Source organism: Spinacia oleracea, chromosome 4 (assembly GCF_020520425.1).
Source record: "Spinacia oleracea cultivar Varoflay chromosome 4, BTI_SOV_V1, whole genome shotgun sequence".
NCBI classification, from domain to species: domain Eukaryota; kingdom Viridiplantae; phylum Streptophyta; class Magnoliopsida; order Caryophyllales; family Amaranthaceae; genus Spinacia; species Spinacia oleracea.
The window spans coordinates 140,850,892-140,995,070 of record NC_079490.1 but is presented as its reverse complement, the minus strand read 5'-3'; the positions used below and the strand labels follow the sequence as shown (position 1 = coordinate 140,995,070).

General features: G+C 38.1%; 4 protein-coding genes and 1 pseudogene across 5 annotated transcripts; 1 reads left to right on the top strand and 4 right to left on the bottom strand.

Moving 5' to 3' along the window:
- Positions 1-36,576: 36,576 nt before the first annotated feature.
- Positions 36,577-36,676, bottom strand: LOC130460303 (uncharacterized; annotated as a pseudogene).
- A 32,283-nt stretch (positions 36,677-68,959) lies between these two features.
- On the top strand, positions 68,960-119,134 carry LOC110805708 (disease resistance protein At4g27190). 2 transcript variants are annotated; one of them, XM_022011333.2, is made up of 7 exons: positions 68,960-69,242; positions 105,429-106,973; positions 107,720-107,966; positions 108,713-109,670; positions 109,854-110,576; positions 116,476-116,649; positions 117,408-119,134. In XM_022011333.2, the coding sequence occupies exons 2-7, from the start codon at positions 105,434-105,436 to the stop codon at positions 118,860-118,862; spliced, it is 5,097 nt and encodes a 1,698-aa protein (XP_021867025.2). In that variant the 5' UTR covers positions 68,960-69,242; positions 105,429-105,433; the 3' UTR covers positions 118,863-119,134. The 2 variants fall into 2 exon arrangements, with proteins under 2 accessions (XP_021867025.2, XP_056682810.1); XM_056826832.1 differs by lacking the exon at positions 68,960-69,242 and adding an exon at positions 103,153-103,615.
- Positions 119,135-123,117: 3,983 nt separating this feature from the next.
- On the bottom strand, positions 123,118-123,957 carry LOC110805710 (uncharacterized). The gene has a single exon (XM_022011334.2). It carries the CDS (start codon positions 123,955-123,957, stop codon positions 123,118-123,120), a length of 840 nt encoding a protein of 279 aa, XP_021867026.2.
- Positions 123,958-126,197: 2,240 nt separating this feature from the next.
- LOC110805707 (monothiol glutaredoxin-S6-like) lies at positions 126,198-126,937 on the bottom strand. Its single transcript, XM_022011332.2, has one exon. It carries the CDS (start codon positions 126,593-126,595, stop codon positions 126,266-126,268), a length of 330 nt encoding a protein of 109 aa, XP_021867024.1. The 5' UTR covers positions 126,596-126,937; the 3' UTR covers positions 126,198-126,265.
- Positions 126,938-132,292: 5,355 nt separating this feature from the next.
- On the bottom strand, positions 132,293-133,048 carry LOC110805712 (monothiol glutaredoxin-S6-like). The gene has a single exon (XM_022011337.2). It carries the CDS (start codon positions 132,831-132,833, stop codon positions 132,513-132,515), a length of 321 nt encoding a protein of 106 aa, XP_021867029.1. The 5' UTR covers positions 132,834-133,048; the 3' UTR covers positions 132,293-132,512.
- Between the last annotated feature and the right edge of the window lie 11,131 nt (positions 133,049-144,179).

The following is a 144,179-nucleotide window of genomic DNA, read 5'->3' as shown; positions in this document are numbered from 1 at the left end:
AAACATTTTTTATTTGGAAAACCAATGACTTGACGACACATATTTTTGGTGTTTCGAAGAATGACCATGATATTTAAAAAGTGTAAATAAGCATTTTCTGAGACGAGTCTAAGTTTCGACCAAGTTTTATTATATTTTTTTTCTTACTTATTTGGGAGCTAAAGGTGCTTTGGGCTTTATCCTACTTGCAATAGGGCCTCGTGTTTAGCAACACGGTCTTAAGTCCTTTCCTGTTCCGTGTTTTGTGAAATCTGGGCCTTGGGCTGCATTTTCAGCGCCCAAGTCCTGGCGTTAAACATTTCGGCGCCCAGCCGTGGGCGCTGAATGTCCTTTCCTGGTAACATTTGACTTTCGGATTTCCTAACACGTTTCCGAATGGGATCAGGATGTCATCGGGTGCGTTCAGCTATATATAGGGGCTAGATACGTCCCTATTTTCTACTACTCTCAAATTCTTTCTTTTCTTTTTGTTGTGCTTTAATTATTCATTGCTTTTGCCATGTCGATCCCTACTTTCTCACTCCAACGGACTGTTAGGCGTTGGTTACGGGCCCTTACTCCCACAGAAAAAGCTTTGTTAAAAGAATACCACTTAGAGGCACTTTTAGGCTTACAACAAATTAATATTGATTATAACTTTCTGCATGCTGCCCTAAGCTTTTGGGACTCCGATCATCATGTTTTTGCCTTTCGGGGCAACGAAATATGTCCTTTGCCCGATGAATTTGCTGCGATCCTTGGTTATCCTACTAATGCTACTCCTGTTACCCCTGGCACTATTGAAGAGGGTAAAACAACCATAAGGGATTTCCTAGGGCTAAATGATAACATGTTTACTGAAATTGTTGTAGATGATAAGGTTAACTTGGCAAAACTTGTAAAACATCACTTTAGGCCTAGTAAAAATATGACCGAACAGAAATTGAATATTCGAGCCCTTGTATTTTGCTTGTTGAATCATTATTTGCTATCGAATAACAATGGTGAGTTTGGTGACATAAGGTTGATCCCCTTGATTAGCCAGATGGAAAGTTGTTATTCTATCATGCCGTTGGTTGTTGCCGAGACTTTGCTGAGTGCGGACGAGCTGAAGAAGGATGCCAAATCTGAACATTTTAAGGGAATCCCCCTATTACTGCAGGTGATCGATTTTCCTTTGCGCACGTATACGTCCCTTTTGCACATTTTTTTTTTTGCCTGGGGCTAAGTTTCAGCACCCAGGGCTGGGCGCTGGAGTTTTTGGCGCCTGGTCCTGGGCGTTGAAACTGCGCCCCAGGGACCATTTTTTCTTTCTTTTCCACTCTTTTGATTCGATCGTGCCTGCTTTTGTAGATTTGGCTTGCGGAACGGCTTAGACTTTTGGAAGCTCCTGCCGATCCTAAACACTATCGCCCTATAGCCTTGGGTAACCGAAAATACTTGCACCAAGGCCAGTACGAGGCCGAATGGACCTCCTTTTTTACTTATGGCATTTGTTCTATTAAGTGGGTGGTACCATGGTGGGGTTTGACTACTATGACAGGGGGGGTCTGATGTATCGGTTTATGTTTCTTTGTTGGGGCTATCTCGTCCCATTTATATTTTCCCTTACCGAGTCATGCGTCAATATGGTTAAAGGCAGACTATCCCCTTTTCTGATACGGTACCACCTAAGGTAGCGGCCTTTTCACAAACACGGGTCCTAGCGTGGGCCAAGTATTATGATGGTCTCCCGCGTTGGGCCGTAGCTACAAATGGCTTTGTGGGTCTTTCTGAAAACTACAAGTTGTGGATGAGCTCCGATGACAAAGATGTGAGGACCGAGGCTCGTAATGGGGAGCCGGCTGAGCTTTTGATACCTCGTATTCGTGTTAAGTATGAGGGTCCTGATTCTGCCAAACCTCGTACCTATAGTGTTAAGACTGTGAAAGCTCGTCCTGATCGAAAGCGAAAGGAAGTTCCTCCCTGTTCCAGTTTCAGGCCTAAAAAGATGCCTAACATGAAGGGGCATGCTGTTGTTAAAAGAAATGCAAGCTCTCGCGGAGATCGTCCCCGGAACAATGTATGGGTTAGGAAGGCTCAGCCGCCTGTAGAAACAGTGGCTAGTCTAATTGATGATAATAATCCTTCTCCCACCATTGCCTGTGCCCTCGAGGCTGAGCGGGCTATAACTGAGCTCGTTTCTGAAGCCTTGGCATCTTTGGAAGTTAGTGTCCAGGAGCCGTTTCTCATGGAGATTGACATTGGGGCAGCGCAGAAGACTGTGGGAGTGGATCCTGCGAATATTGCCCTCTACAAGACTTTATTTGATGATCCAGAAGAACTAGAGTAGTGTAGTTCTTGCTAGGGTGTAGGTGCCCTCTATTTATTTCAGTCGTGTTTGTTTTTATTTTTAGCACTCTGTTTTCCTTCTTATTATATTTTAATAAAGGCGTATTTTTAGTTTTCATTTATTTTTGTTTCTCCTCTTTTTTATGTATTTTATATGTCTAACACTTTTTTGCACAAAGAATAATTTTTTTTTTAATTATTTGGACCGAATCCTTGGTAAGGATTGCCTACGTATCTTGTCAGAATCAGGTCGCGCGTAGTTCTAGCTTTTGAATTAGTCCTAGTATGCCGAATTTCGGTAGATATGCCCTGAGGTGGAAACATATTACTTAGTCGGTCAAATGAGTGAAGTATTATCATTATTTTCATCTGCCATTTTTATTTTTGCCATAAGTCGTGTAAAATATGAAATTCGAAATTCGACTAATTTGTGTGGCTATATTCTTGGTTGGTAAGCCTATTTGGATACGTACTGTACCCCCCAAGTGTTCGTTATTTTTCCGTTGTGTGCGGATAAAATGACGAGCACTTCTGAAAAGAAAACTTTTGGCAGGCAGAGAGTTTCAACGCCCAGGCTGGGGCGTCAGAAATTCCGGCGCCCAGCCCTGGGCGCTGAAAATGACTTGGGCGGTCAATTTTTGACGCTTTGCTTCACATGTTCTTGCGTTTATTTCTATTTCTTTTTTTTTGTGCCTTTATATTTTTCTTCGTATTTAAAGTTAATTTTGAGGCTATTTTGGAGGCTTTTTTGACTGTTAGCGTGAAACACATTTTTGTCCAGATTAATTTTTTCTATTGGTGACTCAAAACAGTTTTGAAAATGGAGTTAGGGTGCAGAATTTATGAAGATCTTTGTGTAGGCTTTGGAGGTGGGTTGTTAGTGAAGGGTATGATGGAATCTGTTTTTTTTGGTAACATTTGCATTGTTTTGGATTTTTTATTTCCTTTGATTTTGGGTTGCATGGATTGGCTCTTATGATGACACTGGTTGGGTTTTTAGGTTTTGGGGATATGAATGGGATAGTGTGGTTTATTTTGTGGGTTTCGGGAATTGGTTCCCATGGCACTATTTCAAAACCGAGTGGGCTTTGTTTGTTGGGCCTATAGTGGGCCGCCTCTTTATTTTTGTATTTTGCAAGTACATTTGGTGTTTATTTAGTGTTAGAATAAAATTTTTAGGAGAAATATTACGCCTTTATTGATTCGGAAAGTAAGGAAAACACACTGAAATAAAACTGACCTATATTCTAAGCGGCCTTAGGACCCTCTAAAGTCTCTATTATTTTTTTCTATCAATCTAAAGAACTACTAGGCGCTTTTTACTAATGGTGCTCTATGTGGCTCAAGCCTGGGGTTTAGTCTCATAAAACTTCGGTCCTTCACCGGTACTCATCTTGAATTCCATTCCTTTTGCATTGACCCACTGATATGTCTTCACCCATCCGTTCTCGACCTCTTCTAGCGTTGATGCAGGAGAGATTAACCGGGTTGGATCGAAACCTTCATCTTGTAAAGCTAGGGTAGTCATCACAGTCTCGTTCTCCATAGGCCTCGATTCGTTAAACAATGTCCATAGAGCCTGGTTGTCCAATATTTCAGCTGTTTTAGTCTTGGCGAGGTGGGGTGCCTCATCCAAGGTGTGGCAGTCATGGAAAATTTCAAATCCGGGTTTTAGCAAGCCATCCTGAACGAAGGGTTCAGGGAAATCACAGCATGGGTGTTCTTCTCCTTCCCGAACGAACATCCCGTTAAGGGTCCTTTGATATGGGGGAAGGAGGGTGTTTTATTTGGCTTTGTTAAGGCGTAGCCTAGATAGGCGGTCAGCAATATCTTCCTCCGTTGGTTCATAACCTAAGCCAAAGGGAGTAGATTTGTTGGGAAAAGGATGGAATGTGTATGCCTTCTTCCTTATGCCCAATGGGGTTCCTGGGAAATAACCTTGAGCTAACAGCATTCTAGGGATGACTCGGGATGCATGCGGGTCTAGGAATGCTGGATCATAATCTTCGATGAACTGGATTGTTTCTTCCATTTGAAACCCATAAAGGTCGTCTGCAGTTTCGGCGTTCCAACCATAGTACAACTGACGTCGAGAGGAGGGGCGCGGATTTCTAGTATTACCCCGTTATGGTTAAGTTTAACCATTTGGTGCAAGGTAGAAGCCACACCTCCTAAGTCATGGAGCCAAGGTCGCCCCAAGAGGAGGTTGAAAGTGGGCTTGATGTCGATTATTTGAAACTCCGTGGTGCGTGTCACAGGCCCGGTTTGTATGGCAAGGTTGATTTTTCCCAATACATGCCTTTTGGGAGTTATCATAAGCTCGTACCCCTTGTGTGGAGGTTTGGAAGTCATCGCTTCCTAGCCCCAAGCAATGGGCAGTTCGCAATGGGCAGACGTTAACCGCCGAACCATTATCTACGAGCGCTAGGGGGATGTTTTGTCCTTTGCATCCAACCACTAGGTAAAGGGCTTTATTGTGAGCACCCCCCTCTTTGGGTAAGTCTTTATCGGTGAAAACTATGGCCTTTTCTCCGGCATCTCTCGTGACATGGCTAATCAATGAGTCCGGTGTGATATCTATAGGTACTGAGATGAGGTCAAGTGAGCGAATAAGCTTTTCGCGATGTTCCTTTGAAGTACACATAAGATCCCAGATGGTAATCTCGCCCTTGGTTCTTTTTAGTTGTTTCAGGAGAGGATTTTCAATGACTTCCGCGACGGTGGCGTACCGTCCATTCTCAGGAGTTTGCCTAACCGGGATGTCGTCCATAGGAGGTGGGTGAATATCCGGTTGGTATATTCTTCCGGATCGGGTGAGGTTGTCGACCTCGGGCTCCTGAGGGGTGGTGTCAATGAGAGCATACCCGGGCCAAGTTTTAGTGAAGAAGTCCTGGCCCGAGACTTGAGATAGGTAAATATCTTCAGCATCATCGTTCCACACACCGCACACTTCCCTCTCGATTCGATCCATAGGGACCACAGCGAGTGGTGCACCTTGAGGTGTAATATACACCGTGGGGTCGAAATTCTCTGGTTGGTCGAGAGAGATGTGACAAGAGCCGAGTGGGCTCTTGTTGTTGTTGGGTTTGCCAACGTTAGGGAGAGGTATCACTTCATCCTCTATCATGTCCTGGATCGTATGTTTTAGATTCCAGCAGTTTTCAGTGTCATGCCAATTTCCTTGATGGAATTTGCAGTAAGTACCTTCGACCCAATATTTGCTTTTGACAGGAGGGTCACGGGTGGGGCCTATAGGTCTCAACTTTCCTTGATTGGTTAGTCTTTCAAAGGCTTGTACCAAAGTTGACCCGAGTGGGGCAAACTTTCTGTCTCGGACCCATCTTGCAGGGTTTTTTCGGGCGGGAGTTTCTTCTACAGCATGGACTTCTTGGGCTTGGGATGTGTTACCCCGATTATAGGTGTTGGTCTTATATGTGGGTTTGCTCTGTATGGTTTTGGCGAGGTCGTCCTCGATCTTTATTCCCACATCATAAACTCTTTTGAAAGTGTCGAGTCCCAGGTACCTAAGGTGTTGTTTGTAAGCCGGGTCCAGGTTGTCAATGAATTTTTGGACCAATTCTGTTTCGGGAGGCCTATTGATTAGCTGGGCCGCCTGGTCCCTCCATCTAGCAAAGTAGGTTGTGAAACCCTCATTTTTCTTTTGGAAGAGAACTTCCAGCTCGCGCATGGTGACTTGGAAATCCATGTTCGACGAGTATTGCTTGATGAAGACATTGACAAAGTCTTCCCAAGTGGGGAAGAGCTTAGGGTCCTGGTGATAGTACCATTTGAGCGGCACAGGTTCCAAGGACAAAGGAAAGGCAGGTAAGTATATGGACTTGTCCACGCCTTTCAAGTTCATGGTATTCACAAAGCTCAGTAGATGATCACGGGGGTTGTCCGTGGCCTTGAACTTTGGTAAGTCAGATGAACTGAACTTTTCTGGTAATTTGCCAGGAAAAGGTTCAGGATCGAGAGAGAAGTATTTGCTCCCCATGGTTTGCTGTAGGACCATTTTTTCAATCGTCTTCTCGTCATCGAGGTCATTTTTGGCTTGCGCAGCCGCTAAAGCTTCACTTTCCATTTTCAGTTGGCCCATAAGTTGGGTCATTTGGACCATCTGGTCTCGCAAATCTTCGATGGACATGTTTGAAGGTGCGAATCGAGGTTGGGGAAGCGGAGATCCTTGAAATGAGGGACGACGGACGGAGCTTGGAGTTACTAAACCTGGTGTTGGCGATGTATCTTCGAGACGCACTAACCGTTGATTCCCTGATCGGCACCAAGTGGCAGGACCAGTCCTAGGCATAAGATAAGCTAAAGTTTAGGTTCCCAAAGTTTCAAGCATTACTTAGTCTAGACTTCGACTCTCTAAATTGGTTTTTTACTCTTTCTTTTGTGGGTACACTTTTTGGTTTTTTTTTTATTTTGGTCATTCTTTGGATTTTCGAAACACTTGCCCGTGTGACATTCATAGTTATTAGCACGTTCGGTTTTGGTGCCGGGTATTGTCGTCGTAGGAGGCCTAACAACGACACAAAGAGTTATTAATTTTTTGCGAGTCGCTTTTGAAATTGAGTTCTTTTCTTATGCCCTCGTAGCAATTCTTTTTATGAACATTTTTTTGCGCTACGTATTTTCCTTCCGCGCGGGCACCGAGGCTGCTGCGCCTGACCAGAAGGCCAAGCAGCAACTTCAGCGCCCAGCGAGGGGCGTGAGAAATTTTGGCGCCCAGCCAGGGGCGTTGAAAATTCGTCCCTGGCTGGTTCTCGTTTTCTGTCTTCTGTTTATGCGACTTCGATTTGCGTGCTTGCCTAATAACGTCCTTTACGCTTAACAGCGTTTGTGGGATTCGTTACAGGCCATCCCGAGCGTCGCTTATTTTGTGGCGATCATTCGGGTTTACGGAACACGTGTTTCGGTATAACTCTTTGACAAATTAGTCTATGAATGTTTGGGCAATTTTTAAGGTCGTTGGTTTTCTAGGATAGTTTGTCACACACAATCACATATTTCGCTACACATAACTACATTACAAACATTGATTTGAAAATTAAATATGCCACGTAGTTTATGATAGGCTTCTATGGGTAGTTTACTTGCGCCTGGCATGGTACCGCTTCTATCGTAGATCCAACACATACCCCGGTCAAGGTAGTGTCTTCAACAGACGAATTTCGCCCAAGAGGCCAACCCGCAAGTGCAAGCCAAGGGGGCATGCAGGCGAGAGGGACCTAATGGGCGAGCGATTGGGTTCGGGATAGGTGTACTACCTGCACAAGTACCAAGTGGGAAACATGCGCGGCGTATGCACCCCCCTATTGGCGAAAAAAGGTATCCTTAGTCCCAACTCCCGAGGGAGCCGAGATTCTTTATGCGGTTCTGCCCGTTCACATTAATATGCTGATTTTCAGGTCGTCCCAACTTGATGGGGAAATAAACGCGGGGTAGGATCGTTTCACCCTTCGGCTATTTTGATTACCTACAAGCACGAGTATTTCCTTCACTATCCCCAGTGGAGTCGCCACTGTGAGGGGGTCGAAAGAGCGCGAGGCTAATGCGTGACCTCGTCCCTCGTGGGTGTGACGATTCTTTTTATTCAATCAAGTGTAATTGGATTTCCTGTGAGTATACACCCAATCGACTAGTAATATAGGAGTCGTCATTCAGTTTTTAACGACAATGAGAAAAACTGACAAAACCCGGTTATCGTGACATAAAGGGAGTGCAATTATGTTTGACCACGACGGCCGTAGGTTCCCTTGTGATCCCTGGTGTGGGGATCTCTCAACATACACCCGCAAGGTAGAGATTGAGGGTTCGGGGGACTGTAACTACCGAGAGGAGTACTTCGCTCGTCGATAACTCCAGAGGCAGGATATCCTTACTAGCTCAGCATAAATAATTGAAAGGACATGCGTTGACTATTAAACTAATCTGAGTTGATATTAGCAATATGCAACATTTTATACTAATTCGATCGTGATTATCTGATTTAAATAGCATTAAGGGACCTAGCATGATAATCCGATTTCCCAAAAATATTATATTTGTTAGGCGTGATAGAACAATCAGATTAGGTTAGTTTAACAATTCATAAAAAGGGCGAGGAAAGTAGTTAAATCATCGAAAAGGGACACATTACGACGCACCCTTGAGAGGTGCGTCACGGTTCTCAGAAAACTAACCACTTTGACTTTGCTATTTCTCCTTTTTATTTAACGAATCTCAATTATGGGACAGGATACGTTCTGTTCGATTTATGGATCGATTGCGACAGAACGCGTGAACAGTTTCGCAGCGACAGGCTTAGGCTAAGGGTTGGAGTCAATACTCATAATATAATTGTGTGTTGTTGTGTCCCTTTTACGTCGAATTTAGGGGTCTATTTATAGGGAAGAGTTCGTGGAAAGATAGAATTGCAGAGTTCTAATCCATAAAGAATTAGGAAAAAACACGTACCCAGGTACTTTCAGCGCCCAGGCTTGGGCGCCGAAAATTTCGGCGCCCAGAGCCAGGCGTTTAAAATAGGGTCTGGGCTGTTTTCTCTAGTCAGATTCGGATTCCTGAAATCCGTAGAGTTTGAGACTTAACCGAGTCTTTTAGCGCGTATCAATTTTATGACGGAATGCGTCTGGGCCCGTTACGAACTCTAGGCTCGTTAGGATTTCAATTAATACGTAACTCTTATTTCCGAATTATATTTGGAATAGGATTCTCGTAGTTTTCTATCTCATTTAGGATTTATGTTGGAATGCAACACCTAATTCTGACAGGTTTCTATCTCTTATGATTTTGCCACTTTTAGAAGTTACCTTTTACGGCAGTTACTATTTTTAACAGGTTTCCATAAATAGCAGGTTTCGGGTGAAATGAAAAGGGGAATTGAGATTCGTTTATTTCATAGGAGATGCGTTGTCAAGTGGAGATTTACGTTTTCATCATCGAACCTTTCCCTTGCGGGAATGGGGACAAAAGTAGGTGTCTACACAATCAAAATATCCCCTTGATCTCTCTTGATTAAATATTTATATGATTTCATTGGACCAAATAAATGATATGTCGAGTAGTTACACATTTCTTGGGATTATGTGTTTCCTCTTACTTACCTTGCAAATCGCAGATATTGTGCAAAAAGCAAACTTAAAACCCAAAACCTCAATCGAATTCATCCGCTCAATTGATCATTAACCAAATTAAATAATGGCGTGAATAAAAAGTAAAAGTAAAATTAAAGGGCAACAATCAACCTATAATGTAACAGTAATTTACCAAAATCATACAAAAATCAAACAATGGAGAAGGGATTACTTGGCAAAATTAGTCGAAATTCTGAAAAGGGTCAGCTCTCTTTCTCCCAGTTTTAAAGTCGAGCCAAAGATTAGTGAAAATGTGAAATTACAGGGGGAAAAATCGAAACCAACCCAGAATCTCTTCACTTGAAACCAACCCAGAATAAATAAGAAAAAAATCGAAACCAACCCAGAATAAATAAAAAAAACAGGGGAACAGAAAAAGGGGAAAATCAGGGAAATTGTGAAATTACAATGGAATTGTTGGAGAAATCCAGGAATTAAGAAGGAGAAGCAGATTGAAGAGAATCCATAATAAAAGAGGAGAGAGAAAGAGAGAGAAAAAGGTAGAAGAGAACTAGTGGTAGTAGGCTAGTAGCAGACATGTGGGAGAAGAGAATTTGAAACTTTAGAGTTGTGCAAGAACGACAATTAGCTGAAGTTGATGGCGATAATTGCTGAAAATTTAGAGTATATTTGTTTGGCTTACGCACTAAATTCGATTTGATTAGGAAGAGTTGTGGAAGAACCAAGAAAAGGGGAAGATAAAGGGTGAAACGTGTAAATGGAGAAAAAGTCATATGAAAAAGCTAAGTAAGTTGAAAAGGCTAAGTCATAATCAAAATCAGCTGTTTTCATTTATTTATACACGTGTAAATTAATTTTCCTTTTCTTTAAAGCGGTTTTATTATTATTTTATTGAACTTAACGGAAAATGAAACGGTGTTAACAAAAGTAGCTGATTCCATCCATTTTGAGGGACTAAAATGCTCCTTTTGAAACTTGAGGGACTGAACTGCTCCTTTTGCCAAAGTTTAGGGACCTCCAGTATAGTTTACTCAAATTATTAGGTATACCATTCACCTAAAGGTTAAACTGACACAACTTTAGTTCTCTAAACATACTAGAACCCCATATATACTATAACTCTAACATTGGTCGTCATTTTCATATTTTCTCCTGACCTATACGGAGTAAGAGAAAAATATAAGAGGGTGCAAACAAACACCCCCGAGAGCACTTGTCGTTGAAAAAAAAAAAACCAAGGCAATAATTCTTGTTTGCAAAATTGTTAAATTTTCAATTATTTATTGCTATTGTTTTTAGTTGTTGATGTTGTTGTACACGGAGTAAATTGTTACGTAGTATTTTATATTTGTCCTCGTGAAGTTGCAATGATGGGGAAAATTACTGTAATCCCCCGTAATTTTATTTATATATTTTAACGAATATTTAACATATTTAATATATATTTAAACATAATTTACGGATTTTAGAAACGAATATGTAATTGAAATATAAATATTTTATTTCATTTCGAATACTTTTAATGATTATGAAATCAAAATGTATTTTTGAGTTTTACTTTAAAACGAATTCGAATTTCGAAACCACGTTCTATTGAAATTAGAAAGCAAGTCCTAACCATTTCGGATTCGGGTCCTCAGTATTCGAAAAATAAAATCTTCAAAAAAACAAAATGAAACAGGATCGCCATCTTCAGCCGGCGGGGTCTACGGCGCAAACCACATAGGTCCTTATTTTCAAAAAAAACACAAACAAATTTCAAAATAGATTCGTCCACTCCTATCGGACGGGGTGTCCACCCTTAGCGGACAGGTTCGCCATCTTCAGCCGGCGGGGTCTACGTCACAAACCGCGTAGGTCCTTATTTTCAAAATTCAAAACAGATTCGTCCACTTCTATCGGACGGGGCGTCCACCCTTAGCGGACAGGCTCGCCATCTTTAGCCGGCGGGGTCTGCGTCACTAACCACGCAGGTCCTTAATCGCTGCAGCGATACTTTTTCTGGTTTTCCGTTTTTTCCAAAAAAGAACGATGTGAGTAGTTTTCCTTTTTTCCAAAATTAAAGGATTGGTTTTCCGTTTTTTCCAAAAAAAGAACGATGTGCTGGATTTTCCTTCGTTTTACGTCCCATAAAAACAAGGGGGTTTTCTCGTTTAGCTAACCCTGAAAATGAGAATCTTTAAAAACATTTTTACCTCGTGATTGGGCTTGGCCAGGCCCAATTTCACTTTATAGCTTTGATTTCGAAAACATCTGTAGCTACTCCCAATGACAAAGTGAGGGAGTTTCTACGCCTCTTTAGATACTTCCAATGACAAAGTGAGGGAGTTTCTATACTATCCGTTGACAAATTCCAATGACACGTGAGGGATATGTCGACACTTCAAGTGATGACCCTTAAGTCAAATGTTATCACTCGGGGGCTCGTGAGACCCTCGCAAAACAGGCCACCATGGCTTGTGTGATGCACTCCGTCTAATACTTTGACCATCGTCTTACTCCAAGACTCAGTCAAAGTGGGGGCTAACTGTAGACACCTACTTTTATCCCCATTCCCGAAAGGGAAGGTTCGATGATGTGAACATAAATCTCCACTTGACAACGCATCTCCTATAAAATAACGAATCTCAATCACCCTTTTCATTTCACCCGAAACCTGCTATTTATAGAAACCTACTATTTATGGAAACCTGCTAAAAATAGTTACTGCCGTAATGGGTAGTTGTTAAAAGTGGCAAGTCATAAAAGATAGAAACCTGTCAGAATTAGGTGTTGCACTCCAACATAAATCCTAAATGAGATAGAAATTACGAGAGAATCCTATTCCTAATATGATTCGAAAATAAGAGTTACGTATTAATTAAAATCCTAACAAGCCTAGAGTTCGTAACGGGCCCAGACGCATTCCGTCATAAAGTTAATACACACTAGAAGACTCGATTAAGTCTCAAACACTCCGGATTCTAGGAATCCGAATCTGACTAAGAAAACAGCACACACCCTATTTTCAACGCCTGGCTCTGGGCGCCGAAATCTTCGGCGCCCAGCCCTGGGCGCTGAAATTACCTGGGACGTTTTCTTTCCTAATTCTTCGTGGATTAGAGCTCTACAATTCTATCTTTCCACGAACTCTTTTCTATAAATATAGCCCCAAGTTCGATGTGAAATCACAACACACAATTATTATTCTGAGTATTGACTCCAACCCCTAAGCCTAAGCCTCACGCTGCGAAATTGATCACGCGTTCTGTCGCAATCGATCCATAAATGGAACAGAACGTATCCTGTCCCATAACTTGAGATTCGTTAAATAAAAGGAGAAATAGCAAAGTCAAAGTGGTTAGTTTTCTGAGAACCGTGACGCACCTCTCAAGGGTGCGTCGTAATGTGTCCGTTTTCTATGATTTAATCGCTTTCCTCGCCCTTTTTATGAACTGTTAAACTAATTAAATCTGATGGTTCTATCACGCCTAATAAAGATAATATTTTTGGGAAATTGGATTATCATGCTAGGTCCCTTAATACAATCCAAATCAGATAATCGCGATCGATCTAGTATTATATGTTGCATATTGTTAAAACCAACTCAGATTAGTTTAATAGTTAACGCATGTCTCTTCAATTATTTATGCTGAGCTAGTAAGGATATCCTGCCTCTGGAGTTATCGATGAGCGAGTACTCCTCTCGGTAGTTACAGTCCCCCGAACCCTCAATCTCTACCCTGCGGGTGTACGTTGAGAGATCCCCACACCAGGGATCACAAGGGAACCTACGGCCGTCGTGGTCAAACATAATTGCACTCCCTTTATGTCACGATAACCGGGTTTTGTCAGTTTTTCTCATTGTCGTTAAAAACTGAATGGCGACTCCTATATTACTAGTCAATTGGGTGTAAACTCACAGGAAATCCAATTACACTTGATTTGACCAAAAGAAGCGTCACACCCACGAGGGACGAGGTCACGCATTAGCCTCGTGCTTTTTCGACCCTCTCACAGTGGCGACTCCACTGGGGATAGTGAAGGAAATACTCGTGCTTGTAGGTAATCAAAATAGCCGAAGGGTGAAACGATCCTACCCCGCGTTTATTTCCCCAACAAGTTAGGACGACCTGAAAATAAACATATTAATGTGAACGGGCAGAACCGCATAACGAATCTTGGCTCCCTCAGGGAGTTTGGACTAAGGATACCCATCGCCAACCGGGGGGTGCATACGCTTCGAATGTTGTCCACTCGACACTTTCGCTAGTAGTACACCCGTCCCAAACCCAATCGCTCACCCATTAGGTCGCTCTCATTGGTGCATGCCCCCTTGGCTTACATCGTGATTGGCCTCTTGGGTGAAATTCGTCTGTTGAAGGCACTACCTCGACCGGGGCATGTGTTGGATCTGCGATAAAAGCGGTACCAAGCCAGGCGCAAATACTACCCATAGAAGCCTATCATAAACTACATGACATATTCTTATTGCCTCATGATGTAATGTTAGTTATGTGTAGCGAAATATATGATTGTGTATGACAAACCATGCTAGAAAACCAACGACCTTAAAAATTGCCCAAACATTCATAAACCAATTTGCCAAAGAGTTATACCGAAATACGTGTTCCGCAAACCCGAACGATCGCCATAAAAATAAGCGACGCTCGGGATGGCCTATAATGAATCCCACAAACGCTGCACAACGCGTAAAGGACGTTACTAGGCAAGCACGCAAAATCGAAGTCGCATAAACAAAAAGTAGACGCGAACAGAAAACGAGATCCAGCCAGGGACGCATTTTCAACGCCCCTGGCTGGGCGCCAGAATTTCTCACGCCCTTCACTGGGCGCCGAAGTTGCTGCCTGGCCTTCTGGTCAGGCGCAACAGCCTCGGTGCCCGCGCAAAAGAAAAAATACGTAGCAAAAAAAAGACGTTCATAAAAATTGCTACGAGGGCGTAAAAAAAAGCACTCGATTCTAAAAGCGACTTATAAAAAAAAATAATAAATAAATTACTTTTTGTGTCGTTGATAGGCCTCCTACGACGACGATGTTCGACACCAAAACCGAACATGCCAATAATTATGAATGTCACACGGGAAAAGATTTTCGAAAATATAAAGAGTTCAAATTGCACACACAGTAATCCAAATATACTAGTCCGACTTAAGGGTAGTCATAAGATGTCTAAAAACCGACTCATGAAATAAACTAATGTGTCTCCTACTCCACAACAATAATGCAGGGCCCCTGAATACCTACCCGTGATAGCCATCAAGGATCGCAATGGAGGAAGCATATCCCGAACATCTATTCCCAGAGGTCGCACAAACCCAAGAGATGCATGCTCTGGAACACGACCCTCTACGTTCTCAAAGGCCACTCGCCTCAAAGAACCACGCTATGCCAAAAACGCTCCCCAACTCACATGCCTTCGGGTTATTGTTTGGGTTAGAAAAGAAAAGAGCGAGGAACGAAACAGAGATTATGGCATTAGCCCTTCAAGATGAATTGTTCGATCCTACTAAATTGATTGCTCCATCACCCTCGAAAGTTGACCAAATCCAACGAGGGTGGCGCAAGACCTTCAAATGGACTAATACTCGTAGGATGAAGTTCAAGATATCTGCGGGAGAGGGTCCGATGTACGAAGAATTAGAGTCTGAATCCGAGTCTGACTCCAAGTCCGAACCTAGCAAAATTGTACCCCCTCCCAAAAATAGTTTAGACCCGGAAATATCTACTCCGGGAGATCTTTTTGATGTAATGCTTCATGACTTTAATAAGATAAAAAAAACTTTCGAGTATATGCCGCTTAAAAATCCAAGTAATAATGCAGAATGTCTCGCCACTAATGAGCATGAAAAAGAGCCAGAAGAGGAATATACCGAATTAATAAAAGCCGTAAATGAACAAGAACTCAAAACTCCTATAATTGAGGACACAGAATCGGTAAATATTGGAACAGAGGAAAATCCTAAAATCATTAAAATTGGCCTCACCTTAACTCCCACTGAAAAGGCCGATCTGATCTCCACTTTGCGGGAATTCGAGGGTGTCTTTGCTTGGTCCTACAAAGACATGCCAGGAATAGATCGAGAAATCGGTGAGCATAAAATTCCGCTAGATCCCAAAATGACGCCAGTAAAACAAAAGCTACGGCGGCTCAAACCAGAGATAGCCTTGAAAATAAAAGAAGAATTCACTAAACAATTAGACGCCGGCTTCATAAAAGTCTCCAACTACCCAGAATGGGTGGCCAATATTGTCCCCGTAGCTAAAAAAGATGGACGAGTGCGAATGTGCGTAGACTTCCGAGACCTCAACAAAGCCAGTCCTAAAGATGACTTCCCTCTACCTCACATTGACATATTGGTAGACAACACCGCAGAACACACGCTTCTCTTCTTTATGGATGGGTACGCAGGATATAACCAAATACTTATGGCAGAAGAAGACATGGAAAAAACAACCTTCATCACCCCTTGGGGTACATATTGCTACACTGTAATGCCTTTTGGTTTGAAAAACGCGGGGGCCACCTATCAAAGAACAACCACCACGTTACTCCATGACATGATACACAAAGAAATCGAGGTCTATGTAGACGACATGATCGTCAAATCTAAAGACCGGCACGGTCACCTCCCGACACTCAGAAAATTCTTCACCCGAATCTTTAAATATAACATGAGACTAAATCCACAAAAATGTGTGTTCGGGGTAACCTCTGGAAAATTACTAGGATATGTTGTTAGCACACGGGGAATCGAGATTGACCCATCCAAGATTAAAGCCATTACCGAAATGCCCCCACCAAAAACTGAAAAACAGATAAGGGGCTTCCTAGGAAAGCTGCAATACATTAGTAGGTTCATTTCCAAGCTTACTATGACTTGTGAGCCAATATTCAAAAAATTAAGAAAAGAAGAAAAAGCCGAATGGGATGAACAATGCCAAACTGCCTTCGATAAAATCAAAGAATATCTAAGCAAACCACCCGTCCTTTCCCCGGCTTTGCCCGGAATCCCTTTGCGCCTATACCTAACCGTCACGGATACTGCAGCAGGAGCTATGCTCTCACAGTGTGTACATGGATCCGAGCGAGCCATTTACTACTTGAGCAAGAAGTTCATACAGTACGAGACGAGATACACAGAACTTGAGAAAACCTGCCTCGCCCTCGTCTGGGCATCCAAAAAACTCAGACATTACCTATTGGTCCACACTGTTCATATAGTGTCACAACTAGACCCCTTAAAATATATGTTCGAAAAGCCCGCCCTAAATGGTCGCCTGTCCAGGTGGCTAGTCATGCTCTCAGAATTCGACCTAAAATTCATGCCAGAAAAAACAATCAAAGGAAGAACGGTAGCCGAGTTCCTGGCCGAGCATGCCACAAATGAGGAAACCACAGAAGCTTACCTCCTCCCTGACAAGGAACTTCTGATGATACGAGACGACTATTGGACACTATACTTCGATGGCGCGTCCAATCATAAGGGATGCGGTGTCGGAGTTCTCCTAGTCAGTCCCGAAGGGGCCCATATACCAATTTCCGTCAAACTTGACTTCAAGGCCACAAACAACGCCGCCGAATATGAAGCCTGCATAGTTGGGCTAGAGGCCGCAGTTAGCCTCGGAGCCAAGCATCTACAAGTCTTCGGGGATTCTTCCCTAATAATCAACCATATATCCAAAAGATGGAAGGTCCGAAGCACTAGTCTCTCAAAATATCAAGCTCACTTAGACCAAATAGTCGAGCAATTCGAAAAAATCGAGTATATGTACTTGCCAAGAGACGACAACCAATTCGCGAATGCACTAGCAAAGCTAGCTTCAATGCTCAACATCCCGAATGAATGGGACGGAATGACCCTTCGGGTCGAACGAAGAAAAGAGCCGGCTTATTGCTGTGCCATAGACTCCGAACCTGAAAACACCGAAGAAGAACCATGGTATACGGACATCCTTCGTTACAAAACAAGTGGGGAATTCCCCCCAAACACCTCCCCGCGAGCACAAAAGGCCCTACGCCTCCTCGCTTCACAATATAGCATAATCCTGGGGGAACTGTACAAGTACACGCCGAATAAAATCAAGTTACTTTGTGTTCACCAAAACCAAGCCCAAAGACTAATGGAAGAATACCATAACGGTGTGTGCGGACCTCATATGAACGAAAAAATGCTATCCCGAAAAATATCCCGCTCAGGGTACTATTGGACCACCATGGAAACCGATTGCCATCACTTTGTAAAAACTTGCCCAAAATGCCAAATCTTCAGTAACCTTAACCACTTGCCTCCCTCGGAACTATACACCTTAACTTCTCCATGGCCCTTTTCCACCTGGGGTATAGATATAATCGGCAAAGTAACACCTACAGGCGTAGGGGGACGCGAGTACGTTTTAGTCGCAATTGACTACTTCACTAAATGGGTAGAGGCAGTCTCCTATGCAAAATTAACGGCCAAACATGTCGCTCGATTCCTAGAAAAGAACATATTCTGTCGATACGGGGTTCCACATGAAATAATAAGCGCCCAAGGTTCCCACTTTAGGGCCGAAGTCCAAGACCTTCTCGAGAAATATCATGTCAAACATCATAAATCCTCCCCCTACAGGCCGCAAAATGAACGGCGCGGTAGAGGCGGCCAACAAAAATGTTAAAGTCATAATCGAAAAAATGGCCGAAAATTATAAGGATTGGCCCAATAAATTACACTTTGCATTATGGGGCTATCGAACCTCAATCCGCACCTCCATTGGAGTAACACCCTACTCCTTGGTATACGGAATGGAAGAAGTTCAACCGATCGAGTTGGAAATTCCCTCCCTCCGGATCGTCCTAGAAAGCAAGCTGCTCGAGGCCGATTGGGTTCAAGCTAGGTACGACGAGCTCGTCCTTTTAGACGAACGGATGTTGAGAGCTTTACATCACGTGCAAGTGTATCAAAAGCGCATCGCAAGGCAATTCAACAAAAGTGTCAAACCTCGAAATATCAAAGAAGGCGATTTTGTGTTAAAAGAAGTCCGCGCACCTACTACGGACCCTCGAGGAAAATTCCGGCCTAATTGGACCGGACCATATTTTGTAAAGACCATCCTACCTGGCGGAGCAGTCCAACTAGCCGACATAGATGGAGCGAAATTCGCTAACCTCACGAATTTAGACCAATTGAAAAAGTACTATATTTAATAAAATTCAGTCCGGAATTAAGGCATCTCATAATACATATTAAGACTAATAAGCAAGCATTCTGCGCATCACTCTAAGCAAACGGCATAAAACGCGCTAAAGTAGAAAGGACGAAGGACAAAGTTTCAACGCCCAGGACTGGGCGCTGTTATTTCTCACGCCCAGGCCTGGGCGCCGATACTTCCAACGCCCAAGGTCGGGCGTCATTCCCTCTTGCCACTAACTCTCCCGCCTATACAAGTGTTCGTACTCCTTTGATAAATCATCAAAAGAACCACGAACACTTGGGGGGGTAGCAGATGTGTAATGAACACCCCTTTCAAAAAATATATAGCTAGAACTACGCGCGACCTGATTCTGACAAGATATGTAGGCAATCCTTATCAAGGATTCGGTCCAATAAAAATTAAAAAATAATAAAGTCATGGAACACATCAAGAAGAAAGGATATTACAAAGGGCACTATACCCTAACCCATGCACGGGCAAAGCCAAATAGAATGAAAACGAAGCCACAAGAAATCTCAGGAACAAGCCCAACAAAAGAGTATGGCACGAGTCGGCAAAAAAACGAAAAAAATAGTGAACATGCATATGTAATACCCCAAGTAGTCGGCTAGTCTAAAAACATGTGTGCACTCTTGAATGAACTCATTTTCTTATATATGGAATTCTTTCTCTTTTCGAAATTCGTCGTTGGTTTAGAAAGTTAGTCCTACTATAATATACCTCACAACAAAGCCCATGGAAGGCTCAAAACATTCTTGCACCAAAATTCGCAAAAAATATATATATACATGCGAAATACGAGAATGAATAAATACAAAAGAGGAGGCAAGCCTAAGACTCGTCATCGGCTTCATGTCTCCAAGCCTCACCGGTCCATCCGCTCCACTCCCCGTGGTATGAGGACCCCCAGCTAGAATCACCCCAAAAATGAGGCTGTGGCTGCAACTCGGGGCTAGGCTCTCGAGCCGCCGACACGGAACGTCGCCTACGCTCCGGCTCGGACCTCTCCTCGAAAGAACTCACCCCCACATCAGAACGGCGATGCCGTAGGGGGGAGTGTCGTGCCCTCTCTCTCTCCTCACGACCGCGTCCCCCGCCCGATGGACCCGCGTCATCGGCCCCGACTCGTCCGGTCCCTGTCTGCAGAAACAAAGAAAAGGAAAGTGAGTGACGGAAAGGCAAGTAAAAGGTATAGATCAAAAGAAAAAAAGGGGTCACGTTACCCGAGTGGAGTGGGGGCTCCGGCAAGAAAGTGCAGATCGGGCCCGAACCAACGCGGACTTCAATCGGTTGATCACCCCCACCATCGCGTTGGCCGTGCGGGCCGGAACCTGAAACGGGAATGTTAGTAACAAAAGAAGACAAAAGATATAAGAAGAATGCGTAAATAAAAAGGTGCATACCGCCTGTACTCCCTCAGGGAGCGGAGCATGAAAAACCCGGTCTTCCGGGACAGTCTCCACAATCTGGGATCCACTCTCTCCGGTATACGAGATCCGAGCATCGGGAAGCACCCATCCCCCTAACGAAGGGTCAGGATGCTCCTGCACAAAACACAGTAAACATAAACACATGGGCACGAGTATGAAAACACTAACAAAAAATCAATGCAAAAAATAAAATAAAAGAGGGAGCAACTCACAGCGCCAGGCTCCGGGAGACGAAGAGAATCCTGGATGAACTAATAATAGCTAGCTCCCCCTATCACCAACTCCGTCGCCGGCACGCCAGTCCTCGAGTGGACCCTCCACGACTCGCCTATCGAACGAGTAGACATCATGGTCGCGGGCGGAGGCTGAGGCACCGAAAAAACCCCGACATTCTGCATACGTACCCGCTCTCCCAGGTACCAGACAGGGTCGCGGCGGCCAACGAACAAGACCCGCATCTGGCTCAGGGTATAACTATCCCTGACCGAAGCATAAGTACCCCTAAAGGAGAGCCATGGGGTCCAAACCACCTGTTTTGTACAGACACAATCAGATCTCGCACATAGAAAATAAAAGATGACGAAATACGAGATAGAGGATAAGATTCTGCACATGCTCAGGGTTCCCGTCCCGGATGAGATCCCACACGGTATCGGGCGGTGGGCGCGCAGTCAGCTTCTTCTTCAACCCCAACGACGATCGGTAGGGTACTCCAAAGGCCTCTGCCCCTTTCGGGGAGCCAGCCAAGGCAAGTGCTCAAAAGCCCACAGCTGTAAAAGGAAAAGATAATAATACGTCAAAAGGGGGGGGGGCCTGGTAAAAGCGAGAAAACAATCAAAAGAGACTAGGCACATACCTCAATCAAACGCGACACTCCCGCCAATGCGATGACAAAGTGAGGTCTACGCGGGTCCGAGTCTCGCACCGCCAACTCATCTGGCTAACGAGTGTCGCATAGCCCAAATCGCCCCAGCAATAGTCGCCCAGCGTAGACACGTCCTCCACCATGCCTATCCACCTCGGGTCAAAGGTGTCAGTCGGACCCGATAGAAAAGTGGAAGTAATGAAATGGAGGTAGAACAGCCGGTCCTGTCTCAAAGATGACTCCTCCACCCCATGATCCAGGGCCCACATCAGGTCAGCGAAAGGTATCCCACGGGGCTGGTACAAAGGCAATCTCATGCCCATTCACGAGTCCAGGAGCCTGGTACCCTCAGCAACGGTCGGCGGTGGGCCATCCGACCTCGGGCGAACGGGGTTCCCTGTAAAGGTCAAGCCCGTCAAAGCCGTGTAGTCCTCGGGAGTGAACGTCATCTCACCCCAAGGAAAGTGGAAAGTGTTGGTGGTATCCCACCACCACCTCATGAATGACCGAAGAAAAGACAGGGAGATGTTGAGCCGCAGTATCTCCCAGAAAGTCTCAACCACCGAAAACAGTGAGCTCGCCCTCACCAAAGCCTGGGCGTCCGAGCTCAGGAAACCAAAAACTGTCTCGCTCGTTACTGCACCATAGCCGCGAACCGTAGTGTCCCTCCTCGCGTGAAGGCGGGTAGTCACGTGATGCTCTAGGTCGTAGTGCAGGTCCCGACCGTCGTAGAACTCAGGACCCACCCATAGGGGTCCCGCGCCAGTGGACTGACGCGTCTTGCCACGCTCCTCGTGGCCGCCAGAGGGAGGTGACGACTCGTCAGACATGCTGATCAACGATACAACAAGGCATTATACCTTTAACAAAATTGGCACTCACACCAATCACTAAAAGAGTGCATTCCACTCATAAAATGGAGTCATACAATTTTTGTTCCCTAAAGACATGATACTAAGTTCATATTGAACAAAAAAAATTCCCTAAGTAAAAATTAACTCCAGCAAAATCAAAATTCTTCCATAATTTGTCACTCATGAATTATGAGGAACGCAAGTAATATACCAGAAACACCTACATTGTAAGAAAATACTAGAGTCGTAGGTATACTTGGGGGCTAGTACAAACATGCCCAAATTCAACAAGAATCAACATACTTGCGAAAATTAACATGCACAAACTAATTAACATGTTATGTAGAACATTTCCAACTATCTAATTGAAGGAAAGGGGCACAAAATCAAAAACCCCCAAATCAATTTCATGCACAAAAATACTTGACAAAAATACTGAAATTGACAAAAAAGCTCAAAATTACTGAAAATTACTTACATTGGGAAGATTAGGAAGTGATTTGGCGTAGAATTCGTGAAGAAAAGTGAAGAAAACGAGCAAAAATCAGTAGAAAGAAGTGAAGAGTTTGAGCGAAAATGGTGGAAATGGGAAAGGAAGGAGACGGTCCGCGTATTTAAAAACCAGCCTCCCCCTTCGCATTTTCAACGCCCAGCTCTGGGCGTTAGAAATTCTCGCGCCCAGAGCTGGGCGCTGAAAATGCTTCCAGAATAGCGAATATTCGCTGTCGGGCACGCGCAATCCCCTATTTGTGTAAGATATCCGTTATCTTGATATTTCTTTCCCAAAGAAAAAAAAAACGGTATTTTAAAAATATCGTTAACAAAAAATATACACAGTGTGGACCCACTTATAGGACACATCTAATCAGGAAATATTGCGACCCACCAACAGGTTGTAATCACAAAAGCCCTTCTACATAGGCAAAATGAAAAAGCAAGAAATTCAAAATTTGCTCGCCCACCCTCAGCGGGCGGGGTCTGCGTCACTAGCCGCGCAGGTCCTCAGTTTTCGAAAAATAGAATCTTCAAAAAACAAAATGAAACAGGCTCGCCATCTTCAGCCGGCAGGGTCTACGGCGCAAAACACGTAGGTCCTTATTTTCAAAAAAAAAACACAAACAAATTTCAAAATAGATTCGTCCACTCCTATCGGACGGGGTGTCCACCCTTAGCGGACAGGTTCGCCATCTTCAGCCGGCGGGGTCTACGTCACAAACCGCGTAGGTCCTTATTTTCAAAATTCAAAACAGATTCGTCCACTTCTATCGGACGGAGCGTCCACCCTTAGCGGACAGACTCGCCATCTTTAGCCGGCGGGGTCTGCGTCACTAACCACGCAGGTCCTTAATCGCTGCAGCGATAACTTTTTCTGGTTTTCCGTTTTTTCCAAAAAAGAACGATGTGAGTAGTTTTCCTTTTTTCCAAAATTAAAGGATTGGTTTTCCGTTTTTTCCAAAAAAAGAACGATGTACTGGATTTTCCTTCGTTTTACGTCCCATAAAAACAAGGGGGTTTTCTCGTTTAGCTAACCCTGAAAATGGGAATCTTTAAAAACATTTTTACCTCGTGATTGGACTTGGCCAGGCCCAATTACACTTTATAGCTTTGATTTCAAAAACATTTGTAGCTACTCCCAATGACAAAGTGAGGGAGTTTCTACGCCTCTTTAGATACTTCCAATGACAAAGTGAGGGAGTTTCTATACTATCCGTTCACAAATCCCAATGACACGTGAGGGATATGTCGACACTTCAAGTGATGACCCTTAAGTCAAATGTTATCACTCGGGGGCTCGTGAGACCCTCGCAAAACAGGCCACCATGGCTTGTGTGACGCACTCCGTCTAATACTTTGACCATCGTCTTACTCCAAGACTCAGTCAAAGTGGGGGCTAACTGTAGACACCTACTTTTGTCCCCATTCCCGAAAGGGAAGGTTCGATGATGAGAACATAAATCTCCACTTGACAACGCATCTCCTATAAAATAACGAATATCAATCACCCTTTTCATTTCACCCGAAACCTGCTATTTATAGAAACCTACTATTTATGGAAACCTGCTAAAAATAGTAACTGCCGTAATGGATAGTTGTTAAAAGTGGCAAGTCATAAAAGATAGAAACCTGACAGAATTAGGTGTTGCACTCCAACATAAATCCTAAATGAGATAGAAATTACGAGAGAATCCTATTCCTAATATGATTCGAAAATAAGAGTTACGTATTAATTAAAATCCTAACAAGCCTAGAGTTCGTAACGGGCCCAGACGCATTCCGTCATAAAGTTAATACACACTAGAAGACTCAATTAAGTCTCAAACACTCCGGATTCTAGGAATCTGAATCTGACTAAGAAAATAGCCCAGACCCTATTTTCAACGCCTGGCTCTGGGCGCCGAAATCTTCGGCGCCCAGCCCTGGGCGCTGAAATTACCTGGGACGTTTTCTTTCCTAATTCTTCGTGGATTAGAGATCTACAATTCTATCTTTCCACGAACTCTTTTCTATAAATATAGCCCCAAGTTCGACGTGAAATCACAACACACAATTATTATTTTGAGTATTGACTCCAACCCCTAAGCCTAAGCCTCACGCTGCGAAATTGATCACGCGTTCTGTCGCAATCGATCCATAAATCGAACAGAACGTATCCTGTCCCATAACTTGAGATTCGTTAAATAAAAGGAGAAATAGCAAAGTCAAAGTGGTTAGTTTTCTGAGAACCGTGACGCACCTCTCAAGGGTGCGTCGTAATGTGTCCCTTTTCTATGATTTAATCGCTTTCCTCGCCCTTTTTATGAACTGTTAAACTAATTAAATCTGATTGTTCTATCACGCCTAATAAAGATAATGTTTTTGGGAAATTGGATTATCATGCTAGGTCCCTTAATACAATCTAAATCAGATAATCGCGATCGATCTAGTATTATATGTTGCATATTGTTAAAACCAACTCAGATTAGTTTAATAGTTAACGCATGTCCCTTCAATTATTTATGCTGAGCTAGTAAGGATATCCTGCCCCGGGAGTTATCGACGAGCGAGTACTCCTCTCGGTAGTTACAGTCCCCCGAACCCTCAATCTCTACCCTGCGGGTGTACGTTGAGAGATCCCCACACCAGGGATCACAAGGGAACCTACGGCCGTCTTGGTCAAACATAATTGCACTCCCTTTATGTCACGATAACTGGGTTTTGTCAATTTTTCTCATTGTCGTTAAAAACTGAATGGCGACTCCTATATTACTAGTCAATTGGGTGTAAACTCACAGGAAATCCAATTATACTTGATTTGACAAAAAGAAGCGTCACACCCACGAGGGACGAGGTCACGCATTAGCCTCGTGCTTTTTCGACCCCCTCACAGTGGTAGCCCATGGCCTTTATCTCGGACCAGATTGATCACCGTGCCCTATTTTTATGCAAACGTTCCTCGATATCGCAGGTCACTGAGGTTACGGAGTCGCGCCCGTACCTCGTCTTCCTTAGTGAAGCATCTAGCTAGAAAACTCGGTCCATTGCATATTTCAATTAAAATAATATGATTGTTATAAGTCTAGCCTAGTCTAGCCAAGTATGGTCATCAAATTATCATGTTTGGTTTGCCCTTATTCATTTTCATTAGTATCATATTAGGGTTGTTCGTTTAATAGTATCATGTTAGGATTATTATTGTTTTAGTATGTAGTACTCAGCTTTGCTGATTACGTGCTTTGTTTGTGTGTGTTGATCATGGCTATGCCTTATTGATCCTGTGATGACCCATCTTTGGTGAGCAGTATCTAAGGATCAATAAGCGTTGCCCATCTACAGGTTTGAAGATGATGCATCATTGGGATCGGGATTAGAGAGCTTGTACTTATATTTGTTTTATTAAGTGATTTGGTTTGTTACCTTGGATTTGAAATTTGTCGTACTATTCGTATTTCCTTATTTCCGTTAATTGGTTTTTGGACTTAATATGTAATCGATTATTTATGAACCTAAAAGTTAGTTTTATGTTTTCCGCTGCAAAATCCTGAATAAGCCGTTAGGTTTTCACACGGGCGATAATACTTTGGTAATTCTCTATAGTTATAATTATAAAAGGGTTATTTTAGAAAAGGGAATTGTCGGGGTGTTACAAAGTGGTATTTTTGAGCTAAAGGTTTTACTGACATTTCGTGTCTTCCTTTTCAATTTTAGGCGCCTAACTAAATAATTAGTTACGTAAAAAGAATTTCGTTAAATTAAACTACAACTAGTGAATAAATTGAAAGTTATTAGTTAGAAATGTTTGAATTTATTTTAAAATTGACTCTTGAATTACGTGCTTTGAAATACGTTCTTGTTATGTGAATTAATGTACTTCGTTTCTTCTTTTAAAATTTAAATTAATATTTTCGGAATTATCAAAAAGAAAAAAAAAAAAATTTACTGCAGCTGCTACAGTACCGTAAAAAAATATATATTTATTTATTAATTATTTTTCGTTTAAATAATTATTCGTTTAATCAAATTAATTCTTATAAATAATTCTTGTTTTATTCTTTTATGCTTCAATGTTTGATATATTATGATTATTTTGAGAGATGGGTAGCATAGGAAAGGGCATATAGAATAGAAACATTGTGTCTGCATTATGTCAACATGATTGTACTTTCTCTACCTGCTAACTGTTGTGTCTTTCCTATGCTTTGCGATTGATATATATTCTTACTTATTGTGTATTGCGGGATCATACGGTAAGTGAGAGTACTAATTACTACGGATTTTTCATGAAATACCCTCGAGTTTTTGCAGAATTCACCAAGTGCCCCTCGACTTTCAGAAATTCACCAAATGCCCCTCACAAATAACTTAATACCCAAAGTACCCTTACTAATGACGCGCCGTTAGTCCTCCGTTAGTCTAGTTTCAAATTCACCAAATACCCCTATTTTAATACTTATTTCACTAAATACCCTTATTCTGAAATTTAATTCACCAAATACCATAACTTAAAATTACTCATTTTGATGAGTTTCTTGATCTCTAGGTGACTAGGTGAGCAATTGTGATTCAAATAACAAAATTAATAGGAAGTATTAATTTAAGGGTATGCCCAATTACAAAACAAGTCCTCTCACACTCGCTCCTCATTCAATTAAAATGGCACAATATGGTAATGGTGGCACAATATGGTAATGGAGTAGTCTTGATATGATCTCAACCTGCACAAGTATAACACTAATTAGGCTAATTTTGTTTTTAAATTGCTGTTAAATTATTACTAATATGTAAGGCTTCCCACAATAGATCAGGGATTGGGAAGATTGCAAAAGCAGGTTTGCTTATACCCCCTTACAGAATTCTGTCAGAAGCTAGTCCCTTAGAAGCTTTAAGTCGTTTCACAGTTACTGTTCTACCATCTTAAAGATGACCACGATATACATAGCTGCATCCCCTAACTCCAATTAAGTTATCATGAGAAAATTTGTAAACTCTGAATATGTAAAATGGGTGGTTGTGCCATTCATATGTAAAATGTGATTGGATCTTTGGCAAGCATCGGGCAGAAACAGCTGAATTGAAGATTTCTTTCACCATTTTAATTAATTAAGGCTTCTTTATCTGTTTTGAAGATTCCATCAATGCAATGGTATTTGAGGCAAGCCCATATAAATCCTTTCCAGCTTAACAGTTAACAAGACACATCAGTTGGCTGCTATTGGGCAAGATCACCAGCAGCAAGTGTTACACGTTTGGTGGTGACATCATACGAGGACAGGACATTCTTCTGCAACCAACAATTCAACCAGTTAATATCAATATTGTATCTTCTTGAGGGAATTCACTGAGTTAATAAAATCCTATATCAATACCAACTAAGAATGATCAAAAATTCATTTCCCACAAAAATATTAAATGAAAAGTTCTATTCAACTGATGAATTATCAACAACGAAGTTGTTTATGCCAAATTTCGTATGGACGACCTTTGGTTGGGACATAAACGACTAGATTAAATAAAGTAAATAAATGACAAGAAATAAAGGGCAGAAAATAAAGGGAGACGAGACAAGAGATGGTGACGCGGAAAACCCGAAAGGGATAAAAACCGCGGGTGGCCGTGAGTCCACCAATCCACTATGTTGTTGACATAAATAGCCCAGATAAGTACAAATACAATGTATATATACGTATGTGTAAATGTAGCTGATGACGAAGCATAAGTAGAATGTAGTATAGGACTATAAGTAGATGAGGATCATTGGAGAAGGTTACTGGTGTTTGCGTAGGTTTGTGTTATGGCGGATGATACTCGTGAAGGGTAATATATTATGGAAAGAATGTATTATTTGGGAGACATGTCAGATAAGTATCATTAGGAGTAGATAGTGGAGAGTTTAGATGGGGCTTAGGAAAGGTGGATTGGTTATCCTTAGTTGCTGCAGGGCCGTAGGTATTGTGGAGGAATTACAATGGTTGGTTTAGCTCTTAGGAGATATTATGGCAAAGGGAGTAGATAATAGACAGCAACGGTTTCATTGTGGGTATTTCGGATGGGGATCGGAAGTGTCTTATCATTGTAGAGTGGTGATCTTTTTATAGGACTTTGGTGCGGCATTTGTTGAGGGAGTTGTGCTAGTAGTGCTCCTTGAATTGCTCAACCGATTCCTTGATCTCCTCCAACCGTTTGCTTGATCTTTGCTAACCTCTTTGACCTTTCCCAACAAGTCTTCCATGACTCAGCCATAACCGCTCCTCAAACATAGGAACAGACCGCGACATGTACGGTACGAAACGATCCATAACAATAGCCCCCATTTTCCTAACTGTAGCGAGCCGGAAGTTAGGAAAATAATCTTCAAAGTCTATCACCACGTTCATTTGCTGTCGATGCTAATCTGTCACTATCTTTGACTTGTCCGTCGTCTTCCGTACTTAACCTTGATCAATGACGTCGCCACTTGGTGTTACCCATGATTTCTGACAACACTTGATGTCGTCATGCGTATATTGGTGTCTTCATGTTGACGTTGGTGTCCTCAGCTTAATTAGATGTAAACCTGGCATCTTGTGAAAGAATCGTTTCTCTTAACGAGCGTAAGACAATAGAGTGTAGTTCTTAAAAAGCTGTGCGAAAACACGTTGAGACATACTGTTAGTCAGGTATCTAGCGTCATGGCCAACTTTTGTATCTTCGTCTGTCGTTTGATATTTGCGGGCGTCACGGCCAACTGTTGTACCTTAGTCTGTCGTTTGATGTTTACAGGCGTCATGACCAACTCTTGCATCTTAGTCTGTCTTCTGATGTTTACAGGCGTCATGGCCAACTGTTGTATCCTAGTTTGTCGTCTAATGTTTATAGGCGTCATGACCAACGGTTGTATCTTAGTCTGTCGTCTTATGCTCACATGCATCATGGCCAACCGTCGTATATTAATCTGTCGTCTGATGTTTACAGGCGTCATGGCCAACTATTGTATCTTAGTCTGTCTGATGTTTTTACATGTGTCATGGCCAACTGTCGTATCTTAGTCTGTTGTCTGATGTTTACAGGCGTGCCTCTATTGTCACTGTTGTGCGACATCTATCGTATGAAGGCGATATAAGCCTCTTCATTTGTTCGTAGTCTTGCGAAGAATTTAGAGAAGGAAGTTGCGTCGAGTGTGCGTATGGTTGAATCGTTTTAGATGGTTGCAATGTCATGTGAGGATAGGTAGCATACGACTGAGTTGAAGTTACAGGTGAATGAAGTGGATGGTTCGAAGCAACCTTATGACGAATGTCAAGAAGAGTCGAAGGGTTGTGAGGTTTCCTATAACACGAGGACAAGGGATAAGATGTTTGGATGGCGCAATCTATGGAAGGAGACTTTAGCCTATGGGATATTCAGAACAATAGTTTAAGTAGGACACGAGCATTCTGGGTCGGCTTTGTTTTTCGTCAGTGTTGAGGGGGAAAGACGTGTGTTTCTCTGTTTTGTATTTGGCGATTGGTTAGGCGTTTGGACAAGCGTCGAGGGTGCATACACGTCGTTAGCTTAAAATGTTGTTTACGCTGTCTCTGTTGTTCGTTGTGGAATAGATGTCACCTGTGAGCTACTCGGAAAACGAAGTTACGTGCACATAAATAGCACCGGCGTCGTCTGTAGTGGTCGCGCTTAGAAGCGACATGTCGTCGTTGGGATCCAATAAGTTTAAGGGTCATGACCATGGAGACGTCGTCGCTTGTAGTTGATAGCGTCGTTCGTTGACGTCGTCTTCTGATGATGTCGTTCGTTGCTGTTGCCGTTGGTGACGTGGTCAACAAGTGATCTGTAGAAAATACAAAAGGTAGAGGTGGACGTTCGCTTGATGCGATGTTAGCGTTGCTTTTCAAACAAGTGAGATGAAATACGAATACAATATAATTGCGTTTGGAAAGATATATTCAATGCGACAGATAACAAAAACTGAAATTGAGCTTTAATCGCAGTGTAGTGAAAAATGAAATAAATTAATTAACGCACGAAGTAAGTGTTAGATATTACTTAATATGGGCTCGTGTAACGAAATTACGTCGTGTCGCTGACTGTCCCTTGATGACGATTCTACAATCAGCAGCATTGTCCTGATGTCATGACACCTCTCGTCGACGATCTTGTTTTCGTTCCTGAGATCATTGTCATCGCTTGTACCGCCGTAGTCACATCTGGCGTCGTCCCGTCACGTTGAATGAGGTCGACACATCGCTGGTCTTGACACTGTCCATTCTAACGTTGGTCGACTTATTGGTTGATCCTTTCTTGTTAATCGGTTGACGTCCTATCACTTGTCGTCTTTGGGAAACCCAATGACTTCTCTTTATCCGCCTATTTCGACATGTGATAGTGGTTGAGCCCCCAATGTTCGTACATTTGTCTTAGCGTCGTACCTGTTACCAAAATCTTACGACAAGATCATCATGAAAATAAATTGTATCACATCGTCAGTTAAATTTCAAAGTTGTAACAAGTATATTAAACTGAACGAGAGTATGTACTATCTTGCCCCCCTGTGGCGGCTTTAGGAAGATATCATGACTGAAGTCGGCCACAGATATGATGACGTTCGTTTATATTTGACGTCGTACATGCGTGCCCACATGATGCAACCTCTAAACGTCTCATGTGTCATCATGGTCATTGATGATGATCATTCGACATTCCGATTTCCTTAGCTTTCTCGGTAGTCTGGTGGCGTCGTGTCATCGGTCATTGCCATCTCGTGGCGTCGGGGCATACCGTCATGATCAAGGTAATCTGTTGTCATTAATATACATACTAACGCGTATAATCGCGGCGTGTCGTTAGTAAATGAAAAATAGTTATCACGGATGATATATGAGAAAATTTCAATAGGATATGAGGTGTTAGTTTATAAAATTTTGACGTCACTAATAAATGAATTGAGTCACTCATACCATTCGATTGTGTTGATGACCCTCACGATCTGCGATGTACGTGGCAGCGACAATACGTGTATATTATAAATAAAAGATAACTCACTTCGAAAGTATGTTCGTACCTTTAGCCCCCATTGATATTCATGTATCAATCAACGATCTGTTGGCGAACTTACGAAGAAATATATTGTTAAAATAAAGATGTTCGATAATTACTTCTACGTACCATGTTTAACGCCAAGAAACTTCTTGTCGTCATAGGGGTAACCAGAATGGTCGCGTCCTGCTGTCGTGACTTGCTGTCGTGGCGTCATGTTGTATCGTCGTGACCTCATGTCGTGTCGTGACCTCGTGTAACACTTCTAACGTTGGTCGCTTGCTTTACTCACGACCTTGCCAAGCGACACGTCAGTACCTATAGACAAGACAGTACCTTGTCACCTGCATTCTAACGTCGGTCGCCTGATGTACTCATGACCTAGCCAAGCGACACGTCAATACCTGTAGACAAGACAATACTTGGCGACACGACATGATCAAACGACAAGTGGTGACGATGTTAGTACAAAAAGTAGGATAACAACGTATAGAATATATTTCAAAGTGCTTTTGGAAATTAAAACAAGCCAAGTATACTATATAAAAGAAAATCAAGTATACTATATGAAAATTAAATGAGATAGAGTATACTATATGCTCCCCTGTGGCGACTTCAGGACAACTACAAATTCTCCTATTTGATACTTGGACTGAAGTTAGCCACAAAATCTAGTATTGCCGACAATTTGTTGTTGAATCTCCATTTGTCGCCTTCGTTTTTGGAGACGTCGTCGACTGATGTGGAGGTGACGTCGGACGAAACTATGTTGATGTCATGTCATTGGTGGAAGACGTCATGTGTTCGCATCTGTTTTAGTGACAACAAAGACTAGAAACAATATTAGCTTAAATCAAAATCACTAGGGTTGAGTTTTATACCATACTTTTCGCGATGTCAAGTGATCAAATCGTCTCGAGATCTTATCAAGGTACGAGACAGCTCATATTGTATCTTGTTTGTGGTGACATCTGCATGATGGTCCGTGACGTCTATTTTCGATGTCATCAAGCGTTGGTGCCGTTGTTGTCACGATATGCATCATCTAGGTTGAATTCGACCACTCAGACGCGTCACTTCTAGCGATGACACCTACTGATATCGACACCTGATCTGGCGACGACATGTACCCTGACGTCATTCCATATTCCATTGACTAACGAGCCTGGCGACGACACCTGACCCGTCGACGACACCTGACCCGTCGACGACGCCTGACCGTCGACGACACCTGACCGTCGACGACACCTGACCCGTCGGTGACTCCTGACCGGTCGACGACACCTGATCCGTCGACGACACCTGACCGTCGACGACGCCTGACCCGTCGACGACACCTGTCATGTTGATGACATGTGCCCTGACGTAGCTCCATCTCGTGGTGGCGACAAAGTATGACAACAATCCATAGCCTGACGACAAATTTATTGGTGAACCCAAGTGGGTCGGATATTGTGTTTGAGAGAATATTTGTGGATATGTGTTTGAAGATAAATCTAGCCATCTCCCCACAGACGGCGCCAAACTGTTTATGCCAAATTTCGTATGGACGACCTTTGGTTGGGACATAAACGACTAGATTAAATAAAGTAAATAAATGACAAGAAATAAAGGGCAGAAAATAAAGGGAGACGAGACAAGAGATGGTGACGCGGAAAACCCGAAAGGGATAAAAACCGCGGGTGGCCATGAGTCCACCAATCCACTATGTTGTTGGCATAAATAGCCCAGATAAGTACAAATACAATGTATATATACGTATGTGTAAATGTAGCTGATGACGAAGCATAAGTAGAATGTAGTATAGGACTATAAGTAGATGAGGATCATTGGAGAAGGTTACTGGTGTTTGCGTAGGTTTGTGTTATGGCGGATGATACTCGTGAAGGGTAATATATTATGGAAAGAATGTATTATTTGGGAGACATGTCAGATAAGTATCATTAGGAGTAGATAGTGGAGAGTTTAGATGGGGCTTAGGAAAGGTGGATTGGTTATCCTTAGTTGCTGCAGGGCCGTAGGTATTGTGGAGGAATTACAATGGTTGGTTTAGCTCTTAGGAGATATTATGGCAAAGGGAGTAGATAATAGACAGCAACGGTTTCATTGTGGGTATTTCGGATGGGGATCGGAAGTGTCTTATCATTGTAGAGTGGTGATCTTTTTATAGGACTTTGGTGCGGCATTTGTTGAGGGAGTTGTGCTAGTAGTGCTCCTTGAATTGCTCAACCGATTCCTTGATCTCCTCCAACCGTTTGCTTGATCTTTGCTAACCTCTTTGACCTTTCCCAACAAGCTAGTCTTCCATGACTCAGCCATAACCGCTCCTCAAACATAGGAACAGACCGCGACATGTACGGTACGAAACGATCCATAACAGAAGTTCATGTTAAAGGCCAATTCAAAACAGAAAATGTTGAGAATCAATTGAAAGGGAGCGATAGAATCGGTATAAAGAAAACTATTCTGATCATTTCAGTTACTGCAAACAAAATGGCAAATTCAACAAACATCAACATTAACCTAAAATGCTAACATTTACTAATCTAAACAACGAAACCTGAATCAATTTTACAAACCGAAATCCACCAACACCTTCAAATTTCTTTTCAATTTTCCCCATATCCAACTGTTTACAAACCCTAAAAACATCGAAATCAAAAACATGTGGTTGATGAGGCTGTTCATGATGCTCACCGCCTTGCTGGAAATTCCAATGTCAGCGTGAACTTGCTTGAGAACCTTGAAGATGTGGACCTTGTAAGTATCGACGCTCTTCTTGTGCTCTTCTTCTTGTCTCTAGCGGCAGCAGAGCTTCTTTCCGGCCTTTGGCTTCTTTTCAGCCGGAGCTTTCTTTGCGACAACGGCCTTTATTCTCCTCCGCGGGCTTCTTCCCAGCCTTTGCTGCCATAGTTGTTGATGAGAGAGAAAGTGAGACTTTTGGGGAGTTTGTTTAAAGCTAGAAGAGAGAATGCAGATTGAAATGTGTGATAGAATGAGGGTAAAATAGTAAAGTTATGCTAATGGAGACTTAACGTCCGTTAAGTGTAGGGGTATTTTGCGTATTAAGTTATTTGTGAGGGGCATTTGGTGAATTTCTGAAAGTCGAGGGGCATTTGGTGAATTTTGTAAAAACTCGGGGGTATTTCATGAAAAATCCGTAATTACTAACATAGAAACTATGTTTAATTGTTATAGATTACTAATCATGTGATATGCATGTTTTATATAGTATTTTTACCCCCGTCCCTTAGTACTTTTATGTGTCAAAAGTGCTCTTAGGAGCCGTTTCTAGTACTAATGTGTGTTATTGAGTGTGCCTTGAGTTTCAGGTTCTATTATGAGAAATTGGTCTTTTTAGACCCGTTTCATGTTGATCTAGGCCACTATATGAGCCCGAGGAAGTTCAGGACCTTCATCGTCGACTTTCGGGAGCCTTGGATGCTTATGGTTGAGCCCCGGGAGTTAGACTCGGAGATATGGGCGAGTTATATTGAAGATTGCAAATCGCCCTATGAGCGGAGGGCGAAATGCGACCACCGGGCGGACTTAAAAGAGAATTAATGTCGTCTACACGCGCCCGATCGGGCGCAGTTCGCCCGGTCCGGATCGGGCGCCCATCAGGAAGCTGTTTTGGATCTTCGCATACCGCCCGATCGGGCGGAATTTGGTCCGATCGGGCCGACTATCGAGTGCATCGCCCGATCGGGCGAAGTATCGCCCGATCGGGCGACGCCAACCTCCAATAGTTTTCTCGCATTTACTTTCCGTTTTTTAGGCTTTATTTTGGCAAACTATATAAACAAGCTTTAATTATTTTTAGAGGATATCTTATTTTCTAGTATTAGACCCTTAGTTTATTTTCCTTAGTTGAATTTTCTCTCTAAATTTATGCAAACACTTAGTTTCCAATTTCAATAAAAGTTCAAGCTTTCTATTTCTCTTGTTCTTCAATTAAGGTATTGCTCTTTATTCCAATTATTTGTTTAGCTTTAATTATGTTTTCAATCATGCTAATTGCTTTGTTTATTGTCAATATGCTTGAGTAGTTTAATTTCTAGGGTTTGGTGATCCATGAATTAATATGATGGGATATTGAATAATTGTGATTGTTGGCATTGTGATTAATTCCTATTGATTGGTTTATTCCACTATTCAATTAGATTTGCGCAGGTTTAATTGTGTAGTTATGCAATATCAAGTTAAAATTTGAGAGATGCAATTTGATGTTTAGGCTTGTGTCAATAGGTAGAATTGGGATTAATAAGTAGCAAGAGCCCGTTAATTCTAAGTCTATGACTAGTATCGATTCGAGAGAGCATGCTAGTCTAGTTAATTACCTTGCCGATTATCGTGATTGTTCATTGTCCTGGATTGTTAATTGTTGGTGAACCTATGCCCTAGATTCCCTTAATATATTGATTCATTCTTGTTTAATCATCGTTCGTAGTATTAGCTTAAAAACAATCAACCAAATCTTGTTCCCAATAGTTTAGTTTAATTAATTAATAGTAGAAAGAACGCCTGTCTCCCTGTGGATTCGATCCTGACTTCCCTTGCTACCTAGCTAGTGGACCTTAGGTTATTTTTGATTAGGTGATACGACTTTGGCCTATCAAATTTTGGCGCCGTTGCCGGGGAGACGGTTTTATTTTCTGTTATTGATTGCTTATTCTAGATTGTTGTTTGTTACTACTCAAGGAACTCACGTTCCTTGAGACCGGATCTCACATTGTTTTGTAGTTTCTTTGTCTATGCCCAGGACCGTAGGTACTAATAATCTTACTCCATTCGATCCTGAGCCCGAAAGATCCTTTTGTAGACGAAGAACTTTCATTAGACAGTGTGGGAACTACTCTGATTCTGATCATAATATTGGCAATCTTTTTCCTTCAGATACAGATTCAGTTTCAGAGATAGAGATGGGTGACGAAACTCCACCACCACCACCACCACCACTTGTCCCACGGCTCACAGATTATTCTAAGCCAAGTCTGTCGATATTACCGAAAGCATTCATGCCTTCTATTGAGGCAGAGACCTTTAAGATTGAGCCGACGCTGATCAACATGATCGAGAGGCACCAATTCGGTGGTGAAGCAGGTGAAGATCCGAATCTTCACATTCAGTCCTTCATCCAATACTGTGCTACCATCAAGCAAAAGGGGTTGACTCCGGAGCAGAATATGGAGATACTTTTCCTGTTCTCTTTGAGCGGGAAAGCAAAGCTGTCGATTAATGGGTTGAACAGGGCAACTATGAAAATCACTAACTGGGAGTCCTTGGCCCTTGCTTTCTATGTTAAGTACTTCCCACCTGAGAAGACAACCCGTCTGAGGGGTCAGATAATTTCTATTTCTCAACAAGCAGATGAGAGTTTGTTCGAGGTCTGGGAGAGATTCAAGGACTTGCAGAGAGAGTGCCCGCACCATGGTTTGGAGGAGTGGTTCTTGATTCAACAGTTTTATAACGGTCTAGGCAATGAGTCTAGATGTCTTTTGGATTCAGCTGCCAGTGGGAGATTCATGCAACTTGAGGTGCCTAGAGCTTGAGAGGTGATTGAGGAGATAGCCAATCATAATGCCCAGTATGGGAATCCTAGAGGCCTATCTAATAAGGGTGGTAAGCATGATTTGAATTGCATAGAACAATTAACTGCCCAATTGACTGCTTTACATTATAAGTTTGATAATATGCAAGCAGCTAGTGCTCAATCTACCCAACCTGTTAGTGTAGCTGCGATGAATGCCCAACCTGCTACTGTTTGTGAAAGTTGTGGAATTTCTGGTCATTATGCACCGGAATGTAGGAGCTCTGTCGAACAATGTAATGCATACCAATCCTACAAATAAAATAACCCATTCTCCAACTCTTACAATGAGGGCTACAAAAACAACCCTCTACTGTCATACAGGAGCAACAACATCCAAAACCCTCATCAAGTTCAACATCCACCACCACAACAGCAACCCTACCAACCGCGAAACAACTACAACCAACAGTCTAGTGGACCACCTGGGTTCCCTAGACAACACACATCACCCCCACCACCACCACCTCAAGCCACACAGCCTGACCCTATGCTAGTAGAGATGAGAAACATGATGCTACAAATGCAAAAATCTTTGAGTGAAAAGGATGCAAAGATCGATGCTCCTACTGCTCACAACAAGATCATTGATACACAGTTGGCATAGATGGCCACTACTATTGCAGGGAGGCCACCCGGCCATTTTCCCTCACAGCCCGAAAATAGGGAAACTGCAAATGCTATTACATTGAGGAGTGGTAAGGGTTATGATGGTCCTTCTATGCCAGTTGAGGTTGATCCTAGGGTGTCTGCTAGTGGTCTGGTCAGTGAGGAAGTCCCAGAGATAGTTATGGATGGTAAGGAAGCTGAAAAGGTAGTCAATGAGAATGAGGCTACAACTGAGGTTAAGAAGGGGGCAGATATCCAAGTTCCACCTATTGCACTCCCCTTCCCAAACCGGCAACTCAAGAATAAGCTAGACAAGCAGTTTGGCAAGTTCTTGGAAGTGGTCAAAAATCTGCAGGTAACGGTTCCTTTTACTGAATTGATTTTACAAGTTCCTGCTTATGCTAAATTCATGAAAGATATTTTGACCAGGAAACGTGCTTTTTGTTAGGTAGAGACTGTAGCTTTTACTGAGGAATGTAGTGCCTATTTGCAAAATAAGTCTCCACCTAAACTTAAAGATCCCGGGAGTTTTTCCATCCCATGTAACATTGGCACTGTTTTTATTGATAAAGCTTTATGTGATTTAGGTGCTAGTGTGTCTGTTATGCCTTTGTCTGTCTGTACTAAACTGAATATGGGTGAGCTTAAGGTTACTAATATCACTCTGCAAATGGCCGACCGCTCTGTGAAATACCCCTTAGGTGTTTTAGAGGACGTCCCTGTTAGAGTAGGTAAATTCTATATACCTGTAGACTTTGTAGTACTAGACATGCAAGAGGATTCTCAAATTCCCATTATCTTAGGTAGACCCTTCCTTCACACGGCAGGAGCGGTCATTGATGTTAAAAGTGGGAAATTGACTTTGTCTGTTGGGGATGATAAGGTGACTTTCAATCTGAATAGTGCCTTAAAAAGTCCCATGCTAGAGGAAGAACAATGCTATCGAATTGATGTAGTTGATTTTATTACGCGTGATAACGTCTCACAAGTTCTCGAAAGAGATCCTTTGGAGGCAGTGCTTTGTTGTGAGTCTTCTGCAGGTGATAGCAGTTCTTGGAGTACTGAAGTGGATGCTCTAGAGTTGGCTCTTGTTGGTGAAGGGTCCGAACCAGAGAGCACCAAATTGAAGAGGTTAGTTCGGCCAGTTTGTCCTGTTAAAGAGGTAAAGAAACCCGAACTTAAACCTCTTCCTGCTAACCTTAAATATGCGTTTCTAGATGATAAATAACTTTTCCCTGTGATCGTCAGTACTGCACTTGATGCAGACCAGTTATCCCAACTTCTTGTTGTGTTGAAAAAGCACAAAAAGGCCATTGGGTACAATATTGATGATTTAAAGGGTATAAGCCCTGACTTTTGCATGCATAGGATACATCTAGACGAAAATCATAAACCATGCATTCAACCCCAGCGTCGTCTGAACCCTGTCATGCAAGATGTTGTAAAAGCTGAAGTTATGAAATTGCTTGATGCGGGTATTGTCTATGCTGTGTCTAATTCTAAGTGGGTGAGTCATGTTCAAGTAGTGCCTAAGAAAGGGGGGACAACTGTGGTTAGGAATGAGAAAAATGAGTTGATACCAACTAGGGTAGTCACAGGTTGGCACATGTGCATTGATTATAGGCGTCTGAATGTTGCTACTAAAAAAGACCACTTTCCCCTTCCCTTTATTGATCAAATGTTAGAAAGGCTAGCCTGTCACAAGTTTTTCTGTTATCTGGATGGTTATTCTGGTTTCTTTCAAATTCCCATACATCCGGACGACCAAGAAAAGACCACCTTCACCTGTCCCTATGGTACCTTTGCATATCGTAGGATGCCTTTTGGTCTATGTAATGCACCTGCTACTTTCCAACGTTGCATGATGAGCATCTTTTCTGAGTTTATTGAGTCTATCTTGGAAGTGTTTATGGATGATTTCAGTGTCTATGGTACTTCTTTTGATTCTTGCTTGCTAAATTTGACTAAAGTTCTGAAAAGATGTGAAGAATGTAATTTAGTCCTAAACCGGGAAAAGTGTCATTTCATGGTTACTGAAGGGGTGGTCTTGGGACATTTAATATCTGATAAGGGCATTCAGGTGGATCGAGCTAAGGTCCAAGTGATTGAACAATTGCCCCCTCCAGTCAATGTGAAGGGTGTTAGAAGTTTTCTTGGTCATGCGGGGTTTTATCGCCGCTTTATCAAGGATTTTTCTAAAATTGTTAAACCACTTACCCAGCTCCTCCTCAAGGATGCCCCGTTTGTGTTTACTGATGCTTGTCTTGAGGCTTTTGACAGGATTAAACAGGCACTGATTTCGGCTCCTATCATTCGTTCTCCCGAATGGGATCTTCCGTTCGAGATAATGTGTGATGCAAGTGATTATGCAGTTGGGGCAGTTTTGGGTCAGAGAAAGGAGAAGGTTTTACATGCTATCTACTATGCAAGTAAGACCTTAGATGAAGCTCAAGTTAATTATGCTACTACTGAGAAGGAGCTTCTAGCCATAGTCTATGCCTTGGATAAATTTCGCACCTATCTGATTGGATCCAAGGTGATAGTCTATACTGACCATGCGGCCCTTAAGTATCTGCTCTCTAAGAAGGAAGCCAAGCCTAGGCTTATTCGATGGATACTACTGCTGCAGGAGTTTGATCTAGAGATTCGCGACAAGAAAGGGGCTGAGAATGTGGTTGCAGATCACTTGTCTAGATTGAGGTATGATGATGGTAAGGGATCTACACCGATTGATGATTCATTTCCGGATGATCATTTACTCGCACTTGCCAGTCAGTCACCATGGTTCGCAGATTTTGCTAACTACATTGTGGGGGGAATTCTTCCGGCCGATCTTACATATCAACAGATGAAGAAATTCCTACATGATGTCCGGTTCTACTTTTGGGACGACCCTTATTTGTTTCGTGAGACTTCTGAAGGGTTGTACAAGCGTTGTATTCCAGAATGGAAAGTTCAAGGTGTTATCAGTAGGTGTCATTCTTCACCTTATGGTGGTCACCATGGACCGTCTAAAACAAACGCTAAGCTGTCGCAATGTGGTTTTTACTGGCCTACTATGTTCAAGGATGCACAGGCTTTTATTATAGCTTGTGATGCATGCCAGAGGGCCGGCACTATTTCGAGGAGGTATGAGATGCCGCAGAATGGGATCCTTGAGGTTGAGATTTTCGATGTATGGGGAATTGATTACATGGGACCATTCCCATCGTCCAAGGGTAACTTGTATATCCTTGTTGCTGTAGATTATGTGTCAAAGTGGGTGGAAGCCGTTGCCTCACCTACCAACGATGCAAAGACAGTCATTTCTCTGTTCAAGAAAATCATCTTTCCGAGATTTAGGGTTCCGCGCGCTTTGATTAGTGATGGAGGGTCACACTTCCATGAAAAGCATCTGGATGCGCTCCTGCGCAAGTATGGGGTTTATCACCGCACTGGGCTAGCCTATCACCCTCAAAGAAGTGGGCAAGTTGAGGTCTCTAACCGAGAGATCAAATCTATACTTGAGAAAGTGGTGGCGAAGTCTAGGAAGGATTGGAGCGATAAGCTGGATGATACTCTATGGGCATACAGAACCGCCTTTAAGACACCCATTGGTACTTCCCCGTATCGATTGGTGTATGGCAAGGCGTGTCACTTACCAGTGGAAATGGAGTACAAGGCTTATTGGGAAATCAAACAGCTCAACATGGATGCCAAGTTAGCCGGTGAGAAGCGGTTACTTCAATTGGGTGAGCTCGATGAATTCCGACTACAAGCTTACGATAGTGCCCGGATTTATAAGGAAAAGACCAAGAAGTGGCACGACAATCATATTTTGCATAGAGAGTTCGCAGTGGGCGACAAGGTTCTACTATTTAACTCTAGGCTTAAGTTATTTCCTGGAAAACTTAAGTCTAGGTGGTCTGGGCCGTTCACCGTGACCATGGTAAACAAGTTTGGGTCTGTTGAAGTAGAGAATGGAAATGGTGAACGATTTAAAGTCAACGGGCAACGTTTGAAGTTGTACCATGATGGGGCTACTGTAGGAGTTGTTGAGGTACATTACCTCGACCCCTCCGCCTCATAGACAGCATATCTGAGGTAACAAGGTCGAGCGGGACCTAGAAATAAACCAGCACTTTGCGGGAGGCAACCCGTATTTTATCGCTTTAGTAGTATAAGTTTGATTTTTGATTCTATTGTGTGTGTTTAGTTAGTATCTTTCCATACCTAAGTGTGTTTAAGTATTGTTTTTGGTGTTAGAGAGGTGAGAAGAGGGCATTACGCTGTTTGGGTGTTTAATAATGTGCAGGCCTAAGGCTCCACGTTCGAGAAAGTGAAATTATGTACGAAGCCGGGCATGCTGCAAACCGCCCGATCCGAATCGGGCGAGGTGCGCCCGATCCGAATCGGGCGAGGTGCGCCCGATCGGGCGCGCACAGATGAAATTAATGCAACTTATTTTTGCCCGATCGGGCGCAGCATGCCCGATGGGGCGGTCTGACGAGTGGAATGCCCGGGCGAAGGTCCGCCCGATCGGGCGGTGAAGGCGAGTGTTTCGCCCGATCGGGCGAAATTATTTTGCCCGATCGGGTGGTTGAGGAAAAGTTCGTGGAAAAGTCAAGGAAGAATTCTGGGCCGAAAAAGTCAAGAAATAAGGCATTCGCAAATCGCCCGATCCGGATCGGGCGAGGTGAGCCCGATCGGGCGCGCACGGATCAGAAGAAAAAGATCCCGAATCGCTCGATCGGGCAAGATGTCGCCCGATCGGGAGAAACGCGATTTCAGCGTCTAAACACGGGATCCTCTTTCTTTTCTTCATTTCCTCTTCATCTTCAACCTAACTTTCTCTCACTTCCTCCATTAAACCCCAACCTCCAAAAACTTCCAACCACCATATCTCCCTCAAATCTCCACCAAATTCAACAATCTTTTCACCAAAATCATCCTCTCACCATCCTCTACAACCTATACCCAACCAATTTCAGTTTCCCCCAATCTCCACAAAATCCCCAAATTCACCCAAAAAGCTCAAAACCCTCAAAAAAATCAGATTTTCAAAGATGGGTGACCGACCAAGGAGGAATTGCACGAGGCAACCACGGAATCAGCATGAAGCTTCGACGAGCCGAGCTCGGGAGCCGACACCACCACCTCCGCAGCCGCAATTTGAGCCCGACACGGATTTTCCGGATGTCATTTTCGTTACGGAGGAGCAACGAGCACGTTTCATCCACCTCAAATTGAGGGAGGTAATCCCTACTCGCTTTATATGCCAAAAATATTTACATGAAATGGGTATTGAAGGTGATGTCAAGCGTGTCTTTGTTGGTGTTGGAATGAGGAATATGTATAGCATGCCCCGTCTCACATTTAGACGGTTAACTCTAGAATTTTTGAGTAGTTTCAATGTGCGTAGAGATGGTTATCGAACCGTGTCGTCGGTTCAATTTCGTGTGATGAACCGAACTTACACCATGAGTTTAGCTGATTTTGGTAGGATTTTTGGGTTGTCTACCACTTATAGTAGGAAACCTAAGGAGACCCATAATAACTGTGAAATGTGGGGAAAACTTACGGGTAATGCCAATCCCGGGAGTATGCAACATTGGCATGCTTCCAAGATACAACACCCGGTCCCTATTGTCTTCTACAGGTTTCTGGGATTTACGATCTTTGGTAGGGATGACACCCAAAATATTATGAGTACGGAGCTTGAGATTTTAGGTGGCTACGTTTTACAAGGGGAGGATGGCTACAAAATGAACCTTGCACATCATATGGCCTCCCAATTCTATTCCATAGCCACTTCCACCCATACTACTCGCATTACCATTGGTGGGTTGATCACCCACATAGCCATGGCCACGGCCAACTTTACTGAGGCTAACCAGACTCCAGTTTTGGGTAGCAACCTACTTGACCTGGCTTACTTTGCCGGACTCCGTCGGCTACAGGGGGAGCATGGGTTGTTTAGGCCGGGAGCCATGTATTGGATGCTTGAGGGAAACGGGCTTTTCACCTTGCCTGACCCTCAAGGCCGCACTAGTTTCAGACCCGGTCAGGCTCATTACTTATATGTTGGATTTGAACAAGAGCCTCAGCCTGACCCCCAGCCTCAGCCTGACCCACAGCCAGAGCCCCACCAGTACCATCCAGAGCCTTGCACCTACTTTAGGAGGGAGCGTCGAGGGGACGCGGGGAGGCCCCAGGGTGGCCCGGTAGTAGAGGAGGAGCAGGGGTCCATTCATGAGCGGTTGAGCAGACTTGAGCTCGGTTTCCGCGAGTTCGCAGCTGATCACCAGAGGACCATGTTCCCGTTCTACGATCAGTATGCCAGGCAGGGCTATATTGCCCCAGATTATGAGCACCCTACCTGGTAAACCTATCCCGCGGAGGGATATGGAGCTCCGGGTTCTATGGGCACCTTCACACCTACCCAGTACGGAGGGTGGGGAGCGGGTCCTAGCGGGCATGGTGGCAGAGATGATGGTGATGATGTTGATGATGATGGCGGCCAAGGCCGTCAATGGTGGTGATGAGGATCGAGTTGGTTCGATACCCTTGAGCCAATGAGGACATTGTCTGATTTGGTTTGGGGGGGGCTTCACATTACTTGTACATTGTAGGTATGTTTTTCTTTTCTTTTTTGCATTCCTTCTTTATTTTGGTGTGTTTCTTTGGTGTGTTTATTACATTATAGAGTACTTTATTGCTTTGAAAAAAAAAATACAAAAATACGTTCCGATGAATACAAAATCATGCTTCCCTGTGCCCCTTGAGCGGAAATTGTTTTGATTCTTGGTATTTGATGATGGGCAATGTAGATATGTTAGCCATGATTTGATATTCGATTGCTTTGATGCTTTAACATGAGTCAACTCCGACTAACTATTTGTGGACTTGGTGCTTGACTAGTTGACTTGGTTAGGATGTGTGATAGCTTCCTGGTGTGTCATTGATTTTGAGTATTGGTTTGCAACTGTTAGTAGTGTCTTATGACTCATATACATGCACATTGTGGAGGACGAAGGCATTTGTTCTATTTAGGTAGCCTTTAGATGAATTTAGATATATTTGTTCCCTCTTTTTCTACCCATGTTATGCTTGTGCCTTTTATTTGGTGACTAACCACATTACAAACCCGTGAATTCCCCATTGGTTACTAGTCCCAAGCCTAGCTTGGGGGAGCTTATAGTAGTGAGGTGATGGAGTTGTAGTGTGGTGTATTTTTGGGCACATTGAGTGTGAAAAAAGAGAGGTTCCCCTTATCATGAGTGTTATTGAAAATCAAAAAGAAAAAAAGTTCGATGAGGAGAATAAAAAGAATGTGAAGGCTCCGAAAAAAAAAGAAAAAAAAAGGATATACAAGGGAAAAAAAAGAGATTGAGCAAAAAGAAGAAAAAAAATCGTTAATCTCAAAGTAATTCAAAGTTTTTGTCACTCCGGTATTGCAATTTTTCATCTTCATGAGTGACTAGTTATAGTTGAAAAAAAAAAAGAGGCAAGAAAGTATGGTGTTGGTGTTTGTTGTTTCATCATGTGTTGAGTGGGAGAGTTGTGATCATTATATTGTTCGATCGTGGTTGTATTTAGGATTCATGCTCCCCAAAGCCAAGGGCTTTAAGCTCACATTATATCCAAATTTACCGCACCCTTACCTAAGCCTAACATTACAAGCCTTGAAGACCTTCCGACCTTTGTGCATAGAGTCGTACTTATGTGAAAATAGTTGTTTATCAATGCAAGTTATGACATGGCACATTCCGAGTCGACTACTAGGTTGAGTGTATGTTTTTCTAGACACACGAGTGTTGTGAGTTTGGGAGGGCATTGTACACTTATATGTTGGGAGGGGAGCGAACGGGTACGTTTTATATCCGCCACATAAATGAGTGACGAGTGTGTGAGCACTAGTCTTGAATTCCATTGTACATTTGTGGTTCGCTTTACGTGACGATTGTTAAGGTGGATTGGCGATTGAATGAATTTGATTGGTTGACATTGATGCATGCTTGTTGGATTTTGCCTCGAATTATGTTTTTTATTTTGAATTATGTTGGGGGTGAAGTTGGTTTTGTGTTCATCGATGATTTCCTTGCTTAGGGACAAACAAGGATCTAGCTTGGGGGGTTTGATATGCATGTTTTATATAGTATTTTTACCCCCGTCCCTTAGTACTTTTATGTGTCAAACGTGCTCTTAGGAGCCGTTTCTAGTACTAATGTGTGTTATTGAGTGTGCCTTGAGTTTCGGGTTCTATTATGAGAAATTGGTCTTTTTAGACCCGTTTCATGTTGATCTAGGCCACTATATGAGCCCGAGGAAGTTTGGGACCTTCATCGTCGACTTTCGGGAGCCTTGGATGCTTATGGTTGAGCCCCGGGAGTTAGGCTCGGTGATATGGGCGAGTTATATTGAAGATTGCAAATCGCCCTATGAGCGGATGGCGAAATGCGACCACCGGGCGGACTTAAAAGAGAATTAATGTCATCTACACGCGCCCGATCGGGCGCAGCTCGCCCGGTCTGGATCGGGCGCCCATCAGGAAGCTGTTTTGGATCTTCGCATACCGCCCGATCGGGCGGAATTTGGCCCGATTTCGAGTGCATCGCCCGATCGGGCGAAGTATCGCCCGATCGGGCGACGCCAACCTCCAGCAGTTTTCGCGCATTTACTTTCCGTTTTTTAGGCTTTATTTTGGCAAACTATATAAACAAGCTTTAATTATTTTTAGAGGATATCTTATTTTCTAGTATTAGACCCTTAGTTTATTTTCCTTAGTTGAATTTTCTCTCTAAATTTATGCAAACACTTAGTTTCCAATTTCAATAAAAGTTCAAGCTTTCTATTTCTCTTGTTCTTCAATTAAGGTATTGCTCTTTATTTCAATTCTTTATTTAGCTTTAATTATGTTTTCAATCATGCTAATTGCTTTGTTTATTCTCAATATGCTTGAGTAGTTTAATTTCTAGAGTTTGGGGATCCATGAATTAATATGATGGGATATTGAATAATTGTGATTGTTGGCATTGTGATTAATTCCTATTGATTGGTTAATTCCACTATTCAATTAGATTTGCGCAGGTTTAATTGTGTAGTTATGCAATATCAAGTTAAAATTCGAGAGATGCAATTTGATGTTTAGGCTTGTGTCAATAGGTAGAATTGGGATTAATAAGTAGCGAGAGCCCATTAATTCTAAGTCTATGACTAGTATCGATTCGAGAGAGCATGCTAGTCTAGTTAATTACCTTGCCGATTATCGTGATTGTTCATTGTCCTGGATTGTTAATTGTTGGTGAACCTATGCCCTAGATTCCCTTAATATATTGATTCATTCTTGTTTAATCATCGTTCGTAGTATTAGCTTACAAACAATCAACCAAATCTTGTTCCCAATAGTTTAGTTTAATTAATTAATAGTAGAAAGAACGCCTGTCTCCCTGTGGATTCGATCCTGACTTCCCTTGCTACCTAGCTAGTGGACCTTATGTTATTTTTGATTAGGTGATACGACTTTGGCCTATCATCATGTCTGGCATAGAAGAAAATAGAGTAGGGAGCAACTCTAACCCTATTGTTCTGAGCGATGATGAAAATGAAATGGATTACGAGTCTAACATTAATAGTTACACCAGCTACGAGCTTATTATGCGTCAATTTTTAAGAGCAGGAAAACCTGATAGTGATGATGAAGCCCTTCGTGAGTTTGATCGTGCTAGAGGGCAAACTAGAGTCGATATTTATCAAGCTGTTTTGAGACCTGAAAGCGATTCGGAGCCTGAGTTTGAGCCTGAGTTTGAGTTTGATTTTGAGCCTGAGTTTGAGTTTGAGCCCGAGCCCGAGCCTGAGCCTGAGCCTGAGTCTGAGCCAGAGGAAGATAATCACCAACTTCAAGGTCCACGAAGATCCTCAAGGCCAAGAAACAAGCTTATTATTTTGATATGGATGATGATGATGAACTTAAATATGAACTATTCACTCTAGAAGGTTATAGCGAATCAAAGGACAAGTCTGATGATGTCTCCCTTTAGCTTTGCTTACATATTTAGTTGTGTGTGAGAAAAATGTTGGACAATTCGCACAACCATAGTTTATGTTTATATCGTAGAACCTTTTACTTTATTTTGAGAACAGGTGTGTGTTAATATTTAGGATTGGTATCGACATTCTTCTGGGGAATAAAAGTTAGATTATTGACTATCTAAAGGATCAAAGTTTATTACGGGCACGCAAGGGGAATGTTTTCTTCTTTTATTCTACCTTATTATCCGTGATGATCGAAGTTATTTCTTGTCTCTCAGTTGAATGTTCTGCATGATTGTTCATCTTGTGTGAATTTTGAATGTTGATGTGATATTACATTGCTAGAGGATAATATAAGTAAAGTTTTGAACCTGAATTAGAATATATTAATTTCAGGTCGCGCTCTAGGATGGCCAGTAATAACGACCTAGCTGCTGCTATTCGCCTCTTGGCGGAAAGATTAACCCAGGAAAGAACTGAGCGCCCCGATTCTGCAGGGGACATGTTTGAAAGGCTTGCGAAAGTTAAGCCACCATACTTTAAGGGGCAGACAGACCCCACCTTCCTTGAAAACTAGATCAGGGAGTTTGAAAAACTATTTGGGGCGGTAAACTGTCCTGAGCATATGAAAGTAGGCCAAGCTGTCCTCTACCTGAAAGATGAGGCCGACCTTTGGTGGAGGGAAAATGGGACTAGACTAAGTGCTGCTGAGGGATTCAATTGGGATTCATTTATTGTTGCTTTGAGGGGGAAGTTTTATCCTCCTTTTATGAGGAAGCAGAAAGCGCGGGAATTTATCAACCTTAGGATGGGGAATATGACCATTGCTGAATACTAAAGTAAGTTTATAGCTTTGTCGAGGTTTGCACCTGAGGTGGTAGCTACTGAGGAACTAAAGGCTCAGAGGTTTGAGCAGGGGTTAACCGATGAGATCCAACTGGGATTAGGCGGGGAAACTTTCACATCCTTAGACATTGTGTATGGGAGAGCTGCTCATATTTATGGCCTGCAGACCAGGAGAGACAAGAAGCATATTGTTGTTGGGGACAAAAGGAAAGAGTTTAATGCTTAGGGAAACCAGGGTTTAACCATTCGGGGAACCAAGGTTCGAAGCCTGTTGGGGCACCAAATAACCAGGGAAACCAAAACAAACCTGCCAATGGGAACAACAATAACAACAAGGCTCCGGGGAAGCTGTTCGTAATGAGTAGAAATGAAGCTGAACGTTCTGCAGATGTAGTTTCGGGTACTTTCTCTGTTCACTCCTTACCTGTTAAAACGTTGTTTGATTCAGGGGCAACTTATTCTTTTATTTCGTCCTCTATTGTTAAAAGTTTGAAGTTAGTAGATTTTGAGGCAATTGATTTACCTGTTAGTATGCCTACTGGTGCAACCATAAGGTGTACGAAATTATTTAAGAACTTGCCTTTGAAGATAAAAGATTGCACTTTTCCATCCAATTTGATAGAATTTAGTTTGGGGGACCTAGATGTGATTCTGGGTATGGATTGGCTAAGTTTATACAAGGCGAGGATAGATTGTGAGATTCAGAAAGTAATCCTAAAGAACTCTACTGGGAAATCGATATCATATAGGCGTTTTGAGAAGTCTAAGAACTTTGGGGTGATCTCTGCGATACAAGTGAGGAAGTTGGTCAATAAGGGGTGTGAATTATTTTTCTGTAGTGTCCAGGATGTAAGTAAAGAAGTTGGGGTGAAGATAGAGGATGTTCCAATCGTAAATGAATTCGTAGATGTATTTCCGGATGAGATTTCAGGTATGCCACCTGCTAGGGCCCTTGAGTTTACCATAGAGTTAAATCCCGGAACTGCACCCATATCCAAGGCACCTTATAGGATGGCACCTCCAGAAATGAGTGAGTTGAAGACCCAATTGCAAGAGTTGTTTGACAAGGGGTACATTAGGCCTAGTGCATCACCATGGGGAGCTCCAGTATTGTTTGTCAAAAAGAAAGATGGGAGTATGCGGCCTTGTATTGATTATAGGGAATTGAACAATGTAACAATCAAAAACAAATATCCTTTGCCTAGGATAGATGACCTGTTTGACCAGTTAAATGGGGCAAGTGTGTTCTCAAAGATTGATTTGCGTTCGGGATATCACCAATTGAGCGTAGCTGAGAAAGACATTCCTAAGACTGCATTTAGGACTCGTTATGGTCATTATGAGTTTACAGTAATGCCTTTTGGGTTAACCAATGCACCCGCCATATTTATGGATTTGATGAATAGGATTTTCCATGAATTCCTAGATAAGTTTGTGGTGGTATTCATTGATGATATTCAGATCTATTCGAGGAGTGAAAAGGAACATGATGAGCATTTGAGGATTATCTTGGAGACGCTTAGGAAGAACCAGTTGTATGGAAAGTTCTCTAAGTGTGAGTTTTGTCTGGAAAAGGTAGCATTTTTGGGACATTATGTGTCAAAGGAAGGAGTCTCTGTGGATCCTGCCAAGATTCAGGCTGTGAGTGAGTGGCCTACTCCGAAGAATGTGTCTGATATTCGGAGTTTCCTAGGTCTAGCTGGTTATTATAGGAGATTTGTGAGAGATTTCTCAAAGATAGCAAGACCCGTGACCAACTTGATGAAGAAAGAATCAAAATTTGAGTGGAGCGAAAAATGTGAGGAGCTTTCCAAATTCTCAAGGAGTGTTTAACCTCAGCACCTGTTTTGACCTTGCCTGATGGGAATGAAGGGTTTGAGGTATATAGTGATGCGTCGAAGAATGGGTTGGGGTGTGTGCTACAGCAAAATGGGAAGATGATTGCGTATGCGTCGCGTCAATTGAAACCATATGAGGCTAATTAACCTACCCACGATCTAGAGCTAGCTGCAATTATTTTCGCTTTGAAAATTTGGAGACATTACCTCTATGGTGCAACATGTAAGATCTTCACAGACCACAAAAGCCTAAAATACATTTTCACCCAGAAAGACCTCAACATGAGACAAAGAAGATGGTTAGAGTTGATCAAGGACTATGATTTGAAAATTCAGTACCATGAGGGGAAAGCAAATGTAGTTGCCGATGCATTGAGTAGGAAATCTAGCCATAGTATGAATGTCTTGGTAGTGTCTGAAGAGTTGTGTCGAGACATGTAGAGACTTAGCCTGGAAATAGTAAATCCTGGGGAGACCAAAGCAAAACTGAGTGAATTATCATTGGGGTTGTCCATATTGGAGGAGATTAGAGAAAGTCAAGCTGGGGATGAGTACTTAGAGAAGATCAAAGAAAAGATGGGTCAAGGGAAGGAAGTAGATTACAAGATTCATGAGGATGGTAGTTTGAGGTTCAAAGGGAGATGGTGTGTACCACAGAAGTGTGAAGAACTCAAGAGACGTGTAACACTCCGACCTCTAATTCACTTATTAAGGAGTACTTAGCAGCGGAAACATCCTAATTTGGTCGGGACATTACTGCCGTAACTCCCTCTTGGGAATTACAAGGCAACCATCATAATAATTACTCAAAAACTCCATAATAATCCTTTATAATTCCTTAATCACAGTACATAACTTAATCCAGAGTCATACTTAAACTTGTTACAACTTAACATTAACTTAGGTGAACGTTGTAATAGTGAAATCCTCGCCACTACTCGTTTCCGTGGTCCCCATCAGTACCTAAAACGGAAAACAAAACGGTGAGCCGAAGACTCAGTAACGAGTTACCCTAGCATCGTAACATCATTTCAATTCATTTTATTTAATAAACAGGGAGAATAGAATATAGTAAAACATTTAATAAATCAACATTTCAGAAGCATCGTTTCGAAAATATCATTTCAGAAATATCATTTCAAGAACATCGTTTCAGGAACATCGTTTCAGGAACATCATTTCATTAATCTTTTTCCTTTTAACAGTATTATTCTGGTCGTCAAGATTTTACAGGAAAACATGGTAGGACGTCTCCTACGAACAGGGGAAGCCAGTGCTTCATAACAGGGGGAGCCAGTGCTCCATAACAGGGGAAGCCAGTGCTTCTTATCAGGGGGAACCTTGGTTCCATATCAGGGGAAGCTAGTGCTTCTTATCAGGGGGAACCTTGGTTCCATATCAGGGGAAGCCAGTGCTTCTTATCAGGGGGAACCTTGGTTCCATATCAGGGGAAGCCAGTGCTTCTTATCAGGGGGAGCTTGGGCTCCATATCAGGGGAACTTGACCAGTTCTTACACTTTCATTTATCATGTTTACATTTCTTCTAATGGAACATTAATCAGGAAAAACTCATTCATTCAGGATTGTTTAATAAAACCATTAAATCTCATTATTTCATAAAATCATTCTTTCAGGAATAATAATTCATTAAATCAATACTTTGCATAAAGCTGCATTATCGTAAATCAATTCAATCAAAACATACTTATAATCCCGCAAATCATAAAACATCATTATAAAACATCAATCATTCATAACATCATTCGTTCATAAATACATTTCGAAGGGATTGCGGGTACTAGCAATAACCGTTACCTCAACAGTAGTTTAATACTTCCCGTCTGATGGATCGTTCTTCCTGAGCTCCGAGTCCAATTTCTTTCAAAATATTAAATTATTGAATTAGTTATTAAAACGATAAATAATTTAATATCAACATCTTATAAATAATAAGTTTTATATAAATTCATTTATAGTTAACGAATTTCAATAAAACATAATTTTTCCTAATTTAATTATTAATCGAAATATCAGTCAAAATATATATTTATATTCCATAAGTCGATTTACACAAAATATCATTTAAATTCCATTTTTGTTAAATAAAGCTAGTAATTTACTTTAGTAAAATCGATAATCAAACCTGAAAAGTAATAATGATTTATTAGTGAATAATTATATCATAAAAAAATAGAAAAAAATATTAAAACATTAATATGACTAAATAGAAAATCTGAAATCAACCATCAAATTTTAACTCACCCAAAAGCCCAACTAAAATGACCCAACTTTAAAATTGGGTTTGAGGAAACAAGAATCAAGATTTCATTTTGAAATCGGATTTTCGGTTTCCTGGGAATGGAAACACGAAGCAGGGGAGGGGTACGAGGGAGCATGAAGGGAAGGAAAGAGGCCAAGGGAGGAGGCGGTTGGGTGGCTCGGTGCAGCGCCGGGGTGCGATACTGGTGGTGGTGGTTGTGAGGTGGTGGTACAGGCGAGGGAAGGAGGAGGAGTGCGAGCAAGGGAGAAGGAAACAGGGGAGTTTGTGTCTCACTTTCTGGGCGGTTTTGGGTGGAGACAAGGGCGGCTCGCCGGGGTTTTTGGTGGCGGTAGTTGGGTTCACACGGTGGCGAAGGTGGTCGGAGTGGTGGTGGCTGCGGTACGGTGGTGCGGCAGAGGAAAAAGACGAGGGGGCAGGGGAAGTTTGAGGAGTGTTTTCCGGTGAGTTCTGGGCGAAGTGGATGGAGGAGGTCGGCGAATAAGCTGGTGAGGGTGGACGGTGGTGGTGGTGGTGCTGAGTTGGTGGCTGCGGGTGTGGTACAGCGAAGAGAAAAGAGGGAGAGGCAGGGGAGTTGCGAAGGAGGGGAAGCAGGGGACGGTGGTGCGTGTGACGGTGGGCGGTGGTCAGGGTGGTTGAGTGGTGTGGGACGGAGGTGATAGTGGTGGTAGTTGGTGGTTGAGGTGGTGGCAGATGTGGTTGTTGGTGGTGTTTGTTGTGGTGGCTCGAATCAGAGTAAACAAGGGAGAATGATTTTCAGTTTTTGGTTAACTGATTTTGTTGGAAAAATGATGACAATTTGTGGCTTGTTTATAGTGTGGAGTTGAGTGAATAATAAGATGAAATCCTTGGAAAACAAGGCATGAAAGTAGACTGAATTGTGGGTGGAATTCTTGTTCTTGTTTGTATGCTATTGTTTGTACGTGAATAGCAAGGAAGGAGATAGAAAGATGCCAATTTGTTCCTTAGGGGCATTTTGGTCATTTCACTTAGTTAGGCAAGATTTCTGAAAATTGGTTTCTATTTTTAGGAAATTAATTTGAATAGAAATGTTTAATTAAAATTAAGTTTTAAAATAATCCTTTATAAAAATACCGTTAACGAAAAATAAATTTAGTTTTCGAATAAAATAAGAACGTTCCGAAATTATTAAAAATCCGAAAATAATTAACATTTAAAAAGGTCGTTAAACTCGTAAATATGAAATTAAATTATGAATTGAAAAACAAATCGTGTAGCAATATTAAAAATTCAAGCGAAATAAAACTTCGTTAATTAAAATAAAGTTCGAATTTAGGATTTAAAACGATTTTAAGCTAAATAAAAATAATTAAGCATAATTAATCGAGTTTTAAAAATTCGGGGTATTACATTCTTACCCCCTTAGAAAAAGTTTCGTCCTCGAAACTTGAAAATTAGATTTACAAAAATGATTGATGAAATTGAAAACACTCGAATGAGAGTATGATGTTTTATTTTAAAACCAAGATCTCACAATTTCAATTCTGACAATGTCTAGCCTTAATTCCGCCATCATCTTTTAGGACTCCGCTTCAACTCGCGACCTAGAATCGAAGAGTAAAGAGTACAAAAGGGGCAAAATTAAATATTAATCCTTAATCGTCATTAAGGTCAATTACATTCCGCCATCGTCTTTCGTATCTCCACTTTACTTCATAAAATAGGATCGAGGAGCAAAGAACATAAAAGGGGCAAATTGTTAGCTTAGACTAGGCTCCCATTTTACTTTGTGATATCTTGTTTGAAAATATTTTCTACCGAAAATAGTAACTTTTAATGCCAAAATTATAACTCTGAAAATATATTTATATGTAATGAAAATAAATATTTATCTACCATTTTCGATACTCAAATAATTTGTAAAAGTTATTTATTATATCAATCTCGTACTCTGAGCTCAGGAGAACTTCCATCGGAGACGGCATCCATGAATAACAATTAGATTACCAATACAATCATGTCAGCATAAACATAATCATATCATAAAGACATAATTCATAAATTGAAAATTTTCATATTCAACATAAGCATAACATTCATAATCATTTGATCTAACACACGAGCATGTTTGACCATAACATAATCATTAATAGAAAACATAGTCATTCATACATCATATCGTTCATGGACGAACAATTAGGGACATTTCACTTTCATTTGGGCTTCTTCGCCGCAGGAATCTTGTCGTTGACCTTCATTATTCGATTCGTTTCGATTTCGATCTCCGATCTTTTCTTCTGCGTCACACAACTTCGTTGACTACGTTCGTTACGGGGGTTCGAGTCCAATCACGCGACAGGAACTACATCATTAGACATACGACTTCGTTACTTATCCTTAGTATCTTAAGTCGACAAACCTTGGGTTTTGGCGGATAATTCTAAGCCATCACACGAGCCTTTATCAGAAACAATCTAGGTTCCAGAAACTTAGTTCAGACTACCTGGTTTTACAGACATGTCATTTCGTGGATTTCTTTTCTTAACTCCATTGCATTCCTCAATCATTCACAATTCTTTTCGAACTTCATAACATTCATTGATATCATCAACTAATTCTCGATAACTTATTTTGGTAAGTTCCTCAAAGCTTTATATGCAAATTCAATTCCGTATTTTCGCCATAAATCATGTTTTCCACATAACATTTTGCAAAACCTTAAATTCTTTCGCTTAGCTTTCTTTATGGAGATAATCAAGCATCCTTTCAAATAAATACATAAAAATAATCCTTACAAATGATGCAGAAAAGTAAACTAAGAATCGATTTCAATCATAACTTCAATGCTTTAAACCTCAATTTAATTGTTGATTCGCCACTTAAGAAATACAACTCGTGCTCTTTTGATACTCTATCATTCAACCTTTTTGATAACTAGTTATTGATAACTCCATTTGGTAAATCCTCAAGATCTTATTCATGTGTCAACTCAAACGGGTCTTTTACCATAACTCATGTGGTTCATAACATTCATGTATAACTTCTTAGCTTCCTTAATAGAGGCATATCAATCCTTTTTCAGATACTAGACTTGTGTACTTATAAACACCATAACATTCATCGGAAAGGTAACCCAAGAATCACTTTTATTCATAACTTTAACACTTTAAACTTCGAATAATCTTAACTTAATTAGTGATCAACCACAACCTTATGCTCGTTTGGTACTCCTAACGTTTATATTATCCTTAAAGATTTCACAACCATCAAAATTCCTCAAAACCATTCATATCCACAAAATCTTGAGTTCGAGCCGTGCTTACCTTAACTTCTTCCAAGAAAATAGTAATGCTTAAACTTTGCCTTGTTTGTCTAGGGTAGAAAACTTATGACATGTTACGATAAATATGAAATCAAGGGAAGTTCGGTTAAAATAATATCAGCTTTGTCGTAATCTTCGTCTTTCATCAAGTAAGCTCTTGCATATGTCGTGATCGTGTTGGATTATGATTAACCCTAAAATTGTTGTTGTTTCGTTCATGATTGGCCGAGGTTGACGAAATGCTCTTTCCCTCCACGTATTCGTTCCCACACGACATTAGTTCCTTATTCGTCGGGGCATTGCAAAGTCTCCAATAGTTGATCCATCTTGTTGGTCCAATCTTCAAATTCCATCGAATTGGCTTGCCGTCATAGATTGGTGGATTCCAGGGTGAAATATTCTCAAATAGTGATGCATTTTCGTTCGATTTCATTTTTCGAGAATATTCGACCGATTAAGTTGACATCGTACTTGCAGTTCCTAATCGTTTCATCATCTCCTCGTGGTCTTCTATAAATTGGTCGTCATAAGAATCATCATGGAAAACATCATTGTGGACGACGTCATCGTGAATATTGCGCTTGTTGTGAGCTTCATTCACGGCATCGTTAGTTACCTCGATAATCGATATTTCGCATAACATATTCAATCAGGAAAACATAAATAACATGAGAATAAATCCCTTTAATCCCGTTCCTACACTCACACTCATTCCATTTTAACTTGACTTGATTTTAACATATTCTTTTTAACTCATTCCTTAAAATTCTTTGCTTAAAGCCTAATGAATTCTATTTCGTGCAAAACCCGTAAGGTTTAGCACTTATGGTCCAGAACCTTTGCTCTGAATACCAAACTCTAAAACTCCGACCTCTAATTCACTTATTAAGGAGTACTTATCAGCGGAAACATCCTAATTTGGTCGGGACATTACTGCCGTAACTCCCTCTTGGGAATTACAAGGCAACCATCATAATAATTACTCAAAAACTCCATAATAATCCTTTATAATTCCTTAATCACAGTACATAACTTAATCCAGAGTCATACTTAAACTTGTTACAACTTAACATTAACTTAGGTGAACGTTGTAATAGTGAAATCCTCGCCACTACTCGTTTCCGTGGTCCCCAGCAGTACCTAAAACGGAAAACAAAACGGTGAGCCGAAGACTCAGTAACGAGTTACCCTAGCATCGTAACATCATTTTAATTCATTTTATTTAATAAACAGGGAGAATAGAATATAGTAAAACATTTAATAAATCAACATTTCAAAAGCATCGTTTCGAAAATATCATTTCAGAAATATCATTTCAAGAACATCGTTTCAGGAACATCGTTTCAGGAACATCATTTCATTAATCTTTTTGCTTTTAACAGTATTATTCTGGTCGTCAGGATTTTACAGGAAAACATGGTAGGACGTCTCCTACGAACAGGGGAAGCCAGTGCTTCATAACAGGGGGAGCCAATGCTCCATAACAGGGGAAGCCAGTGCTTCTTATCAGGGGGAACCTTGGTTCCATATCAGGGGAAGCCAGTGTTTCTTATCAGGGGGAACCTTGGTTCCATATCAGGGGAAGCCAGTGCTTCTTATCAGGGGGAACCTTGGTTCCATATCAGGGGAAGCCAGTGCTTCTTATCAGGGGGAGCCTGGGCTCCATATCAGGGGAACTTGACCAGTTCTTACACTTTCATTTATCATGTTTACATTTCTTTTAATGGAACATTAATCAGGACAAACTCATTCATTCAGGATTGTTTAATAAAACCATTAAATCTCATTATTTCATAAAATCATTCTTTCAGGAATAATAATTCATTAAATCAATACTTTGCATAAAGCTGCATTATCGTAAATCAATTCAATCAAAACATACTTATAATCCCGCAAATCATAAAACATCATTATAAAACATCAATCATTCATAATATCATTCGTTCATAAATACATTTCGAAGGGATTGCGGGTACTAGCAATAACCGTTACCTCAACCGTAGTTTAATACTTCCCGTCTGATGGATCGTTCTTCCTGAGCTCCGAGTCCAATTTCTTTCAAAATATTAAATTATTGAATTAGTTATTAAAACGATAAATAATTTAAAATCAACATCTTATAAATAATAAGTTTTATATAAATTCATTTATAGTTAACGAATTTCAATAAAACATAATTTTTCCTAATTTAATTATTAATCGAAATATCAGTCAAAATATATATTTATATTCCATAAGTCGATTTACACAAAATATCATTTAAATTCCATTTTTGTTAAATAAAGCTAGTAATTTACTTTAGTAAAATCGGAAATCAAACCTGAAAAGTAATAATGATTTATTAGTGAATAATTATATCATAAAAAAAAGAAAATATTAAAACATTAATATGACTAAATAGAAAATCTGAAATCAACCATCAAATTTTAACTCACCCAAAAGCCCAACTAAAATGGCCCAACTTTAAAATTGGGTTTGAGGAAACAAGAATCAAGATTTCATTTTGAAATCGGATTTTCGGTTTCCTGGGAATGGAAACACGAAGCAGGGGAGGGGTACGAGGGAGCACGAAGGGAAGGAAAGAGGCCAAGGGAGGAGGCGGTTGGGTGGCTCGGTGCAGCGCCGGGGTGCGATACTGGTGGTGGTGGTTGTGCGGTGGTGGTACAGGCGAGGGAAGGAGGAGGAGTGCGAGCAAGGGAGAAGGAAACAGGGGAGTTTGTGTCTGACTTTCTGGGCGGTTTTGGGTGGAGACAAGGGCGGCTCGCCGGGGTTTTTGGTGGCGGTAGTTGGGTTCACACGGTGGCGAAGGTGGTCGGAGTGGTGGTGGCTGCGGTACGGTGGTGCGGCAGAGGAAAAAGACGAGGGGGCAGGGGAAGTTTGAGGAGTGTTTTCCGGTGAGTTCTGGGCGGAGTCAAGGTGGCTCGACGAGGAAAGTGGTCGGCGGAGGTCGGCGAATAAGCTGGTGAGGGTGGACGGTGGTGGTGGTGGTGCTGAGTTGGTGGCTGCGGGTGTGGTACAGCGAAGAAAAAAGAGGGAGAGGCAGGGGAGTTGCGAAGGAGGGGAAGCAGGGGACGGTGGTGCGTGTGACGGTGGGCGGTGGTCAGGGTGGTTGAGTGGTGTGGGACGGAGGTGATAGTGGTGGTAGTTGGTGGTTGAGGTGGTGGCAGATGTGGTTGTTGGTGGTGTTTGTTGTGGTGGCTCGAATCAGAGGAAACAAGGGAGAATGATTTTCAGTTTTTGGTTAACTGATTTTGTTGGAAAAATGATGACAATTTGTGGCTTGTTTATAGTGTGGAGTTGAGTGAATAATAAGCTGAAATCCTTGGAAAACAAGGCATGAAAGTAGACTGAATTGTGGGTGGAATTCTTGTTCTTGTTTGTATGCTATTGTTTGTACGTGAATAGCAAGGAAGGAGATAGAAAGATGCCAATTTGTTCCTTAGGGGCATTTTGGTCATTTCACTTAGTTAGGCATGATTTCTGAAAATTGGTTTCTATTTTTAGGAAATTAATTTGAATAGAAATGTTTAATTAAAATTAAGTTTTAAAATAATCTTTTATAAAAATACCGTTAACGAAAAATAAATTTAGTTTTCGAATAAAATAAGAACGTTCTGAAATTATTAAAAATCCGAAAATAATTAACATTTAAAAAGGTCGTTAAGCTCGTAAATATGAAATTAAATTATGAATTGAAAAACAAATCGTGTTGCAATATTAAAAATTCAAGCGAAATAAAACTTCGTTAATTAAAATAAAGTTCGAATTTAGGATTTAAAACGATTTTAAGCTAAATAAAAATAATTAAGCATAATTAATCGAGTTTTAAAAATTCGGGGTATTACAAGACGTCTTATGGATGAGGGGCATAATACTCCATACTCTGTGCACCCTGGGGGTTACAAGTTGTACAAAGACCTGAAGCAAATCTATTGGTGGCCTAATATGAAACGGGAAGTTGCTGAGTTTGTGTCTAGATGCCTAACATGTCAGAAAGTCAAAATAGACCACAAAAGACCTATGGGGAAAGTTCAACCCTTAGAAGTGCCTGGATGGAAGTGGGATTCTATTTCTATGGATTTTGTTACTGCCTTTCCTAGATCAAAGAACGGAAATGATACCATTTGGGTGATTGTGGACCATCTAACAAAATCAGCCGTGTTTATTCCCATAAAAGAGACATGGAAAAAGAAACAGCTTGCAAAGACTTACATTAAGCATGTAGTGAGGTTGCATGGGGTCCCAACCGATATTATTTCAGACCGTGACTCAAGATTCCTCTCGAAATTTTGGCAAAAGGTCCAGTTGAACCTTGGGACAACATTGAAAATGAGCACTACTTTCCACCCTGCAACCGATGGTCAGACTGAGAGAACTACCCAGACTATGGAAGATATGTTGAGGGCTTGTGCGATTGACTTTAAGGGTAGTTGGGAAGACCATCTAGACTTGATCGAATTTTCATACAACAATAGTTACCATTCAAGCATTAAGATGGCACCTTTTGAGGCACTATATGGGAGAAAGTGTAGAAGTCCCACCTGCTGGAATGATTTCAGTGAAAATATAGTTTTGGGAACTGAATTCATTGAGGAGACTGTCAGGAATGTAAAACTGATTCAGGCTAGAATTCAAGCTGCCCAGGATAGGCAAAAGAGTTATGCTGATTTGAAAAGAAGAGATGATGAATTTGCAGTAGGTGATAAAGTGTTCTTGAAAGTATCACCAACCAAGGGTGTGATGAGATTTGGGAAGAAGGGCAAGCTAAGTTCCAAGTATGTAGGCCCATATGAGATTCTGCAACGAATAGGGAAAGTAGCATACAAGTTAGCCTTGTCAATGGAGTTCGAAAAGATGCACGACGTGTTTCACATTTCCCAACTAAAGCGCTATATCCCTGATGAGCGTCATATCTTAGAGCCTGAGAGAATCCAGATTGATAGTAGCCTCACATACGAAGAAAGGCCTGTGAAAATCCTAGATAGGAAAGTGCGTAGTACACGCAATAAGGACGTCAGCATAGTGAAAGTGCTTTGGTCGAACCACGAGTACGAAGAGGCAACGTGGGAAGCCGAAGCTGAAATGAAGATCAAGTATCCAGAGTTATTTTCTGAGGTGAGTTACAAGGGCGTAACTCGTTTTCTTTAAGGGGGGTAGAATGCGATAGAAATTCGCGCTTTTTACCTATTTTTATGGTATTTTTATGCATTTTATGCTTATTTTTTAGCAACCTTTACATGTTGATGCAAGTAAATAGATTCTCCGCATAAGAAAATGTGTTCTTGAGTATTACAAGTAACTTTTAGTTGGCAAAAGAGTGTAGTTGAGTGGCACAAAGTACTTCTACAATAAGAATAAGTTGAAAAGTTTGGAAAGATACGTGAATTTTTGTGTCAAGTTTCAGGACGAAACTTCTTTTAAGAGGGGTAGATTGTAATCCCCCGTAATTTTATTTATATATTTTAACGAATATTTAACATATTTAATATATATTTAAACATAATTTACGGATTTTAGAAACGAATATGTAATTGAAATATAATTATTTTATTTCATTTCGAATACTTTTAATGATTATGAAATCAAAATGTATTTTTGAGTTTTACTTTAAAACGAATTCGAATTTCGAAACCACGTTCTATTGAAATTAGAAAGCAAGTCCTAACCATTTCGGATTCATCAACCTAAATTCTACTTCTGGCCCAATTAGGCAAAGCCCAAACCAATAAAACCCCAAAACCATACTCCCTTCTCTTTTCTAATTAGCGTAAAAGAATCACACTTCCCTTCCTTCAACCTCACGCACACAAGCAGCACCAGCAACCCTCTCTCTCTCTCTCTCTCTCTCTCTCTCTCTCTCTCTCTCTCTCTCTCTCTCTCTCTCTCTCTCTCTCTCTCTCAGCCGTGTCCTTGCTCTCCACGGCGTCGTCCCAGCCGCCGACCACCACGCACGGTAATCTTCGGCTCCTCCTCTTTCGATTCTCTTTCTTTCTTCCTCTGCTTTCGTTCTTTCCCTCCCCCTCTGTTTTTCGTGCTTTCCCTTAGCCTCTCTCGTTTTTGCGCAGCAACACCGCGACCCAGCACCACCGTCCTTCGGTCAACCTTGCCGCGAGCCACCACCTGTCCGCCAGCCAGCCTCCTCTCCCCTCTTTAATTCTTGGTTATTTCTTAAACCCTAAGTAACTAATTATTTTAATTAATTATAGTTGTTAATTTAAATTATGTTCTTGATATTAAATTTATAATTTTTATGGTTTGAACATGATTTTCAGATTTGGGTTGAGATTATAAACGAATTAATTTCAAGTTTTGGTTGATTGAATTATAAGTTAGGGCTTCTTTATGATTTATTAATTTGGATTATGTTTTCTTGAATTAAAGTTATGGTTTTGTGATTTAAATTATGAATTTAAGATTATACGAATTATTTAATTAAGTTATTAATTTTCAGATTATCAAATTACTTTGAAATATTAATTTTGATTGTTTAAAGTATGAAATTCAAAGTTTTTATGGTTATTAATCATGGTAGGTTGAGTATGGATTATTGAATTTGTTGTTTGGAGATACTAGGAACGTAGATTGACCTTGGTGAAGCTTCTAAATGAATTTATATTGCTGAAAATTTAAAGTACGATGTTTGCAAAAAGTTTTCAACGAATTTCAATCACTAGTTCAATAATTATGATGCCAGGAAATCAAATGTTTAGGTTTTGATATTGGGGAAAGTTCTAAATATGTTTAGGATGCATTTAGAATGCTTTATTATGGTTGCCAATGATTAGAAATTGATTGGGATTACTTGTTGGTTGTTTTAGGCGGAGAATTCTCTTTAGGCGACTTTTGAAAGTGTTAAAGTGGCCTATCAATTGTTTACACAAGGTACGTACATACCTGTGTGCTTGGAATGTGTGCTATCTGTTGAAACCAAGTTGAAATATGTTGATGAACTTGATTATGTTGGAATTTCATGTTTAATATTGTTGGATGGACATATTGAACCTATATTGCATTATGAGAATTATAACATGTTGGTATAAATGATTGATGCAAACATGTTTGATAGGGAACACTAGATTATTTTATATATATTGATTCAGATCGATTGATCGTTGTTCCCTTTTAGCTTTTCACTACTTTATGAGGGCCGAGGACCTTGTTTAGTAAGTTGAAACCTTATACCCATATAGAGGGGTTGTTCAGTATTAAAAGAAAGGTTGGATTTAATTGGAATGAGTCTTGTTTGATACCTTTGTGATCACTTACTTAATTCCAAGATAAAAACAGTTGTGAATAAACGTGGATTGTATGCCTTATGTGATTGTTGTGTCATAACAGAGTTTCAATTTGTAAATCATGTAGAGTGAAACTGAGTAGCAATAGCTTTAGACTGTGCACGTCTAAAGTGACGGACAAACATGAGTTGGGGTTCATGGTGGTAGCCCATGGCCTTTATCTCGGACCGGATTGATCACCGTGCCCTATTTTTATTCAAACGTTCCTCGATATCGCAGGTCACTGAGGTTACGGAGTCGCTCCCGTGCCTCGTCTTCCTTAGTGAAGCATCTAGCTAGAAAACTCGGTCCATTGCCTATTTCAATTAAAATAATATGATTGTTGTAAGTCTAGCCTAGTCTAGTCAAGTATGGTCGTCAAATTATCATATTTGGTTTGCCCTTATTCATGTTCATTAGTATCATATTAGGGTTGTTCGTTTAATAGTATCATGTTAGGATTATTATTGTTTTAGTATGTAGTACCCAGCTTTGCTGATTACGTGATTTGTTTGTGTGTGTTGATCATGGCTATGCCTTATTGATCCTGTGATGACCCATCTTTGGTGAGCAGTCTCTAAGTATCAATAAGCGTTGCCCATCTACAGGTTTGAAGATGATGCATCATTGGGATCGGGATTAGAGAGCTTGTAGTTATATTTATTTTATTAAGTGATTTGGTTTGTTACCCTGGGTTTGAAATTTGTCGTGCTATTCGTATTTCCTTATTTCCGTTAATTGGTTTTTGGACTTAATATGTAATCGATTATTTATGAACCTAAAAGTTAGTTCTATGTTTTCCGCTACAAAATTCTGAATAAGCCGTTACGTTTTCACACGGGCGATAATACTTTGGTAATTCTCTATAGTTATAATTATAAAAGGGTTATTTTAGAAAAGGGAATTGTCGGGTTGTTACAATTACTGAATCCAAAGTAGACTTAAGGCCCTGTTTTTTAGAGCTGAACTGGATGCTCCTGAATTGAATGCTCCTGAGCTGAACTGAACTTAACAAAATATTACTGAAATAAATAAATAAACAATAAACAATAAAATATAAACAATAAATAAATAATAATCAGTATTAATAAAAAATAATTAAATATTAATAATTAGTAATATTTACGGAGTAGTTCATTAGAAAATAATAATTAAAATGTTAATTAATAACTAAAGAATAATTAATAATTAATAACTATATAATAATAATAAATAATAATAATAATAATAATAATAACATGTAATTAATTACTAAATAATTATAATAAATAATTAATATTAATAATAATTAATATTAAATAACTAAATAATTAATAATCTGTAATAAATTACTAAAATAATAATAAATGATAAAGAATAAATTATTGTAATTAATAATAAATAATTAGTTAGGTATATATAATAATAATAATGATAATAATATAAATAATTAGTAATATTAAATATTATTATTATTAAGTAAAATTCAATTATTATTATTATTATTATTATTATTATTATTATTATTAATTTAAATTGAATTGAATTAAACTGAACTGAACTGAAATGAACTGAAATTAACTGAACTACGAAATAAGTTCTGAAACTGAAATTAAACCAAAAAAAACAGGGCTTTAGGGCTGATTCATTTCTTTCCCTGGTTGAATTTGGTAACGACTAAAAAAGTATTAAGGGAAACGATGACAGACATAATATGGAGTAATAACCATTTGACTTTTGTAGATTCAAATTTGTCAACTATAATCGTACTTTTTTAAAACTAATGGCCTGTTTGGTAACTACCTTTTTGCTGGCTTTTTCATTGGCTTCTGGATTTTGGCTTTTTAATGTGGTCAAACAGCCAAAAATTGTGTTTGGTAACTGGCTTGTTGGCTGGCTGAAAAGCCAGCTTTTTCGCCAAAAATGAAAAGCTAGTGTTACTAGCTTTTTAGGGCTGGCTTTTGGCTTCTCACTACCTAAATTACTTTTCTATCCTTGTTTTTCACTAATTAACTACTTCATAATAATTAATAATTTAACAATTAAATAATTAATAATTAAATAAAAAATTAATTATTTAAATAAAAGAATAATCAATAAAGTATACAGTATTCCATATATTATAATAATTGATAATTGATAATTGATAATTGATAATTGATAATTAATAAGTAATAATTAATAGTTAACAGTTAACAGTTAACAGTTAACAATTAACAATTAACAATTAACAATTAACAATTAACAATTAACGATTAACGATTAATAATTAATATTTAATAATTATAAATTAATAATTAGTATTTAATAATTAATAATTAATAATTAATAATTAATAATTAATAATTAATAATTAATAATTAATAATTAATAATTAATAATTAATAATTAATAATTAATAATTAATAATTAATAATTAATAATTAATAATTAATAATTAATAATTAATAATTAATAATTAATAATTAATAATTAATAATTAATAATTAATAATTACTCCCTCCGTTCCTAAATAAGTGTCACATTTGGGCTCCGGCACGGTTATTAATAAAATTGTAAAGTGTGTAAGAGTTAATGATTGGGAATGTTTTTTTGGGGGAAAGGATAAAGTAAATAATTGTTTAATTGAATAAAGTACAAATAAAAGTGTATGTGTGGATTGAAAAGTGGAAAAGTGTAGAATGTGTAAGTAAAAGTAATTATGATTTATAGAAAAGTGGGAAAAGTGTATGAAAAAGTGTGAAAAGTGTATGGAAAAGTGGGAAAAATACATGTTCAAAAATAGAAATGTGACACTAGCTTATAAGGGAACGCCAAAAATGGAAATGTGACACTTATTTAGGAACGGAAGGAGTAATAATTAATAATTAATAATTGATAATTAATAGATAATAATTAATAATTAATAATTGATCATTAATAATTAATAATTAATAATTAATAATTAATAATTAATAATTAATAATTAATAATTAATAATTAATAATTAATAATTAATAATTAATAATTAATAATTAATAATTAATAATTAATAATTAATAATTAATAATTAATAATTAATAATTAATAATTAATAATTAATAATTAATAATAATTAATAATTAATAATTAATCATTAATAATTAATAATTAATAATTAATAATTAATAATTAATAATTCATAATTAATCATTAATAATTCATAATTAATCATTAATAATTAATAATTAATAATTAATAATTAATAATTAATAATTAATAATTAATAATTAATAATTAATAATTAATAATTAATAATTAATAATTAATAATTAATAATTAATAATTAATAATTAATAATTAATAATTAATAATTAATAATTAATAATTAATAATTAATAATTAATAATTAATAATTAATAATTAATAATTAATAATTAATAATTAATAATTAATAATTAATAATTAATAATTAATAATTAATAATTAATTATTAGTAATTAATAATTAATTATTAGTAATTAATAATTAATTAATATTAATATTTCAAAATTAAAATTAATTAATTTAAGAATTAATTAGATTTATAAATAATTAATAATAATATTAAAAACTCCCTCTGTTCCATAATGTTCTTCATGTTTACTATTCATATGGTCAAAATTTAAAAACTTTGACCGTAATTAATAGTATGATTAAGAGTATAAATGTTAACTTGTGTGATATCACTGGATTCGTTTCAATATAAATTTTCTAAATATAATTTTTTATAATTTTTACTAATACGAAATTAAAATTATTAACGGTCAAAATAGTGCATTGGAGACCGCGCATAATGAAAAAGTGAGGAACATTATGGAACGGATGGAGTACTTAATAATGTATATTTTTTAATTAGTATACACTAATTTATAAATGGTAGCAATAATACTCTAATTACTAAGTTACTTTTAATTAATAATTTGTGTACTCTGTACTCCCTCCGTTCTTAAATATTAATCATGTTTTGACTTTTCAACTCGTTTCAGCTTAATGTTTAAACGTAAATATCTACGAATACATATGTTAGAAAAATATAAAAATTTGATATTGTTAAACTACACATTAAGACGAACAAAATAATATCTCACATGAATATGTTTTGAAATACGTATTGGAAAGAAATTAGAAGATTCTCTTCAATTGTGCATAGTGTCAAGATTCCAAAATGGACTAATATTCGAGAACATAGGGAGTATTAGTTATTACGTATTATTTCGTACATAACATTATTAAAAAATGAACAAAAGCCATAAAATGTCCTTAAATATCATTTTACATAGCTACAGCCAACAGCCAACAACTAAATTTACCAAACATGTTTGTAAACTATCAATAGTCAAACAGCCAACAAAAGCAGCTAGCTTAAACAGCCAGCCAAATTAGCCAACTAAAACAGCCAACAGCCAACAACCAATTGCCAAACATGGAATAATACTCATGTACTAACCGGACTCACAGACGCTGGTTGAAATGTGGATGATGGAGGGTTTTGGTCCTTTTGGACAACACCTTTAACTTAAGAACTTAAGTACTCCCTCCGTATTTATTTGAGAGATACACTTGGCCGGACACGGGTATTAAGAAAAAGAATTGAATGAAATAAAGTAATAAAACAAGTGGGGTTGAATAGATATTATAATGAGAAAAAAAGTGGGGACCATGTCATTTTAGGGAGTGGGGGGTGGGGGTGGGGTGTAGATATATTATTTAATTAGATGGTGGGGTTGATAAGTTACTAAAAATGGCAAGTGTATCTCTTAAATAAATACGGCTGAAAAAGACAAGTGTATCCCTTAAATAAATACAGAGAGAGTAGTTAAGTGTGCAACGTCCACAAGGTAAAACTATAGTCTACAGAGCTTATTGTCGTTTTCTAACCTTCCTCATTAGCTCATGTTAAAAAGAATTGAAAAAAAACCCTGTGGGTCATGCCGCTCCTCTCTCTCTCTTCTCTCCTTTTTCTCCATCTTTTTCATCTTCTAGGTTTTTTTTTTTTGCTATTTAGGTCGAAAATAGTCTAATTTCTTCGAAAATTATATTATTAATGACTCTTCTGTTTTTTTTTATTGTTTTCTCTTTATGTTTCGTCTTTCTTTTGATTTCTTTTTCATTGGTTTTGTTCCAAGTTTATTCTTAGGTTGTTCCCAATTTATTATTAGGGTTTCAATAATTGGGAAGTTATGTATTTTCTTGGAACTGTGATATGTAGATCTATTTTATCATTGTAGATAAAATAGATCTACATATTTCTTTTTCTAGTGTCTTTAAGAAATACTCCTTCCGTATTTATTTAAAGGATACACTTGGTCGGACACTGGTATTAAGAAGAAAAATTGAATAAAATAAAGTAATAAAACAAGTGGGGTTGGGTAGATTTTTTAATAGGTAAAACAAGTGGAGATCATGTCATTTTAAGAGGTGGGGTGTAGTTCTGAAATGATTTGTTTGTGATGAGACATAAGATATTCTTTAAGGGTATGTTATTAAAAATGTATGTTATTAAGTGTATGTTATTAAAAATGTATGTTATTAGATAGATTCTTTAAGTGTATGTTATTAAAAATGGAAAGTGTATCTCTTAAATAAATACGGCCGGAAAAAGTAAGTGTATTCCTTAAATAAATACGAGAGTATATTACTCCATACGACCATACCCGGGCTTTTCAGTGAAGATAATATAGTATAACCTTTTTTATAATTTGTAATTTGTAACTAAAAGTTAATTAGCTTGTGGGAAAAGAATAATGAGTGATAATATATCTATGAAACTATGAAAGCATTTAAAAGAGCTGCTGGAACGTTGAATTATAATTTGTGGTGCAAATTATAGTGGACTTTTAATTTGTGGCGTATAGTATGCACGCACAAATTAGAGCGCCACATATTAAAGTTGACTATTGACTTTATTCAATATCTTATCGTCTTTGGTTTTTTTTATGAATGTATCTTATCATCAGTTTGGTTCACTTCTTTTTTACTACTCCGTATTAGATTATAAGCTTAAAAACAACTAGAGATAAGAAGTTAAGAACTAAGAAGTCTTCTTCCCCTCAATATATCATCTTCATTTTAGTACTGGCAAAGAACTCAAAAAAAAGCAAAAACTTTTCAATTATTTTCTTGCGATAACGTATGTGATACATCGGGTGCTTGTGACAAACACTTGTAGTTGTTACAACCTCACTCGTTACTTTTCAGAAGGAGAAGGGGGACAAATAAATAAGCAAAAAATAATCTTATACCGGTTATACTTCGTATACTAGAAACTATTCCTTACCAATCCTGGCTATTTGAGGTACACTTTCCTTTGCATATACATCGTAAATGCTTCTTTATCTCTTATGAAGTAATAATTATATAATTCTCCATTTTAAACTGTTGATTGGTGCTAATTATTAAGGAATGAAGCATAAAAGTGTTGAATTCTTACTTTGACATGTCCAAATAGTTTTACATCAATCTAGATTATAGTAGTATCAAACATCTAAACATAAGGTTAGTTTAACGTTCTTCGTTATCTTAATTTTTAAGTTTAATTAAGGATATGTGAATAAAAAGTCACGGTTAGAACATTATTCCTGTTGAACACAAAAGCATTCCTCTACCTCCAAATCCACCATAGAGTCAGGCAGAAATAGATAGACCATATGGGATAATCAGTTTCATGTTTCCCCCTGCATTCAATATTTTTCATCACCCATTGTTTGAGATCTTCCTGGTAGAAGACTACAGAATCAGCTGGTCCACCTAGTCTTCTCCACACACTTGTAGCAGCCGGGCAGTCACGAAGAATGTGCAGGGTAGTTTCTTCTTCCCCATCACAAATATAACACTTGGGATGTCAGTTAGATGTCTCTTAAATTGATTGGCATTACTAAGCAGACGGTCATGACAGACCAACCAGAGGAAAGTCTTGACTCTATGTTGTGCAGGAGCTGACCAAATTAGCTTCCAAATTTCTTCTTCGAATTCATTTGAGTCTTTCCTAATAATCTCAATTGTGGATTTGATAGAGAAAATACCCTTAGGAGAGTCATGCCAATACAATAAATCTCCCACTGCACCTCTGAGTTTTCCTTAACTTTGTGTGCTTGAATCAACTTAAGGGTGTTTTGATGTAGGTATGGGCTAAAAATGTCCCATCTCCACCCTTGCCCTTCTTCCCACATTTCTTGGACAGTTGCACCTAGGATATCAGATGGGATTGGGTGTGTGGCCGGGTCAATAAGGGCGTGGGGGCAGCCCATTTATGGTCCCAAAAAGGGGTCCTTGCTCCGTTGCCAATCGCTACCCTCATGCCTTCACAAAGTACTCGTGCATTACTTGTGATCCCACCCCAAATATTTGACATGCCCGGTTTAGGAATGAACATGTCGATATCAGAACGACCGTTGCAGTATTTGTAGCGTAGAACACTCGCCCAAAGGGAATTTGGTTCAGTAAGCATGCGCCAGCCCAATTTGGTGAGGAAGGCATCATTGACTTATCTTGATGACGGAGTCCAATGCCCCCTTTGCTGATGGGCCGTTGTACTGTCTCCCATGAAAGGAGGTGTACAGTTCTCTTCTCGTCAGTACCTGATCCCCACACAAACCGACGAATCCTTTTGTCCATATCACCACAGACTGTACGGGGGAGTTTCACTGATTGCATAGAGTAGCAGCTAATTGTGGAGAGAGTTGATTTAGTTAATGTGATTCTACCAACCAATGAGAGATATTTCGACTTCCAACTTGTTAACCTACGATCGATATTTTCGCAGAGGTGATCAGAAAAGAATCTCTCGTAACTCTACTCATCAGTGTAGGCATGCCTAGATAGTTGCCCAAATCATATGTGACTTCCATGTCAAGTGTGGAACAAATGCTTGTTTGCACTGCACGAACCACATTTTTCGAAAAATAAATTTTTGATTTAGCATTGCTTACTTTTTGAACAGATACCTTACAAAACCTATGCAAGCAGTCTAGCTTGAATAACCTCATCTTGAGCAATTGTAGCTTCAGCGAACAAAATGATGTCGTCCGCGAAAAATAAGTTAGAAAGGAGAGGTCCATCCCGACTAGCCTTGATTGGCTTCCAACGTTTATCTATAATGGATTCTTCAATAATTTGATATAAACTCTCCATGCACATGACAAATAAATATGGAGATAAAGGGTCGCCTTGACGAACCCCTCTTGATGGCTTGAAACTAGCTGAAGGTTCGCCATTCCAAAGCACTTTAAGGGAGGCCGTGGAAACGCATTCCATAATTATGTTTATCAAAGGGAGGGGCAGATTCATCTCAACCAAAGTATCATGAATGAAAGACCATATGAGACGGTCATAGGCTTTCTCAAAGTCAATTTTAATAGCCATTATCCCTTTCGAGCCTTGCTTTCTACGCATAGTGTGGATGACCTCTTGTACTATTATAATGTTATCAGTGATCTGTCTCCCGGGAACAAAACCACCTTGGGGTTGGAGATGAGTTTGGGGTTGTAGGCCGAATTACATAAGCCTATGGGACGGAAGTGGGTAGGCACTTCTGGGTGATCAACCTTTGGAAGTAAGACAATATGGGTGTCATTCAATTTATCAGGCATTTTCTTTCCATTGAGCACAACAAGGGCAGTATCATACACGTTATTTTTGACGAGTTCCCAGTTTTTCTGGAAAAATAAGGCATGAAACCCGTCTGGGCCAGGCGCTTTGAGTGAGCCCATACTTTGCACTATTGTATCAATTTCATGTCTGGCAAACGACATGTTAAGCAAATTCCACTCAGTTTGCGGTAATTCTGGAAAAACTCCTAAAGGGATATTATAAACTCCATCATCTTCTTCATTAGTAAACAATTTTGAAAAATATGCAACTATAAGCTCTTTTATTTGGGTTTTGTCATGAACCCAATTACCATCATCCCCTTTCAAGGCATCAATTTTGTTTCTCCACTGGCGAATTATTGTGCTAAGATGAAAGAAAGTGGTGTTACGGTCTCCGTTTTGAATCCAATCTACTCTCAATTTTTTATACCAGAGGAGTTCTTCACGAGTCAAAAGTTCATCTAGTTCACGAGGGAGCCGGGACTCAAGTTTGATGAGGCCTCGATGATGCTTAATAGAAAGGGCTGATTGAACTCCTGATATTCGGGCAAGCAAGGTACGTGTTTGTCTGAAAATGTTACCAAATACCTCCTTATTCCAGTTTTGCAAGTCATCAGCTACTGATTCTAGAGATTGAACCAGAGAAGAGGAGGATTTCCATTTATCATGGACAAAGTCTTAGAAGTTTTCGTGCTTCAACCAGGCTGCTTGAAATTTAAATGGATGTAACAATGATTCTGTTGGTGCAAACCCATTTGGAGAAATCAAAAGAGGGCAATGATCTGAAGCTAATACAGGGAGATGTTTCATCTTAGCAGAGGTAAATATCAGACCCCATTCGCTGTTACAAAGTGCACGATCTAAACGAGCACTGCATCTAGTCTCAATAGTAAGGCCTCGAGACCAAGTATGGGATTCTCCTTCAAACTCCAGTTCCAAGAGTTTCATATCTTCTACCCAACCATTAAATATGGCAGTGCGACGAGAAGTTTCAGAACAAGAACTACTTCTTTCCCAATCAAACATGGTATCATTAAAATCGCCTGCGATTAACCAAGGTTTATTGTGTGTTGCTGCAAAATCCTGTAACTCCTTCCATAAATATTTACGCTTGCATCAGGACTAGCATAAACAACAGAGAAATACCACGGTTGTCCTCCGAGTCTAGAGATATCCATGGTGATGTGTTGATTATGTTTCAAGATAGGTTCCACAGAGACCAAATCCGCTTTCCAGTGCACCCAAATGCCTCCGCTAAAGCCTTGAGCGTTTGTTCTTGTGTGTCCTGTGTATCTGAGAATCGAAGCAATTTTATTTGCTTGTTAACCCCCTATATGTGTTTCGACCAATACGAGTACACATGGTTTGTGAATGCTGACAAGTTCTTTGAGTGAAGAGATAAACGAACGGCTTCCCGCACCTTGTACGTTCCAGACCATACAAGTTATTGGGAAGGAATCAGTAGCAAGATTTGGAATTCTATCTGACATAGAAGCTGGTACTGATGTTAAGGTGGTCACAAATGCTTGGATAACTAATCTCACAAGACGAGTTATCTCATTGGGTAGTAACATTGTTACTACTAACTCCGGTGGCTCTGGGTTCGGCTCGATCTATACCTCCATCATGACATCCAGAATGTGGGTCAGGGGGGTCGCTGTGATTAGGTACGGAAGGTCCATTGGACGTCCTACACATAGAATTTTCTCCAGGGGTACTTCTAGGCTGATCACATTGGGTAGCATAGGGGGGTACAATTCCATCGAGAGAGCTTGTGGATTGAATATGTGGAGAGGTGAATGAAAGAGGCAGGGATATGTCTTGAGGGTTTGAATGAGAGGTGGTACTTGTGTTTTCTTTTCCATGTTGCGTATGGGGTAGAATCTTTTGAACTGGTTTCAGAATATTAGGGTCAATAATTCCAAGAGGAGATTGAGTCATTGATAAAGAGGCTTTTTTCCTTTCCTGATAGGTTTTGTTAGGAAGTTTGGGCGAAGTATAATTCAGTGACTTATTTGATTTCTTACCAAGATTAAACTTTGGTTGACTCTGAATAGAATAGCAATTACTTCCTAAATTCACCGTAGGGAAAATCTTTTCAACATTATCTTCTCCTCTAATTGCGGTTTCTACTCTAGTATTGTGGCTTTGATTGGGGGAATAGATGGAAATATCTTTGCTGCCAGCTTGGAGTATCGAGAATCTCAAACCAGATTCCCCCTTATTCGCCTGGAAAAAGGGTGTTGATTGCTTCGCTACTACCATTTTTTTCCAAATATCATCGCACCGCCTTCTGTGGTGGTGACACCAGCGGCATATTGGTTTTCTCTGTCCTTGGAATCCTTTTCCGGGGAGGTTTTTTGACGAGCATCCAATAGCCATAGTCTTCCGACGTCTCTGGTTTGCGGGCTTGGTTTTCGACTGAGCAGCATTGATATCAATGGAGATATTTTCTAGTTGATCACTCACAGAGACCATAGCATCATTCTTCTCGATATGTAACCCGGGACAATCCTCCTCGTTGTGACCGTTTTTCCCACATTTGAAACATACCATTCTCAATCCCTCGTATTGTATTCTCCAGATTTTTCCTTTAAGCCAAAACTTAGATAAGAGGGGTTTCGAGAGATCAATTTCAACACTTAGTCGAGTGAATTGGCCACGTTGAGCTTGCGTTATGTTCCTATCAATGCGAAGGACTTTGCCTATTTTTGAACCGATTTTGTTGAGAAAATTGATACCAAAGTACTCGACTGAGAGGTTGGGGATACGTACCCAGGCCGTGAGCACTCAGATAGGGGTCTCATGCGGGACAAAGTTTGGAACCCATTTTCGAAATGTCAGGTAGTTGTCGTCGATCATCTAGGGTCCTTGGATGAGCACAAAATTATAATCTGCTTCATTGGTAAGCCTTGCTATGAAAAATTTGTGACCAATGTCTGTCAAGGATAGTTCTCCTCGGAGGTTCCACTTCTTTTTGAGTTTACGCATCAACCCCATGTATCCGACATTACCATCGAACATCTTCACAATCAAGGTATTACGCCAAGGACGACGCATCCTTCTCTTCTCTTCTTTTGATAGAAGGATGGCTGGACAACGCTCATCATTCAAGATGTCGTACGGAGCCGGGTCATCATCTGAAACATCATCGTCTTCCTCAATTGGATCCATTTGAGAATCATTCTGAATAGAAGTAGATCCACGAACCAGGTCTCTGAATGAGAGAGGTGCAGTCGCTGCATTCGACTGAACTGCTAGAGGAGATCGTATGACTGTTTGACCCATGGGAGGTTGATCATTTTCTATTTCCATTGCATTGGTACCATCATCAGTAGAGGGATTTTTGTCGAAAATAAGATGGGTAATCTTGCGTTTTGGTTTCTTGCTAGATCGATGTAGTTGATCTCGTTCTTCAGTCGAAGGATTGTTAGTGTTTGTCGCCTTTGGTAGAGAGAGTTCCATTTTGATCAATGATTTGGTTGAACCCGTACTACGTAATGTGAATAAATCACACCATCAATTGATGATATCACTACTACATTAATGACCTAATGCAACGCCAAAATCCGTTGCATTAGGGCCTAAACACCGTTGCATTAGATCTAATGCAACGGCTGGGGACCGTTGCATCCGTTGGCGTTGCATCAGATCTATTGCAACGACTAAGTGATCTGATGCCACGACTATGACCAAAACCGTTGCATTAGACATATAGCTAATGTAACGGTGATAGCTCTAGTATTGCAACGACAAGCATATCCTATTGTAACGGCATATGTATCCTCTTGCAACGGTTGTATGTGACAGGGTAGAACTGAACCTAATGCAACGGCTAGTATAAACATATAATATACATATACCTGTATAAATAAGAATATTATACAAGTATAATTTATAACAACAAATTATTTTATTACGATAGAAAGAAGTGATACTTCGTATAAATTTACAGAAGTATTTTTACATTATTTCCCTTGGGACAAATTACAAAGCCAAATATGTCCAAGGTATCAAAGTTAAATTGATACTCTATACAATGAACAATATATTCAAGTATTCAACACATAATCGCTAAAACTAAGATTGTCAAGCCTGGTACCATCACATGTCGATCATTAATTTGCTAGGATGTCGGGATCTGAAGTTGATCGGTCCCCATTTCATCTTCTTTCCTCTGTTTGTCTCCCTATCATTCTCTCTTTTATTATGTGTTTGCATATATAGCTGCAAAATTTGTCATGTATTTATAAATTAGTTATGTTCCTGAAAAAATAGAAGCTAAATTGGCATCAGAAATGAAAGGAATTAGAATCTCTTTTCGAAAATAGAAATACAAATAGATCGAATGTCCTCCCAAAAAAAGAAGGATGTGTGAAGCAATTTGATAAAGTTCTGTATAAAAAGTAAAGGAAAGTGTCATGCACAACTTCTTGAAGATGCATTCCTTTACATTAAGAAGTTAATTATGTCAAGGAGTGCAAGCTACATGGATTGATACATGTCAAATAGAATTGATATGGAGAAAAGTAGTTCATTTATGTGGCTTCTTTATTGATACATGTCAAATAGAATTGATATGGAGAAAAGTAGTTCATTTATGTGGCTTCTTTATGTGCAACGACTGCTCCCACTAATCTTCTTTACAATAGCATACATGTGAAACCTTTTTCCTAACAATATAAAAAACCAAAGATGATCGAAGGCAAGTTTGTAAATAGTGTAAAATTTGCAACTAAAAAGGAGCAGCAGAAGTACTACATTGTAGTTGTAGACTAGCTTGTAGTTGTCATGTCTAACCATTATGATACACTAACATGGTGTCTTAAAGCTTAATAATGCATATAGAAAAATTCCTAACTCAGACCACCAAACAAGAGCAAGATATTACAGTCCATATACGTACATATACTAGTATAATTAACAAACTTTTGTGACTATTTACAAGATGATGATGTTATCATAAATATGTTTAAGGTTTAATTTAGTCGATGGAGTGATCACAATAAATAAACTAGTTAACTTAATTATCAAAACAAGACAAGTAATGACGTTAAGCCTAACACAAGAACATTCAAAAGACCTTAAACTGACTCAACTTCAATTCTACCGATTGAGCAAAAACAGAACATTATGACGGTCTCATAAATCAAACACTGAAAATATTACTCAAGACAAGAGAAATTTGAAAAATGTTCTGGATCTTAATTCACCGTTGGCCAGAATTTTCACAAATAGTTACTGGACAATCCTACATGGACGCTCATAATGCTCACCAAAAAATTCCCATCATATTTTAAATATAGATTTTTAGCCCGTGTGCACGGATTCTATTAAATTGTTAAGTAAAATAAAACTCATATATATACCAATATCTATATATTTTTAGAGGACCTACTACTATATATAATATATTAGATTACATTAGTTTTTTTTTTATTTATATATAATTTGGTTGAATTTTTTTTTAGATTTTTTTTAATCATTAGAGTGTTTGGTTTTGGATGAAGTTGTATAAGCGTAATAAAATTAATTAATAAAAATATCTATGTGGCACTCAAATTTTTTAATTCAAAAATAATTTCTAAATCTTATTTTTCATTGGCCGAAACCATTAGATTTCCTACGCGACGCTTTGATATTGGATTAGTGTTTGATTTTGGATTGAGTTTTAATTTTAGATTAGTGTTTGATTTTGGATGAATTTTATTTTAGATTTATTTTTTTAATTATTAGAGTGTTTGATTTTGGATGGAATTTTATATATTAGTAATTAATTAATTAAAATATCTATGCGGAACCTAATTAATTATCTACGCGGAACTCAAATTTTTAATTCAAAAATAAATTAGAAATCTTATTTTTCATTGGACGAAACCATTAGTATTCCTACGTGACGCTCTAATAGTTCAGCATATATATAAAAGATTATAAAAGATCTACGTGACACCTAATTATTTATTTACGTGGCACTCGAAATTTTTAATTTAAAAATAATTTAGAAATCTTATTTTCATTGGTTGATGCCATTAGTATTCATACGTGGCACTCTAATATTGTATTAGTGTTTGATTTTGGATATAATTTTATTTTTGGATTAGTGCTTGATTTTGGATTGAATTTTATGTAAGATTTATTTTTTAAATATTAGAGTATTTGATTTTGTATGGAGTTATATATATTATTAATTAATTAAAATATCTACAGTACGTTCCATCTAATTATTTATCTACGTGGCACTCGACTTAATTCAAAAATAAATTAGACATCTTATTTTTCATTGGTCGAAATCATTAGATTTCCTACGTGGCACTCTAATAATTCAGCAAATGTGCATCTTTATATATATGTTCAATTTGTTATTATCATCTATATTTAACATCTAACTAGTGTGTAGCCCGGGCGATGCCCCGGTTGTTACTTTGAATAATTAAAATTCGAAATTCTTTTTCAACTTAATATTTGACTAAAATACATGCAGACCATAAAAGTGAAAAGAGTCGTTAAGTTCATCAATTACACATGTACATTACCTTTATAATGCCAAGTAATTTTCTTAATGTTTTAATTGTTTAGTTCATGATTTTTCTAATATTTTAATTATTATTTTTATTCCAATATAGTCCATAAGAAATAAGAGGTAATATAGAAATTTAGTTTTTTTAGACTTCATGTTAACATGTATTTATAAATTAACGTGCATAACAATTAGAGGTTGGTTAAGATGGTATTGAGAGTTATTCTCCAAACTTGAGGTCTTGTGTTCGAACCTTATTGTATTGATTTTTAATTGTCAACAACATCCCATAACCTTGGTGAGAGAATGACGTGGCGTAAACTGGAGAGTTCCACGTGGCACATAAACATTTTCCGCAACGCCTTTTAATATATTAGTATAGATTTAATGTCAAATATATTAACTTTAATACTCTTCAAGGTTTTTATTTTATTTTTTATGTAGCTCTTTAATATAGTATGAAGTTGAATTGGTATTAAATTTTAATTTAACTTTGAATTCATAATTTGTAAGAGTATGTCTTTTATTATCTTGATAATATATAGAATTAGTTAAGTAATGAAGTTAAAATATCTAGATATCTAGGTATTAATCATTGGTCATATTTTATACACCGAATCATTATTATGCTAATGTTGTACGAAGTATATATCATGTATTTAGAGGCATGTTATTCATTACCTAACGCAAAGTCAAGAGCATCACATGTTATAACTTTTGGCCAGTCAATTCGATAACAACATGTGTATATATTACTTATGTGTATATATTACTAAACAAAAAAATAATAAACTAAAACAAAATTTTCTATCTTACTTAATATAGTGTAAAACGATTTAATTAATGTCTTACATGCAAAAATAAAGCCAAAAAAATTAATTTCTATTAATCAAGTAAAAACTTAATGTTCCCCTTAACATCGAGGCTTAACTTATATGAGTAGTCTTTTCAAATTTTACTAGTTCTAACCTTGATAATTCAACTCAACAAAAATATTCTATTTTTTGTAATGAGATCCTATAAAATTATTAATTGTTACTTTTCTAAAACAGAATTTTGCTAGGTATGATAAATTTAATATTTATCTTTTGCATCAAAAAATTTATATCATCCAATTACAAAATTATAATATAAAATTTTGACGTAATGTATTTGTGGTTAAAAAGTTAACATCAAAAATATCCCCCATCCCGGTCTCCCCCTCTACAAAAAAATCCGAAGATTAACATGAAAAATGAAAAAAATATAATTAAAATATAAAGATAGACTCATGTTGTAATATTTAAATAGATGTCTAGCTTAAGTCGTCTATGTCCTGTTATGCGGAATACTTATTGTTGTTGAATATATAAAAATAAATAAATTATTATCCCGTATTATTTGAATTTGATATTTTACAAATACAAATCTTATAATATTGGGTTTCAAATCATCCAATAAAAATTGAACTGCAATAATAAAATACAAAAAAAACAATTAAATTAACTCATGTGATACACGGGCTTAAAACTAGTGAACCCTATTTTTGTACATTACTTATTAATTATTCATATATTATACACACATATCCCTAAGATGACGTCTGTGTATATATATATATATATATATATATATATATATATATATATATATATATACAATAACCCTATTTTTGTACATTAATTGTTACTTATTCATTTATTATCCACACATATCCCTAAAATTAGGGGTGAGCGGGACCGGGTATCCGGTTAGATTTACAAGAACCGGTCCCGAAATCGGTCAACACCGGTTCCTAAGATTGGAATCGGAACCAATACCGCTAGTCACTGGGTCCAAATTTTCTGAACCTGAATCGGAATCGATGGGTACCGGTTCTTATACCGGGGAATTTCAAGAATCAAAATTAAACGCCTGAAAACTTCAAAAGTTAAAAAATCAAGAAAAAGAATCATCAAGATATCACCACACATAATTCATAACTAGAAGAAAAAAAAAGACTTGCAACCAATTGAGAGAGTTGAAAAATAAAGAGCTCCAACCCAGTTGAAGAAGATTGCGGCAAAAATTCATTTTTTTTAAGTAACAACTAGTTTTTGGGCCCGGGCGATGCCCCGGGTTACTACATTAATGACATTCACATTTACTTATAGTTTCTTTTTGCAAGGACAACATGAAAACATGTAATAGCTTAGTGGTAAAGGCTTTAACCTTTAACCTCAAGGTCAAGGGTCCAAACCTTATGCAAACCATGTTTGATATTTTTTTTAATGTGTATGAAGATTATATTGAGCAAACCACCCATAAGAAGAGCACATAAACTTTCTTTTACACTCCTTTTAATATACTATAGATTTGGCACTTGACATGTCTCATGTGCAGTATATCAGATCTAATATATTGAAGCAACATAAGATAATTTTGCTAGTACCACAAAAGCACATGATAATGGCGATTTGTTTCTTTGCGGGAAAATGTGGGAGAGAGAATAGTAAAGTAAAGTAAAATAAACATTATAGGGTTAGTTTTCTTAACAACATAGTAATAATATGTGGTGGGCTGGGCCTATTTTCTTAAAATAATCCTAAACTTATAAATCTATATGCAATGACTAATGACAATGTAACTATGTTTACGTACAAAACGATACCAGTTCCAACAATCACCCGGTTAAAATTTGGAAAACGACATATGGAACCGGTTCCACCGGATACCCAGTGGGTACCGGGTCCAAAAATTCAGGAACCGGAACCGGAACCGGTCATAACCGTTTCTTAAATTTTGGATCCAGTACCAGCCCCGGTGGCACCGGTTCCGATTTCAGATCCGGCGGGTCCTTATCGGTTTCGGATTCGGGACCGAGTACCCATTTATTTTGCTCACCCCTATCTAAAATGACGCATAAATATAAAGGAGGTGTTGCACATATTATGGAAGGGAGTAGGTACTTGTTAATGCAAAAAATCTAGGAGGCTGAGTACCCTGTACTTGCTAAACACGGTCATTAAAAGTATGGAAATACATTTATCAATACATGTGATTTTTTTTTTTTTATTGTGTGTTAGCACACGGTCAAAGTGTTACTAGAGTATCTTCAATGTCACATATGATTTCAACCTATTTTATTCTCTAGCTAATTTATTCTCCAATGACTAGCAATTAGCTTGTTATTTAAATTTATTCCACTTGTCCACTTGTCAATTACTTATTTGGCAATTTTGAGAGCTAGTTGTCAAGCAAATTAGTTTGTATGGCCAAGTTAATATATTATTTTCACTCCAATGGTCTACCTATTAGCTTGAAACTTTTATAAATTTCAAGCTAGTCCCTAGCTACAACCATTGGAGATGCTGTTAGAGTGTTAGGAGGCTAGAAGGGTGGCAAAGTGATAGAATTGTAATGGGTAGGGAAGACCTAAGAAAACTTAGAGGAAGGTGATTGAGTACGATATGTTGTAAATTCTCATTGGGAAACACAAAGGAAAAAAGGGTGAGTGAAAATTCAAGAGTCCCACATTGGAAAAACTCTTCATATTCCTCTTGTTTATTAATTGGGGAATGAGTGTAACTCTTGTTTAAGAAAGTGTGAGAATGGTATGGGTGGACACATCACACACACGCGCGCGCGCGCCGGGCCGCGGGCCGCGGGCCGCGGGCCTTGGGCCTTGGGCCTTGGGCCTTGGTACTTGGTACTTGGTACTTGGTACTTGGTACTTGGTACTTGGTACTTGGTACTTGGGTTCGCGGGCGTGGGGTGGGTTTTGTGGGTCAACCCTATTCTTTTTGGTAACTGGACCGTTTTGCTTAAGTCATTGTTACGGGAATCTGTATTGATTACGTAACCGTTGGATTAATTACCATTAATTACGTCCGTTACTACATTCAATGTCTCTGACCGTTTTTGGCTGTTGCAACATTCATTCCCTCAGCCGTTTTTGTCTGTTGCAATGCTTTCCTTCTAATTATTTAAATCAGAGTTTCAGTTCCCTTCACACAGAAAATCATACACACAAAATACGAAAACACATTCTTACTCTCACACAAAATTGCTCTCGGTTTTGGGCATACGTTCTGACTCCATCCGGCTTTGTGAGTGCACACAACGTCGGAGTTGCGCTAATCCTGGAGGGCGACCGCATTCTGTTCTACTGCACCGGGAGGTAGCGCGGAATCGTCTTTTAGGACAGTGGGTGTCCACGACGCAACAATTGTTCTTCGTTCAGTTCATCGAATCAGATAAGTTTGTTCTAATTTTCGCTTTAATCGCAACAATCTAAAAGACGATTATTATGGCTTTGACTTCCAAATTCATGATTCCTGATATGTCTAAGTTAGAACCTCTTGATGGCAAGAATTATAAACGTTGGGCTGTTAGGATGCGATTCTATTTAGAACAAATTGAGATTGCTTATGTGCTTGATGACGTTGTCGAACCTGATGATGAAACTGAATTGCATGCTTTTGAGTTGAAATTTGCTAAAGATGATAGGACATGTAAGGGCATGTTGCTGCATCATATGTCGAATACTTTGCTTGATATCTATATGGGGTTTAATCATGCTAGGGATATTTGGGATGCATTAGAAAAGAAATATGGAACTGATGATGCTGGTACTAAGCGTTATTGTGTCAGTAAGTGGTTAGCTTTTCAAGTCCAAGATGATAAACCAATTATTGATCAGATTCATGCTTATGAAAATATTTGCATTGCTATGGCTGCCGAGGGTTTGAGTATTTGTGAGATTACCCTTGCTATAGTTTTAATTGAGAAACTCCCACCCTCTTGGAAAGATTTTCGTAATCAGTTAATGCATAAGAAAAGGGACCTTACCTTAGAGGAGCTTGTAGGTCACCTGAAAATTGAGGAGGAAAATCGTATTAAGGATAAGGGTCAATCTGTGTTTTCCGGGTCTGCTAAGGCTAACCTTGTAGAACCTAAGCCTCATGCATATTCTGAAAAGTTTAAGGGAAAGGAAGTCCTTTTAAGCCTCAAGGGAAACCAATGAAGTATAAGTTCAAGGGCAAGTGTTTTGAATGTGGGAAAACTGGTCACAAGTCTGTAGATTGCAGATCCAAGAAGAAGTCGGATCAGAACCAAGCCAACCTTGCTGAAGCTAATGAAGTTTCTAATCCTAACCATTTTGTTGCTGTTGTTTCAGAAGCTAACTTGACAGGTAATGTTGCTGAATGGATCGTTGATACTGGAGCAACGAGACATATCTGCACCAACAAAGACATGTTCACTACCTACGAAAAAACTGATGGTGAAAATGTCTTCATGGGTAATTCAGCTTCTGCAACTGTTCAAGGCAAAGGGAAGATCGTTCTCACTCTTACCTCTGGAAAACTTATTACTCTTACCAATGTGTTGCATGTTCCAGAAATGCGTAGGAACCTGATTTCTGGTAGCTTGCTAATGAAGGCTGGATTGAAGCTTTCATTTGATTCTGATAGGCTTGTTATTACTCATAATGGGGAGTTTGTGGGAAAGGGTTTCTGTAATGGGGGTTTATTTACTCTTGATGTCAAACTTGAAATTATGAATAAGAATGCTAGTACTTCTTCTGTTTATATTGCTGAGTCTATTGATTTATGGCATGCAAGGTTGGGTCATCTTAACATTGCTTCAATTAAAAGGCTTAAACAACTTAACTTGATTCCCAGTTTTTCTAAAACTGATTTTGCAAAATGTGAAGTATGTGTTGAGGCCAAGTTTGCAAAGAAGCCATTTAAATCAATAGATAGACAAACTAAAGTACTAGAGCTTGTTCATAGTGACTTGGGGGATTTTAAAAATTATGAGAGCAGGGGTGGTAAAAGGTATTATATTACTTTTGTTGATGACTGCTCAAGATTCACCATGGTTTATCTTCTCAGGTCAAAAGATGAGGCTGAGGAAATGTTCCTCAAATACAAGGCCGAAGTGGAGAACCAACTTGATAGGAAGATCAAGAGACTTAGGAGTGATAGGGGTGGTGAATATGACCCTAACACTCTTAAGGCATTTTGTGAGCAGAATGGGATCATTCATGAGACAACGGCTCCCTACACACCCGAGCAGAACGGGATTGCTGAAAGGAAGAACAGAACATTGAAGAACATGATGAATTCTATGCTTATTAGTTCTGGGTTTTCTGATAACATGTGGGGGGAAGCTATATTATCTGCTTGTCATGTTTTAAACAGGGTACCTCACAAGAAGCTAGACAAGACTCCATACGAAATATGGAAGGGTCGTGTACCTAACCTAAGTTATTTGAAAGTGTGGGGGTGTCTAGCAAAGGTGGCTATACCCAGCTTCAAAAGGGACAAGATTGGTCCTAAAACGGTTGATTGTATTTTTATTGGTTATGCTTACCAAAGTGCTGCATATCGTTTTCTTGTTAAAGGTGCTAACAATTCTTATGCAGGTGGTAACATCATTGAGGCAAGAGATGCCGAGTTTTTTGAAACAGTATTTCCTTTGAAAATATCTTGTATCAATGATGTGCCTTCTTCTAGCACTTCTTCTAGTATGCCTGTTGTTGCTCCTCCCACCTCTGATGTGAATTCTGAATTAGAGCCAAGGAGGAGCAAGAGGGCAAGAAAGGAAACCAGTTATGGTGATGATTTTATTACTGCTTTCTTAACTGAACCTTACTTGATTGATGATGACTTTGTTTATGTCTTTATTTTGGAAGATGATCCTAGGACCTATGAAGAGGCTATGAAATCTGTTGATGCAGTGTTTTGGAAAGAGGCAATAGATAGTGAACTTCAGTCAATCCTAAGTAACAATACTTGGGAGTTGGTTGATCTGCCTAGGGGTTGCAAGCCCATTACTTGTAAATGGATCTTTAGGAAAAAATTGAAATCCACTGGATCCATTGACAAGTATAAGGCTAGAATTGTGGTAAGGGGATTCACCCAAACGCATGGTATTGATTATTTTGATACTTATTCTCCTGTCACTAAAATTGCTACTATTAGAACTTTGATTGCTCTTGCTTGCATTCATGATCTTGTTGTGCATCAAATGGATGTTAAAACTGCATTCTTAAATGGTGATTTGGATGAGGAAATTTACATGGTTCAACCGGAAGGGTTTGTTGTTCCTGGTCAAGAGAATAAGGTTTGTAAATTAGTCAAGTCCTTGTATGGGCTTAAGCAAGCTCCAAAGCAATGGCATGACAAATTTGACAAGACTATGACAGGTAATGGGTTCCATGTAAATGAAGGTGATTCTTGTGTTTACTCTAAGCATGATTCTGATGGTTGTGTGATTATTTGTCTTTATGTGGATGATATGTTAATTTTTGGGACTAATTTGGATCGAGTAAATGAGACAAAAAGTTTTCTAAGTTCTAAGTTTGAAATGAAAGATATGGGTGAGGCAGATGTGATTTTAGGAGTGAAAATCAAGAGAACTCCAAATGGCATTTGTCTTAGCCAAGCTCACTATGTTGAAAAGTTACTTAAAAAATTTAACTCTTTTGACGTCGATCCAGTTAGGACTCCCTATGATCCAAGCATCCACTTAAGGAAAAATAATGGTGATCCTGTTAGCCAATCTGAATATGCTAAGATTATTGGTAGTGTTATGTTTCTGATGAACTACACTAGACCTGACATTGCTTATTCTGTGAGTAGATTAAGCAGGTATACTCATAACCCAAGTCATGAACATTGGGATGCTTTGAAGAGATTGCTCAGGTACCTTAAGGGTACCATGGATTGGAGTTTGCACTACTCCAAGTTTCCAGGAGTTTTGGAAGGCTATTGTGATGCTAACTGGGTTTCTGGCAATGATGAAATTAACTCTACCAGTGGTTATGTTTTCACCCTAGGGGGTGGAGCTGTGTCTTGGAAATCTTGTAAACAATCTTGTACTGCTATGTCTACTATGGAATCTGAGTTTATTGCTCTTGAATTGGCAGGTCATGAGGCAGAATGGTTGAGAAATGTGCTTGCAGATATTCCGCTGTGGGGGAAGCCAGCTCCTTCAGTTGCACTTCATTGTGATTCGCAAGCGGCTATTGCTGTGGCAAACAACCATGCCTACAATGGGAAGAAAAGGCACATTCGTTTGAGGCACAAGGCCATCAAAGAATTGTTGTCAAGTGGGGTGATATCACTAGACTATGTAAAGTCTGAAATGAACATTGCGGATCCGTTAACGAAAGGCCTATGTAGAAAACTAGTTTTGGAAACATCGGAAGGGATGGGCCTGAAGCCCGTTGAATGAATTGTAAAATAATGAACTCCTACTCACAGAGTTCAAAGGACGACATTATTGTTATAATTCGGAAGCACAAAATTTTATTTTTTGTCCATCCCCTAGATGTTATAATGTGCTTGCTACAATAGGAAAGAGGTTGAGCATACGGCTCTTAATGAACCCATACCATATGTTTGGTGGTGTGAATGTAGCTCACACTTGATGGGATTCACCTACGTAGGTGTGGAAGTGTGGCCGCTTCCTATGAGAATTGCGATGTGGGCTATTCTCTAGAGCACCTATGAGCATATCCAGGTCGGACGTATGGCCAGTATAAGGCGTCACTTTATTCGCGGAGTCAGAATGTCATACATATTCAGTTGCGTGCTTTAAGTGACGGGTTTCTATCTCCCTATCAAGTTCAATACGAAAGTCACTTGGTAGGAAAGAGATCATAGCTTAAATGTCACTAAGTGTTAATTCAAGTCGAAAGACATTGACACCTATTCAATTGTTTTGTTTGCCCAAAACCAATATCCTTCTCCTTTCTTTTCTTTCTTTTCCGCATATTCGAACCTGTGGGGGATTGTTGGAAATTCTCATTGGGAAACACAAAGGAAAAAAGGGTGAGTGAAAATTCAAGAGTCCCACATTGGAAAAACTCTTCATATTCCTCTTGTTTATTAATTGGGGAATGAGTGTAACTCTTGTTTAAGAAAGTGTGAGAATGGTATGGGTGGACACATCACACACACGCGCGCGCGCGCCGGGCCGCGGGCCGCGGGCCTTGGGCCTTGGGCCTTGGGCCTTGGGCCTTGGGCCTTGGGCCTTGGTACTTGGTACTTGGTACTTGGTACTTGGTACTTGGTACTTGGTACTTGGTACTTGGTACTTGGTACTTGGTACTTGGTACTTGGTACTTGGGTTCGCGGGCGTGGGGTGGGTTTTGTGGGTCAACCCTATTCTTTTTGGTAACTGGACCGTTTTGCTTAAGTCATTGTTACGGGAATCTGTATTGATTACGTAACCGTTGGATTAATTACCATTAATTACGTCCGTTACTACATTCAATGTCTCTGACCGTTTTTGGCTGTTGCAACATTCATTCCCTCAGCCGTTTTTGTCTGTTGCAATGCTTTCCTTCTAATTATTTAAATCAGAGTTTCAGTTCCCTTCACACAGAAAATCATACACACAAAATACGAAAACACATTCTTACTCTCACACAAAATTGCTCTCGGTTTTGGGCATACGTTCTGACTCCATCCGGCTTTGTGAGTGCACACAACGTCGGAGTTGCGCTAATCCTGGAGGGCGACCGCATTCTGTTCTACTGCACCGGGAGGTAGCGCGGAATCGTCTTTTAGGACAGTGGGTGTCCACGACGCAACAATTGTTCTTCGTTCAGTTCATCGAATCAGATAAGTTTGTTCTAATTTTCGCTTTAATCGCAACAATCTAAAAGACGATTATTATGGCTTTGACTTCCAAATTCATGATTCCTGATATGTCTAAGTTAGAACCTCTTGATGGCAAGAATTATAAACGTTGGGCTGTTAGGATGCGATTCTATTTAGAACAAATTGAGATTGCTTATGTGCTTGATGACGTTGTCGAACCTGATGATGAAACTGAATTGCATGCTTTTGAGTTGAAATTTGCTAAAGATGATAGGACATGTAAGGGCATGTTGCTGCATCATATGTCGAATACTTTGCTTGATATCTATATGGGGTTTAATCATGCTAGGGATATTTGGGATGCATTAGAAAAGAAATATGGAACTGATGATGCTGGTACTAAGCGTTATTGTGTCAGTAAGTGGTTAGCTTTTCAAGTCCAAGATGATAAACCAATTATTGATCAGATTCATGCTTATGAAAATATTTGCATTGCTATGGCTGCCGAGGGTTTGAGTATTTGTGAGATTACCCTTGCTATAGTTTTAATTGAGAAACTCCCACCCTCTTGGAAAGATTTTCGTAATCAGTTAATGCATAAGAAAAGGGACCTTACCTTAGAGGAGCTTGTAGGTCACCTGAAAATTGAGGAGGAAAATCGTATTAAGGATAAGGGTCAATCTGTGTTTTCCGGGTCTGCTAAGGCTAACCTTGTAGAACCTAAGCCTCATGCATATTCTGAAAAGTTTAAGGGAAAGGAAGTCCTTTTAAGCCTCAAGGGAAACCAATGAAGTATAAGTTCAAGGGCAAGTGTTTTGAATGTGGGAAAACTGGTCACAAGTCTGTAGATTGCAGATCCAAGAAGAAGTCGGATCAGAACCAAGCCAACCTTGCTGAAGCTAATGAAGTTTCTAATCCTAACCATTTTGTTGCTGTTGTTTCAGAAGCTAACTTGACAGGTAATGTTGCTGAATGGATCGTTGATACTGGAGCAACGAGACATATCTGCACCAACAAAGACATGTTCACTACCTACGAAAAAACTGATGGTGAAAATGTCTTCATGGGTAATTCAGCTTCTGCAACTGTTCAAGGCAAAGGGAAGATCGTTCTCACTCTTACCTCTGGAAAACTTATTACTCTTACCAATGTGTTGCATGTTCCAGAAATGCGTAGGAACCTGATTTCTGGTAGCTTGCTAATGAAGGCTGGATTGAAGCTTTCATTTGATTCTGATAGGCTTGTTATTACTCATAATGGGGAGTTTGTGGGAAAGGGTTTCTGTAATGGGGGTTTATTTACTCTTGATGTCAAACTTGAAATTATGAATAAGAATGCTAGTACTTCTTCTGTTTATATTGCTGAGTCTATTGATTTATGGCATGCAAGGTTGGGTCATCTTAACATTGCTTCAATTAAAAGGCTTAAACAACTTAACTTGATTCCCAGTTTTTCTAAAACTGATTTTGCAAAATGTGAAGTATGTGTTGAGGCCAAGTTTGCAAAGAAGCCATTTAAATCAATAGATAGACAAACTAAAGTACTAGAGCTTGTTCATAGTGACTTGGGGGATTTTAAAAATTATGAGAGCAGGGGTGGTAAAAGGTATTATATTACTTTTGTTGATGACTGCTCAAGATTCACCATGGTTTATCTTCTCAGGTCAAAAGATGAGGCTGAGGAAATGTTCCTCAAATACAAGGCCGAAGTGGAGAACCAACTTGATAGGAAGATCAAGAGACTTAGGAGTGATAGGGGTGGTGAATATGACCCTAACACTCTTAAGGCATTTTGTGAGCAGAATGGGATCATTCATGAGACAACGGCTCCCTACACACCCGAGCAGAACGGGATTGCTGAAAGGAAGAACAGAACATTGAAGAACATGATGAATTCTATGCTTATTAGTTCTGGGTTTTCTGATAACATGTGGGGGGAAGCTATATTATCTGCTTGTCATGTTTTAAACAGGGTACCTCACAAGAAGCTAGACAAGACTCCATACGAAATATGGAAGGGTCGTGTACCTAACCTAAGTTATTTGAAAGTGTGGGGGTGTCTAGCAAAGGTGGCTATACCCAGCTTCAAAAGGGACAAGATTGGTCCTAAAACGGTTGATTGTATTTTTATTGGTTATGCTTACCAAAGTGCTGCATATCGTTTTCTTGTTAAAGGTGCTAACAATTCTTATGCAGGTGGTAACATCATTGAGGCAAGAGATGCCGAGTTTTTTGAAACAGTATTTCCTTTGAAAATATCTTGTATCAATGATGTGCCTTCTTCTAGCACTTCTTCTAGTATGCCTGTTGTTGCTCCTCCCACCTCTGATGTGAATTCTGAATTGGAGCCAAGGAGGAGCAAGAGGGCAAGAAAGGAAACCAGTTATGGTGATGATTTTATTACTGCTTTCTTAACTGAACCTTACTTGATTGATGATGACTTTGTTTATGTCTTTATTTTGGAAGATGATCCTAGGACCTATGAAGAGGCTATGAAATCTGTTGATGCAGTGTTTTGGAAAGAGGCAATAGATAGTGAACTTCAGTCAATCCTAAGTAACAATACTTGGGAGTTGGTTGATCTGCCTAGGGGTTGCAAGCCCATTACTTGTAAATGGATCTTTAGGAAAAAATTGAAATCCACTGGATCCATTGACAAGTATAAGGCTAGAATTGTGGTAAGGGGATTCACCCAAAGGCATGGTATTGATTATTTTGATACTTATTCTCCTGTCACTAAAATTGCTACTATTAGAACTTTGATTGCTCTTGCTTGCATTCATGATCTTGTTGTGCATCAAATGGATGTTAAAACTGCATTCTTAAATGGTGATTTGGATGAGGAAATTTACATGGTTCAACCGGAAGGGTTTGTTGTTCCTGGTCAAGAGAATAAGGTTTGTAAATTAGTCAAGTCCTTGTATGGGCTTAAGCAAGCTCCAAAGCAATGGCATGACAAATTTGACAAGACTATGACAGGTAATGGGTTCCATGTAAATGAAGGTGATTCTTGTGTTTACTCTAAGCATGATTCTGATGGTTGTGTGATTATTTGTCTTTATGTGGATGATATGTTAATTTTTGGGACTAATTTGGATCGAGTAAATGAGACAAAAAGTTTTCTAAGTTCTAAGTTTGAAATGAAAGATATGGGTGAGGCAGATGTGATTTTAGGAGTGAAAATCAAGAGAACTCCAAATGGCATTTGTCTTAGCCAAGCTCACTATGTTGAAAAGTTACTTAAAAAATTTAACTCTTTTGACGTCGATCCAGTTAGGACTCCCTATGATCCAAGCATCCACTTAAGGAAAAATAATGGTGATCCTGTTAGCCAATCTGAATATGCTAAGATTATTGGTAGTGTTATGTTTCTGATGAACTACACTAGACCTGACATTGCTTATTCTGTGAGTAGATTAAGCAGGTATACTCATAACCCAAGTCATGAACATTGGGATGCTTTGAAGAGATTGCTCAGGTACCTTAAGGGTACCATGGATTGGAGTTTGCACTACTCCAAGTTTCCAGGAGTTTTGGAAGGCTATTGTGATGCTAACTGGGTTTCTGGCAATGATGAAATTAACTCTACCAGTGGTTATGTTTTCACCCTAGGGGGTGGAGCTGTGTCTTGGAAATCTTGTAAACAATCTTGTACTGCTATGTCTACTATGGAATCTGAGTTTATTGCTCTTGAATTGGCAGGTCATGAGGCAGAATGGTTGAGAAATGTGCTTGCAGATATTCCGCTGTGGGGGAAGCCAGCTCCTTCAGTTGCACTTCATTGTGATTCGCAAGCGGCTATTGCTGTGGCAAACAACCATGCCTACAATGGGAAGAAAAGGCACATTCGTTTGAGGCACAAGGCCATCAAAGAATTGTTGTCAAGTGGGGTGATATCACTAGACTATGTAAAGTCTGAAATGAACATTGCGGATCCGTTAACGAAAGGCCTATGTAGAAAACTAGTTTTGGAAACATCGGAAGGGATGGGCCTGAAGCCCGTTGAATGAATTGTAAAATAATGAACTCCTACTCACAGAGTTCAAAGGACGACATTATTGTTATAATTCGGAAGCACAAAATTTTATTTTTTGTCCATCCCCTAGATGTTATAATGTGCTTGCTACAATAGGAAAGAGGTTGAGCATACGGCTCTTAATGAACCCATACCATATGTTTGGTGGTGTGAATGTAGCTCACACTTGATGGGATTCACCTACGTAGGTGTGGAAGTGTGGCCGCTTCCTATGAGAATTGCGATGTGGGCTATTCTCTAGAGCACCTATGAGCATATCCAGGTCGGACGTATGGCCTGTATAAGGCGTCACTTTATTCGCGGAGTCAGAATGTCATACATATTCAGTTGCGTGCTTTAAGTGACGGGTTTCTATCTCCCTATCAAGTTCAATACGAAAGTCACTTGGTAGGAAAGAGATCATAGCTTAAATGTCACTAAGTGTTAATTCAAGTCGAAAGACATTGATACCTATTCAATTGTTTTGTTTGCCCAAAACCAATATCCTTCTCCTTTCTTTTCTTTCTTTTCCGCATATTCGAACCTGTGGGGGATTGTTGGAAATTCTCATTGGGAAACACAAAGGAAAAAAGGGTGAGTGAAAATTCAAGAGTCCCACATTGGAAAAACTCTTCATATTCCTCTTGTTTATTAATTGGGGAATGAGTGTAACTCTTGTTTAAGAAAGTGTGAGAATGGTATGGGTGGACACATCACACACACGCGCGCGCGCGCCGGGCCGGGCGCGGGCCGCGGGCCGCGGGCCGTGGGCCGTGGGCCTTGGGCCTTGGTACTTGGTACTTGGTACTTGGTACTTGGTACTTGGTACTTGGTACTTGGTACTTGGTACTTGGTACTTGGTACTTGGTACTTGGTACTTGGTACTTGGTACTTGGTACTTGGTACTTGGTACTTGGGAATGCGGTTCGCGGGCGTGGGGTGGGTTTTGTGGGTCAACCCTATTCTTTTTGGTAACTGGACCGTTTTGCTTAAGTCATTGTTACGGGAATCTGTATTGATTACTCATTGGGTAGTAACATTGTTACTACTAACTCCGGTGGCTCTGGGTTCGGCTCGATCTATACCTCCATCATGACATCCAGAATGTGGGTCAGGGGGGTCGCTGTGATTAGGTACGGAAGGTCCATTGGACGTCCTACACATAGAATTTTCTCCAGGGGTACTTCTAGGCTGATCACATTGGGTAGCATAGGGGGGTACAATTCCATCGAGAGAGCTTGTGGATTGAATATGTGGAGAGGTGAATGAAAGAGGCAGGGATATGTCTTGAGGGTTTGAATGAGAGGTGGTACTTGTGTTTTCTTTTCCATGTTGCGTATGGGGTAGAATCTTTTGAACTGGTTTCAGAATATTAGGGTCAATAATTCCAAGAGGAGATTGAGTCATTGATAAAGAGGCTTTTTTCCTTTCCTGATAGGTTTTGTTAGGAAGTTTGGGCGAAGTATAATTCAGTGACTTATTTGATTTCTTACCAAGATTAAACTTTGGTTGACTCTGAATAGAATAGCAATTACTTCCTAAATTCACCGTAGGGAAAATCTTTTCAACATTATCTTCTCCTCTAATTGCGGTTTCTACTCTAGTATTGTGGCTTTGATTGGGGGAATAGATGGAAATATCTTTGCTGCCAGCTTGGAGTATCGAGAATCTCAAACCAGATTCCCCCTTATTCGCCTGGAAAAAGGGTGTTGATTGCTTCGCTACTACCATTTTTTTCCAAATATCATCGCACCGCCTTCTGTGGTGGTGACACCAGCGGCATATTGGTTTTCTCTGTCCTTGGAATCCTTTTCCGGGGAGGTTTTTTGACGAGCATCCAATAGCCATAGTCTTCCGACGTCTCTGGTTTGCGGGCTTGGTTTTCGACTGAGCAGCATTGATATCAATGGAGATATTTTCTAGTTGATCACTCACAGAGACCATAGCATCATTCTTCTCGATATGTAACCCGGGACAATCCTCCTCGTTGTGACCGTTTTTCCCACATTTGAAACATACCATTCTCAATCCCTCGTATTGTATTCTCCAGATTTTTCCTTTAAGCCAAAACTTAGATAAGAGGGGTTTCGAGAGATCAATTTCAACACTTAGTCGAGTGAATTGGCCACGTTGAGCTTGCGTTATGTTCCTATCAATGCGAAGGACTTTGCCTATTTTTGAACCGATTTTGTTGAGAAAATTGATACCAAAGTACTCGACTGAGAGGTTGGGGATACGTACCCAGGCCGTGAGCACTCAGATAGGGGTCTCATGCGGGACAAAGTTTGGAACCCATTTTCGAAATGTCAGGTAGTTGTCGTCGATCATCTAGGGTCCTTGGATGAGCACAAAATTATAATCTGCTTCATTGGTAAGCCTTGCTATGAAAAATTTGTGACCAATGTCTGTCAAGGATAGTTCTCCTCGGAGGTTCCACTTCTTTTTGAGTTTACGCATCAACCCCATGTATCCGACATTACCATCGAACATCTTCACAATCAAGGTATTACGCCAAGGACGACGCATCCTTCTCTTCTCTTCTTTTGATAGAAGGATGGCTGGACAACGCTCATCATTCAAGATGTCGTACGGAGCCGGGTCATCATCTGAAACATCATCGTCTTCCTCAATTGGATCCATTTGAGAATCATTCTGAATAGAAGTAGATCCACGAACCAGGTCTCTGAATGAGAGAGGTGCAGTCGCTGCATTCGACTGAACTGCTAGAGGAGATCGTATGACTGTTTGACCCATGGGAGGTTGATCATTTTCTATTTCCATTGCATTGGTACCATCATCAGTAGAGGGATTTTTGTCGAAAATAAGATGGGTAATCTTGCGTTTTGGTTTCTTGCTAGATCGATGTAGTTGATCTCGTTCTTCAGTCGAAGGATTGTTAGTGTTTGTCGCCTTTGGTAGAGAGAGTTCCATTTTGATCAATGATTTGGTTGAACCCGTACTACGTAATGTGAATAAATCACACCATCAATTGATGATATCACTACTACATTAATGACCTAATGCAACGCCAAAATCCGTTGCATTAGGGCCTAAACACCGTTGCATTAGATCTAATGCAACGGCTGGGGACCGTTGCATCCGTTGGCGTTGCATCAGATCTATTGCAACGACTAAGTGATCTGATGCCACGACTATGACCAAAACCGTTGCATTAGACATATAGCTAATGTAACGGTGATAGCTCTAGTATTGCAACGACAAGCATATCCTATTGTAACGGCATATGTATCCTCTTGCAACGGTTGTATGTGACAGGGTAGAACTGAACCTAATGCAACGGCTAGTATAAACATATAATATACATATACCTGTATAAATAAGAATATTATACAAGTATAATTTATAACAACAAATTATTTTATTACGATAGAAAGAAGTGATACTTCGTATAAATTTACAGAAGTATTTTTACATTATTTCCCTTGGGACAAATTACAAAGCCAAATATGTCCAAGGTATCAAAGTTAAATTGATACTCTATACAATGAACAATATATTCAAGTATTCAACACATAATCGCTAAAACTAAGATTGTCAAGCCTGGTACCATCACATGTCGATCATTAATTTGCTAGGATGTCGGGATCTGAAGTTGATCGGTCCCCATTTCATCTTCTTTCCTCTGTTTGTCTCCCTATCATTCTCTCTTTTATTATGTGTTTGCATATATAGCTGCAAAATTTGTCATGTATTTATAAATTAGTTATGTTCCTGAAAAAATAGAAGCTAAATTGGCATCAGAAATGAAAGGAATTAGAATCTCTTTTCGAAAATAGAAATACAAATAGATCGAATGTCCTCCCAAAAAAAGAAGGATGTGTGAAGCAATTTGATAAAGTTCTGTATAAAAAGTAAAGGAAAGTGTCATGCACAACTTCTTGAAGATGCATTCCTTTACATTAAGAAGTTAATTATGTCAAGGAGTGCAAGCTACATGGATTGATACATGTCAAATAGAATTGATATGGAGAAAAGTAGTTCATTTATGTGGCTTCTTTATTGATACATGTCAAATAGAATTGATATGGAGAAAAGTAGTTCATTTATGTGGCTTCTTTATGTGCAACGACTGCTCCCACTAATCTTCTTTACAATAGCATACATGTGAAACCTTTTTCCTAACAATATAAAAAACCAAAGATGATCGAAGGCAAGTTTGTAAATAGTGTAAAATTTGCAACTAAAAAGGAGCAGCAGAAGTACTACATTGTAGTTGTAGACTAGCTTGTAGTTGTCATGTCTAACCATTATGATACACTAACATGGTGTCTTAAAGCTTAATAATGCATATAGAAAAATTCCTAACTCAGACCACCAAACAAGAGCAAGATATTACAGTCCATATACGTACATATACTAGTATAATTAACAAACTTTTGTGACTATTTACAAGATGATGATGTTATCATAAATATGTTTAAGGTTTAATTTAGTCGATGGAGTGATCACAATAAATAAACTAGTTAACTTAATTATCAAAACAAGACAAGTAATGACGTTAAGCCTAACACAAGAACATTCAAAAGACCTTAAACTGACTCAACTTCAATTCTACCGATTGAGCAAAAACAGAACATTATGACGGTCTCATAAATCAAACACTGAAAATATTACTCAAGACAAGAGAAATTTGAAAAATGTTCTGGATCTTAATTCACCGTTGGCCAGAATTTTCACAAATAGTTACTGGACAATCCTACATGGACGCTCATAATGCTCACCAAAAAATTCCCATCATATTTTAAATATAGATTTTTAGCCCGTGTGCACGGATTCTATTAAATTGTTAAGTAAAATAAAACTCATATATATACCAATATCTATATATTTTTAGAGGACCTACTACTATATATAATATATTAGATTACATTAGTTTTTTTTTTATTTATATATAATTTGGTTGAATTTTTTTTTAGATTTTTTTTAATCATTAGAGTGTTTGGTTTTGGATGAAGTTGTATAAGCGTAATAAAATTAATTAATAAAAATATCTATGTGGCACTCAAATTTTTTAATTCAAAAATAATTTCTAAATCTTATTTTTCATTGGCCGAAACCATTAGATTTCCTACGCGACGCTTTGATATTGGATTAGTGTTTGATTTTGGATTGAGTTTTAATTTTAGATTAGTGTTTGATTTTGGATGAATTTTATTTTAGATTTATTTTTTTAATTATTAGAGTGTTTGATTTTGGATGGAATTTTATATATTAGTAATTAATTAATTAAAATATCTATGCGGAACCTAATTAATTATCTACGCGGAACTCAAATTTTTAATTCAAAAATAAATTAGAAATCTTATTTTTCATTGGACGAAACCATTAGTATTCCTACGTGACGCTCTAATAGTTCAGCATATATATAAAAGATTATAAAAGATCTACGTGACACCTAATTATTTATTTACGTGGCACTCGAAATTTTTAATTTAAAAATAATTTAGAAATCTTATTTTCATTGGTTGATGCCATTAGTATTCATACGTGGCACTCTAATATTGTATTAGTGTTTGATTTTGGATATAATTTTATTTTTGGATTAGTGCTTGATTTTGGATTGAATTTTATGTAAGATTTATTTTTTAAATATTAGAGTATTTGATTTTGTATGGAGTTATATATATTATTAATTAATTAAAATATCTACAGTACGTTCCATCTAATTATTTATCTACGTGGCACTCGACTTAATTCAAAAATAAATTAGACATCTTATTTTTCATTGGTCGAAATCATTAGATTTCCTACGTGGCACTCTAATAATTCAGCAAATGTGCATCTTTATATATATGTTCAATTTGTTATTATCATCTATATTTAACATCTAACTAGTGTGTAGCCCGGGCGATGCCCCGGTTGTTACTTTGAATAATTAAAATTCGAAATTCTTTTTCAACTTAATATTTGACTAAAATACATGCAGACCATAAAAGTGAAAAGAGTCGTTAAGTTCATCAATTACACATGTACATTACCTTTATAATGCCAAGTAATTTTCTTAATGTTTTAATTGTTTAGTTCATGATTTTTCTAATATTTTAATTATTATTTTTATTCCAATATAGTCCATAAGAAATAAGAGGTAATATAGAAATTTAGTTTTTTTAGACTTCATGTTAACATGTATTTATAAATTAACGTGCATAACAATTAGAGGTTGGTTAAGATGGTATTGAGAGTTATTCTCCAAACTTGAGGTCTTGTGTTCGAACCTTATTGTATTGATTTTTAATTGTCAACAACATCCCATAACCTTGGTGAGAGAATGACGTGGCGTAAACTGGAGAGTTCCACGTGGCACATAAACATTTTCCGCAACGCCTTTTAATATATTAGTATAGATTTAATGTCAAATATATTAACTTTAATACTCTTCAAGGTTTTTATTTTATTTTTTATGTAGCTCTTTAATATAGTATGAAGTTGAATTGGTATTAAATTTTAATTTAACTTTGAATTCATAATTTGTAAGAGTATGTCTTTTATTATCTTGATAATATATAGAATTAGTTAAGTAATGAAGTTAAAATATCTAGATATCTAGGTATTAATCATTGGTCATATTTTATACACCGAATCATTATTATGCTAATGTTGTACGAAGTATATATCATGTATTTAGAGGCATGTTATTCATTACCTAACGCAAAGTCAAGAGCATCACATGTTATAACTTTTGGCCAGTCAATTCGATAACAACATGTGTATATATTACTTATGTGTATATATTACTAAACAAAAAAATAATAAACTAAAACAAAATTTTCTATCTTACTTAATATAGTGTAAAACGATTTAATTAATGTCTTACATGCAAAAATAAAGCCAAAAAAATTAATTTCTATTAATCAAGTAAAAACTTAATGTTCCCCTTAACATCGAGGCTTAACTTATATGAGTAGTCTTTTCAAATTTTACTAGTTCTAACCTTGATAATTCAACTCAACAAAAATATTCTATTTTTTGTAATGAGATCCTATAAAATTATTAATTGTTACTTTTCTAAAACAGAATTTTGCTAGGTATGATAAATTTAATATTTATCTTTTGCATCAAAAAATTTATATCATCCAATTACAAAATTATAATATAAAATTTTGACGTAATGTATTTGTGGTTAAAAAGTTAACATCAAAAATATCCCCCATCCCGGTCTCCCCCTCTACAAAAAAATCCGAAGATTAACATGAAAAATGAAAAAAATATAATTAAAATATAAAGATAGACTCATGTTGTAATATTTAAATAGATGTCTAGCTTAAGTCGTCTATGTCCTGTTATGCGGAATACTTATTGTTGTTGAATATATAAAAATAAATAAATTATTATCCCGTATTATTTGAATTTGATATTTTACAAATACAAATCTTATAATATTGGGTTTCAAATCATCCAATAAAAATTGAACTGCAATAATAAAATACAAAAAAAACAATTAAATTAACTCATGTGATACACGGGCTTAAAACTAGTGAACCCTATTTTTGTACATTACTTATTAATTATTCATATATTATACACACATATCCCTAAGATGACGTCTGTGTATATATATATATATATATATATATATATATATATATATATATATATATATACAATAACCCTATTTTTGTACATTAATTGTTACTTATTCATTTATTATCCACACATATCCCTAAAATTAGGGGTGAGCGGGACCGGGTATCCGGTTAGATTTACAAGAACCGGTCCCGAAATCGGTCAACACCGGTTCCTAAGATTGGAATCGGAACCAATACCGCTAGTCACTGGGTCCAAATTTTCTGAACCTGAATCGGAATCGATGGGTACCGGTTCTTATACCGGGGAATTTCAAGAATCAAAATTAAACGCCTGAAAACTTCAAAAGTTAAAAAATCAAGAAAAAGAATCATCAAGATATCACCACACATAATTCATAACTAGAAGAAAAAAAAAGACTTGCAACCAATTGAGAGAGTTGAAAAATAAAGAGCTCCAACCCAGTTGAAGAAGATTGCGGCAAAAATTCATTTTTTTTAAGTAACAACTAGTTTTTGGGCCCGGGCGATGCCCCGGGTTACTACATTAATGACATTCACATTTACTTATAGTTTCTTTTTGCAAGGACAACATGAAAACATGTAATAGCTTAGTGGTAAAGGCTTTAACCTTTAACCTCAAGGTCAAGGGTCCAAACCTTATGCAAACCATGTTTGATATTTTTTTTAATGTGTATGAAGATTATATTGAGCAAACCACCCATAAGAAGAGCACATAAACTTTCTTTTACACTCCTTTTAATATACTATAGATTTGGCACTTGACATGTCTCATGTGCAGTATATCAGATCTAATATATTGAAGCAACATAAGATAATTTTGCTAGTACCACAAAAGCACATGATAATGGCGATTTGTTTCTTTGCGGGAAAATGTGGGAGAGAGAATAGTAAAGTAAAGTAAAATAAACATTATAGGGTTAGTTTTCTTAACAACATAGTAATAATATGTGGTGGGCTGGGCCTATTTTCTTAAAATAATCCTAAACTTATAAATCTATATGCAATGACTAATGACAATGTAACTATGTTTACGTACAAAACGATACCAGTTCCAACAATCACCCGGTTAAAATTTGGAAAACGACATATGGAACCGGTTCCACCGGATACCCAGTGGGTACCGGGTCCAAAAATTCAGGAACCGGAACCGGAACCGGTCATAACCGTTTCTTAAATTTTGGATCCAGTACCAGCCCCGGTGGCACCGGTTCCGATTTCAGATCCGGCGGGTCCTTATCGGTTTCGGATTCGGGACCGAGTACCCATTTATTTTGCTCACCCCTATCTAAAATGACGCATAAATATAAAGGAGGTGTTGCACATATTATGGAAGGGAGTAGGTACTTGTTAATGCAAAAAATCTAGGAGGCTGAGTACCCTGTACTTGCTAAACACGGTCATTAAAAGTATGGAAATACATTTATCAATACATGTGATTTTTTTTTTTTTATTGTGTGTTAGCACACGGTCAAAGTGTTACTAGAGTATCTTCAATGTCACATATGATTTCAACCTATTTTATTCTCTAGCTAATTTATTCTCCAATGACTAGCAATTAGCTTGTTATTTAAATTTATTCCACTTGTCCACTTGTCAATTACTTATTTGGCAATTTTGAGAGCTAGTTGTCAAGCAAATTAGTTTGTATGGCCAAGTTAATATATTATTTTCACTCCAATGGTCTACCTATTAGCTTGAAACTTTTATAAATTTCAAGCTAGTCCCTAGCTACAACCATTGGAGATGCTGTTAGAGTGTTAGGAGGCTAGAAGGGTGGCAAAGTGATAGAATTGTAATGGGTAGGGAAGACCTAAGAAAACTTAGAGGAAGGTGATTGAGTACGATATGTTGTAAATTCTCATTGGGAAACACAAAGGAAAAAAGGGTGAGTGAAAATTCAAGAGTCCCACATTGGAAAAACTCTTCATATTCCTCTTGTTTATTAATTGGGGAATGAGTGTAACTCTTGTTTAAGAAAGTGTGAGAATGGTATGGGTGGACACATCACACACACGCGCGCGCGCGCCGGGCCGCGGGCCGCGGGCCGCGGGCCTTGGGCCTTGGGCCTTGGGCCTTGGTACTTGGTACTTGGTACTTGGTACTTGGTACTTGGTACTTGGTACTTGGTACTTGGGTTCGCGGGCGTGGGGTGGGTTTTGTGGGTCAACCCTATTCTTTTTGGTAACTGGACCGTTTTGCTTAAGTCATTGTTACGGGAATCTGTATTGATTACGTAACCGTTGGATTAATTACCATTAATTACGTCCGTTACTACATTCAATGTCTCTGACCGTTTTTGGCTGTTGCAACATTCATTCCCTCAGCCGTTTTTGTCTGTTGCAATGCTTTCCTTCTAATTATTTAAATCAGAGTTTCAGTTCCCTTCACACAGAAAATCATACACACAAAATACGAAAACACATTCTTACTCTCACACAAAATTGCTCTCGGTTTTGGGCATACGTTCTGACTCCATCCGGCTTTGTGAGTGCACACAACGTCGGAGTTGCGCTAATCCTGGAGGGCGACCGCATTCTGTTCTACTGCACCGGGAGGTAGCGCGGAATCGTCTTTTAGGACAGTGGGTGTCCACGACGCAACAATTGTTCTTCGTTCAGTTCATCGAATCAGATAAGTTTGTTCTAATTTTCGCTTTAATCGCAACACGATATGAGCCTACTTGAGATTGAGGAGAATATGACGTTGGATAGGACAAAGTAAAAGGAGAGAATATACGTTGATGATTTCAAATAACTTACACATCTTTCATTTTTATTTTTTATTTTTTATTTTATTTATTTTTTATTGTTATTATTTTTATTTTTTAAAATGCTATTTCGAAATGTGCTTATTTTACTTCTATCTAGTTTAAACTTTATTTCTTATTTATCCCTTAATTTTTTTTGTAATATATATATTGAGGTGCTTATTTTACTTATATCTATTATAAACTTTATTTATTTTTATTATCGCTTATAATATTTTTTTTAACTTTCCGCTCCTTTCTAGTTTGTTCTGGTTACATTGGCAATCTCCTATGACGATTCATGTTAGCCGACCCAAAATGACTAAGGCTTTGTTGTTGTTGTTGTTGTTGTTAGCCCATGGTTCATCCGTAGTGCTAATCCGAATTCGGGGCGAGTTATGAGTGATAAGTTCCATTCCCCTCCCAATTGTTATTGCGGGGGTTTAATACGGGGTACTCCCTATCAAGCCCCAATCACCACTAAACAAACAAATAATTAGTAATACATATGATTTGTGAATAGTATAAATAACATGACATTTTCATAATTAAATCGGTAAAACAATCTCTACACTTTAAAAAGTGGGAGATCAATTACTTCCTTATGAACAGTAACTGCATATACCAATAAACCATTTTACTTCTTTTTAACTAGTTATATTCTAATTTCTTTTTTAACTAATTTATCAACTACCTTTATTAAGGGCAATAATTTTATTGAGACCTTAATCTTAACACTTCACTGCATATTTTTTAGGCACTCCCTCAACTCATATTCTTTAGTCGAAGTATATTTAAAGCTGAGTACATGTACCAAATGTCTTTTTTTTTGTCCTAACTTTATCGGTTTTGTTTATTTACGATTTAGTACAACCGTTCAATAAGAAAAGAACCGATTCAGAGTACACCTAACTATACATATAGTTAGGAATAAGATAAAAGTTTTCATATACGTTTGCATGTCATTTTTATTCAAATGAAATGTAGAACACGTACTGTGTATAGTATTGAGTATCTAACTTGTCAACTCTTTTTTTCCAAAAGAAAAATACATTGAAATTAGGATAGCCTTCTGTCAATATTGTATCATATATCTAAGGTAATAAAATGTAGAACATATACTACATATTAGGGTGTTCAATTTTCGGATATAGGATCTGATCTGGTCCAAAATTTTCTGATCGGAAAAATGTGATCCGGACCCAATCCGAAAGTTTGGGTTATCCACCTTTCCTCAATGGCTTCTCTTCGCGCAAGTTCGACCCAATTTCTCCCACCTCTCACCAAACCCATATAACGTACAAACCACCAACACCTCCCTCAGCCGCTCCTCCTCCGTCACCTCCGTTGTCGCCGGCAAAGAGTTTGATGATATCCCGGTGAAGTTCCCGGATTTAACTGACCATCTGGAGGGAGCGATGAGTATTGGACAGGAGAGAGAAATGATCAGCGGAAGTGTGGTGGTTGGTGGGCAGTTGTCACCGGAGGGTGTAATGGCGGTGGATGCGGTGATGGTAGCGAAGATTCGGATACGTTGATTGGTAGAGACATCATAGAGTTGTTAATGCCTCTATTGTTCTTGCTGCTGGTATTTTTTTTGCATGGTATTTTTTTTGCATGTGTTGCTCACTATTGACCATGATTAATTGAGTATTGGCATGTAAGTCCCCCTAACTCAATTTTTATACTCCGTACTCCTTTTGGTTGATTCTGTTTTAATTGAACAATTAATCTGGTTATCTACGTTGAATTGTTGATTTTGAGCCGATTTTCACTGATGTTATGTCTAATCCCCTTCTAATTTCCTGTTTTTTTAAAAGCTTTGGCTTCATCTTTGTTAGAAATTAGTTATGCAAACTTATCAGAACTCATCGCAACTTACTTGAGTTGTGAATTGAACTCATAGGTAACCCTTAGTCGAACTTATTGGAGCTTTTCTCCCCCTAGAACGTACTCCGCACAAAGTACTGAAAGTTGCAGGATGTACAGTAACAGAGCAACTTCGTGTTTGAGTTTTAGGTGATTCCATTAATTTAATAAAAAGGATTTATGGTTTTCTGTAGCTATTATTTTAATCGATGCACGGAGTAATTTTTTATTTTTTATTTATTTCTGGTTTGATCGGTGACAATGACGATCTCCTACGACGATTCATGTTAGCCGACCACAAATCATTTTGGGACTAAGGCTTTGTTGTTTGTAAATAACACTGAAAATTGGATATTATTTGGTGACTTGGGTAGTAAATGTTAACATTCTCTTGAATTAGGTGATTTGAATTTTCTTTGTTACTAATTAAAGAAATACGTAGTAGATTGCTATAGGAAATGGGATTATTTGAATAATTATGTAAAAACACCGATTATTTTAGGGATCCAACCAATATGATAAATATTTCGTAGGTTCACCATTGATTGTTTGGTATGTGACCCATTTCTTAACAAAGTTTTATTTACAGGGAGGTAGAAACATAGAAAGTACTCCCTCGTGAGTTTTACCCATTTACTATTTAAGTGACTTAGACTGTGTATCATGATATGAGTATAATATGAAAATCATATATGGGTTTGTTAGATTTGTTTCGTCATGTATTTTTGAAATATCAAATTTTTATAAATCTTTCTATTACACAATAAAAGATGTTAATGGTCAAAGTAGTACTCCGTACATTGAAGACCACGTAAAAGGCAAGTGAGTAGAACTCAAGAACACAGAGACATAATTTGACAATGAGGAATTCAGCATTACCACGTTCCCTCTTTTGGTGGTATTAGTTATTCAATCAATATGAACTGATTTAAGGAAACAAGGCTAGTTAAATTGTTTTAGGAGGAAGGAATTGAATATGTTTTGTGTTCACATTTGAAGATTTAAAGATGGATGAATGAAATTGATGTGAATTTAAACTAAAACTGAAAACAAGATAGTGGGAGACATGTAACTAAATTATATTTGAAATTGTTTGTCAAATTGTTGACTGTCTGCTTCTTTTGAATTAATGCTAAATCTAAGACTAACCGCTTGTTAAAAAACATAACCGTAGAGAAATTCCTTGTAATTAAAGGAGTTGAGGTCAATAAAGCAGTAACCCATTGTTTGGTTTTTATTCATCTTCTTTGAGGAGTCAAGAGTAACAGCGTAAGATTAGTTATAGGCCAGTTTGGCAATAGCTAGGGCATCAGTTTGTTATTCTTCTCATTTGGTTAGTTTGATTGACTGTTTGTATTTACTATTTATATCAGGTGGTAGCGTTAGTTATCCCCATCTGGTGCAAGTCTGTAGAATTTAGAAATTCCAAACCTTTGTACAGTTTTTCCTTATTTATGGCCTGGGTGCATGATCATTTGAGTATTTCAGTAATACAATTTTGGTTCTTCCGGAACTATTACGATTAATAGAATTGTTCTATCTCATAACAAAATCTTTCAGTGATTGGAAATTTAGCAATATTTCCCTCTTATAATACACTACAGATAATATGTACTCACGATCAGCAATGATGGAAGAACTGAGAAGAGAAGTTGACGAGTTCGGGCATGTAGAAAGGGATGTGCAAGAAAAGGTCAACAAATTATTAGATGCTGGAAAAGAGATTGATGAACAAGTAACAAAGTGGTTAGAAGAAGCCCACAGTATCAGTACCAATGTAAAAGCTAGTTGGCTAGTTGATGAAAAAGCCAAGTCAACGTTGGCAAACAGATTGTTTCGTCGTAATCATCTGTCAAAAAAGTCAAAGGATGATATCTTAAAAATGAAAACTTCCATGAGTGATTCGATGGCTCAAGGGAAGAACATTTTACTTGTTTGTTTCTCTGAAGTTCCTATAGGAATTGACCTTGTGTGGCGCGATGATTTTGTTGAGTTTAAGTCAAGGGAAATTGCTTTTCATGAGATTATGGAAGGAGTGAAGGATGAAAAAGTTGGAATCATGGGCGTTATAGGGATGGGAGGTATTGGGAAGACTAAATTGGTGGTGGAAATTGGTAAGAAAGCTCAAGAGAAGAAGTTGTTTGATGCCATAATCATGACAACAGTGACTCAAAATCTTAATGTTAAAGGCATGCAAGGGACACTTGCTGATATGTTGGGCATAGTGCTCAATGAAGAGAATGAGAGTGGCAGGGCGGACGAGCTTCGTGCGAGGTTTAAGAAATTTAAACGTTTCCTAGTCATTTTGGATGATGTTTGGGAAAAAATTGACATGGATATCATTGGAATCCCGTCACCGTCGAATCATAGAGGATGTAAGGTTGTTCTCACAACACGTCGTGAGAAGGTTATTGAGGATATGTGTTGCACATCTGTATGTTTAGGTGTTATAGAAGATACAGAAGCATGTACATTGTTTTGCACTTATGCAGGACTCAGGTCTATGTCTACCAAGGCAAAACAGGTTGTTAGTGAGTGCGCAGGTTTGCCACTTGCCATTGTTACTGTTGGAAGTGCTTTAAAGGGTAAAAGCTCGGAGGACTATGATGATGCGGTTCATAAACTTTCTAAATCTAGCTTTACCGATATAGAAAGTGCTGATAGAAATGTTTATTCTTGTCTAAAGCTGAGTTATGATTATTTAGGAGACGATGACACCCAGAAGTGCCTCTTACTATGCTCTTCTTATCCGGAAGATAGTAAAATAAGTGTGGAGGAACTGACAAGATACGCATATGGTTTGTGGTTGTTTCAAGATGATCAATCATTAGAGCAAGCAAGAGGGAAGATAATTTCTTTCATCAAGAAACTTGAAAAAGCTTACTTGTTGTCCTCGATACAAGAAGGCGAACTTAGCTCTTCTAAGGAAGAGGGTTATTATGTCAAAATACATGATATGGTTCGTGATGTTGCATTATGGATAACTAAGGAAACTGGGCCTTATTTTGTGCCCTCCACGTTGAAAGAGTTCGAGAGGAAGGACATGTATAAAAAGGCAGTTGTGATTTTCCTAGATTCTTGGGGTTTTACTCGCCAATTTCCCAACGAATTTCATTGTCCAAACCTGAAAATGTTGAAAATGTGGCCAGGTAACCTCTTTCATATCCAAAAAAATAAAAATAGTAAAGGTCCCTTTCGTTATCTTTTTGAAATTTTTGTTTTCAGGTTTCCTTAATTTTTTGAAACTATAGGAAGAATATAGTTCAGGTTTTTGTGTATACTTCCTCTGTATTTTAAAAAGATATACACTTTCCTTAAACGACCGTGTTTTAAAAAGAGATACACTTTCCTTTTTTGACATGTTTTGATCCCCACTTCCAATTATATTAATATTTCTCTCTTTCTTGTGATCTCACACTTATTCACGCCATCTTTTTACTATAATCACTTTCATCTTATTTTAACTCACTCTCCTAAAACTATGTGCCGGTCAAAGTGTATCTCTTTTTAAAATACGGAGGGAGTATTTCATATTACCAAATAAATAGTTCTCTGCACTATGTATGACCATGCTTTTTTTCATTAAAATATGGAGAACATCTTATTATGAAATCTATCTTACATACGAGATTACATGTGCACCTGCACCCAAGGGGTTATTTTTGCTCATTTTACGAAATGAGAAAAAAACCTTGGTTGTACCCAACTGTAAGATGGATGTTTTCCCGTCCAAAAAAAAAAAAGGATGGATGTTCTCTATATTTTGTATGACTTTGGAATCTGGAACTTAAAACCGGCAGTGATACCAACTTTACAAAATGAATATAAAGTATATTTTTTTGGAGGATACAAAATGAATATTTTGCTAATTAAGGTTTTTGCCTAATTTTTACAGCTGCTGCTTCTTTAGTTCACACTTTTCCATGCCCTGTTCATGATTATCGGAAGGCCCAGGATCTGCACCCTCCTCCTACTTTACAAATTCGAAGGGTGCTGCATAATCATTCTCCTGTAAAGTTTACAGATAACTTTTTTAGAAGGACAAATACTTTACAGGTCCTGGACTTTGAAGCGTCATCAACGGTTTTGCTCAAATATCTTGTGAATCTCAGAACTTTTCATTTTCGTGGACAAAATTTGAGGTAAATGAACAAATACTACTGCCATTATATATTGGTAGCTTTTTGAAACTATAGTTGGAAAGCACTTGGTAGTCTATGATCTAGTGAAGAAAAACTACTTAACTACTCTAGTGAAGCCGTACAGTAAGAAAATGCGAATATATACCAAAATACTACTCGTAATACACTAATATACATGATCAGGCACATGATCATATCTCTTGATTGGTTTTTCCATTTTCCTTTGTTTGGTTTTGTGAAGTGATAGAAATAATAGCTCTTCCAAGATTCATATTACGTTTAATATTGATAGTAATAAATACATTGTTAATTAGTTATGCCCCTTTTTCACCTCAAAAGAAAAGCGAACAATGTGATGTATAACAAAGCGAACAACTTCATGCTATGTTATTTACTGAGGCTATCTATCAGATTTGGCTCCAAAGAAATCAAAGAGTGTTTGCAGGAAATGCAGTTGATTGTAATGATTTGTTTAAGAGTATAGTTTTCAAGGTTGCTTGTAGATGTCCGGAGGAACTAAGGATTATGCTTTTGTTGTAAGTCTTATGCTTGCATATGAAGAGTTGCTCTCTCAACCCTTCATAGAAGGTGGGGGTGAGTAAACACTGATGCATTTAGCTAAGACATTTTGCCTTCTGGTTTTGGTGTGCTGGAGTCGTGTATAAACTCTTCCTTTGGTTAATATTAAAATATTATTTGCCAAAAAAAAAAAACAATGTGATGTATACGTTGCTAGTGCGTTTCAGGTATAATGATATGTCTTCAATCAGATTATTAAAGAACTTGCACATCCTCAAGTTGGTCTTTATTGGAGATTCAACAGTACTACCAGAATGGATAGGGGAACTTTGTAACTTGCGGCTGCTGGATTTATCTGAATGGGTTAAGCTGGAAGAGATACCCCCCAGTTTGCTGTCTAGACTAGAAAATCTTGAAGAGTTATATACTCCTTTATGCCACCAGGGGACGTGGAATGATTCTTATCTATGTGATCTAAATAAATTGCATCGCTTGACTACCTTCATGGGCATGCTAAAGAGCGTTTATTCTCTTCCACAAGATTTTAGCTTCAGGGAGCTGCAAAGGTATTGCATATTGTGCTACTCAGTAAGTACCAGCAAGTGGTCAAGAGCATTGATGCTGGATGGTCTTAAGGACTTGAAAGTTTTCCAGCATTTATTTCCAAGCGTGGAGTGCCTTCATATCTCGGGACCAATAATGAGGGACATCCAAAACATGTATCCTCAAATTGATTCGGCGGGTTTCCTGAATCTTAGGGAACTCTACTGTAATGGCATAGCCAGTTTTAAGTGTCTTATTGACACTACAGAAAATGGAGGGCTGTCATCTTTAACAACAGCAGAAATATTTCCCAGAATAGTTCGTCTATTCTTATCTGAAATGAAGCAGTTCTGCAAGATGTGCAATGGTCCTACTCCAGTTAACTTCTTGGGAGAGCTAAGACATGCTTGGTTCACAAATTGCCCGAGGCTGAAGAATATAGTTCCGGACATGCTTCCATGTGCACCACCGTTGGAAGAATTACAGATATGGAGATGTCATACGATCAAGTATGTATATAAGGTGGAATTAGAAGCACTTGAGCACACAACACATTACCTGCCATTGCTCCCCTCCCCTACATTTATGAAGTTATTTCACCTTCGGAAGTTGCAAAGGATATGGAAAATGCCCAATCTTCAGGTACAGTGAATTGTTATTACGTCATCATAATTTTGTACTTCTTTCCATCGCACAAAAAACTTTGCTTTTCTCTTTAAATGCATGTCCCACACAACTTTTTTGTTTCTCTCTTAGGTAGGATCTACTTAACGTAATTCCCTTAAAACATTATGCTAATATGCCTCTATTATGTTTTTTTTTCAGGAAAAAAACGAGGTAATTTCAGTTGAGGCTTGTACTAGCATTCTTGATAATATCAGAGGAAGCTTAATCTCTCTTACTAAGGTGGAGATTCTTCATTGTTATGAGTTGAAAGAGATTTTTCCAACTGTTGAGCTAAATAACCAGAAACTTCCTTCAAACTTAGTTGAGTTGAAGTTGGAAAGTTTACCTAAATTGAAGTCCATATGGAAAGGTCCTCATGAAAATGGTTACCTTCACAAACTACAAAGAATTTCTATAAGAGGATGTGATAGATTGACAAGCCTTTTCACACCCACTCTTGCTTGGAGTTTGGTCAAGTTGCAAGAGCTCCAAATCATTGATTGTGCGGCATTGGAAACAATTATCATGCTAGATTACCAGGATGAAGCATGGATGAGAAGTCCACCTAACTCAACCACAGCTTTTCAACAAATTAAGAGAATCCATATACATTCATGTCACAAATTAAAGAGCATTTTGCCCATTGCTTTCATGGGTGAGGGTCTTCCGATAATTGAAAGTATCTTTGTTGGAGAGTGTGCGGAGCTAGAGCAAGTATTTGGTGATAGGGAAGAAAATGTGGTAAAAGATGGGCGCATAGAGATGAACAATCTGCGGTCTCTAAAGCTCGTGAATGTACCGAGGCTAGTCCGCCTCTTGCCATCCAATTGGCATCTAATAGTGTCGTCTCTGTCTCAACTCCAAGTAACTCCAAATAGCCAGGTATGTGCATCGTACGCCTATCCCTTGCTCACTCATGTGCTCTTGCAATGAATATAGGCATGGATATCTCTAATGGAAATTTATTCTGGATTACCCTTTTCTTTTAGCAATGTTTATGGTGTCAATGGAGGGCGTTAAATTTATGAGAAGATGAAAACGTCCACCGGTGTGTGTTAACCAAATAGGAAGTAGACTACTATAAGACTGAAGGAGATTGCATCACTATATATATTTTCTCCGTTCCTTAAATATTGCACCATTGTTGATTTTACGTTTTTCAACACACACTTTAACTCTTAATATCTCGAATTATGTATAAGAAAAAAATTATAAAAATTTGATATTTAGAAAATATATATCGGATACGAACCTAACAAGATTTCACATGACTTTCTTAGTTATGAATCACAAAAATGACCAAAGGTCTAGTGGGAATAGTGCAAAAAAAAAGATGGTGCGATTTTTATGGAACAGAGGAAGTATTAGAGTACAAGGCTACAAGAAAATAAAAGATCAAATCATTGCAACAACTAAATAGAGCAAGTCTCTATTAACATAACTAATGATAATCTATCAAAAGAAGAGTCTATTATTACGAATTAGATTAGGTCCCACGCATGCACGAATATTATAAAATTATAATTTGACCATTTTTTTATAAAATATTTGAGTAACAAATAATTGTTCAAAAATAAAGTAGTACGCCATGGAGTACGAAAGATTTTGACAATTTCAAAAGAATAATAAAGTTATAATTACTCAAATATAATGAACCAGTGAACCTTTTCATAAATTCTTTTTGAAACAAATAGATGAATAAAAAAAGGAAAAAGTTTTGTCGGAATTTTTTCCACTAGGAAGTGACACGTATCACTCCTGGTGTCTGTTTTAGTATAATGTAATAAATTTTAAGAGCCATTAGGAACGTATATTTTGTGTCACAAAGGATCAAATCCAAATAGCTTCATACAACGTCAAAAGACCAAAGCTGGAACGTTCGTTGGTTGTTATTTTTGTAATTGTGGAGTACTCCCTCCGTCCCTCAATATAGTGTAAGTTTTTCATTTGGGTGTCCCAAAATGTTGTGCCGACTTTGACAATTTTCTATTTAATCTATTGATTTTTCGCAACATACCTTTATTAAAACACTTAAATATCCCAATTGTCCTACCTTTACCTACAAAATGTGGGCCCACAATTAATGTTTGTACCATAAAATATAGTGTACGTTGTTGATTTTTTTTATTCAACAATCCTCCCTCTCTTCTCCATCCATTTATTGTCTTTTGTCTTTTTGTTTAAAAATAAAATAAGTTGTGTACTTTTTCTAGTAAAGTACAACAACATTAATTGTTAATCATGTCATTTTTCAAATTCTTTCATTACCGTGAAAATGTCAAACGAGCACTATATTATGGGACGGAAGTAGTAATTAATAATTTTTTAAGATTAATAATTGTGAATATATTATAAATACTAGTATAGTAACTGTGCGATGCACGATTTATGATATGAATATTAAATTTGCATATCTAAACTATAACTATAGATTATTATCATCAATATATTAAAACTAATGATGGATAGATCTGTAACTGTCCCATTCCTTGTCTTATTTATTTAACAAATTGAAAAAAATAAAAAATAAGGGTACATAGATAAATTTACGTTCTTCCCCTTCCATAACCCATGTCAAACATAAATTTGTTCTCATCCGCTATTTACTTCGATAGTCATACCTACTTAATACTCCCTTATCATTTAGGACCTCCGTTCCTTAAAGTTCTTTCCGTTTTAGTCCGATCGTGAAAGTTCTTTCCGTTTTAGTCCGATCGTGAAAGTTCTTTACACTATACTTAAACCCATTTTTATCATATAAATTTTACATTTATATCCTCATTTGGCCTAATACAACATACAACTTGGAATATTTTATTATGGGAACCTACCATAACTTACCCACTCACAATACTTTAAGATTAATTTTCATTCACTCACATTGATGGACAATTTATAGTCCCTCAATTTCCCATTTGTTATTCAACCATCACATGTTTACCAAAGTTCCTTAATTATCGTGCAAATAGTAAACGTAAAGATCATTCATTTAACACCTACCTACTGTATTCAGCTAGAGATAACTTGGAAACGGGGTGGGGCTGGTCCCTCCCTCAACACGTGTACCTGCTAAAATTCTCCCCCCATGTCCGTCACCACGATAGGTACGATACTTATCCCCGTCTTAACCTCACCCCGCGGCAGAAAATAAAATAAAATTAACCCTGCTTCATCACCGGTCTGTGTATCCACACCCACCTCAAACCAAGCCCTAGACGGTTGGACCCAACATCATTTTTTTTTACAATTTGGTTGTCTGATCACATTACATTATACTTTGGACACATATAGGTTATAGATATTCTCCTAATTAAAATTAATGATGGATAAATTGTTATTGGCCTATTCGGTATCTTATTTTATTTAAAAAAAAAACAAATTAGGGTACATAAACAAAATTGTTTTCATCTCCAATCATCACATGTGTCAATCGTAGTGTTATTCTCATCCACCCTTCACTTGGATAGTCACCTACTTAGTCATTTTATATTTACATCATTACCCGGTCACTTACTTATTCCACTATTTACTTTATTCAGCTAGTCATGACTTTGAGGCTGATTGGGGTCTCCATACTCGTACTCGTCTAAAATTTCTTATCCCTATCCATATTCCTACCCTCGTCAGCCCGTCACCCACGATAGGGAATATACTCAACCTTCCCAATCTCCATCTTAACGGGTAAAAAATAAAACTCATCTCCGATCTATTTCCCACATGTATATCCGCACTCGCCTCGAACCCACCGCTGGACTCAACATTTTTTTTTATTTCTTTTGTTAATAGAGTTTTGAATTTTAAAATTCTAATATAGAGTCTTCTGCAAAATTCCATTGTCTTATTAGTTATTAGTATAATTGACTAAATAAACAAAATATTAAAATATGTACACTCTCTGTCCGAATTTGACTTTTCACGAAGGTTTATGCGATAAGTTATTGTAAGCTTATCTATTATAATTTAAAAGAAAAATAGTTATGCCGAGAGATATTGAGATTTTTTATTTTTTTTCATAATCAAGTATGAGACAGGGATTTTTTATTCCAGAGAGCGACATAGCTTCACATCAGTTCCGTTATTAGAAATTGCGCGAACAAATTTTTCATTAGATTTTAATGTGAACTAAAGGCAAATGTATTACCTATCAAATGATCAAAGACAAAGAAAATAATAATATAAAATGAAATATAACTCTTAAAATTATTTTTCATTTAAAATATTAAGAAACTATTAAATAAAAGGATAAGTAGAACTTATAAATTTGAGATAGAAAAGGTACGAAGTTATTAAACAATTTTTTTTTCCAATAAGCATGTTTTACACAACCTTGATAAATGCTATTTCAGATATTAAAGCAAATAAAGATAAATATATGTTATACATATCCGCAGTCAATAAAGACACATATTTTAAATAAAAATTGACAATATATACAATTAGTCATAAGTGAATTTAAGTTAAATATTTTAATAGAGATGTTAAAATATTATAAATAAAAATATGTTTTAGACAACCTTGTTAACATATTCTATTTTTATTTTAAACGAATTATTGTCATATTTTAAATATTGTGATATGGAAGTAGATTCTTAGTATAATTTTTTTAAGTTAATGATCTTGATGTATACTACATCCGTTCCATAATGACATTCCAATTTAAAATTTGGACACTATTCACAATTGAAGAGAATTTTATAAATTGTTTCCAATGCATAAGAAAAAACATATTCATGTAGGCTCTTGTTTGATTCGTCTCAACGAGTACTTTAATAATAACAAAATTTCATAATTCTTGCTAATGTATAACTAGAGATATAAATGATACGTAAAAAATACAAATTGGAACATAATTATGGAACTGAGTGAGTATATAGTATATAACATGTTATTTTAGTGGTATATTTAAATTAAGAAATTTAATCCATAAGTAAATAAGTATTTCGTAGTGTAATTGATTTATTACCATAAGTAATTAGAAGTTTTAAGTAAAAATATACAGAGTATGAAGTGCATTAATTATTTTATTTTAAGTTTAATTTTTTATTTATATTAAAAGAGAGGAGAATCATAGAGTTACATCACATTGATTTCCTCTTTTTTAGTATATTATATAGATATTACAATGATTCTCTTAGGTATCCTATTTTAGTAATTGATCTAGTTGTCGGTAGGGTTGGCAAAGGGTATGGATGGCAAAGGGTAGGGATGGAAAAGGGTAGAATCTGGGTAGGGTCTAGCAATACCCGGTCCCGGGCCCTAATTTTGTGATGTATACCCATGCCCTACCCTTACCCTATAGGGCCTAAAATTATAAGACCATGTAAGACCCTAGGTCAGGTACGGTATTGGTAGGGTCTAGGATCTAGAGCGGGTCTAAGATGTCAATTTTTTCGATAACTTTATCGGCATTTTTTATATATAATTATATGTAATGCGCAAAAAATAATACAAGACTAATGATTAGTTTGACAATTTTAAAACAAATAAATAGTTAGTCTCGTAAAATCATTCCTGTCTTTCCTTAAACACATCACAATTTAATGTACTAAGTTCACAAAGTACAAAATTTTAAGTTCCCCACTGATCACTTGTTTGGTTGTGAGCAGATTTGAATAGCGGTTTGGTCCCAAAACTCTAATTTCAAAAACGCCGGATTGAAGAGCTTTTTTACTTAGTGGATTGTTGAGTAAAAACTAAAAGACAACTTTGCCCTCAACCTTTATCCTTCCTCAGTCCTCATCTATGCTTTTTTCTTTCCATAAGCAGGATTATAAGCTGCAGTTTTTCTTGGTGCAAATTACATGTTGTAGTTGGACATCCTGTAAGAACGTCCAACACAAGGTTGTATAGACTTCTTTTTTTATAAAAATGACCACTTAGAAAATGAAAAATGCTAAACTAATTCTAATGTTAATTAATTAATTAGTAGGGAGTATAAAATTAATATAGTTTGTGTTGACAACTTGTTTATTCGATGGTCGTTATTGGTTTAGTGGGTGGGGAGGGTATGTTTAGTTTGACAAAATTCAGTGAATATTACAATGTTTTTCTTTTTTAATTAATTGCTTAGCATTAAAATTTTAAAGTGTTCAAAGTAAGTAGTATTTCGTATATGTTAGTACATATAAACTGATTACTGAATATATAAATCTACTTTACTTTTAATAAATCCAATAATGAATTAGGACAAGGTCCTTTTTGGTCATTTACACAATCAAACACCCAACATAAATCAGCTATTTATCAGACACTTTTATACAACCAGCCAGTCAAACCAGTTAATAGAATAAAAAACACCTAGTCAAAACTGCAAATACAATCCGTTAAAAGCTAACAATTGATTGTCAAATAGGGCCAATTTTTATACACCGGGTGTAAATAAAAAGCTAACAACTGATTGCCAAATAGGGAATTTTTTCCTAGAAGGTGGGGGGAATTGTTACTGCTAAGCCTTGTTGTTCTGGTCATCTGGTGTTTGGTTGTATTGTTCGCTCTTGGTATATAATATCAATGTTTATTTGCCAAAAAAAGAAAATCTGTGCAACTTTTCTTCTCTTTTCATGTTTCTTGTCAATGTCTTTTCTTTTCTTTTATTACTATTACTTTTTCTATTACCATTAATTTTTCTCTTGTCTTCTTTTGGTTACACTTTCCCTAGCTGATTACAATAGTTGATGAAACTAGAAGTTACAAAGATTTAAAGACGATAAGGGTTATCGATAATTATATGATTATATTAGAACTATCTTTCTTGATAGATGATACTCTATTGAATTGATAGGACGAGGAAGAAATGAAGGACATGGTATTCTCTGTCGGAGATGGAGTTGGAGATGCAGATGTTGATGAAGATGAAGATGGAGATGCAGATGTTGATGAAGATGAAGATGAAGATGAAGATGAAGATGAAGATGAAGATGATGATGAAGAAGAAGATGAAGGGGAAGAAGAGAAGGTATTGGGCTTGTGAATTTTGTAGATATTTTACTTAATTCCGCAATTTTTCCTTCATCTTTTTTGTAATTCATTTTCATTTACTTTTATTAAGTTATCTATCTCCTAAGTCCCCTTTAAAAAAAGTTCTCCTAAAAAAATGTAGTAATATTGTTATCAATTATAATTCAAATGGAAAATTTAGAGGTAAATAATGATAAACATGAAATCAGTACTCCCTCGACTTATTTTGTTATACGAACACTAATTTACAGTGGACTTGTTTATAGGAAAGGTGAGTTGGTGTAAGGAAAAGGTAGAGAAAATAAAAAGAGATGAAGTAAAAAGGTGGGAGATTGTAAGAAAAATGTGGATATAGTAAGAGAGTATGTAAAAATGTATAAATATTTTGGGGTATCCCCTGCGGTAAAGTGGTAACATGTGTTTGCCAAAACATAGAATAAAGTAAAAGTGAATAGGAAAAAAAAAGCACATCAAAAAGGAAAGTGAGTATAACAACAAAACTGAGGGGGTGTATGTAAGTAGAGTCAGTGGAGGTAAATTGGGTGGGATGAGACAATTTAGAAACGAAATATTAGGGCAAAGATTCTAACTGAAAACAATAATTTGAAATGGACAAGTAAAAGTAGGAACATAAAAGAAAAGGTTATTTCCAGATTCAATGCTCTTGATGTTCTTTTCCTTCTTCCATTTTCATTTTGCAATGGTGGATTAAAAAGTAAAAGTAGGAACATAAATATTCCATTTGTTTATCTGCAGCCATTGGCAATGAACTATGGTGGAACAATAGAACGACAGCTCCAAAAAGAATATTGGATGGTGTTGGGCAGAGTATTACCAATTAGAGCACAACAGAGTTTACTGGATTTTCGGATGGTGGAAATTGTAAGATGCATCCATGACGACATAGAAGAGGTATTTGATCTTGTAGAGGCTAAAAAGCCCGTCCTTGAACTGTTAGAAGTGCTGAAGGTCTGCTACATGCCGAATTTGAAGTACATATGGAAAGGGCACACTAAGTTTGTCATCTTGCAAAACCTTCGTGAAATAGTAGCTTTCAAATGCGCAGCCATTACATTTCTCTTCCCTCTATCTATGGTCCGGAATCTTCCATGCCTAGAATCTCTTATAGCTTCCGAATGCCCCCAGCTAGAACACATATTTCAAGATGACATAGGATCAGTGTCAAGGAATTCTCTTATAATTGCGCGTGATGATAGTGACGAAGATGTATGTGCTGGAGCAGTGACATGCTTGCCAAACTTGAAAAAAATCCTTGTAGAAGAATGTGGCAAGGTAAAATACTTGTTTCCCCTCTCTGTTGCTCAACACCTTCCAAGCCTTAAATGGTTGCATATACAACGATTATCCCAATTAGTGCACTTGTTCTACGAAGACCGAGAAGGGATATGTGTAGGGCACAATGAGAAGATCATTTTTCTCCCCAAGTTACAGGACATCCAACTCGACAACCTCCCTCGCCTCTCTAGCATCTGCCCACCAGGTTACATGTTAACAAGGATGTTTGGCGAGAACTGGAAGACTGAAGTATATGGTAGTTGGGGAAGAAATTTCTTCCTGATCAGAAATTGCCAGCCAGTCATCAGCAGATCAACCACCTTGTCTCAGTTGGTCAACCTATCTCACCTTTGTAGCTTTACACTGATTGATTCTGTGAGCCTGCTCAAGTGTCTTTTTGTTCGTAGCATGGCTCAAGCATTGTGCTCCCTCCAACATCTAGAGGTTGTCAATTGCAAGGAGTTGGAGTATCTAATTGAACCTGCAAATGACCAAGAACCTACTCTATTACGTCAGAATGACTCTTGGACTACATGCTTCCCTCGATTGCTGGCTCTACGTATAGTAGGGTGCAACAAATTAAAAACTGTGTTCCCTCTCTCCATATCTAGATCCCTTCCAGAACTGAGGTACTTTTACTTGAATGGATTGCCTGAATTGGAGGAGATTTTTACTGAGGATCGTAATGAAGAATATGTAAGATGCACCAAGTTCATCAAGCTCCCAGAACTGTTAAGGCTAACTCTTGCACAACTGCCGCGCTTGTCCCGCATGTGTCCTTTAGGTTATGCGGTATGCTGTCAAACACCTCTTGAATTTTTGGAGATAGGTGGGTGCCCTTTTATGGACAAAACTAATTGTTTCCCTCCTATATACAAATCCACCACAGTTGAACGACGTTATTCCATCAGGTAAGGAAAAGGTTCCATCAGAGGGATTTCAACCTATTGGGATTTGTATAAGAATTTGTACTTGTATCGGGACTTACAACTCGTTGGAAATATTTTTGAGAGGAGCTTCGTTCTCTTGTGGAGGCTTCCTTCTTGTATTATTTCTAGGGGTTTGCAACCCGGTATTTGAACTCGAAATGGGAATTTCGACCCGATTGGATTTTGTATATTTGTTCCGGAATTTGCAACCCGTTGGAACTATTTCGGGGGGATTTCAATCCATTGGATTTTGTACTATTTCTAGGGATTTTCAAACCATTGGATTTTGCACTATTTCTAGGGATTTTCAACCCGTTGGATTTTGAAAATCGGATTTGTATTATTCCCTAGGAGTTTCAACCCAAGATAGAATTTGGAGTATTTTAGGGGAATTTCAACCAATTGGATTTTGTACTATTTCTAGGGACCGTTGGAACTATTTCGGGGGGGATTTCAACCCATTGGATTTTGTATATTTTCAGGGATTTTCAACCCAATAAAAGAGTTAGAATTTATATTATTTCTAGGGATTTTCAACCCGTTGAAAATGTTTTTGGAATTTTGTATTTGGGAGCAATGTTAAGCGAGAATTTTTGTAATGAAAGAGAATTCAAAACTTGAGCTTGATTTGGAGTTTGAATTTGGAATTTGAAAAGAGGAATTTTGTATAGAAGATGAGGCTTTGAATTTGAATTTTGAAGGTGTTGGAACTTTTGAAACTTGAAAACCCGGCATTATGCTGCCATGGGTTTAGGCATTCGAGCTTAGGATTGGAACTCAATTTTGAAAGGTTTTGAATAGAGGTATGAAACTTGAAAATCCGGCATTACGCCATCGTGGATTTAGAAATTTGAATTTGAGATTTGAAAGTTTGACTTGAAAATCCCGCATTACGCCATCATGGATTTGGAAATTTGAACTTGAGTTTTAGGACATAGGACTTGGATTTGAAAGTTTGAATTGAAAATCCGGCATAACGACGCCGTTTGGCTTTTTGATACTTGAATTGGCAATTTGACTTTGAAAATCTGGCATTATAACGCCGTTGGATTGATTTTTGAAATTCGTGAGTTGGAATTTGACTTGAAAATCCGGCACTATAACGCCGTTGGATTGGAATTTGAATTTGGAATTTAAAATTTGGCTTGAAAATCCGGCATTATAACGCCGTTGTATTGGAATTTGAATTTGGTATTTGTGCGTGAGGCATGTTTAGGGGTTTTAAATCAAATGGAGTGACACTCCTAGAAGACCCTAAATCGGCGATTTTAGATGCATGAGGTTTGAATGATGCTCCTAGGGGTTAGGTTTCCTAGGTGGAGGCTAATGGTTTTGGCAAAGCTAGAACTCGAGGTTAGTCATTCACGCGTGCAAAGACGCCCACACAATGCACAAATAGCACGTTGTCACACTAACATGGATATGAATGCGACATGCAAAGTTCTCAACCTAAGGTCGGTCTAAGTTTTGTATGATGCAAGTGGTCGGCTTTGGGTGTCGAAAGGGTGCTTAAGAGGAGGATCCGACAACAACTATTTCACCTCCTCATGGGGGAGGTGTTGGTTGGCGGACGACCTCCATACTTGACGTCGGGAACGTCAAGCAAATACTAAGTTTCGGTAGGCGCGAAAATGGTCACACACTTTGCTCATGAACCGTATGGAGAATGGCCATTTCGTTACCCCCAGGCTAACCCGAATGTAGAACACATTCATGTTGGGCAAGGTAGAAATTCATTTTGCACAAGTATGGTTTTTGAAAATATGCATGCCATGCTTAGAAATCACAATTATACTCGAATATTGTACTTGAAAAGCTTGTTTTTCCGCATTCGTTCTCGAGGTTTGAGAGCGTTCTTCGAAATTCAAAATCTGAACTAAACTCCCACTTGAATACTTGAGCAGAATGGGTAGCCAGCCACTGGAAGCCACTGTGCTGAATGCAGGCAGCAGCGCCTGGCACAGGGCCTGCGCCCAGCGCTACTGCTGGCATTCAGAACTTGAGCGTAGCAGTGGCAGGCTGCTCATGGGCTTCTCGCATAATCGAATTGGAATTTAGAACTCCTTAGTGGAGATCGACGCCAGATTGTAGGGGGGTGTTATTTTCGCATGTTGTATACGAGTTTTGAGATTTTGAATTTCGAATGAGTCGGCACCAAATATGTTTAAGGGTCTAGTTTGGAAAGACCTTAGTATGGCTCTTGTTGGATAAGGCAATGAATCTTGAAACCGGAAGGGTGAGATCCGGGCACGGGAACGAACCGGTTATTTAGCAAGCTTTTAAATACATTCGCATACAAGACAAGGATCGTTTTCGTGAAATCCTAATCATGACACTAAGCCGGTTGAAACATGCATTAGAACATTGTAATTGCTACTTGTACATGGTCACTTTGCTTGAAAGTCACTTAAAGGAACCTAAGGCCGGTTTGTCCAAAAATTATCTTTGTTAAGCGTGATGTAACCTTTGTATATTGTTGTATTTAGCATGTTGGGTGATGAAAGCAATAAACATGTAAAGAATCATCACAAGATAGTAGGAATTATTGAAATGCGTACAAAACCACATCAGCTTAAAAAGGTGAGTAAAGAGTGCGGAATTGAAATAGCAAGCATGTAGAATAAATGTGCAATATTGAAAGTGCGTTATTGAAAGTGGGATATTGAAATTGTTGTATTGAAAGTGTGTTATTGAAATTGCGGTATTGAAAGTGCGTTATTGAAATAACGATATTGAAAGTGCAGTATTGAAATGACGATGTTGAAATTGTATTATTGTACTTGAGATCCGAACGCCAAACAACTACTTAATATAAGTGTGTCCGACACGGATTCAATTCTCTAAAAATCTCAACTTTAGATGAGTTGCTCATCATAAAGTGTCCTTGATTATGACTATTGAAATAGAACTTGAATACTGAACTTAAATATTGAAAAGGGAGGTTCAACATCAAAGATTAAGAAGTTTCATGTTAGAAAAATCTCATCTTTAACATACTCCATGATTTGAAATGTTCTAGTTTAAAGAGAGTTTGATCTTCTCTAAACATCATTGAACTTGAATATTGAAATTTGTATTTGGAACTTGAATGTTCTCATGTTCTAGTTTAGAAAAGGAATTGCACTTTTCATAAACATCCTTGAAGGCTTGAACTTATAAAAAGGTTTGGATTTTGTAAAATTGTATGATTGTTGTAAGGAATACTTTCAAGAATAAAAGCATCAACTTACTAATCATTTTTGAAATCAAAGCTTGAATCTTGCATGTTATTATTGAAGAGGTGCTTGAAAAATCATTTGGGAAGAATTTCAAGAATGAAATCTCCCCAAAGATGGCACTTTTGATATGTTTCTTAGTTAGTCATGAGCATGAACTCAAATGACAACATCCTTGGAATTGTATTTAGAAACGTAGAAGAATAGAAAGCATCATAATGATTTGATTAGGGATTCGGAATTACCTATTTAGGATTAGGTTAGTTTTCCGATTAGTGCTCCCAATTGCTTAAATATTTTAGAAATTGTATTGGAAATTGTAGCTTTGGAAACTTGAATTTTGTGTTGGAATTTGATAGGAAAATTTGTGATTACGTCGTTGCACTGAAAATCTGCCTCCCCATTTGGTGTTGAAATGAGGGTTTATATAGGAGATTAGGCGGCTAAACGCCAAGACACGTCAGCGCCCAGCGTAGGTCCAGCGCCTGGCGCTGGTGACGTGTCCCAGGTTCCGCCAAAATAAAGACGATAACACCGTCCTTGGTTTGTCTTGTAGTGTTGTACCTTTGTACGATTTGTACGAATTTGGCACGTAGTGTTTGCTTGGAGGTTAAGGCTTGGGTTTGCGTCTAAAAACACACATTTTTTGAATTCGGGTTTCGTGTTTGGACTCGGTTTTACAGGACGGGGTCCGGCATGCTCGGTTTTGTGGGTTGGCGCCCGATTTTGGATTGCTTAATGTCATTTTGACTGGAAATGACCTAGTAAAACCAATGGAGAGGTCCATTGGGTGAGACTGTGTTTAGATTTTGAATTTGATTTTTGTACTGAGTTCCGAAATGGGAACGGGCTCGGGAATTGGACTTTGGATTTTGGATTTTGAATTTTGGAATATATTTTAGCAATTGGGACTTCCGCACGGAGTTGCACAAACCACCTAGCAATGATAATAGTATCGTCATCATCCCATTAGGGGAGACACAAATTAGGTGTCTACAATTACACTCTTTGGTGTTGTGGCCGAAGTCATCGTGGAACTCGCACCACTTGTTTCTGTTTCTGTGAAGGGGGTTGGATCTGAGTTTGCCTGGCTTTTCCATTTCTCATCATGCTTGTGGAGGCTGTAAATCTATTTTCGGGGAAGAGAGAGTGGAGTGTTGTTGGTGTACTTGGGTTGAAGTTCACCCTTTTTCCCTTCTTTCTTCGGGCTTCCGTCTCTCGCACCTTGCTTCTCTTTTCCTTTTCTTGAGCCGCCATCAGGCTTGCTCTATTTGCTTTTGTATCCTTCGGCTCCGAGGAACCTTTCAATTTTGCAGCCGCCTTGTTGAAATCTTTGGTTCTGAAAAACGCATCTGCCATTTGGAGTACGGCAGCTAATTTGGTGGGGTTCTTCATTGACAGTTTATCACAGAACCTTCCCTCCTGGAGTGCGTGCTTTAAAGAGAAGATTGCCACATCGGGCTGCAAATTTGGGATGTTGGTTGATTCTTTCATTAATCTGGCCATGAAGTCTCTAAGGATCTCACCTCTCTCTTGCTGAATTGAGGCCAGTTCAGCGGTGGTTTGCTCGAAGCGATTGTTGCTGACGAACTGCACACATAATTTTTCACTCAGATCTTTGAAGTTGTCGACCGATCCCTTCGGCAGCGATCTGAACCATTCTCCCGCCACTCCAGTTAGCGTGGTTGGAAAATACTTGCACCAACAAGCTTTGGATTGAGGGATCAAGAACATCTGCTGCTCGTAGGAGATTACGTGGTCTCTTGGATCAGTGGTTCCGTTGTATGTTAGGTGCGCCGGCAGCCTAACCTTCGGGATCTCCTCCATTACCAGCTCTTCGATGAATGGGGAGGATGTTGGAGCCATAATTTTCCTCCCTAGCCTCGCTCTGATTCCTCCACTCCTCGAGGCCTCGGCACGAGAAGGTTCGGGAGTGCGTCGGGGGCTAGGGGTTATGTCGTGCCTCCTTCTTCTTCCAGCGGCTCGGCTACTAGTCTCAGGCCGGTCACTGGATTTGCTCGAATCACCAATCCTCCCGTGAACCGAAGGCCTCAACCTACTAAGCATGGAGCTTCGGATCCAAGTGTGTTGACTTGTAGTTTTGCTTCGAAAAGTTTGTGGGGTGGGAAATCTGAACCACTTCGGTTGCTGTTAAGCCCTTTCTTGGGTGTCCCATGTACTTTCCACCCACCTTGACGTCAGATGAGTTCCTGACAAGGGTGGGAGTGTTTGGTCAGATCTAGGGATTTCTCCGCTAGGTGGCGGTTCCAGGTCTATCTGTCGCCTCGTCCTCCTTTGTTCGCGGCGGTCATTTTCCAAGTTTGTTCCTTTCCGTTGAAGAGGAAGTTTTGCATTATGGTTATAGCCGCGACGAGTTCCTCCCGCGTAGGGATTGGAGGTATAGAAGTCACTGCGGTATTGGCCCTGCTCGGCTATGACCGTGCCTCTGACCGTGGGTGCGCCTCTGATCGAGGACGCACCTCTGCTCAGGACTCTGAGTCCTTGTGAACTCTAACGTTATCATTATCCATTTTTTGAGTAAAATTAATTGATTTCTCAAGGCTTTGAAGTATCTTCCCCACAAACGGCGCCAAATTGTTCCGGTGTTGAAACAATGGGATTCGGATGAAGGCACTATTCGTTGATTTGGAAGATTTTGCTTGTGTGATTGAGTTGTGTCCAAAAATACCTGCACAATGAACAAAGTAACTGGCCTCGGAGGTGTTCCGAGGAAAGCCCCTCCGATGCCTAAGTAAGTACTTGGTTCGGATTCTATTGATAATTTTCTAGAGTAGTGTTAATGCAATAAATTGGGCGTACTTTGAGGTGTGAGCCTTGGCGGCTTATTTATAGTGTTTGTGTAGTAAATTCCCTATAGGTCATTTATTACTTGATGGGCCTTGGGCCATGTGGATGGTTGATTAGCCTTTGAGGGGTGAATGACTTGTATGTTGTTGTTGAATCCATTTGGGCTTTTGAGCTGTTGGTCCAACTGGGAGCCAATTGAAAACCCAAATAGCAAGTATGTATGCTGAGATTCCACCCTTTTATGCTTTCCTTTATTTGTCTTCCGAAGAAGAACAATGCCTCTGTCTGTATTGTTGACTTGTTGTCTTTATCAGATCCATACAGTGAACGTGTGGCGACATGACCAAGTTTTCGTCTGTCCTTAATATGCTTCAATAGACAATACCAAGTTTTCGACTTGTTAGTGCAATAGTTGTACGCAGAACGAAAAATTATGGATATTAAGCATAGTTCAAAGATAGTGATATTAAAACTGTCACACTATAGCCTGTATAGGATGAAAGCTAGTACAAGATCTTTCATGGTTCAGCTAATTAAAAATCCTGAATATATTTCTCATATGCTGCTGAAACGTGATTAGCCATACAACCCATAACTATTACCAGCGTGGAAAGTAAAGCCTACGGTGCAAGCATTAAGCATATATATGGAGGAAGTTTAGGTTGAATAAACAGCTCTAAGTGTAGTGAAGGGCCAAATTCTAGCTTTTAGGTCAATTCCACTATACGTCAAGACTGTCTTCTTGTAACAAACCCTTTTAACTGCTTTATCAAAACTAACAATTGTCATGATTGTGTACATATATAACTTACAGAGGAATAATTGCAAGTAAGTACAGAAGGAATGTTAACTAAAGATGTGGCCGGCCTGGAGATTTGCGAGATTGGATTCTAGCATCGTTGCATGATACAGACTCCAGCTTCAAGCTAGGCCTCTTCAAGACTTAGGGAGTATACTTGCACATAGTGACATGCATTGTAGTGTAACGTTATGAAATTGTCCTGATTATCATACCAAATTTATCTCTATATTCTGAAAAACGCCAACCAGACAGTTTCGTTTTCTGTGTTTTAGGATAACAACACAATTATGTATACTGATGGCAAGTCTTAGCAGTAGGACAGCTAAATATATATGGATGATCATAAATCATAATGCATGTTTACTAGTGCCAACCATATAATCTTTTCCCGGATACCTTTTTTCTTGGCAACGGGGCAGCTAAGTACTTAGTATTTATTACCACCTACCAAGCATATCGTAAAGGTTGAAATAACTAAGGAAAAACTCCATCTTAGTTAACTAGAAAGATATTTTATTGTCATAAATATAGCTCAGAATTAGAGTAGATTGTTGATATGATAAACTACTGGTTTCTGTTCCAAAACCATATGGCTCGTGCATCAATAAGCTTCTGCACCAGTTCTCCGCGAATTTGAAGGCCAATAACATCATTTGCTCCACCAATGAAGACCCCTCCAATGAAGATGGCTGGCACGCTTGGAGTCTGCACCACAATCTGATCAAGGGCATTTTCAACTTCTTGTCCATTGGGTAATTGATTCAGCTCATAAACTACAGGATTTGCGCCATAGCTAGTAAACAGCTGCTTCATGGAATGGCTAATAGGATCTGAATTATTCCTGCTAAAAATAACCACCGGCTTTTCATCCACCAGCGGCCTTATGGTATCCATCACCACAATTAAGACTAAGAAAATTAACCTGGCCTCTGTTTTCTATCTATTTTTGTTACTTAGACAACCTTGGATATGTATTTATATAGACCACAGAGAGAGATAGAGAGAGCTGTATCTCACATTCTTACTGTCATTTTACTGAAAATACGAGGGATATGTTATTATTCTTCAACTGATAAGGCAAAGGAGCCTTTTGCGATTCTGTTATTTTACCTAATTTTAATTCTTCTGACAATAACATTAACATAGCTGATCATGTCTTCAGATTATAACCTGCACTGAGTAAAATTCTGAAAGACTCTCCAATAATTCTTACTGGTATGAGTGTCAGTGCTATGGTTGAACGAATATCAGCTTAATATTGGGCAATTATGATTCAGTAGGGAAAAAATGTCACTCAACAGACGAGAAAGTAGAGATTTAGTGGTTGCTTAACCACAGAAAAGTACCCTGCAACCTTAATTAATGAGATGACCAAAGGTATTTTGTGATGGGTATTTGCAGATTCTTTGCGAGGCAAAGTGCAAAATGCTGCGAGACAGAACCAGTGGTTTCAAGATTGCTCGAATAACTTGAAATGAAGCTCTACAAGAAGCGAAAGGTCAATAGTAGATTCGAACTTGATGAGAAGAAGACACATAATAATAGATAAAGGAAAGAAGAACAGATAAGGATTTAAAGATTGAGGAATATATGAAACTGAATAGCTGTACAAATAATAAGTACGGATGCAGATGCTATTTTGAGAAGTCTGGTCCATAATAAGCATATAGTAATATGGAAAGGAAGTCTACTCATCATATCTTACTATAGAGGCCATCTTAAAGTAGCTGTCTCAATTCTCCAGTAATATTCGGACGGTGAGCTAAGATAAAGATAGATATAATATGGAGCTACAAACACACATTCACTCTTCACCTCATATTGTGCACGTATATGGTGACCGGAAAAAGGAATGTACAACTTGCAGTATGCTAGAAGGACAGATCGAGCTTTATACCTTTTCGAGTACCTATTTCTTATCCTTAACCACGGAAAAAGGGGCTTTTTATCAAATTATACCTTCATTTTACAGAATGCAAAATCATGGGACACCTACAAACCAGCCTCACTAGTCACTAGGGCCAAAACTGCCTTCACTGGCTTCTTCTTTTCCCCAAAGAGAGAAAACTTCGTCTTAAATTTCTGATAAATCCCCGAAAACAAATGTTAGTATATAATATATTGTTGGCTTCATCTTAATATATATTTTTAAAATATTAATATTTTTTTAAGTTTTTATAATATGTAATTAAAGAAATTGGTGGTCAAAGTTGTGCATTGGCAAGCGTGTCCGGAAACAGGTCGAGTATTAAGGGACAGGGGGAGTTGTTTCACATAGTCATTACAGAGGCTGAACTTATTACTGGATTTCAATTAATCCATAGATGTTATAGAGCTGAATACCATAATTACACTTTATACAGCACGTCAGCACTTGTCCTTTTTTATACACTTAATATGATGAACAGTATGAAAGTTCACGTACTCAAGTGCATAACTCTAGAAGTGCAACAATAAAGTTTGCATTTTCTCAGACGTATATGGTAAACTTATCTATTGAGGAAATTTCAAATGTACCTATGTACGTATTATAGGTGAACTTTTCACAATTTTTACAGAAATCCTTCTGTTACCACCTTTTTTTTCTTTGAACCTTTCTGTTAGAACTGAGAGAAGTGAAAATCATGTATAGCAAATTCCAGCAATGTATTTTAAAAGTACTTCTATCATGTAAACTGACTTATCCTCCATTCATCAGTATTAAGTGATCAGGTGTTCAATCGACATCCAGTGTAAACAGTGGCGGATCAAAGATTTTATGGGTGGTGTCACCACCACGTCAACAAACCTAATACTATCACTAACTTAATGAATGAATTAAAAAAGAAATTACCAATTGCCTGTTGGTTTAGTGGTAATTGGGCTGAACTTGGTAGGGAGGACCCGTGTTCGATCCTCCGCAACAACAATTAGAAGGATACTGGAACCTATCCACTCAGAACTCGCCCCGAATCCGAATTAGCCCTAAGGTGAAACGGGTACTAACACCAAAAAAATTAAAAAGGAAATCTAATAAGTGATAAATATTCATATTACAAACATACTTACTTCAAAAATATTAGGAAAATTGGTCAGAAAGGACCTTTTATAGTTCAAAAATTGTGATAAAAGACCTTTTAAAAAAAACGTTGTGAGAAAGGGCCTAATTCAAGTTTTTTGTTGTGAATAAGGACCAAAATCCATTTACCGGTGGTCAGTGCCAATTTTCCGGCATTGACTAGCACGTGGCCGGCACGTGACTCATTTTTAACCCAAAAAAAAATCCAAATTTATTGTACACCAAGATAACTTTTATGCAGTTTTTTTGTAACTTTTACCTACTTTTTTGTAACTTTTATATTGTAAAAAGTTGATAGATAAACATTTTAAAGGGTTAAATTATTAATTTATACATTATTAGTGATTTTGAAGAAATAATTTTTATTCAAATGAAAATATTTATCACTAAAAAATAGATAACTTTTACATATATAAATGTAACTTTTAAGCATTTTAAGTCAACTTTTACTCCGGTGTACAATAAATATTTATTGTATACTCCGTACCACTTATAAATAAGAATTTGTGAACTTTAAATTGTAACTTTAGACGTGACACATATACGTTTCTATAAACGTCTTGTAATATATTAGTATAGATTAGAGCTGTCAAAATTTGACCCGACCCGAAAAACCGACCTGAATCGACCTGTATTTTTAAGGACCCGTACCCGACCCGAGACCCGAAATTTTGTTAAAATAGGGAACCCGTAACCCGACCGTATCCAACCCATTAAAACCGACGACCGATTTCAACCCGATAATGCATGACCCGGACCCGAACCTGAGACCCCACCGAAATATAACCGATAACAAAAATGAGTCAGCTTACCCGACCGAATAATGACCCGAACCCGATTCAACACCCGACCCGATGTCAACCCGAAACCGATTATAACCCGATGAAACCTGTTATTGGCTCAATTCGTGACAACCCGTTACCTGAATTTACGCTACATGTTGACAACCCGATTTGTCATTGACCTAACTAAATAATAACTTAAATCAAGTTAATATTATTTTTTATAATTACCTAATCTAGAACAAGTGAAAAGCGTTAAACCAAATTTAACCAAATTTATAAAAGTTAATTATAAGGTTAATACTTGACTAGACCTGATAGCTATCTCACCCGGTCTTAGCCCGTGCACGATAGTGAACCCGACCTGACTTTTAACCAACCCGGTAATTATCTGATCCGAACTTGACCCGACTCGTTAAGACCCGAACCCATAATTGTACCCGACTATAAAAAGACCCGACCCGAACCCGACCTATACCGAAACGGAAAATACCCGACATGACCCGACAAATTTTCAACCTGACCGAACCCGACCTGAACCCAGTGATAAATTGACCCGACCAGATCATGACCCGAGACCCGAGATAACCAGACCTGGACCCGACTCGAGTAACCGTTTTAACAGCTCTAGTATAGATTATGTTCCTATTATAGTATGGCAGATGAGGCAAATCACTCAGCAGCATACATTCGTCCCCAAACCATTTTCTGTCAGATCGAAAATGATTGCAAAACTCGTGAAAGTTTCGAAGTATGATTATGGGCTAGGTAAAAAAGGGGTCCACTGGGCCTTTCTTTCATTCCTCCACTTAATTAGGGACATTCCTAGCCCTATTGGATTAGTTAGAAAGCCCAACTTACCAACTTAACCATATCATAATTCATAAAGCATCTTTGTGAATGAGAAAAGGTTTGCAAGAGTTATCCTTGCATCCCATATTGAGATTCTCATCCAACCTACTGAAAGCAAATGTAAAAAGCAAGATAAGCTCGAGGGTAAGACGATATCAGTAGAAGGTGTTTTTGAGAGTTTATATATATATGTAGCAGAAAATTAGTTCTCACAAGGAATGTCTGCTTGCTTGATTTTTAACGGTTATAAACAAACGTATGTTCAATATTATTGCAGCTAATTAACATCACCATTTCTGACTCATTTTGTATTTTCTGTAGCAATTGAAACTTCACTGTCCAAAGGAAAAACATGTAGTTAATTGCAGGAAAAATCTGCAACGGGAAAAACACGAAAATATTTGCAGCTACTATAGGCCATGGATTTTATTAATTCTTTGATTTTTAAGAGGGCGAGACATTCTCAAACTGAATAATCAACAAACAGATGATGTTTTCAAGATTTTAGGGAAGGCCATCATCGTCACATCCACGTGATGGCATCGAACCTCAAAGAAAGGCAAGTCCATGCGCATTTTTTTTACAAACATAAACCGCTTTTTAAAGGTTCTGGTTTACTTCTTTCTCTATCATAGGACCAGCAGATACCAGACACCAACTATTATTTCTATTTTCTATGGCATGATTAACAAGAGGTGTCAACTTCACCCATTACCCATGTACAAAATATACTTGTGTAGCCACTGAATTGAATGATCAGAACGTGTATGCCCACTTTTAAACAACGACAACACGTCACTATAATCTTGTTTGGATCACAATTCAATTTTTAGATCAGTCTCTTTTATCCCGGATGCTATACATCATATTTACAGTTAATTCTTGCTTTTTAAGAGCAGTTCATTATCAATTTATCAGGACTTAATTGGTTCACTATTCCACTCTTTCTTTCAGATTAACACTTGGTGTAAGTAAGTAGATTAAAATACATTAGCTAGAATTATTTTACTTTACTAGTATAGGTGATAGTAAAGGACAGAAAACATCAAACAATCCAGATAGCTAAGAAAAGAGTTTGAACCATTAACATAAGTCTTCAACTATGTGCCCTATATATTGAACACAAAAGTGAAGGTACACTGCAAGGCTTCATCAAGAGCAGACAACAATAGCAGAAAGGCTTACAAGCGTACAGAGGAAAAGACCCGAATGTGCTGATTAATTCCCCCTGAAAGATCAATGTAGGTTCCAGAAGCTGCAAGCCTGAAATACATCATTAAGCTTCATGTAAAAGGGAAAAAAATATTCATATATCCTTCTGAAGAGGCATAAAAATGTATAAGCAACAAAATCTATCCTTTAAATGAACCAAGGCTGCGACTAAGGGATGTTACATACAGAGCTAAAAACTGTAATAAGCATAACTAGAGAAAATGTAGGCATATAACTAAGCCTTATATATCAGGAGAAAATACAGACATTTAAAAGGCTGGAGACTAGCTTTATATTCAGGATATTCAAAGTACTTCTGAAAAACTACTGAATTAATATGCTGCAATATAAAAGCATTAGATTGACTGCAAATAGAAGCGTAATCATGAACTTCTTTTGCTCAGAAAGCGTAATCATTTACGGTGTGTGCATATTGATATCTTTTGATTTTGTTCAGTGTACTCTGTTGTGCAGTGTTCTACACATAAGCTTACTGATGTGGAATTTAAAGATACGGAGTACTATTTATAGAAGCATATGTAACTGAATCCCAGTCTATTATCAACTTTATTACAGAAAATCTAGAAATGTAAGGTACAAGAAGAGTGCATCATCAAGATGTGGAAGCAGCTTTCGCTAGCATTAGACTGAATAAATATAAATCCAGGACATTTACTCAGCAGAGGCTATAAAATTTATTCGTAATTTTTCTTTATATATAAATATATTTTAGCAGAAGGAGAATATGACTGACTGAAAAACACTAATTTTCAGTCATCAAAATATGATTGTGCTTAGAAAAACAAGGCACTGCAGAAGACACATTATTTCCCGTTCAAGTCCTCTATAAAATCATAACTATAACTTCCTTTATTCTACTTCTAACTGCTGATCCTGGATAAGTTAGTTAGTTCCTATTCCAGACCCAAATAGCTCCGGCATCCATCAGCATTTGTACCAGTCTTCCCTGAACCTGAAGGGTGATCACATCATTGGGCCCACCTACAAAGTTTCCACCAATGAAGATGGATGGTACGCTGGGTCTGCGGCCCATCATCTGCAGAACTCTATCAATTTCTCGTCCATTTGGCATTTGATCAATTTCATATACAGTAGGATTAGCGCCAAAGCCAGTGATGAGCTGTCTCATCGAATGGCTCACAGGACAGCCAGTCTTACTGAAAATAACCACTGGCCTTTCCTGCACCAAACCCTTCACAACATCCATTATCTTTGAATGAATGCTTTGTTTGTGAGATATAATGGTAATGAAATAACAGAAATGCAGCAAGCTTTTATGATACTAGTAGGTGAAGAAACTCAAGGTTTGAGATGAGGAAAATGATTACAGCACAGGTCTATTTATAAGCCTCTTCTTAGGAAACGCAACTCACATCTGCATGCAAGAACTGATACTGTTAAGAGGATAAGTTCCTAAACTTTCTATCAAAAGGGAACTTTCTATTTTCTCTTTCTCATCCACAAATTGTACTAGAAAATGACCTTTTACATAGTCTAAGTTCTTCATATGCCGTGAAGAAACAAGGACATTTGTCCTATCGAATAATTTCACTCTGACACAAGCAAAAAAAACAAAGGGCATCTAGGACAATTGACTTTGCAACACTAAGAGTGAAAAGAATAATGAAGAGCCACACTCTAGAAAGTCCTCTTTTATTTGATCTTCTCCTACATCTAGTACTCCAGCATGCAGCACAATGCTCTTCTTTTAGCAGACACGTGGATGTTTATCGTTGAAACTTTAACTCAACTGAACTCGAAGAGCCAAAAGACAATTAAGAGCGCAGAAAATATGGGATTAGAAAAGGTTGATCTCAGACGTACAGATTTTTCTGCATTCGTCATTCTTAGCAAGATGCAGTGAACAGAACATATTGTGACTTTCTGTACCTTTCATATGAAGATTTGGAATCGATCCTGCTAAGATATTTTCCAATCAGATACAATATAGAAAGTAAAACAGTAATATTCATAAGAATGTATCAGACGTGACATTATCTTAACCCTTTCGCATTTTTGAAATCTGATTGTAATTGATCTTCCTACAGTTTACAAGCTTCAATGCAGGATCAATTACAATTACATTCTTGCATGAATTTAGATTCTACAGAGAGAGGCCTATCCAACTATTTGCAATACATCTATGCTGAATATAACTATCAGATAAGTGTGTTCTTAAGAAGACATCCAGCCTTAAATATCTACGGCCAGGTAACACATTGTGCTGGAGTTTTTGTACAAAGATAAACTGTATACTTATTGTGCCAGTAGTCCAAAACTGGCAGCTTAGTTTTGAAAAAACACGCATGAAGGAACTGACCTATACGCCTCATGGAAAGAAGTGTGTGTTCACTATCCTGACTTCACGTGTTCTGAACAAAATCAAGCAGATTAAGCATATAAACATGTTATGTTTAGATTCACGCTGATTTAATCTTGTATGAATTATGACATACATGAACTATAGATGAGAAACCATGTAAATTTTGGGTTACACATTTTGATAAATTCATGGTTTTCCTATCTTCATTGGGTTTGTATTGTTGCATTCTTAATGATTTTACACGTACTTTTCATGTAAAAATTACAAGTAGTTATGTAAAGCTAAACATATAAGGTTTTGACAATACAAAAAATGTCTGAACCCATCATTCTCAATCCTTCTTTTCAACAGAGTTGACTTGGAGTCCTATTTACTAAGCCGGTAGAAATTCTATTTATTTATTTTACTTCAATATTTATGAAACTAGTTAACAAGAAGACTTTTCTTAGACGTATAGCATATGAAGTATGTATCTAAATTGCATCTTTTACAGACAAGAAACTAAAGTGATGAAACTTTATTGACGTAATGCATGCAGAATAACAAGGCAACTTCGACTCCTCGCATCACATAAAACGGACTGTTTCTGACATATGAAAGCATAACCCCCACCATCCTTCTCTCTCTCTCTCTCCTTTAAAAGAAATTCCATAAAAATAGTGGGGCATTGCCTTTTTACAAGTGGTCAGTTGCAAGGAATATATGCCCCCAATTAGTTGATTCTCCAGGACTCTTCATTGTTCTCAAAATCTCAGTTTTTCTCTACGTCACTTCGACTCTTTGATCGTTTGTACTCGTGTTGGAAACTCGACACTTAGACATTTCGATCAATTTGAACAAAATTCATATAATTTTTTTCATAAAGTGGTTATATGACACTTGAACATGCACATACCTATGAAAGGCACTTCTAGCTAGTGAAGTCTGAATGACATCGTTTTTTCTGATCTTTGACGAACTCTTTTTTTTTAACTTCTGGAATCGTTAAGTTCAGGGTGGCATCTTCTAAAGAATGTTGATCTTAACATGATTGCAGTGACTAAAAATTATATCTAGAAGCGTCAAATGTCCACTTCGTTAAAACAGAACTGCGATTAATTACGTTTAGTTTAACTGTATATTTCCTTTGTTAATGGAGTACTTCTTTTGAATTATTAAAAACTTTCCCTTTGATTTTTTATTTTTAATTGGATACTCATTATGCTATGAATGAAAAATATTATTAAGTTAGAAAAATATTACCACACCACGCATGTGTTATTTATTGTAATGAAATGTTTATTAGTTTTTTTGTGAGAAAATATTTAACCCTAAATATAGCCCCCAGCATTGGGTAGTATTTCAGTTCAGTATGTCCATGAAGATCGACTGCAGGTTTGGGTCACTTCAGATTTTGTTGGAGTGTTTTGGTATGGTCCATTGCTAGGTATGCGACTTAACTCTCACATCGGTTGTATACTTGTATGGGACACTGATGTGGGGTTTATGGTCATGGGCTCTCCTCCCCTTGAGCTAGTTTTTGGGAATGGTTCTCCAATGGTCCTGTATTATGTTCTCGGGTCGGGATGCTCTTTTACTTCTCTACTAAAAAGAAGCATTGTTGTGGATTGTTAATCTTAAACTCACCCAATTTTCCAATTCCTACAGAAACCACCATGGCTTGAGTGCTTAAACTGCTAATGGTCTCACTTTTTTCGTGTGAAAAGTAAGGCTTGTGACAAATTGGGCTTGATCAGTGTATAAAAAAGCGCAAAGCGCACTAAAGCGATATGAGACCTAGAGCTTAAGCGCAAAGCGCAAGCGCAAAGGCGCGGGCTTCATCGAAGTGAAGCGCACTTTTTCAGAATTAAAGATTTTTACTATTATGAATATACAAAAATATATAAACATCAGATTTGCTTCCAAAAATATATTACTCGCTTTAACAAAAATATATTACTCCTTGCTTTAACAAAAATAAAGCATATAACATAGTGTTTATCCAAAAGCTAGAAGCTAGGGTCGGCTGTTGTGACTGTTGTCTTCTCTTTTCTTCTTTTTTGGATTGTTGGTATACTTTCTATTGTTAAGGATTAACAGGGAGTGGTCAAAAACACACTAACTACATATAAAAAAGCTTTCAACGTAAAGTAATAATAAAAAAAAAGAATTTCAATGAAGCGCCAAAAGCGTGCTTTTTGCACTTCGCGGGCTTCATGCGCTTAAGCGCGCTTCGGCGGGCTTAATCACAAGAGCTTCGCTCAGACCTAATTAATCGTTTTGCCCTAGAGCTTCGAGCTTCAGGGCTTAAGCGTGCTTTAAGCACGCTTTTTTAAACACTGGGCTTGATCGAATGTCATATATTGGGCTTTGGCCAAGTCTCAACAAGAATTTTGTTGACTCTTTAAGTTCAACTATAGAGTTTAATGTACACTCCTAAATCAGCTCAAATTTAGCGCAAAACATGAAATGAAGAAAATGAAAAGAAAATAAAATAATAAATTCACAAGATTAAAAGAATTGCTAACCTAATTCACTGAATTTGAACCACTGAAGGCATGTTTGTGGTATGATAGCAAGACATTAGAATTCAATGACGCAGCAGATCTTGTACTCCTCACCCATTTCAACATCAGGGAAGGACCCCGAAAATATCATTATATGTTTCTTTAAGCAATGTGTCAAAGCACCAAGCTCCAATTACCCACCCCCAAGCTGTTGTCGATTCCACCTCTCTGCAGTAATTCTCAAACACTAGAGTATCATCCGACTCTCCTTCAATCGCATTCTCTGACGAGAAGAAGGGGAGAAATTCTGAGGTATGGTCTCACAAATAAGATGTTTAACCTCTGAACAAATGGGCTAGTTGATCCTCAATGGCCCGATAAAGGCAGTGACCATCTGGCTTTACCTCATTAAATGGTTAATCCAAGCGGCTCTCGGAAAAATCATTCTCAACCACTCTATCACTAATGATGTTGCTTTGTTCCTCTTTTATTCTCTATAATCAATTTAGATAACGAGTGTAGATTCTGATTGATTCTGATTGGGTTGAACCAATCAGAACCAAACTTGAAAACGAGTGTAGATAACTTATTGAAACTATAATAGATTATGTGAATTATCTGTCTTCTTCAGATATACTGCTAAAGAGACATAAATATATAATGATCACATGCATACATTGTACAAGTTAGTCAAATCTTGGATGGTTCTTCATCCATCTATAATACTGGAAGCTTCTTAGCCCTTTAAACTTAAAATTTAGAACAAAATCAAAGCATGGCATAAAAAGGAGCAAATCTATGACAATAAGATAACAGAGAAACAATTCTAGGTACACAGATACAAGTAACTCCTCTGTGCTGCATGACACGCTGTTTATAGATGAGGCATAAATTGCTTATTCGTTAGACCTATCAAAAATGGGAAACAACTAAAAACTTGACCCTAACCCAACCAAAATATTTAGGTCTGCACACAACTTTTCAACCAAAAAACCAATTTGACTTTATTTCGATTGACCAAAACAATGTCGGGTTGTAACTGATCATATAGGTTAAGGTTAGGGTGGCTTGGGTCTTATGATTGACCAACACGTTTCCTAAACATTTGATTGCCAGTGACAGTGGTAGCTTACTACTTTATGCAGACATGTAAATTAATTACCCAACTAATGTAAAAGGTAAGAGCGCACCAATATTGATTTAATATGGCCTAAAACACCAGGCTATCCTTGCTCATACTCCCCCCAGCCCTTGAAGATTTCCCTATTCCCTCAATTTCAATTCATTAAGAGTTGTTTTATTGAGTGAGTTGGTAGTTTTGTTTATAGCATGTAGCCATGTAGAGTAGGAAATATAGTAGAGAGGAATTGTGGAGACAATGTTAACTAAAGAGGAAACAGGGCAATCTCTTAGGGACAAAACAAAGTAGGAAATGGGGCAATCTTTTGGGAGAGGGTAGCAATACTTAATTGTTCCTAATAGCATACAGTTTCAACTTTCAACTTCCAACCAAAAAAAAGGTCATTCACTGATACCTAGCAAGCTTTACAAAGAAAATTATTCCATCTATCTGTAAAAAACCACTGATTTCGAATTCACATATTTTTCATATATGCTAGATAGATTTCACTCAGCTACACACTAAATTAGTTACCCTTCTCACTTCTTTGCAACATGTCAGATTATGTGATAATATAGTTTCAGTCTTCTTCCTCCTGGCAGTCTGGCACACAGAAGGACATGTGAAATACAAATACCCAACTCTCAAACCCGGTTCACGCACGGTACACCAACACTCGATTTTTTCTCAATTTTGGGCTCCGAATCAGCAAAAATTAGAGTCTTGAGGGTGTATAATGGCGAATTGCCTCCATTCTTATAAACAAACAAAGACAACAATTTAGCATATAAAGGGTTATTTCACATTTCTATTAGCAAATGCAATTATCATATTCTTCTCTCAAATTTCCAAACAGAAAAGGGTTAATTCATCACACATTTCAATTTACAGATAACTAATTCCACCAAAAACAAATATATTTTTGATCAATTAACCAACCAGTATATTCAAATGATTAAAGCAAGGTAATGCTGCTAACTTGCCTTGTAAACGTTCCCTGCCAGAGTGCCAGCGGCGTACAGGTGCCAGTGGCGGTGTCTGGTGGTGGTCCTCAGGCTTCACCGCCGCTTTCTTCTTTTTTTCCACCACTTTTCCCTCAATTTCATCTTACCCACTTGGCCACTTGTAAGTAGTTAATTTACAATTTCATAAAAGGTCAAATTATTTTTTACCAACTAAAAAAAATTACTCCCTCCGTCCCTTAATACTCGCACCGGTCAAACCGGTGCGGAGTTTAAGACATTTGAATTGACTTATTAATTTAATGGGTGTTAGTTGATAGTGGGGTATTTTTTAATATAGTTAGTGGTAGACCTGTCAAACGGGGTGGTCGGGTCGGGTTGTAAAAAATTATTTTCGGGTTCGGGTTGAATCGGGTCGGTCATTTTCGGGTTCGGGTTTACAAATGCTTGTTCAAGACCCAGAACTTTCGGGTTCGGGTCGACCCAACGGGTTGAGAGATTTTAAAACGCGCATTATATTTTCATTAATTTAGGTGATAAATATACAAAGTATTAGCAGAAATTAACAAATTTTCCTACACAAGTTTATATTTAGTCAAATTCAACTATAAAATGACGTATAAGTATAAATAAAATCATATTACACACAACAATAGTAAAAACAACGTGCTTATTATGCTTAAATTTTCTCATAATCTCATTTTTTAGTATAAATACAATGATTTTCAATCGGTCGGGTCCAAAACGGGTTCGGTCGGGTTTTGACCCATTACTTTTCGGATTGCTCGGGTTCGGATAAAATCGGGTTACGGGTCACAAAATCTTGTTCAGGACCCAGTATTTTCGGGTCAGGTTCGGGTCGGTTTTCGGGTCGGGTCGATTTTTGACAGGTCTAGTTAGTGGGAAATGTGTAAGAGGTGGAGAGTGGTGAGTGGTGAGTGGTGGTGTGAATTTTTAAATGATTTTTTGTAGGGAATAGGGGTGTATGTGGGGTTAGTAAGTAAGTGTGAGAAATAATATAATATTGGTATAAATTTTCATTTATAGAAGCGGTGCAAGTATTAAGGGACGGCCCGAAAAGGAAAGCGATGCGAGTATTAAGGGACGGAGGGAGTAATAAATTATTTTTTATCATCTAAAATAATAAAAACTATTTTTTACCATCTTATTTTTCACGAACTTATCTTTTAAAAACTTATTTGAGCTTAACTTACTGTAGGCACGAAAAATTTATTTATGTGCCACGTCAGATATTATTCGGGTCAAAAGTCAAAATATTGACTCGATAATTATTTGACGATCAATTAAAATTAATTAATTTGGGTAGTTAAATTAAATTGGCCCATTTTAGTTATTTTAATCAAACCTGTTTATTGATGGTTGAAACCTAATAAAATGGGTCAAACTGTTATAAATGGGTCATGACAGCCAAGTCCAGACAAAAGGCCCAATGTACAGCAAAACCCTAAAAGCTCCCTCACCCTATAAATACAAGCTTTTCATTTCATTCCAGGGGGAGGAGAAACAGACGGCAAACCTAAATCTCTCACATATTCTCCTGCCAATCAAGTCTCATCAAACTCTCTCTCCCTAGAAGAAGAACATCAAGCATTCATACGACGTGCAGTTCCATTCTAGAAGATCAACCTTGGACGAGATCAAGCCCGAAGGCCCTTATTCAAGAAGATAAAAACTCGTTCGTGAGCAACATCAAATCGACATCAAATCAGCCCGGTGGAAGAACAACAAGCATACCGAAACTGACGTGCCGTTCTACATCAACATTCTTGAACGAGATCAAGCCCGTAGGCCCTCATTCAAATACAAATCAAATTAGTACGTGAACCAAGTCAAATTCAAAGTGGAGATCGAATCAGAGGAGCAAATATTAGAGATTGTACCCAAATACAAAAATCAATACAAATTATTTTGTTCACTCATTTTGAGTTCGTTATTTTTGCAGACTCTGAAATTTGTGTTTACACTTACTTTATCTAAACTTATTTTTCATCAAATAAGTTGAAATAAGGTGAATAGAACAAAGCTTAGTAGCCAGTCTTCTATACTTAAACTTTGTTGACTTCACCTTAATTTTACTGATAAAACTGAATATTGAATGATATTGAATCTCTATTATATATACACTACCTCTTTACCCGTGAAAAAGTCAAAACATCTCGATGAGTTTGGTGTCCACTTAATTAAATTATCTAACATCTCCTTACTTTAATTTAGATCTGGAATTTAAATCTTATACATATAAATTTAAGATATGTGCTACAACTATTGTACTCCGTATACTATACTAACGTGCAAATGGAGTAATCTATCTAATGTGCAACTCAAATATGGTTCAAATTTTAGATTATATTTAATGAGACTCTTAAAAAATACACTCTTTTATCATACTTGTCACTAACCGATATATTTTTATCATGATGGCATTAGTTGATGATAATCATTATTAGATAAGTTTTTTTGGGGGAGTTTAATTTAATCGACTTGTGAGTTGTGATATCATTAAGAGAGATCATGATGACATTTTTCCGGTCATAATAAATATCTTCCAAATAAAGAGTAATCATGATCTAATCATTGATAAAAAAAAAAAAAAAAATTGTATTCATCACTATTTGTAAATGATCCATATTACTCTATACTTAAAAAAAATGTTAAATTTGTTATCAAGATATATCAATTGAACGACCACCTACTATCATACTTAACAATATTAGGATAGAAGAAAATAACATTACAAATCACTACGATATTTAGAAATTTAGAATACACGTATACGACGTATATATTAACTACAAACATAAATGAGTATATTCATAAACGAAAAAACCTTATTTCCAATCCAATCATTAACAATAATTTGAATGTTAAATATGAAAGACTACATATACAATATAGTAAATCTAGAGTATGATAATTTGAAGTCGTACCTTGATTATAGGAGAGTTATATCTGCATATAATTTATCAAGAAGCATTGAAAAAAACAATAAGTACCCTAAACTTTTAATACTGAATAACTCTTTATAAAAGGAAACCATACCATTATACCGAGCCTTGACCGATCATTCTTTAATTGTACCTTAATATCCTAGACAATACATACAAATTGAAGTATTAAGTATTGAAAAATTAACAAAATATTAACTCGAGCATGATTAAACAAATCCATTCAACACAATACAATCTACACTACTCGTGCATAATTATACTCTACTAAGCAAACTCATTCAAAAAAACATAAGTTATACAACTCGTGCATGATTAAGAACAAACCAAAAATAAAAAAATAAAAAGGAAATTTTTTAAGTAATTAAGCGTTGGGGTGGGGGTGACAATTAGCTACCAAAGTATCAACTAAGTACATCTCTCAATATCTCATGGGTTTATATAAATTTGTATGGATAAATTAATTAAAACAAAGAAAACAGTTAGCGCATAAAAAGAAAAAGAAAAGATATAGTCAAAACACAAAAACAATTAAACGTACGGCCGCATGATATGTTATGGAAATAGTTTGATAGTTGGGGTAAAACATGAACACCAAAACAAACAAAATATATTTATTTAATAATATGACATGTTCTACGTTTCCACCTCCTAAATAAAATGAAAGATGATAATACAACAGAGAAATAAAAGGTTGTTCATTTAAATCAATACTAGCTTTTATGCCCGTTCGATGAACGGGTTTTTGTACAAATAAATAGAGCTAAATAAACATAAGATTGATTTGATTTAAGAGATTGTAACTTCATTTGTTAATTTTCAGATGTATAAAATGTAATTTTGTAGATGTTGTCTCTATATATTGTCATCACAACTTCAATATCGCTTCGCTTAGAATCATTGAAACTCATTGATCTCTGTTGTGGCTCCGTCTCATTTATTTTCTTCCTTTCTACTATTAGTTCTCAACTTTTGTATATACCCGTTTCCTAAATTACACCCAAACTTCCATTCATATACAATATTCCTAAATTGCAACAACCTGCCATCTCAAGTATAACTAAGAAAAATGGAATTGTATACCGCAAATTGAAGTGCGTACACAGTATTGACAACAAAACTAAAAATGAACAAATTATTGGTATTAATAATCCCACTTTGCATCATACTATCATACGGAGTAGCATATTATGATACCTGTTCCGGGTGTGGAATGAGAACAGCTGACTGTGGGATACTTGATTCCTGTTGAGAGTGCCGGTTGATATCTGCACAACAGAATGAATTAACTAGCCTCGGGGGTGGTTCGAGGATCCCCCCTCCGATGCTTAAGTAAGATTACTGAGGGATTAAGATGTGATTAAGAGATAATCAGAGAGTAAGAAAGAAGTGTGTTTAAGTGTTTGTGTACCTCATAGCAATAAATGAGGTGCTCCTTATATAGACCAATCCAAAGGTACGATCAGGTGGGTCCCTTGTGGTTAGATAGCGACCTGTTGATAGTGATCCTTGTTTGGTTGTCTTCATGATAATGCCGGCAGGGGTCTTGCAAATATTGCCGGTAGGTGATGTTTACCTAAGATGACCAGATTACCTGCAGGTTAAGTTTACCTACGGGGAGTTCTGCCGGTACCAAGTGGTGCCGGTAGGACACCCCGTACAACTAGCCCCCTCAGAGTAAGCGCATATATGACAATTTCTGCGCTTGCTCTGAATAAACGGGAAAAAATAAGTACTATTTTGATACCTGGTGGTACAACTAGCCCCCTCAGAGTGAAGCGCGGGCGTTGACTGTGTTGCGAGTGTTTTTGAGGAAAAACCGCGAACAGTTTGCCGACTGCCTTCGCTCTGAATGAAGAATTTTATTGCTAGGTCCTTTGGAAAAAAGATTTGGACGACTAGCCCCCTTGAGAAATATTTGGACGACTAGCCCCCTTTAAAAGTATTTGGATGACTAGCCCCCTTGAAAAAAAAATTGGACGACTAGCCCCCTTTGAATATATTTGGACGACTAGCCCCCTTGAATATGTATGGACGACTAGCCCCCTTGAAAAAACATTTGGACGACTAGCCCCCTTTGAAAATATTTGGATGACTAGCCCCCTTGAAAAAAAAAAAAAAAAAATTGGACGACTAGCCCCCTTTGAATATATTTGGACGGCTAGCCCCCTTGAATATATTTGGACGACTAGCCCCCTTGAAAAAAATTTGGATGACTAGCCCCCTTGAAAAAACATTTGGACGACTAGCCACTTTTTGAATTTTTACTCTACAAGTGGCGGGAGATTGCTAGCCACGTTCTTCCACGTGGCCTTCATCCTGCGCCTCATTTTTTGTGCCTATTTTGGGCCGTTGATTTCGATCGTAACTGTCTTTTCAACTGCTTGGCTTAAGGGGCATGACCTTTCGCATACCCCCCTTTGACCTATAAGACCCAAAACTTCTTCGAGAATTTGCCATTTCAAACATTTTACTCCTCTTGAATTTTCGATTTCTCTCTCTTCCCTTGCGGTTTTGCGCTGAACTCCGTTGCTGTTTTACCAAGCCTTTGCTGTTGTGGTGGTTTGAATTTGCCAAGGTTACTAGCCTCTTTGCCTTTTGTTACTGAATTTCGGGTTTTCCTTCCCCTCTTTTGTCTTTGTGGTTGATTTTTTTTCTTCGTTTCTGTGTTTTTTGTAGGTTTTTCCTGTGTTTCT

Bases quoted from the DNA above. Each gene is read 5' to 3' on its own strand.
- LOC110805710 (XM_022011334.2), bottom strand. From the start codon at position 123,957: ATGGCTCCAACATCCTCCCCATTCATCGAAGAGCTGGTAATGGAGGAG.
- LOC110805708 (XM_022011333.2), top strand. From the start codon at position 105,434: ATGTACTCACGATCAGCAATGATGGAAGAACTGAGAAGAGAAGTTGAC. The intron at 106,974-107,719 runs GTAACCTCTTTC...TAATTTTTACAG, and splicing joins AATGTTGAAAATGTGGCCAG to CTGCTGCTTCTTTAGTTCAC. The intron at 116,650-117,407 runs GTATTGGGCTTG...GTTTATCTGCAG, and splicing joins ATGAAGGGGAAGAAGAGAAG to CCATTGGCAATGAACTATGG.
- LOC110805707 (XM_022011332.2), bottom strand. From the start codon at position 126,595: ATGGATACCATAAGGCCGCTGGTGGATGAAAAGCCGGTGGTTATTTTT.
- LOC110805712 (XM_022011337.2), bottom strand. From the start codon at position 132,833: ATGGATGTTGTGAAGGGTTTGGTGCAGGAAAGGCCAGTGGTTATTTTC.